Raw genomic sequence first — 144,179 nt, 5'->3', positions numbered from 1 at the left:
CAAATTCATCCTTTTTAGTTATGTAGTTCTATGAGTTTGGACAAATGCATTCAGTTGTGTCACCACTACCCCAATCAAGATACAAAACTGTCCCATCACTTCAAACAATTCCCTTGTGTCCCTTGATAATCAATCCCTGACCCCATTCCCAGCTCCTACAACCATAGATCTGTTTTCTGAACTGACATATAGCTTCCCAAAACGTCGTATCAATGCAGTCATACACTAAGTAGCCTTTGGAATCTGACTCCCTTCAATTAGCATAATGCTTTTGAGATTCATCCAAGTTGTTGAGTCTATCAGGAATCTGCTCCTTTTTATTATTGAGTAGTACTCCATTGTGTCTATGTACAACAGTTTGTTTATCCATTCACCAGTGGAAGGACATTTGGGTGTTCCTGTTTCGGCAACTATGAATAAAGCCACTATAAACATTTTTTTCACATGTTTTTGTCCGCACAAGTTTTCATTTCTCTAGTACAAATAACTTGGAGTAGAAATGTGGGTTAAGTGTATGTTTAACTTATAAGAAACTGTCAAAGCATTTTTCCAAAGTGGCTGTTCCATTTTGCATTCCCAGGAGCAATGTAGCCACCTTCCTTTTTAAGTGGAATGTCATTTTATTTAGGTTTAGCTACATTGTCATATCTCCATCAAGGCTTAAGGGACTTCATGTCCTTGGTAAGAGCAGAGTAACCGAAAGATATCACTCAATCATTTTTGTGGCATGAGACTCAGAGTCCTAGCTCTAGTGTGGTTATAGAAAAACACACAAATGCAGAACCTTGATGTCGGAAAGGAAATTAAAGGTCACTGCTTCAACGTCTTTGAGTAGGGCTGAGTTTTTTGTTCCTTTTTTTTTTTTTTTTAGCTTTCTTGTGGTATGATTGACAAATAAAAACTATGTACAATTTTGTGCAACGTGATTATCATATGTGTATATATATATATATACACACACACACACATACATTGTGAACTATTTACAATCAAGCTAATTAATATATCAGTCACCTCACATAGTTTTCTTTGTATATGTGTGTGGGGGGAGGGTGACAATTAAGATCTATTCTCTTAGCAAATTTCAAGTATACAATACAGCATTGTTAACTATAGTCACCATGCTGTACATTAGATTTCCAGAACTTACCCATCCCGCATATATGAAACTTTGACCAACATTTCCCCATTTCCCACACTTCCATCCCCTAGTAACCACTGTCCTCTCTGCCCCTAAGAGTCTGACTTTTTTAGATTGCATACATGAGTGACATCATGCAGTATTTGTCTTTCTGTGTCTGGCTTATCTTACTTAACACCCTCCAGGTTCACCCACATTGTGACAATGGCAGGATTTCTTTATGTCTTTGCAGCATTAGTCACAAGAGCTAAGGTATGGAAACAACCTAAGTGTCCGTCACCAACTGAATAGATAGAGAAAATGTGAGATTATACATGTATAAACACACAATGGAATATTATCCAGCCTTATAAAAGAAGGAAATCTTGTCATTTGAGTAGGGCTGTTTTGAGCCAATCATAATCAACTGTCTCTCATTTATGCCCTGTTCAACAGACCCCATGTTTACTGCCCATGTGAAATAGCATAGTTAGCTACTTTAAACTCATTTCTTCATCTCTAAAGGGTTTTTGTGAGGATCAAGAGAAAATTTTATGGGAAAGAGCTCTGGAATCAGAAAGCAGTTAAACACTAAGCATTAATAAGAAAACAGACATTGCTAGTAAGTTTAGCTTTCTATGGGCAATCTTACCAAGCCCAGGTATTCTTAAAACTTACTAGCATGGATCATATAATTATCAAATGTTAGCACAGATAATGTGATTCTTAAAGGTTAGAATTAAAAGAACCTTCGAGATCTTCCACCAAGTCCTAACTCAACGATAGTCAGTGAAGAAACGGAGGCCCTAAAAAGCTGAGATCACACAAAGTTACTAAGTGCAAAGCTAGTTAGAGAATTCAGACCTTCTGACCCTGTGTCCAGTGCCCTCATTATCCTGCACAACCTTTTCTAAAGGCTGGTCTGAACAGCAATTAGACACAACCAATTTTTAGGCTAGTCCACACCGCAGTGGAATAACCACCCAACTTATGCTAACCCCCAATCACTCCCTATCACATGTCTTACTTTCCCCTGGTACTAATTCCCAGCTTCACCCATTTGTTGTACTCTCTCTCTACCCCAGTGGAAGTTAAATTCTGCCACGGTAGCAACCTCTATTAGCTACATTGCCCGGCACATAGTAGATCCTGAATAAGTTTGTTGAATGATGATTAGAAAAATGGACATTAATCAAATCATTCACGCTCACAACAGGTTTGACGAAATGACAGATATCTTCTCCGACAACTTTTTAAGCCATTTGTTTGGGTGACCTGTAGGCGTCGCAAGCCAAATGGGAGAATGAGAGTTGCTCAGGCAACCAGACCCAAGGGGCCTAAATCCCATTCCCATGCTGTCATTGCCCAGTCCTGCTCCGTCTTGCTCCTGTAAGGGATGCATTGTCTAAACAGCATCGAGTGTTAACTTGTTAAATCAGTTACACCCAAAAGGGTTGAGATTATTTAACAATGCAACAAGATGAGGTCATAGCAAGAATTCTGAGGAGAGGCAGAGTTTTCAAAGACTCCAGTTCCACGCCAGGGAGCTATTGTTTGTGAAATGATTTTGGAAAATGAAGAATTAACTCAGCAACTAATCTCTTTCATGGGAATTCTTTGTGCTTAATTCTCAGATTTGAAATTCTTCATTTTATATCCATTCCACAATCATCTTACTAATCTAACTTTTTAAAAGAAATAACTCATCTGTGTGGAGGAAAAAAATACATAATTGCCAACAATATTTGTTCTGAACAAAGATTGGTTCCATTTGCCACCACTGGGAATGTTCAGGAATACTCTCCCTGGAGGTCAGGAACTTTGTGAATTTTGCTCACTAGTCTATTTCTAGAGCCTGGGAAGGTGCTAGGCTCATAGAAGGAATCTAATAACTATTCGCTGAGTGCATGAATAAACCTGGAGTTATTTACCCGAGTTGAAACCCTCCCATAGCTTGAAGGAGAGAAAAGACGGGGACTCCAGCTCCCAGCACCACCCCAGAGGAAAACTGTGTGGTCTTTACATCCATGGTCTTAGGCATATTTCATATGAACCCCATGTATCTGGCTGGGTCTCCCACTCAAGCTAACTTATGGTACCTTTCTGAGAGTCTCACTATATACAAACTCTGAAAAAAACTAGGTCCCAGGAACCACTACAGAAACAAAGGAAAACCTTCCAAGGAAGGTGGTGGAGTGATTCAGTGAGGATCATCAGATTAAGACTTAGAACAAAGTCCTGGTCACTCTCACACCACTTAACTAGTAATATAAGAGTCACCAAGTCGTGTCCTCATTCTAGACCTCATCCCAAAACTGAGGAGGTTCTTTAGAACATGGTTTTTCTCATCTAAAAATCACTCTGTGGCCCAAGGAAGTTTTTATACTGAGTGCACTTAAAGGTGAACCCATCTTCACTTCCACCACTCCTCCAGATGCCCACAAGAAAAGCCTGAGGTTGCTTTTGAACCTGCCTCTGGCCAGGGGCAGAGTCATGCCTGCACAATATGGGGGCAGAGAAGGTGACTTGTCTATTATCATTCCTGCATCTCTTAGAGATAAAGTTGATTTCTTCCAGCCTCATTCGATAATAAAAACCTGTGCATGTGTGCTAGGAGCTCCATGGTGGAAGATTCAAGGAAATCGGCTGGATTTTATGAAAAGCAGGCAACAAAGCATCTTTCTCTTTTTTCCATGGAAATGAAAGTAATTTTCAAAAGTCCTCCCCTACATGGGAATGCCATCTGGTCTCATAAAGCCCCTTTAGTATCTCATCTTCAAAGATGTCCGCCAATGAACCACACACCCCAGTATTCATGCCAGCGAGTAGTACCTCCCCATACCAAATCTAAGCCAGACCTGTACAACCAACAGAATGCAGCAGAAGTGACACTGTATAACTTATAAAGCTAAGTCATAAGAGGTCTTGTGCCTCCCACTTTAGTCTACTGGAATGCTAGTTCCTGAAATGCTCTCTTTTGGATCCCAGCCACCATGCTGTAAGAAGCCCAAGCCTCATGGAAAGGCCACGTCTCAGCACTCCAGTTGACCACAGCTACAGCTGAGCTCCCAGCTAACAACTGGCATCCACCACCAGCTTGCGAGGCAGCCGTCGTGGATGCCCAGCCCAGTCGGGTCTTTGGATTCCTCCAGCCACAGCCACCATCTGACTGCAACTACATGACAGACCTCAAGAGAGAACTTCCCAGGTGAACCCAGTAAACCCACTGGGCCAAGAGAAATAATAAGGTGTTGTTTGAAGTCACAAAGTTTTGGTGTGGTTTGTTATACAACAATAAGTAACTGAAACACTGCCTTAAATTCCTTTACCAGTTTCTATGACCATGAGTTGCTCTCACAAGTCATTTATGGTCATTTATGCAAGACTCTGCCCCTTTCTAGCAGTTTACAAATAGCTGGGTTCATTTTAAATACTTCAAAATTAAATTTTGAAGTTAGGATTTTTTTTTCCTATTGAATTTGAAAAGGTTTGCACTTGATGTGAAACAATGAAGTTGAGTTTTTAAAATATATTACAAAACTAGTTTTATAAACGTGGCTCCAAATACACGTCTGTGATTATGGGTCTATAGCTCTTATAATTATGTTTCTCAAAATTATCCCAATTTCAAATAATTTTTCCATTAAATCACAGGAATTTGGGGGAAGTTACAATACTGTATCAAATCTGCATCTTGCAAGCTGCCTCTCACACCAAAGAAGAGCATAAAAACCCTAGGTCAGGTCACGTCTTCACTCTTACGGTTCAAAAAACATAATCCCTGTAACTCATTTTCAAGGGTAGTAACTTTGCTTTCTTCTTTGGATTTGGGATACTGATTAATCTGGTCTAGTTGTGCCCTACTGAACCCAAACATGATGGAAATATAAACAACCTTAACCACACATTCATAGAAATACACACAACACACAGAAAACAAATGTCTTGGGTCATGGAAGAATTTGCTGTTGTCATTGTTTTTTTTTTTTTTTTTTTTTTTTTTTTTTTTTTTTTTTGCGGTACGCGGGCCTCTCACTGCTGTGGCCTCTCCCGTTGCGGAGCACAGGCTCCGGACGCGCAGGCCCAGCGGCCACGGCTCACAGGCCCAGCCACTCCGCGGCACGCGGGATCCTCCCGGACCAGGGCACGAACCCGTGTCCCCCGCATCGGCAGGCGGACTCTCAACCACTGCGCCACCAGGGAAGCCCTGTTGTCATTGTTTTGTAACGTATTTTCTTTCAATTTCACCGGGTTCCTTTTGGAGTCATTGAATTCCATTTATGAGCCTTTTTTTAAATTATAGGCTTAAACATACCCATAATGTAGTTTCTCCTATATTCCAGGCACTGTGCTAAGTGCTTTAGACACATTAACTCATTAATTTCAGAACCTTGTGATATAGGTTATTATCCCCACTTTACAGTTGAAAGAACCATAGCTCAGAAAAGTTAAGTGATTTGATAAAGCTTCACAGATACTAAGTACCCTGAGCTGAGATCTGAACTTAGGTCTACCTCTCAAGCAAGAGAAACATAGCTGGAAACCTCTCTGAATTCCCACACATCCAGAAATCCCATCTCAGTTTTTGAATCATTGAACAGGAACCATAGCTTGGCCAAAAGAACTATGTATTCTTGGGGATCACCCTGAGGGAAGGTGAATCTGAGTTTAGGAGATTGCAAAGTGTTGACATTTTCAGACTACTTATTTATATTAGTACAGTTGTTGGCAGAATTCTATATTGTCCAGATTGCACTGGTAGTTCCCCTGTCTGATAACATTTTGTCCCATCCTTCAAGTGCATGGATGCTGGGGATTATCCATTCAGGGGACTTTGGGCAGGGACACAACAGGCAGTCACAGAGACCCAAGAGATTCAACAATCTGAAACTCAGAGGCATCTGGCACGCACCAAGTAGCAACCAGGATATTAAGGAACTGTCCCTATGGATCAATCCATGTGCACTGGGGAGAGAATGGGATACAAAACAGAAAAGAATGTGTTTTTGGAGGGGAGGAGAGTGGTATACATGTGTGCACACGTTTGTGCGTGTGTGTGTGTGCATGTGCATGCATGTTGAATGGGGCGGGGGCTGCTTTTCCTCCATGAGTCATTTCCAAACAACCTTTCCTCTCATTCCATCTGTGTCCCCTTCAAACCAGTTTTCTCTGCATTCTCTCATAGGCAAATCATCCTGGGGAAACCGAGACAGCCTCAAACGAGATTTCATGGTGAAATGTGCAGGGGTGGAGTGGGTTGCTCTGTTTGTTCTTTTTCTCTAACTTATTCCTATTTCTAGTTACACTTGCAGTCCCTCTTTCCCTCTAGGACATTTGCCATTTAAAATATATTCAAAAATAAGTAAATAAAATATATTCATATTAAGATCATCAACAGTTCCTCTTTGGAAATGCAAACATGTGTGACTGAGCCTCAGTTTCCTCATGAGTAAATGTTCATACTTCTCCTCGCAGGTGAGTTGGCCTTTGTCAACACACACACACACACACACACACACACACACACACTATGGCGTACTGTCAATTAGTTGAAAAGATACGTGAGTGGATGACTACGTTTACCTGTAGACAAGACTGCAAAGGAGCCAAGTCAGGAGCAAAAGCGATCAGGACAACCTGGTGGCAAAGCGCATGGGCTCTGGGGTCAGACCAGCCGAGTCCAAACCCCACCCCCGTGACTCACAAAGTCTGAGATCTTAGGCAAATTATTGAAATTCTCCAAGCCCTGGCTTTGCATCAGTAAAATGGAGATGTTAATAGTACCTACCCTTGAGGCTGTTTTGAGCATGAAATGAGACAATGCATGCCAAATGCTTAACCCAATGCCTGATACACAGCAAGTGCTCAGTAAATATTAGTTGCTGTTATTTATTATACAGTACCCAGGGTAAAATTTATAATAGCTATTATTTATTGAATATTTTCTATGTACAAGGCTGTGGGCAATTTTAAATACACTATCTCTTTCAATCTTCAGAGCAACCCTGTAAGGCACGTTCTAGAATACCCCCTTTTCCAGATAAGAAAACTGCAAATAAGTCATGTTTGCAAGGTCCCAAAGTTACCAAGTATCAGAGCACAGTTGGTCTGACTCCAAGCCTGAGTTCCTACCCAAGTCTCACACAAAACTAACTTTCTAAAACCCAGATTAGAGTTACTTGGTGAATATCTGTCAACAGTTTCCATAGGCCTTTCAGGACCTCAATCCTTCTAACCTCCTTTTATGGCCCTTTAAAACAACAAGGACATTCACTGTGAAAGCCAGATAACTTCACGTGTGATAAAAATGAGCACATATAGAGGACTCTTTCTCCTCTGTGAGCTTTCACACTCACATACCATGTTTGGTGTGAGGATAAATGTATTTATTATAAGTGCCTTTAAGATGCTGCAAGGCTTGACACAGAGTGAAAGTGGCAGAGAACATGTGAGGCAGTGAGAAAGCGTGATGGACACATGCTCAAAGTTGGGAGTCAGACTACCCTGAGTCCAAGCGCCCTGTCTGTCCCTCATCAGCTGTGGGCAACTCATTTAACCTCTGTGAGCCTGTTTCCTCATCTCTAGAGGTGACAGGCCACACCTCTCCCCAGAGCAGGTTCTGAAGATTAAATGAGGTCACCCCTGTGAAGCACATGACACAGTGCAAGACACATGGGAAGCCCTTGGTAAATACTCTTATTAACAATACTATGGTTATTAAGTGTTCAAAATGTTATCTATAATTATTATTAATATTCAATTCTCAAAACAGTTATACCATAGAGGAGATGAGGATACCAAGTCTTGGAGAGGCCGGGTGCCCTGACCCCACAGGGCTGGCGGTGGGCCCAGTGTTCTTACAACCGCCTACCAGCTGCTGAAACCAGCAGGGCAGTGAACTACTTATGTCTGGGTAATGTACACCCCTTGCTGGGCTCTGAGGAAAGAGTCCACTTCTTTTGAGAGAGTAGCAACAAAATCCATTACCAGTTCTATAATCCACAGATCCTTCAATAGCAAAGCTAACCCTGGTCTTCATGGGATCATCCTGTATTGCCCAGCGCGCAGCAGAACTAAGAAGTGTCTTGGGTGGGCTTCCACCTTAGTTTTTGGCTTGAGTCAGATTCTAAGGTGATTAGGTCAGAAAGGTTTCCCCCAGAAGCTCCAGTTCTTTGAGTGGTGGTGACACTAAGCAACCCCCAGATTTTGCACATGGGTGGTTGAAATGCCTGCACTAGGAGGGGTGGCCAGTCACAGAAGCCGGGGTCATAAAAGTCTTGTAATTAGAATTGGGGTGACTAATTTCCAGGTAGAATCAGAGGCTCTTACAAATTGCTTTTGTAGAAATCATACCCAGGCTGGAGCTTCAAGATGGCAGAGTAAGACGTGGAGATCACTTTCCTCCCCACAGATACATCAAAAATACATCTACATGAGGAACAGCTCCTACAGAACACCTACTGAATGCTGGCAGAAGACCTCAGACCTCCCAAAAGGCAAGAAACTCCCCACGTACCTGGGTAGGGCAAAAGAAAAAACAGAGATGAAAGAATAGAGATGGGACCTGCACCCCTGGGTGGGAGCTATGAAAGAGGAAAAGTTTCCACACACTAGGAAGCCCCTTCACTGGCGGAGATGGGGGGTGAGTGGGGGGGAAGCGTCGGAGCCACAGAGAAGAGCACAGCAACAGGGGTGCGGAGGGCAAAACGGAGAGATTCCCGCACAGAGGATTGGTGCTGAGGAGTACTCACCAGCCCAAGAAACTTGTCTGCTCACCCACCGGGGCAGGTGGGGGCTGGGAGCTGAGGCTCGGGCTTCTGAGGTCAGATCCCAGGGAGAGGACTGGGGTTGGCTGCGTGAACACAGCCTGAAGGGACTAGTGTGCCACAGCTAGCCGGGAGGCAGTCCGGGAAAAAGTCTGAAACTGCCTAAGAGGCAAGAGACCATTGTCTCAGGGTGCGCGAGGAAAGGGGATTCGGAGCACCACTTAAACCAGCTCCAGAGAACAGCACAAGCCGCGTCTATCAGTGTGGACACCAGAAACGGGCATGAAATGCTAAGGCTGCTGCTTTAGCCACCAAGAAGCCTATGTGAAAGCACAGGTAACTATCTGCACCTCCCCTCCCAGAAGCCTGTGCAGCCCGCCACTGCCAGGGTCCCGTGATCCAGGGACAACTTCCCTGGGAGAACATGGCGTGCCTTAGACTGTTGCAGTGTCACACTGGCCTCAGCTACCGCAGGCTCACCCCGCATTCCGTACCCCTCCCTCCCACTGGCCTGAGTGAGCCAGGGCCCCCGAATCAGCTGCTACTTTAACCCCGTCCTGTCTGGGGGAGGGAGGGTGGGTAACAGACGCCCTCAGGCAACCTACACGCAGAGGCGGGGCCAAATCCAAAGCTGAACCTCAGGAGCTGTGCGAACAAAGAAGAGAAAGGGAAATCTCTCCCAGCAGCCTCAGGAGCAGCGGATTAAATCTCGACAATCAACTTGATATACCCTGCATCTGTGGAACACCTGAATGGACAACAAATCATCCCAAAACTGAGGTGGTGGACTTTTGGACCAACAGTAGTATTGAGGTTTCCTTTCTTCATCTAATTTGTTTCTGGTTTTATGTTTATCTTAGTTTAGTATTTAGAGCTTATTATCATTGGTAGATTGTTTATTGACTTGGTTGCTCTCTTCCGTGCTGTTTATATATATATATATATATATATATATATATATATATATATATATATATATTTTTTTTTTTTTTTTTTTTTTGCGGTACACAGGCCTCTCACTGCTGTGGCCTCTCCTGCTATGGAGCACAGGCTCCGAACGTGCAGGCTCAGTGGCCATGGCCCACAGGCCCAGCCGCTCCGTGGCACGTGGGATCCTCCCAGACCGGGGCACGAACCCGCATCCCCTGCATCGGCAGGCGGACTCCCAACCACTGCGCCACCAGGGAAGCCCTATATATATATTTTTTTTTCGTTTTTCTCCTTTTGTGAGTGTGTATATGTGTGTGCTTCTTTGTGTGATTTTGTCTGTATAGCTTTGCTTTTACCATTTGTCCTAGGGTTCTGTCTGTCCGTTATTTTTCTTTTTTTAGTATAGTTTTTAGCACTTCTTATCATTGGTGGATTTATTTTTTGGTTTGGTTGCTCTCTTCTTTCTTTCTTTCTTTTCTTTATTACTTTTTTTTAACTCTTAACAATATATTTTTCATTTTAATAACTTCATTTTATTTTATTTTTCTTTCTTTATTTTCTCCTTTTTCTTCTGAGCTGCGTGGCTGACAGGGTCTTGGTGCTCCAGCCAGGTGTCAGGTCTGAGCCTCTGAGGTGGGAGAGCCGAGTTCAGGACTTTGGTCCACCAGAGACCTCCCGGCCCTGTGTAATATCAAACGGCGAAAGCTCTCTCAGAGATGTCCATCTCAATGCGAAGACCCAGCTCCACTCAATGACCAGCAAGCTACAGTGCTGGACACGCTATGCCAAACAACTAGCAAGACAGGAACACAACCCCACCCATTAGCAGAGAGGCTGCCTAAAATCATAAGGTCACAGACACCCCAAAACACACCACCAGATGTGGTCCTGCCCATCAGAAAGATAAGATCCAGCCTCATCCACCATAACATAGGCACTAGTCCCCTCCACCAGGAAGCCTACACAACCCACTGAACAAAATTTAGCCACTGCGGCAGACACAAAAACAATGGGAAGTATGAACAGAACGTTCAGCCTGTGAAAAGGAGACCCTAAACACAGTAAGTTAAGCAAAATGAGAAGACACAGAAATACACAGCAGATGAAGGAGCATGGTAAAAACCCACCAGACCAAACAAGTGAAGAGGAAATAGGCAGTCTACCTGAAAAGCAATTCAGAGTAATGATAGTAAAGATGATCCAAAATCTTGGAAATAGAATGGAGAAAATATAAGAAACGTTTAACAAGGACCTAGAAGAACTAAAGAGTGACCAAAAAATGATGAACAACACAATAAGTGAAATTAAAAATTCTCTAGAAGGAATCAATAGCAGAATAAGTGAGGCAGAAGAACGGATAAGTGACCTGGAGGATAAAATAGTGGAAATAACTACCACAGAGCAGAATTTAAAAAAAAGAATGAAAAGAATTGAGGACAGTCTCAGAGACCTCTGGAACAACATTAAGCACACCAACATTCGAATTATAGGGGTCCCAGAAGAAAAAGAGGGAAAAAAAGGGAGTGAGAAAATATTTGGATACATTATAGTTGAAAACTTCCCTAATTAGGGAAAGGAAATAGTCAATCAAGTCCAGGAATCACAGAGTGTTCCGTACAGGATAAATCCAAGGAGAAACACGCCAAGACACATATTAACCAAACCATCAAAAATTAAATACAAAGAAAAAATATTAAAAGGAGCAAGAGAAAAACAAGTAACATACAAGGGAATCCCCATAGGATTAACAGCTGATCTTTCAGCAGAAACTCTGCAAGCCAGAAGGGAATGGCAGGACAGATTTAAAATGAGGAAACAGAAAAACCTACAACAAAGATTACTCTAACCAGCAAGGATCTCATTCAGATTCGACAGAGAAATTAAAACCTTAACAGACAAGCAAAAGCTAAGAAAATTCAGCACCACCAAACCAGCTTTACAACAAATGCTAAAGGAACTTCTCTAGGCAGGAAACACAAGAGAAGGAAAAGACCTACAACAACAAATCCAAAACAATTAAGAAAATGGTAATAGGAACACACATATCAATGACTACCTTAAATGTAAATGGATTTAATTCTCCAACCAAAAGACATAGACTGGTTGAATGGATACAAAAACAAGACGCATATATATGCTGTCTACAAGAGACCCACTTCAGACCTAGGGACACATACAGACTGAAAGTGAGGGGATGGATAAAGATATTCCATGCAAATGGAAATCAAAAGAAACCTGGAGGGCTTCCCTGGTGGCACGGTGGTTCAGAGTCCGCCTGTCGATGCAGGGGACACAGGTTTGTGCCCCAGTCTGGGAAGATCCCACATGCCGCAGAGTGGCTGGGCCCGTGAGCCATGGCCGCTGAGCCTGCGCGTCCGGAGCCTGTGCTCCGCAACGGGAGAGGTCACACAGTGAGAGGCCCACATACCACTGAAAGAAAAAAAAAAAAAAGAAACCTGGAGTAGCAATTCTCATATCAGACAAAATAGACTTTATAAATTTATTTATTTTTGGTTACATTGGGTCTTCGTTGCTGCGCAGGCTTTCTCTAGTTGCGGCGAGTGGAGGCTACTCTTCCTTGCCGTGCGCGGGCTTCTCTTTGCTGTGGCTTCTCTTGTTGCAGAGCTTGGGCTCTAGGCGCGTGGACTGCAGTAGTTGTGGCACGCGGGCTCAGTAGTTGTGGCTCGCGGGCTCTAGAGCGCAGGCTCAGTAGTTGTTGTGCACGAGCTCCGCGGCATGTGGGATCTTCCCAGACCAGGGCTCGAACCCGTGTCCTCTGCATTTGCAGGCGGATTCTTAACCACTGCACCACCAAGGAAGTCCCAGACAAAATAGACTTTAAAATAAAGACTATTACAAGAGACAAAGAAGGACACTACATAATGATCAAGGGATCAGTTAAAGAAAAAGATATAACAATTGTAAATCTTTATGCACCCAACATAGGAGCACCTCAATACATAAGGCAAATACTAACAGCCATAAAAGGGGAAATCGACAGTAACACAATCATAGTAGGGGACTTTAACATCCCACTTTCACCAATGGATAGATCATACAAAATGAAAATAAATAAGGAAACACAAGCTTTAAATGATACATTAAACAAGATGGACTTAATTGATATTTATAGGACATTCCATCCAAAAACAACAGAATATACTTTCTTCTCAAGTGCTCATGGAACATTTTCCAGGATAGATGATATCTTGGGTCACAAATCAAGCCTTGGTAAATTTAAGAAAATTGAAATTGTATCAAGTATCTTTTCTGACCACAATGCTATGAGACTAGATATCATTTAAAGGAAAACACCTGTGTAAAATACAAACACGTGGAGGCTAAACAATACACCACTAAATAACCAAGAGATCACTGAAGAAATCAAAGAGGAAATAAAAAAATACCTAGAAACAAATGACAATGAAAACACAATGACCGAAAACCTATGGGATGCAGCAAGAACAGTTCTAAGAGGGAAGTTTATAGGAATATAATCCTACCTCAAGAAACAAGAAACATCTCAAATAAACAACCTAACCTTACACTTAAAGCAATTAGAGAAAGAAGAACAAAAAAACCCAAAAGTTAGCAGAAGGAAAGAAATCATAAAGATCAGATCAGAAATAAATGAAAAAGAATTGAAGGAAACAATAGTTAAGATCAATAAAGCTAAAAGCTGGTTCTTTGAGAAGATAAACAAAATTGATAAACCACTAGCCAGACTCATCAAGATAAAAAAGGGAGAAGACTCAAATCCACAGAATTAGAAACGAAAAAGAAGTAACAGCTAACATTGCAGAGATACAAAAGATCATGAGAGATTACTACAAGCAACTATATGCCAATAAAATGGACAATCTGGAAGAATGGACAAATTCTTAGGAAAGGACAACCTTCTGAGACTGAATCAGGAAGAAACAGAAAATATAAACAGACCAATCACAAGCACTGACTGAAACTGTGACTAAAAATCTTCCAACAAACAAAAGCCCAGGACCAGATGGATTCACAGGTGAATTCTATCAAACACTTAGAGAAGAGCCAACACCTATCCTTCTCAAACTCTTCCAAAATACAGCAGAGGGAGGAACACTCCCAAACTCCTTCTACGAGGCCACCATCACCCTGATACCAAAACCAGACAAAGATGTCACAAGAAAAGAAAACTACAGACTAATATCACTGATGAACATAGATGCAAAAAAGGTCAACAAAATACTAACAAACACATTCCAAAAGCACATTAAAAGGATCATACACCATGATCAAGTGGGGTTTATCCCAGGAGTGCAAGGATTTTTCAATATACGCAAATCAATCAATGTGATAAACCATGTTAACAAATCAAAGGAGAAAAACCATATGATCATATCAACAGGTGCAGAAAAAGCTTTTGACAAAATTCAACACCCATTTATGATAAAAACTCTCCAGAAAGTAGGCATAGAGGGAACTTACCTCAACATAATAAAGGCCATATATGACAAACCCACAGCTAACATTGTTCTCAGTGGTGAAAAACTGAAACCATTTCCACTAAGATCAGGAACAAGACAAGGTTGCCCACTCTCACCACGGTTATTCAACATAGTTTTGGAAGTTTTAGCCACAGCAGTCAGAGAAGAAAAAGAAATAAAAGGAATCCAAATCAGAAAAGAAGAAGTAAAGCTGTCACTGTTTGCAGATGACATGATACTATATATAGAGAATCCCAAAGATGCTACCAGAAAACTACTAGAGCTAGTCAATGAACTTGGTAAAGTAGCAGGATATAAAAGTAATGCATAGAAATCTCTTGCATTCCTATACATTAATGATGAAAAGTCTGAAAGAGAAATTAAGGAAACACTCACATTTACCACTGCAACAAAAAGAATAAAATATCTAGGAATAAACCTACATAAGGAGACAAAAGACCTGTATGCAGAAAACTATAAGACACTGATGAAAGAAATTAAAGATGACACAAACAGATGGAGAGATATACAATGTACTTGGATTGGAAGAATCAACATTGTGAAAATGACTATACTACCCAAAGCAATCTACCAATTCAATGCAATCCCTATCAAACTACCAATGGCAGTTTTCACAGAACGAGAGCAAAAAACTGCACAACTTGTATGGAAACACAAAAGACCCCGAATAGCCAAAGCAATCTTGAGAAAGAAAAATGGAGCTGGAGGACTCAGGCTCCCTGACTTCAGACTATACTACAAAGCTACAGTAATCAAGACAGTATGGTACTGGCACAAAAACAGAAATATAGATCAGTGGAACAGGATAGAAAGCCCAGAGATAAATCCACACACATATGGTCACCTTACCTTTGATAAAGGAGGCAAGAATATACAATGGAGAAAAGACAGCCTCTTCAATAAGTGGTGCTGGGAAAACTGGAGAGCTACATGTAAAAGAATGAAATTAGAACACTCTATAACACTATATACAAAAATAAACTCAAAATGGATTAAAGACCTAAATGTAAGGCCAGACACTATCAAACTCTTAGAGGAAAACATAGGAAGAACACTCTATGACATAAATCACACCAAGTTTCTTTTTGACCCACCTCCTAGAGTAAGGGAAATAAAAACAAAAATAAACAAATGGGACCTAATGAAACTTAAAAGCTTTTGCACAGCAAAGGAAACCATAAACAAGATGAAAAGACAACCCTCAGAATGGGAGAAAATATTTGCAAATGAAGCAACTGACAAAGGATTAATCTCCAAAATATACAAACAGCTCATGCAGCTCAATATCAAAAAAACAAACAACCCAATCCAAAAATGGGCAGAAGACCTAAACAGACATTTCTCCAAAGAAAATACACAGATTGCTAACAAACACGTGAAAGGGTGCGCAACATCACTAATCATTAGAGAAATGCAAATCAAAACTACAAGGAGGTATCATCATACCTCACACCAGTCAGAATGGCTATCATCAAAGAATCTACAAACAATAATGCTGGAGAGGGTGTGGAGAAAAGAGAACCCTCTTGCACTGTTGGTGGAATGTAAATTGATACAACCACTACAGAGAACAGTATGGAGGTTCCTTAAAAAACTAAAAATAGAACTACCACATGACCCAGCAATCCCACTACTGGGCATATACCCTGAGAAAACCATAATTCAAAAAGAGTCATGTACCTCAATGTTCATTGCAGCTCTATTTACAATAGCCAGAACATGGAAGCAACCTAAGTGTCCATCGACAGATGAATGGATAAAAAAGATGTGGCACATATATACAATGGAATATTACTCAGCCATAAAAAGAAGCGAAACTGAGTTTTTTGTAGCGAGGTGGATGGACCTAGAGACTGTCATACAGAGTGAAGTAAGTCAGAAAGAGAAAAACAAATACTGTATGCTAACACATATATATGGAATCTTAAAAAAAATATATGGTTCTGAAGAACCTAGGGGCAGGACAGGAATAAAGGCGCAGACGTAGAGAATGGACTTGAGGACACAGGGAAGGGTAAGGGTAAGCTGGGACGAAGTGAGAGAGTGGCATGGACATATATACTCTACCAAATGTAAAACAGATTACTAGTGGGAAGCAGCCGCATAGCACAGGGAGATCAGCTCGGTGCTTTGTGACCACCTAGAGGGGTGGGATAAGGAGGGTGGGAGGAGATGCAAGAGGGAGGAGATATGGGGATATATGTTTATGTATAGCTGATTCACTTTGTTATACAGCAGAAACTAACACACCACTGTAAAACAATTATACTCCAATAAAGATGTTAAAAAAAAATCATACCCACTGATGTCCAAACTGTCCTGAATCACTCTACACTCACAAGCGGAAACAGCTGGCATCAGAGAGCTCTACAAATACAGCAAAGAATCACATGGGACCTGGTCCGAGGAGACGGACCTCCTCTTGCCTTGAAAAGCGGCATGCCGATGATCATCATGTTAGTTTACATTTTTCCCTGTGTCCAAGAGTAGTTTCAGGGAGCAACACTGACTACAGTGAGTTGGGTGACCTTGGGGAAGACTCTTCCCTTTTCTGATCCTCCCTTGGTAAAATGAAAGAGTTGAACTAGATGGTCTCTGAAGCCCATGGACTGTAACAATTACCACTTGTTATGATATAAAATTCTCTGAGCATTGGTTCATTTAAGACGTAGTAAGAAGTAACAATTTAATATCTAGCTGTTTCATATACAACAGCCCTATGAAGCTATTAATATTCCCATATTACAGATGCAGAAATTGAGGCCCAGACTAGTCAAGTGTTTTGCCCAAGAACTTTCACAGAGCTGAGATTTTAACCCAAGCAGCTCAACCTACAGGTCTATGCTCTTAATCTTTAATAATATTAATGAAAATACTAATGAACCAGTCATGTATAGTAAGGGTTCCAGATCCTTCTTTTCAGGATTTCTCCATTTTTATTCCATCAACAGCGTGTGTGTCAGCTCTCAGGTATCACCTGGCAGATGTATACATACATCACCTACCTAGGTCCTGGCATGTCAACCTCAGACAGGTCCTGACAGATCACCTGGGCTGGGTTTTCTTAACTCATTATCCTTGGGCAGCCATTAAAGGGTACATGAACTCTCTGAAGTTATGTGAAAAATGAGGGTGTGTGTAATTCTGAAAGCAGATGTCATAGATTTCTTCAGATTTTCAAGAAGGTCTATGAACTTTTAGAGACCAGCCCATGTTTTGATAGTTGATAAAATTGACACCTAGGGATGAAAATGGACTTGCCCAAGTACACACAGCAAGGAGTGACAGAGCTGGGTTCAGACCCCAGATCACCTGGCCCAGAGCCCAGGCTCTTTGGCTACATCATACCGATTCAACTTGATGCACCTCCAACATGCACCAAGGGACTGCCACGGTCGAGATGCCTTAGTGGGGATTATACGCACAGCTCACAAGCTTTGGGTAGTTTTAGAAAATTGTCGTGCTTCATGTTTAATGCAAAATGGCATTGCGCCTTTTCTCTAAAGTTCTTATCATTGATAACTACCATTGATCTGCCTGTCTGCTTGTCTGCTATGGATGAAAACTTAGCTCATGGCATTTCATTCATATCTAGTCCAGTCTGCCTATACTGGCCCCACTCCTGGCCTCCACAGATACTTAAAGTGGTTGGGCATTTGTATTTCATTACTTTGTTTAAAATAATCAGTTCAAAATAAAACTGACAACAGCTAAACTACACAAAGCAAAATGTGTTAATGACTGAACACTGACAGAGGAATCACATTGTCCTGACAAAGTTCAGATCAACCAAATGTGTACCCGGAAAACTGGACTTAGTAGAAATAAAGCCACAATAGAAAATTCACTCTGGCAGAAGCTAAAATTTAACATGATTACATTTGATACAGATAAATCACAATTGATAAATAAAACCTGCCTTGTAAAAATTCACATAAAGGGGGCTTCCCTGGTGGCGCAGTGGTTGAGAGCCCGCCTGCCGATGCAGGGGACACGAGTTCATGCCCCGGTCTGGGAAGATCCCACATGCCGCGGAGTGGCTGGGCCCGTGAGCCATGGCCGCTGAGCCTGCGCGTCCAGAGCCTGTGCTCCGCAACGGGAGAGGCCACAACAGTGAGAGGCCCGTGTACCGAAAAAAAAAAAAAAAAAAAAATTCACATAAAGGAATGAATCCCTATAAAATTGATTTTGATAAAATAAGAAATGACAAAAAGTAGAAATATTGAGCATTGATATTGAAATTAAAATGGCTTAATGAGACAATTAAGAAAAATACTTTCTTGACAAAAATTCAACCATGTTGGTGCTTTAAATGCTTGTAGTTATAAGCATGGAATCAAAGCATCCTCAGTGCCAAAGGACAGAGGTCAAAATGTCTGCCACGTTAAACACAGGTCAAAAGGAAAGTGCCAATATAGGGAGGTCAAAAATTCCTACAGCTGTGTTTTGTAAGTGAAGATGCAATCATTTGCAGGCAATGCTCTGATGAGGCAGACAAACTGACATGACCACTGCCTTTGCAAAGCTCACTTGAAAAGCCAAGCAACTAGCACAAACTATATTATTCTAGGCATGCTTTAACCCTACAAGGTCCATGAAGATGTGAAACACCAAGGAGTAGATGTTATGAGTAGGGTGAGTGAAGAATTTCTCAAACATGCAAGGGGGTTCCAGGAGAATTTACTTTTCTTCCTGAACAAAAGGGGGTCTCTTTCCTCTTTGTCATCCTTTTCTGGTGGTCCCAGGAGTTACTTGTCCCAGGTCAACTCCAATGCTAGGCAGACCTCTGGGCCTCATGCCCATCCACTCTGTTAACCTTGTCTTCTTTGACAAGGCTGGGGTCAATGCCATGCTAGAGCTGGCTCAATCCACTCCTGAGAGCCAATTATTAAATTGCAGGAATTTGGTGAGCTGGTTGTTAGACACAGCCTTTATTAAAAGTGAAATTATATAAAGAATATAAACTTATGATCAAATATATCACCTTAAAAGAGGTAATAAATACTCAAAACTCATCACTTCCTAATTAGTTTAGTAGAATTTGCTACTAAGGCTGTTCACACCTATCATATGTGTATGGTAGATACTATATGGTGGTGTGCACATCTTTCCCAGCCCCATATTCAGCAACATCACATTAGCAGCTTGAAATCAGCCAAGGTAGGAGTATTTATATCACAGAAATTTGAAAATGCTACAAATCAAGACTTAATTTATGGATCTGTTGATCGTCTAGATTTAAGAAAGCAATGCTGGGGCTTCCCTGGTGGCGCAGTGGTTGAGAGTCTGCCTGCCGATGCAGGGGACACGGGTACGTGCCCCGGTCCGGGAAGATCCCACATGCCGTGAAGCGGCTAGGCCCGTGAGCCATGGCCGCTGAGCCTGCATGTCCGGAGCCTGTGCTCCGCAACGGGAGAGGCCACAACAGTGAGAGGCCCACGTACCGCAAAAAAAAAAAAAAAAAAAAAAAAAAAAAGCAATGCTAATAATGCAGATTATACTTAAAGCTGTCAAGTCTATATCTGTTCCATGATGATGAGCACAAAAAACTGAGGCAATATTCTTTCGAATTCAGCAAAAAAGTCATTCACACTATTGACAAATGAGTGATTTCCAACCTCTTTGTTGTTTCACTTTCGTCTTGTTAATGAAAATCTCAATGAACATTCATGTCAAAACTGTTCTTGTTATCCAATTGCAACCATGGTTGACTCTAGATACAAGAGTTCGGAATAAATCAACGAATGCATTTTCTGAGAATCAACTGGCTCTATGAAATGTACAATAAAAGCATTTATATTTTATTATTTGTAAATTGGGTACTGTACATCCTTTATAAAAGTAAAATGTATCATAACCTTGAGTATGCATATACACACATTTTCAGAGTTGTCACTTACCTCTGACTTCCCTCAGAAGCCCCTCATTCTCTTATCACAAGACCACCAGGACCTGCTGCAGCCACCAGGCCGTTAGGCCAAGTGAGGTCATGATGGGCCCAGGGAAGTACCTGGAAGCTTCAGGCTAGAGGAAGGGAAGGCCAGTGTTTACAGTGAGGGTTCTCTGCAGGATGGCCTTCGTCTGCTCAGGGCCTTTATTTGTTTTTACACCAGCCTAAGGCCTTTGACCCCAGTTTGAAGTCAAAGGACAGGAAGAAAGATCCTTTACTTTCATGAGGATTGGCAACATAGTTTGGCTGGCAGAGAACTCCAGGGCAACGTGAAGCCCTGCCCCAGGACATCTCAGGGCCCTGGAATGACAGCTCATGTAAGAACTGGAAAGAGAATGACCCTACTTCTTCCTGGAGGCCATACATCATTTGGAGTCTCTGCAGGAAGACCACACTCACTCACATACCTCTCTATCTCATGTCTGCTGGTGTCCTTCGCACCAGGGGGCGGAGGGGGTACTTATTTATTTCATTATTTTATCCATGTATAACTTATATCCTAAATAATGCCTACCATGCATTCACATATTCATTCATTCATTTATCCAATAAATCAATATCAAGTACCTTCTGTGTGTCAGGCACTGTTCTCATGCTGTGGGTACAGGGGTGACCCAGACAATCTCTGACCTCATGGCACACAACATCAAGTGGACAATATGGACATTAAACTGGTTTCACATCCAGTTGGATGCAAACTCTAAGTGTTTGCTCTACGTGTTCCAAGCTGAATTCATTATCTTCTTCACACAAACACTCTTCTCAAATACCTGTCAAGAGAACCACAACAATCATAGCCACCACTTATATAACATGTGCCAGGCACTAGTCTAAACACTTACATATATTAACTCACTTAATTCTCACAAGAATCCCACAAGAGAAGTACTATTATCACCTTCATTTTACCAAGAGCTTGAAAGCTTCTCTGAGATCACACATTTGATAAGCAGTGGAATTGTTCAATGGTACCACCATTCATCCTGGGCAGGATGTTCAGGTGAACAAGATCAATCTAGCTGGAGTTCCATGAAATTTAGCAAACATCTAGCTTCAGTTTTACGCAATACTTGCAGTACAGATGAGGCTTAGACTGGTATCCTTACTGCCACTTTCCACCTGCAGGACTTTGAGTAAGAGTTAATTTCTTACTTAACCTCCCTGAACTTGTTTCCTCATGTGTTCTATATGAACAATTATACTATGCAGTTACTTCCTGGGTGAGGTGAGACCATTAAGAGGAGTCAGTGATGTAATGGGACCACACATCTGGGACCCTGGCCCACCCAAGAGCCCATAGGCTCCTTGAGGTCATGGACCATGATTACCTTGCTCACTGGAGCGTGAACCTAGCACATAATAGGTGTTGAATATTGGATGGATGGTTGGATGGTTGGTTGGTTGGTTGGTTGGTTGGATGGATAGATAGATGGATGGCTCTGTTTCCATTGTCCCACAGGAGCTATCCCTGACTCAGACTCTCCTTCCTAGAGCTTCTCACATGCGTATCCAGTCTCGCCCAAGAAGACCAACAGATACTCAAAGGCAGGGACTAGGTCTTTTGTCCTATATCTCACCACAGCCTCAACTTATGATTCACCAAGGAAGGAGCCTTGGGATTCTGAAAAAACACTCTGCCCACTCAGGTCCCCAAATATCCTAAAATTATCACCTGTCCCCTGGCACCCTTACTTCCAAAGAACTTTCAGGACTGAAGGGATTTCCTGTAATACTTGGTGGATTAATGCTTGTATAAACTGAGTTTCCTGGTCATTCCCCTCTTTAAGACAAAGGGGAACCATCAAATGTTCACAAGGAAAATTGTTCTCTTCAAGATCTTAAGTTCTAAAAAGAAAATGTGAAACCAGAATTACATAGTTATTGAAAGCACTGATTTTCAGATCAGATAGAACTGATTTTGAATCTCTGCAAGTGTCTTAGCTACTTTGAGCCTAGATTCTTTCATCTGGAAAGTGGGGATAATAACACGTTCTTTGTAGGGCCATTAGGAGGATCAAGTCAAATACTATAGGTGTATTACTTAGCACCATGCCTAGCACAGGGCAGGGACTCAGCAAAAGACTGTGATTATCGCTTATCGTAATTGGTACTTCACTGAAAATCAGGAAGAGACCAGCACATCTATAGCAATTCATCCTCAACAAATGAAAATTATGCTTATTATTCTCAATAAACTTTTACTGAGCACCTGCTATGAGTGTGAGCAGCCTTATCACCTAATTCCCTATGTCTCTCGTGAGCAAAAAGCAGGTAGATTATGGTCTTAATACTTTCTCCCTCTCATAAGTGATGAGAAGTGGTCACAACCTGAATCAAAAGTTTCACTCAGGGGCTTCCCTGGTGGCGCAATGGTTGAGATGCCGCCTGCCGATGCAGGGGACATGGGTTCGTGCCCCGGTCCGGGAAGATCCCACATGCCGCGGAGCGGCTGGGCCCGTGAGCCATGGCCGCTGAGCCTGCACGTCCGGAGCCTGTGCTCCGCAACGGGAGAGGCCACAATAGTGAGAGTCCCGCGTACTGCAAAAAAAAAAAAAAAAAAAAAAGTTTCACTCATTCATTTTTTCTTTATTAACCCATTCATCAAACCTTTATTGAGCTTCTACCATGTGTCAGACACTGGTAACAACTCTGGGAATATAGAGGTGAGTGACACAGGCAAGGTCCCTGCTCTCATGGAGCTTCCAATCTAGGTGGTGCACAGGAATTTTTTTAAAAAGCCAAACAGACAGTATAATTATAAACTGTGATAAGTGCCCTGATGCAAAAGTACAGGGATCTACAAGCACATGAAAGAGGGCGAGTCTAATCTAAGGATACAAGAAGAAAGAAAGAGACACACAGACTTCAGCTGGAAAGAAAACAAAGGAATGCCACAGGACTTGGAAGAGTGTCAGAATATAAATCTAAATAATCCCTTAGGACTTTAAAACAACCAAAAATGCAGATCCTCCAAGTCATCTCTCTGTTTGGCTATCCTTCCCTCCACCCACTAGAGTTTGAAAGCTACATCCTCTAGGACAGACAAAAGTCTGTTTTGTTTATCTCATGAATAATTAGCTGTTTGGTCACCAGGATTACCATGCAGCTGTTATTTCAGCCTGGTCCTTGGCAGTTGCCCTGGGGAGGGAAGCAGATGTAACTAGTGTCACTGCTGTCTGGGGCAATGTGCAGACGTCAGGGGCGTTCCTATGAGCATCTCTATGAAGCAGATGTCCAATGTACCCCCAGATGAACAAACATCACAAAGTTCTCAATTTACAAGAAAGTTCAAGAACAAAAATGTCACCTTCACACATAATGTTTGGCCCATGAAAGAAAGGTAAAGTAGTTGAAAGTCATATACATTAGGTTTAAATATCATCGTCTACATCTAAAATTCTTTGTTAGAATCAAAGACAGAAGAGATCACCTACTTAAAAATTCTTTCCAGAGATAAAGAATTTGCAATAGGTAAAATTTGCATAGGCAAAAATTTGCAATCCCAAATAAACATAAAATAGAAGGTTAAGAAAATAGGTAAGCATTCCTAAATATTGTGAGTCAGTCAAAAAACCTGTTCCTAACACAGTTTATGCATAAGAATTAAAACATCTCAACATGAGCGTGGGCTTCTCCCTGGTTATTTGTTTCACAAGACACATTTGGAGGATGATGGTATCCCCACCAGCTTTCCCATATCAAAAGTGGATAATTCTCTCACGTCTGTGACCTCCCTTCTGCTGCTGCCATTCAAGCCCCACAAAACTCCATTCACCTGGTTGCCTCACTTGCTCAGGTATCCACACTCTTCTACTATTGGCTTAGGGGTCTCTTGCAAATTCACCCCACTCCTCACCTGGAATCTTTCAAATCTAATTTATAATTTGTTCTGATCTATCACCATTGTGACATTATAAACGTTCTATTCCTCCTTTCATTTTCCATTTGGGAAAGATGGTTTATCATTTCTTCTGGACTGTTACCTGTGGTCAGTGATAACCTTCATATTTTTTCAAGATCTCCTAGAAAATCAGTTCTCTCCAATCCTGTTCTAGAGTAATTAATTTTTTGCCTCACCAGAATCACCATATTGATTTCAGCCTAACATTCCAGGCTGCTGAAACAAGTTTTAACCTTGCTTCTATTCATGATCACATTAGTGATGGTACCTGTCCCACTGATGTGTCACCTGATAGAGATGCACAGTATAATGTAATGGGTTCGCACCCTAGTTCCAGCATCAGGGAGACATGACTTCAACTCTCACCTCGACCACTTACTAACTGTGGACTTAAGCAAGCCATTTCCATTTTCTAAACCTCAGTGGAGATGAAAACAATAGTATCTTCCTCAAAATGTTGTTGGATTACATGAGAGTTCTCAAAAAGGTTTGCATAGGGGCTAATGCATAACGTTCATTCAAAAATCTCAACCGTTATTTTTGTTTTGATATGTACACATTCTCTGGTCTCAGTAAAGTTGTCCCATCAAATGATATATATGAAAGAACAAAAGCCAGAGCCCTCCAGGTCAGTGCTTTTCAAACTGAAGATTAGTGAATCTAGAAATCAATTTAGCAGGTCACAAGCTGGATATTTTTTAATTAGAATAGAATGTTTTTAAAAATGAATAGAATAGATCAAAGTGCATTTCGTGGTGTAAGCACAAAATGGTATTTTGTCAAACGATATTATAGGTATATTTGTGCATATGCATACTGAGATACAATGTAAAAGGCATTTCTTACTGTGTGTCATAGTAAAAACCAAACCAAACAAACAAAAAATTTGAAAGGCATTGCTGTAGGCTGATCCAGAGCTCCTAAACACACTCTTTGGTAATGATATACTACTTAGGAGAGACATTACTGCCCCCTGCTGGAACTCTTGATTTCTCATGGAGAAGGAAGACCTCAGCCATCCACCCCATACCCTGTCTGGAAGCTTACCTGGGGGGGAACGCACCCCTTGAGCTATCCTGATGCCCTGCGCAATGAGTCCAAGGCAGCACTAGAAGTGGCAGCCGGCGTTCTCACCTTTAAAATAATTCTGAAAGCACAGTGTCCTTCCTTCCCACCTGCCTCCACAGTCTCTCCCGAAAACAAAGCTGAGCAGCCCCGTGACTGAGTTATCCTTGGTCTCACCTCTGCCCTATCACACATCACAGCTGGGCAGAGCCTCCCCAGCCCCTAAGCAGCCACATGTCTCTGCTTCACTGGGCAGACTACACCTCCTGGAGGAAGGTGAACCGACTGCATGTTCTCAGAGCTGGGACCGCCAGCAGCCTCCATCTTCTAATGCCCCTGAGTTCTAAAATAACTGACTAGGGCTGGGTGACCAGAGGAGTACAGACTTGGAAAGATGTGCTGTCCCATCCAAGAGATAGGCCTCCACCAAGAGGTTTCACCAAGAGGTAAAGGTCCCAAGAGACCAGCAACGCTAACACACACCCCTGTCTTAAGATACGGAGCCCAGAACCAGATACACTTACTAAGAATCTACTTAGTCCTGCTTCAGTATCAGAGCTACCATGAATTGAGGGCTCATACCTAGTCATCCATACTTGAGGTCTCAAGTAAAACTCGAAGCAGAGTTAAAATTGAGGCTGAAGAGTATAGAGTAACTTGCCCAGTCACTCAGCCAACTTCAGACCCAGGTGCCCTTGAATGCAGGACAGCGTTCCCAGCCACTGCTCTAAGTCTGGCTGCACTTCCGAACTTCAGGACTTACACCAAGAAAGAAACAAAATATGACTGAATTGCAAAGTGGCAAATAAAACCTAGTATAGAAAAGAGTAAATCTTAACTTTAAAATAAATTAATTAATGGTTGGGTCATAGTAGGCATTTTTTAGAACATAAACCATTTTATTAATTTGCTTTAAAAATAGCCTCCTTTGTTTTAAGTCTTGGATCAGGCTTCTTTCTTCCTTAGGTAAAGCCCTGCTCCCAAAGATAGATGTGCCTCAGCCATTTCCTCATCTATGAAATAAAGAAGGTAAACAAATCTATCAGGTCACCTAGTGTTTACACTATGTGCCAGGCACTGAGTGTGTTCAGTACTTTTACATGTGCTGATACGAATCTTACAACACTGGGCTCAGAGAAGTTAATTAATTTGCTGAAGGTCACACAGCTAGTAAGAGACAGATTCTAACCCACATATGCCTGACTCCCTTGCCCCCACTAGGAACTGTTACCGCAGTGAGTGCACGACTCATCCTCTTTAATTTTTCCTTCTTCCCTTCCCCTTGTCCACACATCCCAATGGGAGCAATTATCAAAAGGGAAGGAGGTCAAGATCATGAAAAACAAGGAAAGACTGAGAGACTATCACAGGTCAGAGATGACTAGGGAAACGCGACAGCTAAATGCAATGTGGTACCCTAGACCCTGGGTCACAAAAAGGACTTGAGGGGAAAAACTGGTGAAATCCAAATAAAAGCTGGAGTGTGTTGTTGCAATATCCAACTAATGGGTCTCCCACCTTCCCTCTTGCTGCTCTGTAATCTGTTCTCAGGCTGCTTCCAGATTCATCTTTCCAAAGCACAAATCTGAGCATGGCTCTCTCACCTGCTTAGAACCTTTTCGTGGCTCACCCTCACACTCAGGATCTGTCTCCAGCTCCCCTCTCCGGAGTCTTCTCTCACTTCCCTTCCTTACCTCCCTGACTCTGCTCCAGCTTTGTTCAGCTCATTGCTGTTCTCAGAAAACCCCAGGCCCTCTCCACCCTCTGGACCTTTCTTGACACATACCCTGTGAACCCCACCCAGGCTGCAGGTAGAATTAAGTAGATATCTCTCTTTCTCAGGATTCAGTTTAGATGTCACTTCCTCCCGGGAGCCCCCCCTGATACTCTTGCTCCCATGCCTGGGTTAAATCCTCTCCCCTGAATTCTCATTACACCCTGTAATTAGCTCCCATCACAGTGCTTCCCATCCTGGACCATATTCATATCTGCCCCTTCCCTCTTATACAACTGAGTCCCAGCTTCCCCGAAGTGGGAAGTGTGCAGCCAGACATGGCATTGAATAGCATTGACTCCCACTGTGAGGAGGTCTGTCGTTTGCACTGCTTGCTCTGTTTCCCTGATTGCTCAAGAAGAACTGTGTTATTGTTTGTCTTCAATACTCCCTGCCAAATGTTAATCTCTTTATTTTCAAATAATGCCAGATCAAGCCTAAGCTGGCACTTGCCATAGCAACAGGATCTAGCTTGAATTTAGTGCATTGTTTGTTTTCACTGTATTTGTTTTTATTTATGTAATTCTTTTTCTAGAAAGCAATATGTTTTTCTTCTGCATAGACCAGTCATCCTTTATAAAATTAATATTGAGTAAAGGAAGTAAATCAATTTTAAAAAAATTGGTAAGTATTTGTTCAGGTGGCACATATGGTGATAAATGCAAGTGTGCATATGCATGTGCACATACGTGCACACAAATGTGCACGTATGCACGCATGCATAAAACTGTGAAAATCGCCTGGAAGGAATCATTTGTGCAGCTAAGTCCTTGGACCCAGGGTACTGCTGTCTTTGCCACAACTACCTGTGTGGCAGTGAGAAAATTACTTTTCTGTTTTTCAGTTTACTCACCTGTAAAAAAGAAGAGAAAAAAACTGGACCATAAAAACATGATTTCATCTTCCAGATACAAGTCTCTCTTCCTGTTCATATGGCTTGGAAATAACCAGCTTGGAAATTTCTGAAAAGGAACCTGCAGGAGGTCATACTTTTTATATTAGAGATCAGAGATCTGAAGTTTATAGAGGTTAAGTGACATGCTCAAGGGTCACATCATAATTTAATGTCAAATTCAAGACCAAGATCCAGGTCTTCCCACCCCCTGGTGAACTGTTACTCCCTTCATTTCTGAAACTGTCCACCCCTATATACTTCTTTCCCCAGGTAAACTTTTGTCAAAAGAGTTACATTCAGCTCAATATCAAAAAAACAAACCCAATCCAAAAGTGGGCAGAAGACCTAAACAGACATTTCTCCAAAGATATACAGATTGTCAACAAACACATGAAAGATGCTCAACATCACTAATCATTAGAGAAATGCAAATCAAAACTACAATGAGATATCACCTCACACTGGTCAGAATGGCCATCACCAAAAAATCTACAAACAATAAATGCTGGAGAAGGTGTGGAGAAAAGGGAACCCTCTTGCACTGTTAGTGGGAATGTAAATTGATATAGCCACTATGGAGAACAGTATGGAGGTTCCTTAAAAAACTAAAAATAGAACTACATATGACCCAGCAATCCCACAATTGGGCATATACCCCGAGAAAACCATAATTCAAAAAGAGTCATGTACCACAATGTTCACTGCAGCACTATTTATAATAGCCAGGACATGGAAGCAACCTAAGTGTCCATCGACAGATGAATGGATAAAGAAGATGTGGCACATATATACAATGGAATATTACTCAGCCATAAAAAGAAACGGAACTGAGTTATTTGTAGTGAGGTGGATAGACCTAGAGTCTGTCATACAGAGTGAAGTAAGTCAGAAAGAGAAAAACAAACACCGTATGCTAACACATATATATGGAATCTAAAAAAAAAAAAAGGTTCTGATGAGCCTAGGGGCAGGACAGGAATAAAGATGCAGACATAGAGAATGGACTTGAGGACACGGGAAGGGGGAAGGGTAAGCTGGGACGAAGTGAGAGAGTGAAATGGACATACATACACTACCAAATGTAAAATAGATAGCTAGTGGGAAGCAGCTGCATGGCACAGGGAGATCAGCTCGGTGCTTTGCAACCACCTAGAGGGGTGGGATAAGGAGGGTGGGAGGGAGATGCAAGAAGGAGGGGATATGGGGATATATGTATATGTATAGCTGATTCACCTTGTTATACAGCAGAAACTAATGCAACACTGTAAAGCAATTATACTCCAATAAAGATGTTAAAAAAAGTTACATTTTACTTACAAAGCACAAGCAAACACACACACACAATATAAACACATCTTAAATAATGGAAAAGCAAATAAGAAAAGGATAAAAGCAATATTAGATTTCAAAGCATTAGCTCGGATGAATAGGGAAGTAATGTAACTGAAAGCTGAGAAAACATGTTACAGGTTTTCCACAATGTTGTAATTCCCTCCTTGTTCTTTATTTAGATTAGATGCAAGGAGCCAGAAGCCAGGCAGGCCACTAAGTTTTGGGAGAGGATTAGGATAAAAGAGGGTAACTGATTCATCTTTGGCTACTACCTATGAATAATGAAACCTGTTTAAATAGAAACCAGGCCCAAACACCACTTCACTCACTCTCTGTGGATCATGAAAAACAGCATCAACATGATTCCAGGAGGAACGGTTCACCACATTTTTAAAACAGAATTTTCAGACACTTTTAAAGAATATTTCAGCAGAGTAATTTGCATACAGGATATAGTCATTTCAATGATACAGCACAATGTTTTTCTCATTTAAAAAAATAGCCTTATCCTTGTCTTTGGAAATGTGCTGAACATTTTTATAACTGACCTGGTTAAGGGCAAATTTACCAGACTTACAGGTAAACCAAAGTGCACAGAATCACAAAGAAATGGAAAGATATCCCTCACTCTTGGATTGGAAGAATTAATATTGTTAAAATGGCCATACTACCCAAAGCAACCTACAGATTTCATGAGATCTCTATCAGACTACCCATGACATTTTTCACATAACTAGAACAAACAATCCTAAAATTTATATGGAACCATAAAGGACCCAGAATTGCCAAAGCAATCCTGAGGAAAAAGAACAAAAGCAGGAGACATAATCCTCCCAGACTTCAGGCAATACTAGAAAGCTAAAGTAATCGAAACAGTGTGGTACTGGCACAAAAACAGACACGGATCAATGGAACAGAATAGACAGCCCAGAAATAAACCCACACACCTACAGTCAATTAATCTGTTACAAAGGAGGCAAGAATACACAATAGAAAAAAATACAGTCTCTTCAGTGAGTGGTGTTGGGAAAGTTGGACAGCTGCATGGAAATCAATGAAGTTAGAACACACCTTCGCACCATACACAAAAACAAACTCAAAATTCCTTAAAGACTTAAATATAAGACATGACACCATAAAACTCCTAGAAGAAAACATAGGCAAAACATTCTCTGACATAAATCATACCAATGTTTTCTCAGTCAGTCTCCCAAGGCAACAGAAATAAAAGCAAAAATAAAGAAAATGGGACCTAATCAAACTGACAAGCTTTTGTACAGCAAAGGCAATGAGAAACAAAACAAAAAACAACCTACAGACTGGGAGAAAGTGTTTTCAAATGATGTGAGTGACAAGGGCTTAATTTCCAAAATATACAAATAGCTCATACAACTCACAACAAAAAAACAGCCAACCCAATCGAAAAATGGGCAGAAGACCTAAATAGACATTTCTCCAAAGAAGACATACAGGTGCCAAGAGGCACCTGAAAAGATGCTCATCATAGCTAATTATTAGAGAAATGCAAATCAAAACTACAATGAGGTACCACCTCATACCAGGCAGAATGGCCATCATTAAAAAGTCTACAAATAACAAACGCTAGAGAGGGTGTGGAGAAAAGGGAACCCTCCTACACCGTTGGTGGGAATGTAAGTTGGTGTAGCTACCATGGAAAACAGTGTGGAGTTTCCTTAAAAAACTAAAAATAGAGTTCCCATATGATCCAGCAATCCCATTCTTGGGCATACATCGAAACAAAACTACAATTCAAAAAGATACCTGCACCCCTATGTTCATAGCAGCACTATTCACAATAGCCAAGACATGGAAACAACTTAAATGTGCAGCAACAGATGAATGGATAAAGAAGATGTGGTATATATACACAATGGAATACTACTCAGCCATAAAAAGGAATGACATAATGTCATTTGCAGCAACATGGACTCAGAGAAAGAAAAATACCACATGATATCATCGCTTATATGTGGAATCTAAAATATGACACAAATGAACATACCTAGAAAACAGAAACAGACTCACATAGAGAACAGACTTGTGGTTGCCAAGGGGGAGGGGTTCAGAGAGGGGTGGATTGAGAGTTTGGAGTTAGCAGAAGCAAACCACTATATACAGAATGGATAAACAACAAGGTACTACTGTGCAGCACAGGGAACTGTATTCAATATCCTGTGATAAACCATAATGGAAAAGAGTTTTTAAAAGAATATGTATGTGTAACTGAATCACTTTGCTGTACAGCAGAAATTAACACAACATTGTAAATCAACTATAATTCAATTTTAAAAAGTACACAGAATCAGAAAAGTTTAACCAAATTTCCCAATGAAGTATAAAATGGGTAGATATAATGTCCTTCACCTAAATATATATACATGTATAGATATATGTGTGTGTAGGTATTTATGTGTATATATGTATATGTATTTATGTAGATATATCTATACATGTATATATATACATACATGTATAGATATGTGTGTGTAGGTATTTATGTGTATATATGTATATGTATTTATGTGTGTGTATATATATATATATATATATATGTATACTTGTAAAAATTGAGAAATATCTGGCCAAACAGAAACTCATGTGAGAAGAGACTTCAAATGATAAGCTCAATGTGAGCCAACGGTAAGATGTAGCTGATGGGGAGAAGAAAAATCTTAATGTAATGTTAAAATAAAACATTAAATCACGTTAAGTATGGTAATGACCCTCTTTACTCTCCACCCACCAGCCAATACCAGTTATAGGAACCACACTATCAGAGGGACAGAAATTGGCATCTGGCCAGAGGAGAGTAATAGGTCAGTTGGGAAAAGGGAGAGGGTCTGTAACCTGAAACAAGTGGAGAATGGTTCATGGCATGGGTCCCAGAGCCAAGCAAGCCTTCTGCAAACATGAGATTCGTAACCATTCTGCATGCATGTGCCCCGTCAGTCTCCCAGGAATGTTGTTGAAAGGACTCTGCATGGGAGGTTAGACTCATCTTCCACATCCCTCCCTTGGGGATTTTATGGTTTGTGGTGGGAGCAAAACCACATCTATCTTACATGGTAGTGGACTAAGTCACTTCATTTCCTTTCTGGTGAAGAATACTCTAGAGTAGAGAGCATTTTAACAACCAACCAAGCTCCTAAGAGAAAATAAGATGTACCGATATGTACACAGCATTGGTGACTAGAAGGTGCACTATTGACTCAACTCACCACCCCCATCCCACCCCACCACACCACTACTCATCTGGTTGCTCCAAGAAGCTAGAAGGTAAGGACAGAGGGTTTTACAGTAAATCTAAGCTGTTGGGGGTCAGATGGCGATACTTATAGCTAGATCTTACACGTTTCCACATTTCCGAGCAAGAGTGAACCATCAGCATCAGGGTCATTTGAGATGCTCGTTAATAATGCATGTTCCTGGGGTGTCTCCCAGGCCTACTGAATCAGAATTATTGGGGTAAGAACCAGAAAGTTCATTTTCTGAAAGTTCCGCAGGTGATTCCTTTTCACATTCTCTGAGAACCATGGTTCCAGAGGAGTGCTTCTTGTGCTTCAGTGTGCATTTAGAATCACCTGGAAAACAGGGTAAAGCCAGGGATCCTTGGCCCCAGAGACTGTGCTTCAGAGGTCTTAGGTGGAGCCTGAAATTCGCATTTCAAACAATCTCAGAGGTGACGCTGATGTTGCTGGCCCAGCCAGTCAGTGGACCATACTTGGAGCTCACTGCCTTAGCAAATTCCTGATTCCGTCATCAAGGGACTCATACACTGTGGTAGGCAGCTTCTCCCCACCTCCTGGCATCCACACCCTTGGTAATTCCCTCGCTATCTGTGTGGGCCGGACCTAGTGACTCATATATAATTAATAAAATATGCAAAACTAACTAGTTTTCAACTTCCCTCTTATTAAGGAGACAAATGTGTGAATAAATGTAAATGAGCAATATTTAATAATATACATTATTTACATGTAATTTATGTCATAACTTCCTTAGTGCTCAATTTTTAGGCTTTGACCCCTGGGAGCCTTCTCCTGGGTTTATGGGAGGTTATGAGGGAGCAGAGCCTCGGGGCAGGATGGAGATGGTGCCTCCACATCAGACCTCACCTCCTGTGCATTCCACCTGGCCATTCTGAGGCTGTGTCTTTTGAGCTAATAGCATGGTGAATTCCCGCCTGCCAGTCCCCGTGACAGGAGGAGTGGCACCCCCTCTGGTTGAAGAGAGAAAAAAACCAAATGACTAGTTTCTCTGCTGGCAAAGGGAGGGGTCTTTCCCTGAGAAAAGTCAATGAAGGGAACAAAGTCCAATGGGCTGGTCTTCTCTCCAGTGCAATGCCTCATTTCTTCACTGAGGGAAGGAGACAGCTTTTCTAGGGGCAGGGGTCTCATTTTCTCTAGAACTGTGTGTCTAGAAAGTGCATTTCAGGGTCTGTATGTGTGGAAGGGCCACAGTCTACTGGAAAGGTTCTAGACACAAAGCCAGGACTCCTAATCCCTGCTCCACCGTCCATGCCTTGTGTGACCTGGAATGAGCCCTCTCCCTCTGGACTATGCTCTTCCCATTCTGAGATGAGAGGCTGGGCCAGGTGATGACTTGAACCCCACCCCCAGATTAAGAGCCTAGAGCAGAGAGGTAGCTTCTGACCATGGCAACTGGTCGGAGATGGGACAGCTGTCCTCAGAGGGCCAGGCCCCCGCCACTCAGCCACCGCGCCCTCTCTGAGGAGCGCCCAGAGAGGCTGCTACGCCAGAGGGGGCTCTGGCAGATGTAGTCCAGCCTGGTCCTAATGATGTCCTGCAGCTCCTCGTCACCCAGCAGGACTGCTGCAGCCAGGGCCAGCCAGAAGTATTCAGTGGCATCGTGGGCATCCTAACCCCCGGCATGGGGGCAGAGAAGAGATAGCATTAGCAGACATTTCCAGGAAAGGCTAAGAGGCAGTGCAGGGAAAACTAAGAACACTAGCTTTTGTCTGCCTGACATCCTCTCCCACCCCCTTCTCCTGGTTCCTTGAGGGAATTCCTCCTACCAACTCCACTGCAGTTCTGTGACAGTGCTAACCCTGGCGGCCCTCCTCCTCAGGCACAGGGATGGCACCTTACCCAAGCTCAGACAATCATGAAGCAGCATCACCCTGGGCACAGAGCTTCAGGTATGTGAAAATGACTCAAGCTGACCTGTCCCAAGTCACTCTCTGGGACCTTTCATGTGTGACCTAACAGAGAAAATGGTTGCTCACCCTTTTAGATGGGTGCTTGAGCCTGTCAATAACTGGAGGAGAAGAGGCCAAGAAACAGAGAGAAGCAGAAACATTCAGAGCCAAGAGATACAGAGAGAGGTGGGGAAATCCATGATGACATTTGAGTACCAGCATCCAGAACTACCTGAAATTAAACTTATACCTGAACTTCCTCGTTCCTTGAGCCAATAAAATCTCCTGCTTTGCTTAAGCTACTTTGAGTTGAGCGCTTTCCCTTGAAATCCCTAGAGCCCTCGGTTGATGCAATCAGATCACACATACTTTGTCCCACTTCCTGGGAGCTGTGGGACAACGGCAAGATCACTGTGGGGGAGTCCTTCACTACCCCATGTCCCTCCCTAACGGTTGGGATGCAGAACAGGTGGTTCCTCCAGTGAGACTCAAAAAGGGATGACTAGTTCCCATTAACCCTCATCAGTCAATAATAAATTTAGGCCAGAAACACTCTGGCAAATAAGAAAAAGACAACAGAGCTGCCCTAAGGGTCCCCTGGGAGCCAAACACAGGAGTGACTCAGAAGCCACTGTATGAAGAGATTAAGCGTTGTGCTGGAGCAGACAGAGACCTCTGGTAAGGGAAGCCAGTGCCCAGAGACAAGGTTCAAGGGCCAGAATTGTAACTGAGAATTATAGACCACACACACAGTTCTAGAAGTGGCTGGAAAAATAAGAAGTTCTGGATTCAACTCCAGCAGAGCAAACAGAAGAGTCAGGGCTATGGTCTTCTTAGGACCTAGGCTTGCTTACATTCTAAGACCCTGCATGTTATTATCTCAAACGTTAACACGTACCTAGATTTCTCCTAAAATAGTTTATACAACTTTATAAGAAGTGAGTTGCAATTGACTAATTAATCTATAACATTTTTAGACATACAGTTGAGAATTAATTTTGATTTTAATTTTGGAGCTTATAGTTCTTTTGTTTGGGGGTCTCATGTATTGTTTTGGGTCTCATATATTTTCATAGGTCCTAGAGGAGCTCACAGGCACTAGACCAATGTGCCCATAGTACCTGACAGATGAAGTGGGCCCAGAAGTCACAGCAGGGCAAGGAAAGAGAAGAACTAGGACCTGCCTCCTCAGCAGAGATGGGAGCCTCTTTGAGGTCTCCAAGGGGGCTAAGTGAAAAGTCATTGCGTTCCCAGAGGAGCCACTCCCCACCCTATGAGACAACACTCCCCATCTTACCCCTCTCAACTTTACCCTGAAGGCTCAGGGTGAGGAAAGAATATAGTTGGACAGTAGCTCTCATATGACCTTGGAAGCCTGGCTCTTACCTTCAGCTGGTAGAAGGTGAGTTGGCCCAGGCGATAATACACCTTGGCATAGTATAAGGCCTCCTTGGGGCTCTGCAAACAGGGTGGACAGAGCGACAGAGTCTTCAGGTAGCAGTCCTCAGCCATCTCGTACATGTGCAGGGAATAGTACACAGTCGCCAGACGGTGGAAGGCCACTAGCTCCTGCCTCTGATCTCCTAGAAATTGGAAGACTGAGAGAGATATCCTGAAGCCAACACTTTGCATCATTAGTTCACTCATTCATTCTGTACAATTCTTTGAAGATCTACTAGGTATCAGGGACTGAGCTTGGGACACAGCAAACAAAGCAGAAGTCCTGCCCACATGAGGCTTACTGTCTCACAGGACACAGACATTCCTTAAATAATCCCACAAAGGTAAGATTACACCTGTGATAAGTGCTACAAAAGAAAACACATGGATCTATGAGTGACTAAGTGGAGTATGTGTTCTGGACAAGGTTTTCTGGGACAATTCCTGAGGAAAATTTTCTCATTGTGGATGTCACTGTAACTCAGAATTCTGGGAAATAATTATTTCCAAATCTCTGTGATGGGAATGGTGACTCGATGGAGTAGCTAAGAATTTCTGACAATGAATAACTTCATATAACATATGTTTTCTCCACATGAAAGTCTCTCTCTTCAGAGTTCTTCTCTGGGGCTGTCATCAGCAGCAGTCACCCTCTACCCTTCACCAGCTTTCAGTCTCAAATAAGCTACAGAGACCCATTCACTTTTAACTCATGCTTTAGAATCTTGGTGTCTAAGGGATCTTTGGCTTGTTTTGGTTTTGGGTGGATTTCTTGTTTCAATAACTAACTCCTTTAACACAAAGTAGCATTTAAAGAGAACAAATGCTTCCAATTGTGTTTTTGGAGTATTTGCAAGGTGGCTATTTGATGCAATCTAAAAACATCACTTTTAGGCTTCAAAGAGCCAAAAGCCAAAGCTAAAAGAGAAAATCCAACTCTCTGATATGGAAAAGTCCAGTCACAGGGAGTCACATGAAATGGTGGATATAGCCTCCTTTCAGCTTCTGTCCAAGGAAGGATAAAGAATGCTCCAGAGGGAGCTGCCTGAGCCCCCAAGGTCTTCCTGAGATTAGCAGACAGTTGCACAAATAAGGTTTTCTGCAGTAAAGGGAGAGGTAGGAAAAGAGAGAGAGCTCTGAAGTGCAATTAAACACAATAAAGTCCAGTACCATCCACATCTCATGCCCTTGAGAATGCCCAGAGGTCCGTTCTAGAATTATCACAGAAGACTCCATTTGCCTTTACATCTAATCAATCCTCTAATAAAACCTGCTTTTCCCCAAGCACCAACATTCAAGATGAGTTTATCTTTTTTCATTCTGCCTTTTTTTTTCTGTTTTAATGACCTACACTGTTTCTCATTAGCTTTTGTTGTAAATGCAAGCTATTTCAGCTACTGAGGGAGTTAGGTTAATGGGAATCTGACCTTAATTTACATTTCAATTCCATAAGAAAATGTGTACTTGACTAATAATTAATAAGTTAAGGCACAGTGCTTTTGTAATGGGGCATTGCCTGTGCATAGGATAAAATACCATTTACCCTGCACTCAGAATAATACCAATAATACCAACTATAATATAATAATTAGTGTGCACAGGTAACACTTATCAAGGACTTACTATGTACCAAGCACTGTGCTATGGGTTTTACCTGTATGATCATCGGTCTTCATAACAACTGCCTGCTGTGGGTGCCATTTTTAATCCTGATTTGCCAATGACAAACTTGAGGTTTATAGATGTTAAGTAGCTTGCTTAACTGGGGGCTCCCTGACACTTCGACCTGGAATTTGAACCCACGGAGTCTGACTCCAGAGCCTATGCCCTTACAACTTTGTTGTCCCTCCTTAGGGAGTGTTACCCCCTCCCATTCAATACCCTGGACAATTAGGACCACCGACCTGCGACTGTGCTGAGTCTGGCCGCCAAGGTGGCAAATTCCAAAGCCTTCTCATAGCCTTCCAGGCTGATCTGCAGCTCTGTCAGCTTGTTGAAAATCCGGAGCTCGGTTCTCACTGCCTTCATTCTCCTTGCTAAGGGAACAGCCCCAGCCTGAGAACAGAGGCACAAGGAACCTTAGTCTAGCTGAGAATCATTGGCACATACCATACTCTAGGAGGCTGTACTGCATCCTACTGCCAGGGGTTGAGGGATGGCAGTGACTAAACCCAAGGGGGAGATGGCACCTTCCATGCATGGCTTTTCTCAACTCACTCTCCTGGTCCTTGCTCTTAGTTGCTCTGCCCAGACCTCAGAGGTGGAAGAACTAGAGGTCATCAGGCTCCCTGAAACTGACAGCAGGAAAGGGATGATAACTTTCCTCAAGGCCACATGAGAAGTTACTCACCCGCCAGCTACACGCTCCCTTAGTGCCCACAGTGCTAATCTACAAAGTACATACGTGGAGTATTTGCATAGTGTCTGAGAGAGTCCCCAGTAAATAGTCATTTCTATTATTTTTATTATGATAGAACTTTGGGCAGGTCACTTCATCTCTCTGAGCCTTAGTTTTCTCATCTGTAAGATACATATGACCAAGAGCACCTCAATAGTCAGGGACATGTTTCTTGTTCACCCCTAGCTCAGTGCCTGGCACATACTGGGTCTTGATGAATGTTTGATGACTGAATAAACAATTGAACAAGCGAATGAATAAGTATCTGAATAAGTGAAATTTTAGGATCAAATAAGATAATGAGTTTTCCCAAACTTCAGTCAGTGACGAACAACAATTATGATTCTTCACATATCTGCTTAACATCTGAACATTTATTTAATTAGTATTATTTCTTAAATCAACTGTCTTCTATTTTCTTGCCTCATTCTTTGCAATAATATCTGTGGTATCATAGGTTTGATGAACTGGTATTATACATCTTTAATTTTTAAAATATATTTTAATGCATACTTAATGAAAACACAGTAAAGCAAAAGTGTTCACCCATGGACCAATCATCTCCCACCATACCATGTACATAGGAACATTCTGGTCAACATAAAAGTGTGCTACAAACTGTAAACTACTATGCACCCAAAAGTTGTAATTATTATGGTATGTTCTCTCAGGAAAGATACTTTATTTATCAAGCCTGAGAATGACAGAGTTTATCAGCTCCTTCTTTGAGAGCCTGCTAGACTGAAGACAGGGAGAGCCTGTGGGCATTGGATGAGGAAGGGAAGACAAAGAAATACCAGCAAGACAGGGGAAGGGGACGCCGGGCGAAGTCCAAGTGGCCCTGCCCACGTTTGTGCCAGAACCTAGCTAGGGATACTGCTGACTGTGCAGCCCACAACTTACTCGATAATACTCCACCGCACGATGCCTGTGGCGGGTCCCATTGAAGAACACATCACCTGCTTCCTCGTAGAGCCTGAGAGCCAGGGAGGGCTCCTCTGACTTCAGGGCTTTCTGGATGGCTGCCTGAGTGGGACAGAGACTGCTGTCAAAGGCAGAGAGAAGGACTTTCCAAATGTCCACAGGACTGGCAAGAATGAGATCCTGACCATCTAGCTTAACCCTCTGCTAAAGTCCCCTGAACCCTAAGTTGTCTTCACACTCATAAAGCTAGTAAGATTCCCTAGTCCAGCATTTCCCCACCATGCTATGAGAGATTACTTTGGTGGCCCTAGAAATGGTTTTCAGCAGCACACAAACATCTTGTAATAGTTAAGTATTTACTTTAATGTGTTTCAGAAAAAAAGATTAATCATATTCAAAACCTCTGCTTTTAGATAGCATTGTTTAGTGTAAAAAGCTAAGTTGATTTGCAGTTGAGTCAAAGAAAAATAAATAATGGTACAGAGGTACCTGGATACGGCAAAACTATAAACTTGATGTATAAATGACTGAAATTTGGGAAGAGTGATCTCATCCAACACGTACAGTTCCTAGATGGAGAAACTGAGGCTGAGAATAAGGAGCTTTCAAGTTTACATCAATAGTTAGTGGCAAACAAATGCTAGTGTCTTTCAGCCCATTACCCTTCTCCTGGCCCCTATGACCTCTTTATCTTGAACAAGCTACTTCACATTTTCACCTAAACAAAATGTGATGAGAAAGTAGAAAATGTACCACAACATCTGCAGCACAGCCACAGGACCTCAAATATCCTTAGGTAGGAATTATTCACCTCAGTGGGAATAACTGCAGAACATCAAGTCAGGTGAGTCTAGGGTTGTGGGTGCCTGGGACCAGTTCTGGACAGTGAATTACTGGGGCAAGATCCCTCAGTTATTTTTATTGCATATGCAGCTACACAAAGATAGAAGCAGTGAGATGGAATCCTAGAGTCAGGAGTTCTGCCACCAAGCAATGAACAACCCCAATAGCTCCCTCTGGGCATGTCTCCCGGAGACAGAAAGGCAAGACTGAATTGTCTGCTCTCTGATAATTCTTCCAGCTCTAAAATCCCAAGGCAGAATAGAGTCTGCAAGTAAAAGCTTTAAGTCACACTGCTGGTGTGTAGTTTTAACCACTTACTAGTTGTATCACTTTAGGCAAGTTACTCAGCCTCCCTGAGTGTCATCTGTAAAATGGCAATTTCAGTAGAGACTCCTGCTGCATTTGTAATGAGGATTAAACTATATCAAGCACGTGAAGCGTTAGCAAAGTCTCCCATGCATAGTAAGGCTTCAATCAATGCTACACAACCATTATTAAGTCTCGGTGGAAATGAATTTGTGCGATTGTAAGTAACAGAGTAAGGGGGAGTAAAAGGGGAGAAAATGAGAAATGGGAAGGAAAAAAAGGCAACAGGCATATTTTTGATGGAGCAAATCTTATATACCATCATGTCAGTATTGTACAGATAATGATGATGATGAAATACCATTTATTAAGCATTTACTAGGTCCCAAGCACTTAATCTTTATATGCATATGTTTACTATGCAAATGTTATACCTAATCTTTATTAGAGACAGGTCCAGCCATGAAGAAACTGAGGCCCAGAGAGCTCACGTAGCAAGCCCAAAGTCACACGGTTCATAATCAATGGCCCTGTGATTTGATTCCACACCTGTCTTTTTTAAAGCCCAGGTACTTACTCACTATACTATGTTAGATCTCAGATATTAAAGATATGCAAACTAAAAATTCATAAAAGAACAATGTTAATACCACACACACGTCAACCTTCCCTCAAACTGCAGCAAAACCCTGAAGTCAAGGTGTGTGTCACGTTTTGGAAAAATGGATAAAACTGACATGACAGATGAGCAAGTCTCCCACCATGTTCTTTGAGAGCTCACACGTGCATATGGGACTCAGGGACTGGCCCTTTGCTGCTTGTATTCAACCTGCCAGACCACCCTGGTTTCCACCTTGGGTTCAGGGAGCAGCCCAGAGTTGACCGTCCCTCCAAGGGCTTGACGAGGACATCACCCCTCCCTAGTTCTAGCTGATCACTTTGGAGGGTACAGCTGCCTCCCCGGATGGCCCAGGTCAGCAGATAAGCTCTGCGGGAGGCCTACCTGCAGGTACAGCTCCACCAGCTCGTCTTCCTGCATGAGGTAGTGGAGTCGCCCAGCCCCAAGCCAGGCCTCAGCAGCCTTGTCTCTCTCCCCCAGGTCAACGAAGATACGCAGGCTCTCCTTGATGCAGGTGAGGGACCTCCTAAGGGACCTGGGGGTGGACATGGACTCATAAGGCGTGAGGGTTCAAAGGGGCCCAGAGTCACTCTGCACAGGAGGAAACTGAAGCTCTGGCAGGGGAACAACATTGTTTCAGAACACACAGAGAGATCGAGGACTGATCTGAATCTTGGATCTGCCTAAACCAGCTGTGAGAACTTGAGAAAGTACAGAATCTCTCTGTGACTTGGTTTTCCCATCTGTAAGATGGGGATAAGCTGTACCTGCCTCAGAGGATGGTTGTGAGGATTAAATGAGATAGAGTGCTTAGAACAATGACTACCACAGAGTAAGCACTTGATGAATGTTTAAATGTTAGTTATCATTTTTATTATTACTGGCCCATGGTCCACACACTTTTGACTACTCTATATAACAGTTTTTCATAAGAACCTAACACAGTGGATACCAAATGCATATTTACTGAATAAATCACAAAAGAATGACCATAGTGGTAACTTTATTATTTTTTTTTAATTTTACTTTATTTTTGGCCAGGTTGGGTCTTCATTGCTGCGCGCGGGCTTTCGCTGGTTGTGGCGAGATGGGACTACTCTTCATTGCGGTGCATGGGCTTCTCATTGCGGTGGCTTCTCTTGTTGCAGAGTATGAGCTCTAGGCACGCAGGCTTCAGTAGTTGCAGCACGCAGGCTTCAGTAGTTGCAGCACGTGGGCTCAGTAGTTGTGGCACGCGGGCCCTAGAGCACGCAGGCTTCAGTAGTTGCGGTGCATGGGCCCTAGGGAGCACAGGCTTCAGTAGTTGTGGCTCATGGGTTCTAGAGCACAGGCTCAGTAGGTGTGGCGCACGGGCTTAGCTGCTCCGCGGCATGTGGGATCTTCCTGGAGCAGGGATCGAACCCGTGTCCCCTCCCTTGGCAGGCAGATTCCTAACCACTGCGCCAGCAGGGAAGTCCCATAGTGGTAACTTTAAATCATCAAAAAGATTTGATGTTTGTATAAGAAGAAAAATCAAAGAAGGGTGAAAGTTTTGGTGCTTAACAGAGTACTCTTTAATTATCTGGAAATCGTTTACGTAGAAAACTCTTGCTCCATGTCAGGAATTAATGAAGAAATGAGGCATAGGTAATGCAGTGTTGAACAGGTTCAGAATTCCAGAACAAGAATCAGCCCTGGGCATCACCTAGATAGTAGTTCTCAACTCCAGCAGTAATTAGAATCTGGAAACTCTTTAAACATGCATACACAGGCGAAGTCACCCCAATGTGTTGACATGTCATGCTAGCCTGCGACACTCTAGCTCAGGCACCAGCATTTTGTCAAAGCTCTTTATTAGTTACTATTGTGACTCTATTGTGCACCTTGGGTTGAGACTCTCTTCTTTTTCTATAGAGAAAACAGGCCTGGAGATGGGAGGTGACTTGCACAAGGTTGCACACCACGCTGGGGGACAATCAAAGGCCAGAACTCTGTTCTCCTGAGTCCCAGTCCAGGACTCGTCCCACAGTACCCATATTCCTCACACTGTGATTCATGGCCCACCTGCACCAGCATTACCTGTGGAGCTTATTAAAAACACAGACTCCCAGGGCTCCCTCAGACTGACTGAATCAGAATCATCATGGTAGCCAGCCAGGAATCTGAATTTCTTAGACACACCCAGGTTATGCGCCTGTGCATTGAAGTTTGAGAAGCACCACACCAAACCATGCAAATCCTTCTAGAAACACTGATCATCACCCCCCAAGTCTGTAAACAGTTAGGAGGTCCTCATCAAACATGGCTACCATCTCATGATGGGCAACCCAGCCCCCAGGCCCCCTTGTGCACAGTGATGGAAACAAGCATTGCTTGTGACTAATGAGGCCCTGATTCATCTTGGCAATGAGGCAGCTATTAGCCTTCTGCAGAAAGTGCCAGGCATTTGGCCCTTGTAAGTCCTGAGAAGAAAGAACTCTAGTTTTCCCTATTGCCCTGCTCTTGACATGATATTTGTTGACATCAACGATGGGCACTGGCCACCCTCTGTCAAGAATCAGAATGTCAGACTTGCTGTTCAGACTGTGCTGTGAGCTGAGAAGCTGCACACTGTGCTGAGGTGGTCACCAACCTCCTTGGCCTGATAACCACAGGCCTCCTTTACTGTAGGAAGCCCTGTCCTTCTCTCACCCACTCCGTACCCACCAAATGCCAAGCAGGGCTAACAGGTTCTGCAGGCCTGGCCTCTACTGCTCTCCCTACTCCCCCTGGAACAGTTAATGAAGAGAGGAGTCATACATCTCATCCTGATCCTATTTCCTGCTCTGTTTTTGTTTATTACCATTTGCTGTCCTGGGAGACCCCTGGGCTATGGTTGTTTTCTCCAGACCCCCAGGGAGCAAGATTTGGGTTATCACAGAGAAGCCAACTCACAGAGCAGGCATTACGGTCTTAGAAGTTTTCTCTCTGAGCTCACTATGACTGTGGAAGAGAGGAGGTCAGTATTCCTCTCCAGGAAACACCCCATGGGGGAAGGCAGGACTTACAGAGACCCAGATGCTCACATTGCACTATCAAGACTCTATGTGCGGGCTTCCCTGGTGGCGCAGTGGTTAGGAATCCGCCTGCCAATGCAGGGGACACAGGTTCGTGCCCTGGTCCGGGAAGGTCCCACATGCCATGGAGCAACTAAGCCCATGCGCCACAACTAGTGAGCCTGTGCTCTAGAGCCCGCCAGCCACAACTACTGAGCCCACGTGCCACAACTACTAAAGCCCATGTGCCTAGAACCTGTGCTCCGCAACAAGAGACGCCACTGCAATGAGAAGCCTGTGCACCGCAATGAAGGGTAGCCCCTGCTCGCCACAACTAGAGAAAGCCCGCGCGCAGCAACAAAGACCCAATGCAGCCAAAAATAATAAAATAAATAAAATAAATAAATTTATTTTTAAAAAAAAGACTCTATGTGCATGCGTTTTCCAAAGACCACTGCCTCCACTAAGTCTTATACCTGATCCATGACTCCAGTAAAAGACAAGTGCCTTATGGTCTAGAATTGGGAAGTGGTCTCCAGCTTCCTTGGTTGTTTCCTATCACCATTCACCACCCCATGTGTTTATATCTGTCGCTGGCTGTGCTATATTGCCCATCAGATAAGCCACTAGCTTGGCTTGGAATGTCCCAGCACCCCAATTCCTCCAGCCACCACCTGCAGGCTCTAGGTGTGGGCTCAGCTCCCAAATCAAAGAAGTAAGGAGCACGGCTGGCGGAACAGCATGAATTCAGTCTTGATCTCAAGTCTCATGCATTCCCGGCCAGCTATGCTTGGGCCCTGGCATGGTACCTCCTCTCCTATCAAACCCTGAGTCTTCTCTTTTTCTCATTTTTCCTGCCCCCAAAGTTCAATCTCTGTGGCTGAGTCCTTGTTTCTTCCTTCCTGTGTGGACATCATCCATGAGCCTGTGGTGAGGTGACCTCAATACACCTGCATTCCCAGACTTCCTCTTACCAACCCCTGCTGGGGTTTTCCAGATCCCTGCCCTGCCTGGATGAATGTTTGACCTCTGGCCAGAGCCCAGACTCCACTAACTGGTCTTATCCTGTTTCCATAATGAGAATTGCCACTCACAAGGGGCTGACCTTGGGCCAGGTGCTGCGATACAAACTTTCAGTACACATTCTCTCATTTACTCCTCACAGAAACCCCAAGCCATGAGAGTTCTTAGCTCATTTTGTACATAAAGAAACCCAGTGGGTTTTTAAAAACATGTCCACGTTTGTACTGCTCATTTCTAAAGTTTTATGTTGAGCTCCCTGCTGTTTTGTCTTGTAATAACAGCAATGGCAGCAAATGTTACTTAACATTTATTGAGCACTTAGCATGTGCTAGGGGCTTTACATGCATAATTTCATTTAATCATCACAACACCACTAAGAGAGCAGTACTATTATCATATCTATTTACAAATGGGAAAAATAAGGCTTTGAAGGGTAAGTAACACAGACCAGGTAATAAACCCTGCGATCTAAATCCCATGATCTAACCCTGAGAATCGGACTCCAGAGCCCCCTACAAACCCTCAAGCAGTGCTCAATTTCTGGCTCAGAAATCAGCTTGTGGGAAGGTTTTGCTTATTTTACCACTTTAACAACTTCAAAATTTTGAAGGACATAAGCTACCTCACACCCTGAACAAAGCGCCCCCATCGGCAAAAGTTGGGTGGTGTTGTACTTCCTAGCCTCGTGATCAAACGAGAACGTTTCAGCAAAAGCAATTCTTTCCTTGTTTATGATTCTAAAAATGTTAGGGATTAGTCATATTAACTATACTGAAAACCAAATATTGAAGCTTTTTTTTTTCAGTTCCACAGAAGTAAGATGCACAGGATAAGAATAAAGGCCAGGAATAACGACTTATAGGCTACTATTGTATTCACATGCAAAGAATCATTATTTTGCAAAGACCTGTTGCATGCAAGGCATTTCTTTCTGAAAAACAATATGCACACCCTTTGTGGCACTTAGCACCATTTATGTGATACCTCTGGCGATTATGTATATAATATTTACTTCCTGAACTAGATGATAAGCATTGTGAGCTCAGGGACTATATCTCATTTGTCCAGTTTTTAGCACAGTGCCTGGGTCATAGTAGATGTTCAGCAATTATTTGTTGAATCTATCCAATAGAGCCACAAAGTTCTCATGGACCCCACCTGGTTCAGCTCTAGAACTGAGTCTATAGACAGTCTAGAGTACAGTCTGTATTGTGTCACCTAGAGACAGAAGACAAGACCCCCTAAAGACCTTTCTCATTGAGAGACTGAAAAACTTCATCAAACTAAATTCTGTAGTCATCACCCTGAAGGCAGAGAAAGCAAGACTCAGAAGGTACTGAACAAAGGGACAGCAAAGTGTCCCAAGACAAAACTCTGAAGGCTGAGCCAAAGTTTTCACCATCTACTTGCTCTCCCTTACTACCCACCATCACTAAACCCTAGAGAAAACCTTTCAAATAGGAGGAATATAAATAAGTAAAAAAGCAGTAACGGGTGGTGAAAACCACCTTAAATTAGGGATTCAGGGATCTGCGCTAATACCAGTGAGGCAGGTAGTATAAGCAGTCTGGACTCTCCATAGCAGGCAGAGGTCAGAGCAGATGACAAATGAGGCCATTCTCATCCATACAATTCTGAGAGGTTTCACCATACAGTCATCTACACCTACTGCTTATTGAGGGTGAAAATTACTGGCTGAGCAGGCAGAATACATACAGAGTAGTTAAGAACAAGCACTCTAGGCCAAGGGTTGGCAAACTATGGCCCATGAGCCAAATCCAGCCTTCCACCTGCTTTTGTAAACAAAGTCTTATGGGAACACAGCCACATTCATTTATATATTATCTATGGCTGTTTTCACACAACAACTGCAGAACAGAGTAGTTGTGAAAGAGACCACATGGACAGAAAGCCTAAAACATTTACTATCTGAGTTTTTATTAGTGTGCTGACTCTTGTTCTAGACACAGATTGGGTATCAATCTCTGCTGTGTGGCTTCATGCAAGTTACTTGACTTCTTTAGTTCTCAACTTCTACGACTCTTTCTCCCTCATATGGTCATCCTGAGACTGCACACTGCTTGGTAATCAGTGCATGCTCACTGAATGCCTTCTGTTACTATTATGACCATCATTTTCAATACGGACACTGACTGTGCCAGTCCAGAGGCCCACTGCAACCCCCTACCCCCAACCAACCTCCCCATCCCCTCCTGGGGGATAGACTGTAGTCCTCTTTCTCCTTTAGTACCTATACCCAGAGAAACATCAAACTCAGCCTGCGAAGCCTATGGAATATCTTTCAAATGTATCCTCACCTTTCCATTGCTATGGCTATTCCCTTGGCCCAAAATGGTATTCTCTTACCCTTCCCCACTTTTCAAAATCTTTCCTAGCCCTCCAGGGCATCTTTAAATGCTCTCACCTTTATGAAGTTTTCCCTGACAGATGCGCCAACCCTCAGCTGAAAGTGTTCTTTCCTCTCCCTCCAAACCTGCCCCTGCAGATGCCTGTCATCTTGCCCATGAACGCTTCCTGCCTTTGCCTGCTATGGCTTTGAGCTTTGTGAGAATGGAAATCCCATGGGGGTAGTTTAGTTGAAAAAATGTGCCCAGTACATCAAAACCCACTTAATAAATTCCTCCTAGAAATCAGTGCCAGGAATAAATTTGCTCCAACAGATACATTTGTTTATATTCTTTTATCAGACAGTGGGAGCCTCCTATGGTTTTTCCCCTTTTACCTCAGCTACCAGGAAGCTTAGAGCAAAATTACAGTAACCACCTCCAGGTGCATGGAAACACCTGTTAATCTACATCTGTTAGCTGGTCTTTGTTCTCTTCTTTTTTTTTCATGAAGGCTTTGTAGGAGTAGGTGATTTATACATGCTAAATAAATATAGCATTAATAGCAGTTCTCCTTGATGAATTGAGCATCCTGAAAAGGGATAACCAACCACCTTATGTTTGCAGAGGCTTCCTCTGACATCTAAGGTACTTCCCATCTCCTCTTAGTATCACTCATATTAGTGGGAAAGGAGGAAAAGTGGATGTTTATTTCCTCCCAATTATACAAATAAGAATCTCAGATATTAGAATTATAGAATACTAGGATTAAAAAATCCTAATCTGGATCAACTTCCAGAATGATGAACTAAGGACCTCCAAAAATCAATCCCCCACAAGAGCAATGAGAACATGGGCAAAAATTGTCACAACCAACTTTTCAGAACTCTGGAAATTAACAAAAGGCTTGCAACTATTCAAGGAGTGGTTACTCAAGAACAACAGCTAAATCTCCTTAAGAACAGTGACTTTTGTTGCTTTTTAAGTTGCTCTAGAGACATCTTCTCTCCCCAGCTCTGTGACAGCCTTAAAAACTAAAAGCCATGGTAGCTGGGAAAACAAGCAGCCTAGCAGCCATTGAAAAGAGCACAATGAGTGTGGAATTCCCCAGCATTCTATCCCCAGGGAATTGTCACTATTTTACCTGCTTGGAAGTTCACTGAAAGCCTCCGCTCACATGGCTTGTTTTATATAAACTAACTCAGAGATCGCTCAGTATAAAATAATCTTTTCCCTGAGGTGTTTGTCCAAAAAGATCAGCAGCAATTGTTTAACATTGCTGCTGTCTGAGGTGGTGAAAACATTTGGAGCAAACAATAAACTGACAAAAAAAAAAAAAAAAAAGAAGGAAAAGCTGGGAAATGAAATGTCCATTGGAGGCTTTGAAAGGCTCCAATGTAGTCCCAGGAATATAAAAGACCACACAAGTATAAAACTGTGTGCAGGGCTTCCCTGGTGGCGCAGTGGTTGAGAATCTGCCTCTAATGCAGGGGACATGGGTTCGAGCCCTGGTCTGGGAGGATCCCACATGCCACGGAGCAACTAGGCCCGTGAGCCACAACTACTGAGCCTGCGCGTCTAGAGCCTGTGCTCCACAAAAAGAGAGGCCGCAATAGTGAGAGGCCCGTGCACTGCGATGAAGAGTGGCCCCCGCTTGACACTACTAGAGAAAGCCCTTGCACAGAAACGAAGACCCAACACAGCAAAAATAAATAAATTAATTAATAAACTCCTACCCCCAACATCTTCTAAAAAAAACAAAAACGAAAAAAAAAAAACCTGTGTGCATGCCAAGGAAACCCCTGAGGTTGTTATTAGTTAAGATGTTAATTATAATCCCCAGGGTAACCAGTAAGAAAAGAGCTGAAAGAAACATAGTAAAAGAAATGACAAATTTAATATGGAACAACAGAAAATATCTATTTAACACAAAAGAAAGAAGGAGGAATTTTCAAAAGATATAAGATACATAGAAAACAAATAGCAAAACAGGCAGACATGAATCCCACCTTACCAGTAATTACATCAAGTGTAAATGGACTGACCACTCCACTCAAAAGACAGAGATTGGCAGAATGGATTTTTAAAAACAAACAACAAAACAACAATAACAAAAAATATGACTCAACTGTATGCTGTCTACAAGAGATACACTTTAGTTTCAAAGACACAAATAGATTAAAAGTAGAAGTATGGGGCTTCCCTGGTGGCGCAGTGGTTGAGAGTCCGCCTGCCGATGCAGGGGACACGGGTTCGTGCCCCAGTCCAGGAAGATCCCACATGCCGCGGAGCAGCTGGGCCCATGAGCCATGGCCGCTGAGTCTGCGCATCCGGAGCCTGTGCCCCGCAACGGGAGAGGCCACAGCAGTGAGAGGCCCACGTACCGCAAAAAAAAAAAGTAAAAGCATGGAAAACTTTTGGATACAACATCCAAAAAGGCCTTGAGTTGCTGTACTAATATCAGATAAAAATAACAAAGTTGCCAGGAAAGACAATAAAGAAAAGTTTATAATGATAAAAGAGTCATTCCATTCGGAAGACATAACAATTAGAAAAATGATGCATCTAAAAATAGAGCCTCAAAGTACATGAAGAAAAAGCTGACACACTTGAAGGGAGAAATAGACAATTCAACCACAATAACTGGAGATTTAAATACCCCACTTTCAATAATGGATAGAACAACTAGACATGAGAACAAAAGGAAATAGAAGACTTTAGCTATAAATCAATTAAACCTAACAGACATCTCTAAAAACAATGCAATGAATGGCAGATACACATTCCTCTCAAGTGCACATGGAACATCCTCCAGAATAGACCATATGGTAGGCCTTTCTCAATAAATTTAAAAGGAAATCATACAAAGTATGTTCTCCCACCACAACTGAATGATATCAGAAATTGATAACAAAAGGAAATTTGGGAAATTCACAAATATGTGAAATTTAAACAACACACTCCTAAATAACCAAGGGGTCAAAGAAGAAATCACAAAGCTATTAGAAAATACTTTGAGATGAATGAAAACAAAAATACAACACACCAAAACTGGAGTAAATGGAGTGAAAGCAGTGATCAGAAAGAAACTTGTAGCTGTAAATATTTATATTAAAGAAGAAGAAAGATCTCAAATCAATAACCTAACATTCTACCTTAAGACACTTGAAAAAAAAAGCAAGGTAAAACCAAAGCAAGCACAATTAAGAAAAATGATAAATATTAAATCAGAAAAAAAGATGTAGAGAATAGAAAAACAATGGAGAAAATCAATAAAATCAAAGGTTGGTTCTTTTAAAAGCTTTTTTAAAAGGCAAATCTTTGGTTAGTCTGATCAAGAAAAATAAGATAAAAGACTAGGAACTAAAGTGGTGACATTACTACTAACAGAAATAATTACAGAAATAAAAAAGAATACATACAAAAATCAGCTGTATTTCTATACACTGTCAATGAACAATCTGAAAGTGAAATTCAGAAGACAATTCCATTTACAATAGCATCAAAAACTACTTCAGAATATTTAACAAAAGGAGTGCAAAAATAATATTCTAAAACTACAACACACTGTTGAAAGGGGTTAAAGCATACCTAAATAAATGAAAAGACATTCCAGGTTCATGAATTGGAAGGCATGATGCTGTTAAGATGGCAATACTACCCAAATTGATCTACAGATTCAACATTATCCCTATCAAAATCCCAGCTGGCTTCTTTGCAGAAATTGAAAGCTGACACTAAATTTCATATGGAAAGGCAAGGGACCCAAAATAGCCAAAACAACCTTGAAAAAGAATAACAAGTTTGGTAGATTCACACTTCCCAATTTAAAACTTACCATGAAGCAATAATAAACACAATGGTGTAGGCTGGCATAGGCCAGACATATAGATACATGGAATAGAATTTAGAACCCAGAAATAAACCCTTACATTTATGGTCGATTGATTTTAAACAAGGGTGCTGAAAACATTCAATGGGGAAAAATAATTTTTTCAAAAAGTGGTACTTGGGCAACTGGATATTCACACAAAAGAATCAAACTGGACCCCTATCTCACACCATAATCAAAAATTAACTCAAAACAGCTGATTGACCCAAATGGAAGGGCTAAAATGACAAAACTCTTAGAGGGAAACAAAGAGGTAAATTTTCGTGACCTTGGATTAGGCAACGATTAAAAAAATAGATAAACTGAACTTCATCAAAATTAAAAACAGGAGCCGGAGGAAGATGGCGGAAGAGTAAGACGCGGAGATCACCTTCCTCCCCACAGATACATCAGAAATTCATCTACACGTGGAACAACTCCAACAGAACACCTACTGAACGCTGACAGAAGACCTCAGACCCCCCAAAAGGCAAGAAACTCCCCACATACCTGGGTAGGTCAAAAGAAAAAAAGAATAAACAGAGACAATAGGATATGGACGGGACCTGCACCAGTGGGAGGGAGCCGTGAAGGAGGGAAGGTTTCTACACACTACAAGCCCCTTCGAGGGCGGAGACTGCAGGTGGCGGAGGGGGAAAGCTTCGGAGTAGCGGAGGAGAGCACAGCAACAGGGGTGTGGAGGGCAAAGCAGAGAGATTTTGGCACAGAGGATCGGTGCCCTCAGGCACACACCAGCCCGAGAGACTTGTCTGCTCGGCCGCCAGGGCGGGCGGGGCTGGGAGCTGAGGCTCGGGTATCGGCTTTCAGTCGGAGCGCAGGGAGAGGTCTGGGGCTGGCGGCAGGAAGAGACCCTGAAGGGGTTAGTGCTAGCCCGGAGGGAGTCCGGGGAAAGGGTCTGGAGCTACCGGAGAGGCAAGAGACTTTTTTCCCTTTTGTTGCCTGGTGCGCGAGGAGAGGGCATTCCCCTCCCTCCCCTCTGCCTCAGTGAGCCAGAGCCCCCGAATCAGCGGCTCCTTTAAACCCGTCCTGTCTGAGCGAAGAACGGACGCCCTCCGGCGACCTACGCGCAGAGGCGGGGCCAGGTCCAAGGCTGAGACCCGGGAGCTGTGAGAGCAGAGACAGGGAAATCTCTCTGTGCAGCCTCCGAGGCAGCGGATTAAAGCTCCGCGGTCCATTTGATGTGCCCTGCGTCTGTGGAGTGCATGAATGGACAGCGAATCATCCCAAATTGAGGAAGTGGACCTTGAGGACAAGATTTAAGACTTTCCCCCCCCTTTTTTTCCTCTTTTTACAACGAATTATCTCAAATTAAGGAGGTGGACTTAGCAAGATTTCAGACTTTTCGCCCTTTTCCTCTTTTTACAACGAATTATCCCAAATCGAGGAGGTGGACTTGGAGAGCAAGATTTTTGATTTTCCCCCCTGCTCTCTTTTTGTGAATGTGTATGTGTAATCTTCTGTGTAAGATTCTCTCTGTATAGCTTTGCTTCCACCATATGTCCCAGGGTTCTTTCGGTCCGTGTTTTTTTTCAATAATTACTTTTTAATTTTAATAACGCTACTATATTTCATACTTTATTCTATTTTACTTTACCTGCTCTTTCTTTTTTTCCTCCCTTCCCTTCCTCCCTCCCTCCCTCCGCTCCTCCTTTCCTTCTTTCTTTTTCTTTCCTCCATCCCTCCCTCCCTCCCACCCTTCTTCTTTCCACTTTCTTTTTCTTTCCTTCCTTCCTCCGTCCCTCCCTCCCTCCTGTCTTTCTTTCTTTCCTTCCTCCCTCCCTCCCTCTCTTCTTCCATTCACTCTTCCTTTTGCTTTCATTCCTCCCTCCCTCCCTCCTTTCTTTCCTTTCTTTCCATCCTTCCTCCCTCCCTCCTTTCTTTCTTTCTTCCTTCCTTCCTTCCTTACTTCCCTTCTTCCTTTCTTTCAATCTCTCTTTCTTTCTTCTACTAATTATTTCTTTCTACTTTTTCTCACTGTTATTCTGAGCCGGGTGGATGAAAGGCTCTTGGTGCTGCAGCCAGGAGTTAGTGCTGTGCCTCTGAAGTGGGAGAGCCAACTTCAGGACACGGGTCCACAAGAGACCTCCCAGCTCCACATAATATCAAGCAGCGAAAATCTCCCAGGGATCTCCATCTCAACACCAGCACCCAGCTTCAGTCAACGACCAGCAAGCTACAGTGCTGGTCACCCTATGCCAAGCAACTAGCAAGGCAGGAACACAACCCCACCCATTAGCAGAGAGGATACCTAAAAACATAATAAGGCCACAGGCACCCCAAAACACACCACCAGACGTGGACCTGTCCACCAGAAAGACAAGATCGAGCTTCAACCACCAGAACACAGGCATTAGTCCCCCCCACCAGGAAGCCTACACAACCTACTGAAACAACCTTAGCCACGGGGGACAGACACCAAAAACAACGGGAACTACGAATCTGCAGCCTGCAAAAAGGAGACCCCAAACACAGTAACATAAGCAAAATGAGAAAGCAGAAAAACACACAGCAGGTGAAGGAGCAAGATAAAAACCTACCAGACCTAACAAATGAAGAGGTAATAGGCAGTCTACCTGAAAAAGAATTCAGAATAATGATAGTAAAGCTGATCCAAGATTCTATTTCCCAGATCCAAAATCTTGGAAATAGAATAGACAATATGCAAGAAACAGTTAACAAGGACCTAGAAGAACTAAAGATGAATCAAGCATCGATTAAAAACACAATAAATGGGGCTTCCCTGGTGGCGCAGTGGTTGAGAGTCCGCCTGCCGATGCAGGGGATACGGGTTCGTGCCCCGGTCTGGGAAGATCCCACATGCCGCGGAGCGGCTGGGCCCGTGAGCCATGGCCGCTGGGCCTGCGCGTCCGGAGCCTGTGCTCTGCAGCGGGAGTGGCCACAACAGTGAGAGGCCCGCGTACTGCAAAAAAAAAAAAAAAAAAAAAAAAAAACACAATAAATGAAATGAAAAATACTCTAGATGGGATCAATAGCAGAATAACTGAGGCAGAAGAACGGATAAGTGAGGTGGAAGATAAAATAGTGGAAATAACTGATGCAGAGAAAAATAAAGAAAAAAGAATGAAAAGAACAGAGGACAGTCTCAGAGACCTCTGGGACAACATTAAACGCACCAACATTCGAATTATAGGGGTTCCAGAAGAAGAAGAGAAAAAGAAAGGGACTGAGAAAATATTTGAAGAGATTATAGTTGAAAACTTCCCTAATATGGGAAAGGAAATAGTTAATCAAGTCCAGGAGGCACAGAGAGTCCCATACAGAATAAATCCAAGAAGAAATACGCCAAGACACATATTAATCAAACTGTCAAAAATTAAACACAAAGAAATCATATTAAAAGCAGCAAGGGAAAAACAACAAATAACACACAAGGGAATCCCCATCAGGTTAACAGCTGATCTCTCAGCAGAAACTCTACAAGCCAGAAGGGAGTGGCAGGACATAATTAAAGTGATGAAGGAGAGAAACCTGCAACCAAGATTACTCTACCCAGCAAGGATCTCATTCAGATTTGATGGAGAAATTAAAACGTTTACAGACAAGCAAAAGCTGAGAGAGTTCAGCACCACCAAACCAGCTTTACAACAAATGCTAAAGGAACTTCTCTAGGCAAGAAACACAACAGAAGGACTATACCTACAATAACGAACCCAAAGCCATTAAGGAAATGGGAATAGGAACATACATATCAATAATTACCTTAAATGTAAATGGACTAAATGCTCCCACCAAAAGACACAGAGTGGCTGAATGGATACAAAAACAAGACCCATATATATGCTGTCTACAAGAGACCCACTTCAGACCTAGAGACACATACAGATTGAAAGTAAGGGGATGGAAAAAGATATTCCATGCAAATGGAAATCAAAAGAAAGCCGGAGTAGCAATTCTTATATCAGACAAAATAGACTTTAAAATAAAGACTATTAGAAGAGACAAAGAAGGACACTACATAACGATAAAGGGATCGATCCAAGAAGAAGATATAACAATTGTAAATATTTATGCACCCAACATAGGAGCACCTCAATACATAAGGCAAATACTAACAGCCATAAAAGGGGAAATCGACAGTAACACAATCATAGTAGGGGACTTTAACACCCCACTTTCACCAATGGACAGATCATCCAAAATGAAAATAAATAAGGAAACACAAGCTTTAAATGATACTTTAAACAAGATGGACTTAATTGATATTTATAGGACATTCCACCCAAAAACAACAGAATACACATTTTTCTCAAGTGCTCATGGAACATTCTCCAGGATAGATCATATCTTGGGTCACAAATCAAGCCTTGGTAAATTTAAGAAAATTGAAATTGTATCAAGTATCTTTTCCGACCACAATGCTATGAGACTAGACATCAATTACAGGAAAAGATCTGTAAAAAATACAAACACATGGAGGCTAAACAATACACTACTCAATAATGAAGTGATCACTGAAGAAATCAAAGAGGAAATTAAGAAATACTTAGAAACAAATGACAATGGAGACACGACGACCCAAAACCTATGGGACGCAGCAAAAGCAGTTCTAAGGGGGAAGTTTATAGCAATACAATCCCACCTTAAGAAACAGGAAACATTTCGAGTAAACAACCTGACCCTGCACCTAAAGCAATTAGAGAAAGAAGAACAAAAAACCCCCAAAGTTAGCAGAAGGAAAGAAATCATAAAGATCAGATCAGAAATAAATGAAAAAGAAATGAAGGAAACGATAGCAAAGATCAACCAAACTAAAAGCTGGTTCTTTGAGAAGATAAACAAAATTGACAAACCATTAGCCAGACTCATCAAGAAAAGAAGGGAGAAGACTCAAATCAGTAGAATTAGAAATGAAAAAGGAGAAGTAACAACTGACACTGCAGAAATACAAAAGATCATGAGAGATTACTATAAGCAACTCTATGCCAATAAAATGGACAACCTGGAAGAAATGGACAAATTCTTAGAAATGCACAACCTACCAAGACTGACTCAGGAAGAAATAGAAAATATGAATAGACCAATCACAAGCACTGAAATTGAAACTGTGATTAAAAATCTTCCATCAAACAAAAGCCCAGGACCAGATGGCTTCACAGGCGAATTCTATCAAACATTTAGAGAAGAGCTAACACCCATCCTTCTCAAACTCTTCCAAACAATATCAGAGGAAGGAACACTCCCAAACTCATTCTACGAGGCCACCATCACCTTGATACCAAAACCAGGCAAGGATGTCACAAAGAAAGAAAACTACAGGCCAATATCACTGATGAACATAGATGCAAAAATCCTCAACAAAATACTAGCAAACAGAATCCAACAGCACATTAAAAGGATCATACACCATGATCAAGTGGGGTTTATTCCAGGAATGCAAGGATTCTTCAATATACGCAAATCAATCAATGTGATACACCATATTAACAAGTTGAAGGAGAAAAACCATATGATCATCTCAATAGATGCAGAGAAAGCTTTCGACAAAATTCAACACCCAGTTATGATAAAAACCCTGCAGAAAGTAGGCATAGAGGGAACTTTCCTCAACATAATAAAGGCCATATATGACAAACCCACAGCCAACATTGTCCTCAATGGTGAAAAACTGAAACCATTTCCACTAAGATCAGGAACAAGACAAGGCTGCCCACTCTCACCACTCTTATTCAACATAGTTTTGGAAGTTTTAGCCACAGCAATCAGAGAAGAAAAGGAAATAAAAGGAATCCAAATTGGAAAAGAAGAAGTAAAGCTGTCACTGTTTGCAGATGACATGATACTATACATAGAGAATCCTAAAGATGCTACCGAAAAACTACTAGAGCTAATCAATGAATTTGGTAAAGTAGCAGGATACAAAATTAATGCACAGAAATCTCTGGCATTCCTGTACACTAATGATGAAAAATCTGAAAATGAAATCAAGAAAACACTCCCATTTACCATTGCAACAAAAAGAATAAAATATCTAGGAATAAACCTACCTAAGGAGACAAAAGACCTGTATGCAGAAAATTATAAGACACTGATGAAAGAAATTAAAGATGATATAAATAGATGGAGAGATATACCATGCTCCTGGATTGGAAGAATCAATATTGTGAAAATGACTCTACTACCCAAAGCAATCTACAGATTCAATGCAATCCCTATCAAACTACCACTGGCATTTTTCACAGAAGTAGAACAAAAAATTTCAAAATTTGTTTGGAAAAACAAAAGACCCCGAATAGCCAAAGCAATCTTGAGAACGAAAAACGGAGCTGGAGGAATCAGGCTGCCTGACTTCAGACTATACTACAAAGCTACAGTAATTAAGACAGTGTGGTACTGGCATAAAAACAGAAAGATAGATCAGTGGATCAGGATAGAAAGCCCAGAGATAAACCCACGCACATATGGCCAACTTATCTTTGATAAAGGAGGCAGGAATGTACAGTGGAGAAAGGACAGCCTCTTCAATAAGTGGTGCTGGGAAAACTGGACAGGGACATGTAAAAGTATGAGATTAGATCATTCCCTAACACCATACACAAAAATAAGCTCAAAATGGATTAAAGACCTAAATGTAAGGCCAGAAACTATCAAACTCTTAGAGGAAAACATAGGTAGAACACTCTATGACATAAATCACAGCAAGATCCTTTTGGACCCACCTCCTAGAGAAATGGAAATAAAAACAAAGATAAACAAATGGGACCTAATGAAACTTCAAAGCTTTTGCACAGCAAAGGAAACCATAAACAAGACCAAAAGACAACCCTCAGAATGGGAGAAAATATTTGCCAATGAAGCAACTGACAAAGGATTAATCTCCAAAATTTATAAACAGCTCATGCAGCTCAATAGCAAAAAAACAAACAACCCAATCCAAAAATGGGCAGAAGACTTAAATAGGCATTTCTGCAAAGAAGATATACAGACTGCCAACAAACACATGAAAGAATGCTCAACATCATTAATCATTAGAGAAATGCAAATCAAAACTACAATGAGATATCATCTCACACCAGTCAGAATGGCCATCATCAAGAAATCTAGAAACAATAAATGCTGGAGAGGGTGTGGAGAAAAGGGAACACTCTTGCACTGCTGGTGGGAATGTGAATTGGTACAGCCACTATGGAGAACAGTATGGAGGTTCCTTAAAAAACTAAAAATAGAACTACCATATGACCCAGCAATCCCACTACTAGGCATATACCCTGAGAAAACCATAATTCAAAAAGAGACATGTACCAAAATGTTCATTGCAGCTCTATTCACAATAGCCTGGAGCTGGAAACAACCTAAGTGTCCATCATCGGATGAATGGATAAAGAAGATGTGGCACATATATACAATGGAATATTACTCAGCCATAAAAAGAAACGAAACTGAGCTATTTGTAATGAGGTGGATAGACCTAGAGTCTGTCATACAGAGTGAAGTAAGTCAGAAAGAGAAAGACAAATACCGTATGCTAACACATATATATGGAATTAAAAAAAAAAAAAAAAGTCATGAAGAACCTAGGGGTAAAACGGGAATAAAGACACAGACCTACTTGAGAATGGACTTGAGGATATGGGGAAGGGGAAGGGTAAGCTGTGACAAAGGGAAAGAGAGGCATGGACATATATACACTACCAAACGTAAGGTAGATAGATAGTGGGAAGCAGCCGCAGAGCACAGGGAGATCAGCTCGGTGCTTTGTGACCGCCTGGAGGGGTGGGATGGGGAGGGTGGGAGGGAGGGAGATGCATGAGGGAGGGGATGTGGGAACAGATGTATATGTATAACTGATTCACTTTGTTATAAAGCAGAAACTAATAAAAAAAAAAAAAAAAAAATTAAAAACACTTGTGCTTCAAAAGATGCCATCTAGGAAGTGAAAAGAAAACACATGGGTTGGGAGAAAATATTTGCAAATCATATATCTGATAAGAGATTCTTACCAGAATACATAAAGAACTCTTACAGCTCAAAAATTAAACGACAAACAACACAAAAACGGGGCAAAGAATTTAAAGAGACATTTCTCCAAAGATATACAAATGACCAGTAAGCACATGAAACAAAGGTCAACATCTTAGTCATTAGGGAAAGTAAATCAAACCCACTATGAGATATCACTTCATACCTAACAGGATGGCTAAAATAAAAAAGACACACAATAACAAGTATTAGCAAGAATGTGGAGACACTGGAGCCCTCATACTTTGCTCAAAGGAATGCAAAATGGTGCAGCTACTTTAGCAGTTCTCCAAAAGTTTAACTATAGAGTTACCATATGACACTGAAATTCCGCTCCTAGGTACACACACAAGAGAATTGGAAAAATATATTCACACAAAAACTTGTTCAGGAATGTACACAGCAGCATTAATCATAATAGCCACAAAGTTGCAACAACTCAAATGTCTTTCAACTTATGACTAGATAAGGAAACATGATATATCCACACAGCAGACTAATACTCAGCAATAAAAAGGAATGAAGTACTGATACATGTGACAACATGGATAAACCCTGAAAACATTACCAAAAGTGAAAGAAGCCAGTCACAAAAGGCCGTATCTTGTATGATTCCATTTATATGAAATGTTCAGAATTGGCACATCCATAGAGACAGAAAGTAGATTAGTGGTTGCCAGGCTAGGTAGGGGTGGGTTAATGAGAAGTGACTACTAATGGGTATAGGGTTTCTCCTGGGAGCCATGAAAATGTTCTGAAATTAGATAGTGGTAATGGTTACAAAACTCTGTGAATATGCTAAAGATCACTGAACTGTATATTTAAAAGACAATTTTATGCTATATGATTACATCTCAATAAAGCTATTATAAAAAGCTCAATTCAGGGCATTCTTCTATAAGAGTCCTGAGTAACCAGCCTCTACTTGAATACTTGCAATGATAACACACTCTCTCCTACATAGGGTAGACTGCTCCATTTTTGGACAGTTCTTTTGAGAATTCTTTTCCTAACTATTAAATTCCCCACCATCTACCACAGTACCCAGTACATCAGAAGGGCTCCTATAGTGGAATAAAATGCTGGATCAACATTTCATAGTGATATTTTTAAATGAAAAAAGTAACATGAGTATATTATATAACAGAGCTTCTATCATAATCCCATTTAAGTAACTAAAAATGTGCAAATTATATATACCTAACATATATTTAATATAGAGAACATGTATCATATATAATCTTTCATATGTATAGAATATTTCATGACGGATATTTAAAAATCTTTAAGTAGTTACTTCTGAAGAGTCTTAGGGAAAGGGAGGTTGCAATAAGACCTTTATTTTTCAACTATAACCTTCAGTACTGGGTGTTTTTTTTTTTTACCATAAGCAAATATTATAATAGAATTTTAAAGAACTTAAATTTTAGGAAAAAAATTTATTTTTGATTTGGGTGGTAATCCCTGATATTCCAGTTCACTATCTGTTATTTGGGTCCTTATCAGTGCAAACTCCCTGAGAAAAGACCCACTCTGTTCTGTAGTTAACGCTCTGTAGGCCAGGTTCTAAACAGGCGTCTGGAAAGGGCATCTGAGGTTCCAATGACAGCCGTCTGCTGACTGTAATTGTCACTAAAGACCAGAAAGTCTGCCTCCAAGTTGCAAGCACCGTTTTTCCCTTACCTGAATCCTGAGCAAAGAAACCAAGGGCTCCCTCGGGCAAACTCCCTCATTCTCCATCTGAATCTCCTCTCCGGCAGCCAAGTCAGCCAAGTCAGTGTGCAGCCCGCAGCTCAGGGCTGTAAGCTAGTGGACTAAATAAATAATTTACTAACTACTTGGCTGCCCACACAAACATGTATGTCTCCCTGTTCTATGACAGACATGAGGTCTGCCCAGATGGAGTTTATAGTCACTACATCAAGACCTTCTGAAGCTACTGCAGAGTCTTTCAAAACCCCGAAAAGTTTAGGTCTCTGATCTTGAAGCCCCACATCTTTAAGAATCTGCCTCCAAACTTCAAGACTCTGGAGGAATTCTTATACTAATAGGGCTATTGCCGGTGTCAGCATAGCATAGCTGGCTGGTCCTAGACCTAACATTTTAGAACTAGAAGGCACCTCATTCAATTTAACCTTATAAATGGGGCAACCAAGAGACTTATTTAAGGACATGTTATTAGCTCATGGCAGGCTCAGGTTTCCTGACTCCTAATGCATTTTGGTCACTCCTCTCCCTGCTCTGTGGCCTGTGACTTCCTCCAGACACTTCCTGGAGCAAGCGCAGCCCCACTCCTTCTCTCCTCTCTATCACTCCCGTCACCTAAGAAGTCCAGTGGTCCTTCACACTGCCTTAAGAAAGGCCTCTGCACTCTGTGTTGAGAGCATCCAGGGCTTACTCTTTGGCTTCCCCCTTAGGATTTCAGTGGGTTTTGACAACTGGAGGTGGGAGGAAGGCTGTGAACAAAGGATGGCAGTTGGGTAGGTGGACTGGACAGTGATTCATCAGAGACTGAACTTGTACACAGGGAGGGGTGGCAATAAACCTGACACATATTTGCCCCCCATACTCCAGTCCCTTAAAAGTCAGCTTTCCCAAAGCCCATTCTCACTATTCCTCACCATGAATATATGACTATTTCATCTCTAAGGTTAATTCAAGCCTACCTTCTGGATCTGCTCCAAAACCATACAAACTCCTAGGGTGTTCTGAATAGAAGCATGGTACGGCTGGGGCCAGACTTCCTGTCCCCTCACAGGCTGCAAGGATCCAAAACTCCCTTCCTGGGACTAAAGGCAATGGGATATTTGGAGGATACCTGATTCTTATAAGAGAGGGACGAGATGAGGGAGAGGGAGACAGAATGGGAGAGAGAAAGAATTCGTTATCTGATTATTAGTGACCTGACTGACCAGGTGCCCAAGTTACCACGTTGCCTAGAAAAGCAAAAATTGTCATTTAAATAGCTTCTCCTCAATCACCTCTCTCTGCTCAACACTAGCAATTATCCCTGCTCTACATCAGAAGTCAGTCATAATTATGAATACAATGTTACAATGCTAATCTGTCACGAAGTGAAATTAAATATCTTGCCACCATGTAGAATTTAATGGAATCAATTAAAGGCTTGTTAGAAAGCAGAACTGCAGGCCATGTCACTGGCAAATGAGGATCAGGCAGATTTGACCAGTAAAGAGATAGAAAAGGGAAAATCATCAAGAGATGGCAGGATAATCCACTTGAGAATAATTTAAATATCAAAGGGTGAAAAAAAAGGCTTGGATAGAAAGTTAAGTTTTGGGATATTTTTGCAAAAATGAGTCTTTCTAAGAGAGTGTAAAAGTCAATCACAAAACAAAGGAGGTTTAATTGTGGTATTATACAGTTTTGTCAACACAATTAAGCTGAAAAGTTAACAGTTCTTTTGTTGTGTATTTATTCTACAACTTAGTGCATAGTTGTGGTGATAACCTAAGCTTCTTAACTGAAAAGTGAAAATAAACTTAGTTTCATTGTTTCCAGTTTCATTTTAAAGGTAAGTTTCCAATCAAAAATTTTTACTGTGTAATTTTACACCCCTGCTTTCTGTGCATTTATTTACATTGGTCCTTTCTCTAATACCAACTTCCTCAGGTAACGAAGACCTCCTGAGGGTTCTACGGTCCTCAGTGTAACTGCCACCTCTCTGAATTATGCACTCTCAGCCACATTCACTTGATAGGTTGTTATAGAAACACACAGGTAATTGTAACATAACCAACATGACTGAGCCCTGTCTACCAGGCACTGTTCCAAGTACCCCATGTGCATTAACTGGTGAGGAAGCGGAGGCACAGAGAAGTGTAAAAACTTGCCCCAAGTCACACAGCTAGTAAGTGATGGATGGCACTGAGTTTGCAATGTGGCTGCAGAGACCACGTTCTTTTCCACGATGCCATAAACATATCATGTGCATTTGGACTTGACTTCGTTAGGGAAAGAATACTGATTCTCCTTAAGGAAGAAAAGATGTTCTAGAATTATCCCTGAGCTTGGACTCACCTGGCCGTATTTAGGTTCCGATAGAGCTGCCCAAGGGACTCCAGCAGCCTCCCCTCCATCTCCCGGTCCCTGAGTTGCTGAGCCAGGGCCAGCCAGTGTTCGTGGTAGGTGATACATGCCTCGGGGCTTGGGGACACAGAGCTGTAGAAATGGCAGAGGGATTTGGTGGCCTGAAGCTGACCTGAACATAAAGCAGGAACACGGATGAGATGAGTGGAGATAATGGAAAAAATGTCTTCTAACACCTATTTCTAAAGCATCCCAGCAGCATGGGATATACTCACTCTTCAGGTGTTGATGCCTTAATCCAAACAGCAATGCCATTTCGTAACAAAAGCGGCCACTGGCCAGCTGGCGTCGATACACCTCAACTTGGGCCAACCAGAGAAGCACCTGTACCAATTCCATGTCTGTCTCCATGCTGGCCTGGAGTTTAGAATAGAGTTGCACAGCCTGCAGAAGATAGTCCCTGGCTGGCTGCTGAGTCCAGGATTTCAGGGTCAGATGGCCAAGATTGGCCAAAGCCACCGCCTGGTTGCGCATATCCCTTGCCTCCTGAGCTCTGTTCAAGGCCCGAAGATAGCTGTTGGCTGCCCTGTTCACCCGGCCTTCACCTTGAAGTGCGAGTCCCAGGAGGTTATGGACCACTCCCTTTTGGGTAACACTCTCTGTCCCCTTCAGGGAGTATAAGAGTGGCTCGAGGATGTCCAAAGCCTTCTTTGCCTGGCTGGCTAAGAGATAGGCCCATGCCAAGCAGAGGGAAGACTCAAAAGCTTCCTGCTCACTCAGCAGCTGGCCTAGCATCAAGGCTTGGCTCAGGTAGTGGATGGCGCCACCAGGAGACCTATGTTGGAGGTACACTTTGGACAGGATGAGACACAGCGTCCTCTGGGTGCTCTGATCCACCTGCTCCTCACAGGCAGCCAGTGCCTGCCTGAGTGCTGGGCACGCCAGGGCAGAAACTTCACCCCAGCTTGGGGAGGGGATGCCAAGGAGCTTGATGGTGTTCTGGAGGACCAGGTGGACCTGCCAAATTGGAAGGGCCATCCCTTGGGTGCTCTGAGTACCACGTTGCCGGACAGAAGCCACCGCAAGGTGTGGCAGGTATTTCTTGTCATAGAGAAAACTCAAGATAGTGGCTGCAGCATCCAACGTGGGAGGGTGTCCAGAGAGGAGCTGCAGGCGCTCAGCGAAGGGCAGGACCTCGTCGTGCCGGCCGAGGATTAGGAGCAATCGGACGGCCAGGAAGCAGGCTCTGGCCTCCAGGGGGCAGCTGCCCGACACGATGCCCTGTCTCAGCACATAGGCCACCACATCCAGCTCACTCTTGGCACTATACTCCCGGTCAGGCAGGCAGACCAACATGGCACCTGCCTTTTCCAACAGGCCCGAGCCTTTATGCCTCAGCCTCTGCCTCAGGTAGATGGCTGCCAAATTGATGTACAGGGCAGCCACCAAGGATAGGTCCTTAAATGCCCCGTTGAGAATGTGGATGGCCTCCTCAAAGTACACCCTGGCCTGAGAGAGTTTGACCTTCCTAATGCTTAGCCGGCCCAGGAGGAAGCAGAGCCGGGCATGGGCCCAGGTCATGTGGCTCCGTTTGGCCCACTTCCTCGAGGCCTCCAGGTAGGCCACGAGCTCATCCTCCTCAGAGTAGCTGTAGAAGGAAGTCGTGAGGAAAGAGAAGGAAAAATCATAGAGGCTCTTAAAGTGGTCAGCATAACCCTCGTGATCCAGAAAAGCCAATATGGGGGTGAAGTTCTCAGCCTCCTCCTCCTCCTGACCGGTGTTCAGGTCCATGAGCAGCTCCGGGTCATCGAGGTCATCAGGCTCTGGCAGGTGATAGGTGTCTGAGGCGGCTGAAAGGAGCTCCTCCTCCAGGCTGGAGTCCTCGGAGCTGCTGGACTGTCTGGAGCCCACGGCCTGATGCTCCTCCCAGGCTCCACCAGGCCGGGTCTCCTTGAAGCCTTCGGGCTGGGATGCTGTAAGGGACAGGCAGAATTGAGCAACCCTAAGTACCTGCAACTATGGTGGCCAGCTCTTGGCAAGAGGACAGGACGCTATCCTACAGGACTGGAGGTCAGGTTCAGCATGATCTCTACTCACCGCTCAGATCGTTTGGAAGACTCTGGATGGATTCAAACCCACCTGGAGAGAGATGAAGGATGAACCTATGTTAGGTCAGAATGGCCCAGTATGCTTATGCCTAAAGGTGCTCCCTGACCAGTGGCCCCTTAGGACACTTTGTTTCAGTTTCAGACCATCTGCCATCCCTAAGGTACTAGGCAGCATCTTCCCTTCACCATCAATGCTGCAGGGACCTGAAGATCATCTTGTTTAACCCACTCACCTTACAGTTGGGAACTGAGGTAGAAAGGAGAACAGAGTCAGAGAAGAAAAGCCAGAAACATGAGCTCTATGACAAGAGGTGTGGGTATGGGTGGGGGGGCAGGGGGTGGAATCTGAAGGCCCAAATGTCTCAGCAAGTTTATGACAAAGCCATGAACAGAACTCCAAGGGCAGCGCACTTTGTGGCACATGGCACTGCCTCCCATTTATGTGTGTACAGCCTTCCTTCTTCCTTCCTCCATTCATTCAGCATCCATCCACTCAACAGACAGACTCAGTGTGCACAATGTGCTTTGTAAATTTGACAAGATGAGGTGACTAAATGTAAATAATGAAGAAAAGAAGGTAAAGAAGCATCTACCGTTCCTAAGTTTTGTTCCCTGAAGTACCTTGGTGGGATGAGGTGGGAGAAGGGACGGTCTTGAGCAGTTTTAGACGTTTTGAGTTTGCGGTACTTGCAGGAGTTCTAGCAGAGAATGAAATAGATCTGCGGCCAAGGAGAAAAGTAGAGACTTGCAAATATGGATTTGTGACTGACAACAGGTCACAAAGAGTGGGTCAAAGTCCCAGAAAAAGGATTTGGAAGGAAACACAAAGCGGGTGGGGGAGGAGTGGGGAGAGGGGACTTGTGAATGAGCCAGAAAAACTTCAGCATTTACTTGCAGATGGGAGCCAATGAAGGAGACTGAAAAGGCAGTCTGTAAAGAGAAAAGAGGAGTCAAGGAGAGCAAGGTGGCTTACGGTGCAGCCACCTAACATAAAAGTGAACTAAGACAAGGTGAGAATCAAGAAGACAACCTGGGGTTTGGCAGCAAAGAAGCTGACCCCTTTGGCTAAAGCAGCCACAGTGGAGCTTGTGGAGGCGAAGGCCAGGTTCATGCTCCATAGGACAAGGGCTGCTAGAAAGAAGATTCTACCTCTTCCTGGCAAAGAAGCAATAGCCAGCCACCTGTGCCTGCACTCTGAGCTCTCCAGTGCACTTTGAGGGTAGCAGGCCCCTCACCAAGTCAAGCCTCCACCTGCTATTCTCTAGGGAAGGCTTCTTCTGTGAGTGTCATTGCACACACTTAAGATCTGCAACCCCCAAAGGTCCCACAGCCAAACGCAGCAGAGCTAGAGAGCTGGGCTCTGGAGAGCTGTTCATGCACCTGGCCCTCCCTGACATTGCGGAACACACGTGCCAGTCTTATGCCGTCATTTCTCTGCAGGCCAGGACCACCGAGAGCACAAATGATGCATGAGTTACCAAAAAAATGCTTCCTCTGGGAAGAAGAATTACAGGGCATAGGCCTTGGGGGAGTTGGAATTTACCAGTAGGATGCACCCTCTGCTGGTTGCCTTGGTGCCAGGGATAGCCTGTGCAGCCATAAGGAGCAGCCCTGCACCCAGCAGAGCTGCACTCCTGGTCTATAGATAAGAGATAACAGACTGCCTGAGACCTGCCCCTGGACCTCTCTCAACCACTGGATCAACAATTGGCAGATACCCTGGATCCAAGCCTATAGCCACCCTGCCTTCAAGGCCGACCCCAAGTAGTCCTTGATTTTTACACCTTTCAGACCTCCTGCCTACCAGGCTGCATTCATAGCTTCAGCTTCCTGGCTCAGCCTGGTGGGGCAGTGTGATCGGCTTGTGGCAAGATAGTGCTGCCAGGGCTGGTGCTGATGCCTGGGTGAGGTGCTCTTCACAGATGTTCCTATCTGGGAGAAACTCTCCAATTCCCACCTCTGCTCCGGGAGCTGGCCTGAGGGTCCCTTCTTCAGAATCTCTGGCTGCACCCATGAAATGTGTGCCATCTAATCTGGCCATACAGGAGTAGACACAACATCACCATCACTGAAGAGATAGGAGAAACAGGAATCCTTCCTCAAACCCTGCCAATGAATGCACTTCCTGACACAGAGCAGTGGGCCCCTCCCAAAGTAAAAGAAAAGAGTATCATTCATTCACTCAGTCATTCAGACACTGCTGAAAACTGTGCTAGGCACTGAGGTCCCTCACCCACCCAAAGCTAACACACCCAACAGTCCAATGTCATTTTGTGTCAGGGGCAGTGTGGTGAAGTAGGGATTGTCCTGACGAGAAGATAGGGGAGGGGAGTTCTTATCCTGGCTCAGGCACTAATTCACTTGGGCCTCAGTTTCCTAATCTGTACAATAAGAGGAGAAGTCATCTCTTAGGGTCCTTCTAGCTATGACATTCTATGGCTCCACCTTCATTACTGGGGAGCCAGACAACTTCAGCCCTAGAAGGAAAACGCTCAGCCACAACTCAGGAAGTTTTCTTCTCCAGGATTAGAATGGGAGGCTCAATATGGCCAGCCTCCCATGCTATAGCTGAGTTGATTTCATCACATCTCAGAGTTTCTAGGCAGCAAGTCCCCCTCAACTCCAAAACTGTCTGAAATGCAAAGTGAAAATGCTGCTAATCAAATATGACCCAGGTCATCAACTCAACCGTGGTCATAGCCTCACATTCATGCATAGGATTATACTTCAGAGATATTCTGTTTCTAGTTAGGAACACTCCCTTAATCTTGAGGAGCTTGGGCTTTCACAGGGTCTGAGGAGCGAACACTCACTAAGCCGGTAGACAGATGTTATGTCAGTCTGAGCAAGCGTGTGGAGGAAGCTGGCACACTCAGCTTTCCTGTCACTTCCCGGGACCCCCAGAGAGCATCTTTCCTCATCACTGAAAAAGGTGGAGTTCTTGCTCCTGTATTGAGGCAAAAGACATGGACACAGATCAGTGCAAGGTTCCAGACACGACCCCTTCTCTTTTCGCCCTAGGATGTAGTGAAGGACACAGAGAAGCCATCAACCCATGTGCCCAGAGCTGAACTCAGACTCATCTCACTGTTGTATAATGTATTTATTTATACTGCCAAGGAAGAAGAGCTGGTAGCACCTCATCTGTGCAGAACTGACCTACCGTTGCTGAATTGATCAAAGTGGCAATGACAACACCCTTCCTGTTAAAACTGCATCTCCCAAGGAAAACAAAGCCCCTTCCTTCAACTCCTACCCATTCTTTGAGACCACATGGTGACCATTTTTAAGGGAAGAAATAGGAACTGGCTGCCCTAAATGTAAGAGTTGGAAAAGGACGATTAAAAGATGTTTCTTTGACAGGTTATTTCAAGAAAACACTCGGGATTAATGACACAATCTAGAGGAACAATGGAGAAAACTTGACTGTGGTCAGAACGAACCTTTCACGTTGGATGTTGACATCTGATTCCATGACACAGAACAGTGTTATGTAGCATTAAGATAGAGAAAGAAGGCTAAGGTGTGGGAAGGGGGTAGAAGGAGGGCCAGGGGGCTGGAAGAAATGATTATAAATAATAGAGTTCTGTATATTCACTCTATTGTATAAACTAATTGTTAAAACTAATTTGCTCACCAGAGGTCTGTCATAGAATCAAAGAATATGAAAATTAGAAGTGCCTTGGAAAGTGTTCAGTCCAGTGCCTATCTGGACAACACTTAATATCTCTTTCAGTTCTAAATATTCTTTAAACTTCAGAATCCAGTTTTAAAACAAAAATAACTTAGAAGCCCAAGAGCTAATAACAACTAACACTTGGGAGGGGCTTATTATGAATCACACACTATTAACTCATTTAATCTACGCAGTTGCCCTATGATACAGGTACTATTCTTATCCCCTTTTTACAGAGGAAGAGACTGAGGCACAGAAAAATAAAGTTGGTGGTTAGGGAGCGGTAGAGCAGGATGTAAGTAGGATGTAAGAAGAGGTTCTCTCTTTCAAGCAGGGTTAACGGAGGGGCTGGGATGGAGTGCCATGGTCTGCCACTTACCCATTATCCCCATAGCTCAGATAAATGCAGTTTGAAAGTCAGTGATGAGAAAACTAGCCATTAATGCGAACTGCTCAAGGTCACACCTCGAATCAGTGGCAGAACTGGCACTAAAGCTGTGTCCTGACATCTATGGCTCTTGACACCACACTTACTGAACCCCCATCTCTCTGGCTTGACCTCCAGATTCTCCCCAGCACTCTAAGAGCTTCCATCCTCAAAAGAACATGTAATTGAATTCTACATCTAAACTCATTTGAGATAAAAAGAATATGATCCCAAATTTCTGTAGAACACTTGAATTTTACAAAGCATTCCTGAATTTACTATTTCATTTACTCTTCATAATAACCCGATGATGTAGGTATTTTTATCCATATTTATAGATGAAGATTCAGAAAGTAATTTAGTGACACGCTCAGAATTACACAGCTAGGAAGTGGTAAAGCTGACACTGAAGCTGAGGTCTTCTGCCTCTGTGTCCATTGCCGCATGGCTGATCTACTAACGTCCTGAGTCCCAGATACTTAGAGTCTAAGAAGCTTGACAAATTACATTAGGGCTTTCCCAGCATGGAGACAGGCTTAGAAGGAGTGTGGCAGAGCTTCTAGAAATATGGCAGGCTGACGTGCTCCACACAGGGCTACTGAGAGTCTTCAAAGTCACTCTGGCCAAATACAAACACTTTGTCTATTCGGATAGAAGGCCTGCCTGAGGTTTAAGAATGGGTTTTCCAGCTGCTGTTGCTGTGAAATTAGGTAGCTGATGTTGAAATCTGGGCTATAAAAAAGGAAACCCACAAAAATTTGCTTCCGCAGATAAGCAGGATCCCTTTGCCATGTGTCAGAGGCAAAGACTAAATCTGACTCAGAAAACAGCTTCTGAGAAATTTCATTCTCAATACACTGCCAATTTGATTAAATGAATAAATCAAAGAATACATGCATGCATACATATATACATTCATACACGCACACATATGTACAAACAGGGTACAAACACTTCAGGGAGTAATACACCAGTACAGGGAGGAAAGCTGGGGGAAGAGGATGCAGATTTCAGCAAATGCTGGACCATCTTCAGAAACCTGACCCTAAACGAACACAGAGTAAGAGTGACACCCAGTGGCCTGATCACAGGGACAGCACAGCACACAGGGATGGTTCCCAGGACTTCCACACCCTGGCTGCTGCTGGCAGGTTGTTTGTGGGGTTTTCCTCCAATTGCTGTGTTTCGGGGGTATCTATAAACTAGAGAGTGATTTCTAGAGTGTGCAATGAGCCAGTTCTCCTCTTCTCTCCCTCTCCCACCCCTCCGTCTCCTGTCCACTTTCCCCCTCCCTACCGAATGTGCAGTCCCTGGTGCATGGGGTCCCACAGGTGACCAGGTAGAGGCCAACAGGCAATTCTGTGCAAGTAAGGTTTCCTGCCACCACTTGGATACAGGGGATGATTTTCTGCAGGGTGAATGTATCCTGTACAACTAAACTAGCTAAAATGTGATGATCAGATTAATTTAGTAGTACTGGGTTATTGTCATTTGAGGCATGATACAAGGTACAGAAGTTCAATACAATTGATTAAATCTGACACCTGCCCCCAGTATCCTGTTAAAACTGCCTCTCAGAGATTACCACCCGCAACAGTAACAGCAATAAGAGTTAATGCATATTGATTACACTTACACACACACACACACACACACACACACACACTGTGCCAGGCACCATTCTAAGTGTTTTACATGTATCATTTCAACTCAAGACAATCTTATGGGCAAATACTAATACTGTATGCATTTTACAGATGAGAAAACTGAAGCTTAGAGAAACAAATTAACATATCCAAAGTCACCCAGCTGGTAAGCTAATGGAGACACAGGACGTGCTCACATGGCCATAAATGCCTTCCAGGAAGTCTGGCTCTGGAATTCTTTATTACTGACCTATGCTGCCGCCCAATAACCAGTGACCTCCCCAGGGCCAGTGACTTCTCAATGGTCAATTTCAAAGGCCTTCCACAGTGTTAAGCATCCCCCACCTCCCACATGGCTGGTTCCTCCCGCTCAGCCGTCCTTTCTTCCTCTGCTCTATAAATGGTTCTTCCCCATGGAGTCGCTCTTCTTTTTATTCTTCCTCCCTTTCACTAGGACCTCAGCTGCAGGACTCTGTTTTTGGAAAAGAACCCTAGATTTGACATCAGCAATCTGCAATTCCAGACCCAAGCCATGGTTCAGCTGTTACACTCCGGGGGTCCTCACCTACTCCTGCAGTAAGTTGAGGGGGTAGTTTTAGCAGCAGTTCTCACCTGGGCTGCACACTAGCCCCACCTGGGGAGCTTTTACAACCATGGCTGCCCAGGCCCCACGCAGACCAATGAGAATGAACTGCTGGGGGCAGAACACAGGTATCCATATTTGTAAGCTTCCAGACTCTCTGAAGTCTGTTGACTGGTCCTAGCAGTGCCCTCTCCTCTCCATTCCCCTTGCCCCTTCCCAAATGCCCCTAACCTCAGCTTTCTCATTGGTCCCCTGCCTCCAGGCTCTCCTCTGACCATGCACACCTCAGCCAAAGCCAGGGTTGGCTTCCTAGACAGAAGTCCCAGTCACATCATGTCACCCTTGCTCAAATACATTCAGTGGCTCCTCATGCCCTGACAGGCCCATGGCATAGGCGTTTCCCGTCTTTCACATCACGGCCCCGCTGAGCCTTTGCCACACTAGCACCCTCCCTCCTGGTGACCTGCCCCCAACAACATGAATCGTTCAACATCCCCCTTACTTTCCTACCTGTGACCTCCTTTCCCTATTGACGTCTGTTGAAATGTCTTACACCGTGCAAAGCTGAACTCACATGTTACCTTTTTGAGGAAAGTTCTCTTGATGCCCTTTATCTCCTTCTAAACTCCCATCGTTCTCCATACCTCTCCAGGAGCATAGTGAGTGATCTTCCTCTTATAGAGGTACCTTGGTTCCCACATTTCTGTGTAGGGAAAATGACCTTCTCTCCCCTCTCCCTAAAAAGGACAGGGCTTAGAGGAAGCTTCTGCCCTTGGTCCACTCTCCTTAGTGGCTCTTTCTACAAGAGAAGGAGTTCCAGTCGGAGTGTTCAGAGCCTTAGGCATTGTTTGGGCCGTGTTCTCCCCATGTGGAGGGCTACAGTGTCTCAAGGTTAGCCACCAACTCTGTGTTCCCTCTTGTACTTCCTGGGCCCAGGCTTTCCACTGTTTGCTATCCCCGTGCAGGATGCCCACCCAGAGAGACCGGGCAGTACTCCAGCACTCCACGACAGGGTGGCTGGAGCAGGCTGGCCACCTGCTGCTGACTAGTCACGTGGTGGCTCTGCTCCTCAGAACCAGCCCTTCTGTACTGAAGGCAGGAAAGAGTAGAAGAGGCACTCCGCCATCCTGGCCAACACTGACTTCCCATACATTAAGCTCTCAGCAGACAGACCTATATGGGAGGGACTCTCCATTCACTAAGTTGGATTCTATAGGTCCCTGTGTGTGTACTCCCCTGATGGGGCCCCTTGATTGGGTGGGAAGGGCTAAGAGCAGGCCCTGGGTTTGGGGGGTTGTGCTTCTCTCCTTGCACAGAGGAAGGCCTCAATGACCATCTGCTGAAATGAACTGAACTGACTCCTTCCCTGATCACTCATATTTTCTTTCCTATCACTCCTCATGTCGCCTTGATTGTCAGAATGTGCTCCTCTGGGTTCATGTTACCAGGAAACCCTGAAGCTCATCTTCAAACCTGCTCAGAATGGGGCGGGACCACTGGGGAAGGTGGCCCTGCTCCAGCACATCCCAGAGGGTCTGTGTGTCATACTCACAATGGGGAATACGAATCAGGATCTATGTTTCTGGTGGGGACAAAGCCCACTTCTCCTGAGAGCGCTGACTTCCCAATGAACCACTGAAGCCCAGGAATGACAAAGCCGATGATCTCAATGCTTTCTCCCTGGAGGAAATTCAGTTCATCCTTTTCTTCCCTCTCATATTCCTTCCAGGCCTTACATTTTCCTCTACCTGTGGGAAAACAGCACACAGGTCAACCAAATAAGGCAGAACAGCTGAGCCTTCCACTAGCTTCCAGTGTAATATGAAATGAAGAGTTCCCAGACTTTAGAACTTTAAAGACCAGTAAAATTTCTCCCCCCGCTCAAAAAAAGAAATTGGCAGGAATGATATAGGGTAACTGGCTTTTCATTTGGCCAAGCTAGGAAATTCAAAAAAGGAACTCCCATCCACTTTTACCACCGTTTTATAAAAGAAATTTTAACAAATGTAGTAAATATAATCTCAGAATACTAGGTATACCTTAAAACAGAATAAAGGTAGTTTATGTCAAACTGGAAAGCTCACTATATTGTCCTACTTTGTCTGATTTGCCATTATCATGTAAACACTTTGTCATGGTTGGCACAGATCCACAGACAAGGATGAGGACTACTGTAGGATCTCTCCATTTCCTTCTGGCTCCTTTGGCCACTATGACCTTCAGTCTCCCCAACTGTAAAATGGGGATAATGAGAATACCTGTCTTTTACAAATATCAGGAAGAGTTAAACAGATAAAGTGCACAATGCCTGGTACTTAGGCAACCCTCAATACATGTTAGCCTCATATCACTGGCGAACAGAAAACAGCTGGTTACCCAGAGGGTTCTGGAAGACTCCTCTTCTGACTATGGGCACTACCTAGCTTGATCAGCTGCCAAGCTAGGATCTAGTAATGATATATGTATGACAACTGTACTCTCCAGTATACAAAGTACACTTATGTCCCTTTTCTCAGATCTTTCTAGGAGCCCCAAAGGGTAAGCAGAGCAACTATCAGAATCTCCTTTTTATAGATTAGAAGGTGGAAGCACAGAGAGGGTACGTGATCCGTCCAAGGAGTTTGTGTGTGAACTAGAACTTAAGTCTCTCCACTGCTGTTAACCCTTCTTTCCACTAATCCAGCTCTAGTTGAGGTAGCAGTTTTTATATGCCCCAGTTTCCATATTTGCTTCAGCTCCCCTGCTAAAGCTACTGGATTTGTTTTTCCTGACATTTTTGGTCAAGTTTCTGTTGACTGTGCCTTCAGAATCAGAAGTTCCCACTGCTTTGGTAGTATCTACCATGTGTTAAACACAATGTGAGAAAACTGTACTAAGTGATTTACAGATGTCATTTAGTTTAGTTTCTCATGACAACATTTAAAGTTGGTTTTACAGTAACATTTTACTAATGAGGAAGTTGTGGCATTGTGAGAGCACGTCATGAACTGGCCGAGGTCACAATGGTTTTAAGCTGTGGGGCTAGAATTGGAACCCAGAATAGGACTTCACAGCCCCATGTTCCTAACGACAAGGCCATACTGCCTCAGTTAGCTAAAAGTCTTGTTTGTGGTTGATTATTAATTAGATCTAATGTCTGGGTCTCATAATTCTCTCTGTTTCTTTTTTTTTAAAGTGGTACTTGGGCTTAGAACTTTAAAAATTGCACTTCGTGCTAGGTGCAGGAAGGCAGCTCCAAGGATGAAGATGAAAGGAATGTATATTCTAGATACATAGAAAACATTAAATTTCCTTATCCAGTAGATACAAATATACTTATAGATATATGTGTATATGTATATATTTATGTGTGTATGTGTATATATATACATACATACACATGTATATAGAGATTACATGAAATGTATGCATTTATACATATGTATGTATTTCATCTATTCAACAAATATTTACTGAGCACCCACTATGTGCCAAGCATTCTTAATCTTCCTAAATTCAAGATTAACTTCACAAAACTCTGAAGGAAATTAGAAAATGTTTTGACTAGAGATTGAAAGCAGGCAGCCTGCAGGCCACATCTGGCCCACACAGAGCTTTTTTTTTTCCCACATATCTTTAAATCCCTATGGTCCCTACCATTCCCTAACATCTTCCCTCCAGGCCCTCCATGCATCTGTGTGTTCTGCCTGTCCCTGGAGGTATTTATATCTACAGTACAGCCCTCATCTGAGACCTCTCATTTCACAGGCAAGGAAACCCATGGGAACAGATGGTATAATTGGGTTCCCCAAATTCAGTCAGCAGCAGAGGTGAGACAGGAATTCACATCCACTGACTCCAAATCTGCCGATAAAAGGAGGAGGCAGAGCAATATTATCTCCCTAATAATACTGCCTTCAACTCAGCCGTACCGATCTGATAGGAGCCTGTCCAATCCCTCTTCCTGGAAAGGCCACAGCTTCCTGGATAATTCTTTAGGAACCATCTGCCAATGGAAACATGGGGTTTGCAAACATGGATTTCAAAAAATTTGAACAGTGAGCAGAATAATCCATTAAAATGATGCTGATGATGATAAGTATTATTGTAATTTTGGTTACTTTTATTATAATAGTGGCAAACATTTACTGAGAACTTACTTTTTATCAAGCACTGTGAAAAATAAAGAAGCTCAGCAGGCCTGGGATATTTTCTGGCTCAGCAATTAGCTTGTCAGTTAAATATCTAACAAAGGATCCCATTCCATTCTCACTGTCAGATTCTCTGCCACACACAGAACCCACAGCCTGGAATCATGCTTACTGTCACTCTCTATGTTTGAGTTTACAATATCTTCCAGCAAGGATTCTGGAACTTTAGTGTGAAAAACATCACCTGATGTTTAAGGGGAGCGTATATAAAATGCAGATTTTTGGATCCAACCTCAAGAGAGTCTGAGGAGGGCCAGAGGGTATAAACTTGCAGTAGAATCCCCAGGCGACTCTGGTACAAATGGTCCCCAGTCCCCACAGCGAGAAACACTGCACTGGAGACCAGGGAGTGTATTTCTTCTTTGGTACAGTGGCCATCTGAAACTTTGAGTTGTCTCCATTTCATCTAATTGTGCAAATCTTGACTTAAAAAAATAACAAAACATAAAAAGCCACCCAGGTTTGTTCCCTCCCTGGCACCATGGATGTCCACATCTGCAAATGTGCCTACTCTGTTCTGCAGACCTCAGTGTGCTCTGAGACCCTCTCCCAGGAGGTGAGTGGCTACTCACTGGTGGAAAGGGAGAGGCAGGGGTTCCAAGGCTGACACCGGCACCAAGCCCCGCTGACCCGTCACCAAGGACATGCCTTCCCACTCGAACTCGCCTTCAGCTGTCTTCACCGAGATTAACTCATTCTTGCAAAGTGGCAAATACTCCCCTTCCTTCTCAGCTGGCTGAGCCATGGAGCACGTGGCTCTGCAGAAGAAGTGACCTGCAGAGAATGAGAAAAGCTCTTTCCAAGGAGTAGCAGGAAGTGAAAATGGAGTATCCCGCTATGTGTATTTCCATCAGAGCCCAGATACTTTTCTTTCTGAAAGTAAAGTACACAGTCCAGGGGGAGGTACTACAAGAGGTCTTTGTGACCCCAGGAAAACTGGTACCAGGGAAAAAAGCCACTGAGAGGGAATTCACTTAAAATAGACACCAAAAACTCCAAATAATTCCCAAGAATGAGGTTTAATTGGGACTTCACCTTGAGAAAAAAATGAAACAAGAGTTCAGGAAAATATATTTTAACAGAACTTCAGTTATAATTTCAACCTCATGCTTAATCTTAGGACCAAAAAAGAATAAATTAAGTTGATTTGGGTGAATATAATTTCTCCAACTAAATTTCACAGTCATACAGTATGAAAGTTTTTCTTTCATATATGATTCGTGCAAAACAATCAGAAAGGGAATCATTCTGCAAAATATTCTATGCAAATCTGGCTCTTTCACTGTGCCTATGATGTCATCAGTCATTAACCGGTTGGCTGCAGCCTTGATTGGATCCTTCCTTGTAAACAGACTGGTGGGTGCTCCAAGCAGTTCCCCAATATCACTTTCCTCGATCTCATGAAATCATGAAGGTTTTGCAAGATCTGCAATTTTATTTTACAATCAAATTATATCACATGTTTGGAATAGTGGTTCTCAATCTTGGATGCATATTAGAATAACCTGGGCAACTTTCAAAAAATACCAAAGCCTGACCCCCATCTCTAGAGATTAATTGGCCCCAGCTGAGCCCTGATATGGGCATCTTCTTAAAAATTCCTGGGTGGTTCTAACATCAGACAATCAGTGAGACTGGCCTACATAGTTGTTCATGTGATATTGATGTTAAACTGAGAGAGATGTTTGAAGTAATATTATAACAGGTGGGTTCATTTGTGAGTATTTTCATGTTTGAATGGTTTTTGCCTCCCTTTGTATCCTAATTATTTAAAGGACTCTGATAACATATATCCAGATAAGACCCCCATCCCCACCCCTACACCATGCTCACCTTCCTGGATCACAAGTCCCAGGTATATTGTTTCCAGGTGTTTATCATCTACTGACACGTGGATCTCTGTATCCTCCACCAGTCGGCAGTTAAGCCAGTACTTATGGTCAAAGAGGAGATGCTCCAGACACATGGATACGTAGCCTAAGAAGTCAAACCAACAAGATTCCTCAAGGGCATGATTTCTGCCATTAGCTGATCATTAGGGTGAGCAATTTCCCTCCTGAATTTCTCCCCCAGACCTCCATCCCTAATCTGACTCCACTTAACTGGAATTAGAAGAGCATAAGAGGGGTAGCTAGAAAATTTCTAAAATGAATTGATTCTTCTCAGCATCTGTTGGGAAGTACAAATCATTTTTAAATGATATTTATTTTCAACATATTATGGGTCTCCATAAATGCATAATGAGATTATCAAACCAAGTTACTTTTTTATAATACATTCAGGGAGGCAGCTCCAAGATTACAATGTTGACACTGGGAGTTCCTAGTTCCCCCTTAAAGTTCTCCCAACCAAATTCGAATTCTTGTACCCCTGATGATGCAGTGGCTGGGGAGGTTATCCGTGGCCCACAAATAAGTCAGGATTTACTTCAACATCCCTCTGACCCTGCCCCTCACCCCATGCCCAGTAAGATCTCACTTGTTAAAACCAGACTAAAGGGCTTCCCTGGTGGCGCAGTGGTTGAGAGTCCGCCTGCCGGTGCAGGGGACATGGGTTCGTGCCCCGGTCTGGGAAGATTCCACATGCCGCGGAGCGGCTAGGCCCGTGAGCCATGGCCTGTGCTCCGCAACGGGAGAGGCCACAACAGTGAGAGGCCCGTGTACCACAAAAAAAAAAAAAACCAAACAGACTAAAAACTGTGCAAACTGCAAAACTGCAACAATTATGGATAGTATTTTACACATTCCCATAAATTTAAATTATTTGTATGAAAATTTTGCTTCTTTCTAGACTTCCTCACTTTCTTAAGATGCAGAACCTGTCTCTTTCCACTCTCCGTTGTGCTGATTTAGGCCCTGTGTATCTTCTATAATGGTGCTTCTCATACTTTATAATGTGCACACAAATCACCTGGGGACCTTATTAAAATACAAATGCTGGTTCAGCAGGTCTGGGTGCGGCCTAGGATTCCATGTTTCTAACAAGCCCCAAGTGATGCTGATGCTGCTGGTCCATGGACCACACTTTGAATAACAAGGATCTCTAATGGTCACAGAAGGAGATGTGTTGAATGGAGAGCAGAAAAATCACCATGACTACAAGAGGAGAACTTATACCTTCTAGCCAAGAGCCATCTTGACCCTCCACCCCTACACAAAATCGCTTCCTGGGTAAGTCTGCATGGAGCCCAGCATCTTCTAAGAGATGTAAAACATGCGTCAATTCAAGGGGCCTCCCTTGCTTTGCTTGGTTTTGCTTTGCAATTGTAACTTTCCTATCATGAGTTATTCTCCATGGAGAGGGTAGGTAAACTGTTTCCCACCACATCGGTACTGGTGCTGTGCCCCAGTATCCTTCTTTACCTTGTAGAAAACCCTGCATCCCGAGGCCCCTTTAGCAGATAAGTCCCCCATATCTTTCTTTGACTTTTCCAAAAACATGGAACATGGATCTGGAACTTTTGAACAGCTACTTAGATCCTACTAGAGGCTGGTTTCTTTTCTTTTTTTTTTTCTTTAACCATCAATTTCTAATCTAGCTCTACTTTGAATCTAGTAGATGATCAGTAACTGTTTGCCAGTTTTAACTGATTATCTAATACTCTCTTCCTGAAACAAAGAAGTGCTGCATGTGACATTTTAGAGCAATATTTGCTTTAGATTTAGTTCCAGGCAGTTTGTGATATTTCAAAGGTTAACCATCCATGTTAGACTCTACTGCTTTTAATTATCAGAGCCAGACCAATTCCTTAATGTCAAGCTCTGCAAATTGGCTGAACTGAGAAGCAGGTGCTCCTTTACCTGCCTGCTCCATGTCATACCTAAGTTCAGGTAGGTGGAGAACTTCCAGATTTCCTCCATGGTCTTAAAGGTAATGAGGAACTGGGCCTTCTGGGACTGGATACACACCAACCTGGCTGAGAGGTCCTGAATAAAAAGAACAGTGAGTCAGCCTGGGATGACAAAAGCGTCCTGTGAACAAGCTCACGTATATACAACATGCTGTGTATGAACTTCTTTTTTTGAGATATAATTGACATATAACATCGTATTAGTTTTTAGTATATAACATAATGATTTAACATTATGTATATATTTTGACATGATGGCCACAATAAGTTTAGTTAACATCCACCACATCACATAATTACAGATACTTTTTTTCTTGTGATGAGAACTTTTAAGATTTATTCTCTTAGCAACTTTCAAATATACAACATAGTATTGTTAACTACAGTCACCACACTGTATATTACATCCCCAGGACTTTTTAATCTTATAACCCGAAGTTTGTACCTTTTGACCACTTTCACCAATTTTGGCATAGATTTTTTACATCACCAAAAAAAAAAAAAAAAGGAAATAACCTAAATGTTCATCAATAGGAGACTGGTTAAAATGAATTATGGTTCATCCATACAATGGAATATTATGATATTATGCATCCATAAAAAAGAATAAAGAAGCTCTTTGTGTATTGATACAGGCTCCAAATATACACTGCTGAATGAAACAACAGCAGAAACAAAAAGGAAACAGAGTACAGAACTGTGTGCAGAGAATGTTATCTTTTGTGTTAAAAAAAAAAAAAAAGTATGTGTGAGAGGGTGGAGAATGAATCACAGAAGGCACCTTGGAAGCAAATTTGATTGTGAATCTATGTTTAATAATTATTTTTATGAAGCTAGCAAACAGAAAAACCAAACCACACAAAAATAAAAAGTATCCATAATCCCTCCTTCTAGAGATCATCAATGTTAACAACTTTGTGTATTAACTTTGAATCTTTTTTCTGTACGTGAGTTTCTATGTAACTATTTTTATATAAACAGAATCACATTACTAAGTTGTTTTGTAATTGTTCGTCCCTAACAATGTTTTGCGAACCATCTCCCATGTCATTAAATAATCTACATTATTTTTTATGGTTACATATGCTGTTGTCACATTAACATAATTAATTCTTAATGTTTTCTTATGGCTAGACATTTGAGTTGTTTTAATTTTTTAACATCCTAAACAGTATTGTGATAAACACCCCATATCTAAATCTTTGTATGCACCCTTGATTGTTTTGACACAAGTGATTCCAAGAAGTGTTAATTGGGAATGCACATTTTCAATCCTAAAATGCAGGAGCCAAACTACCCTCCAGAAAGGTTGTACCAGTTTACACACTCACAAGCAGAGCAAGAAGAGACCTGTAACACCCACTCCCCCACCCCCTTTTTAAATACCTGAATAAAAAGGCCTGAATCACTGCCTAGACTTGGTTTTCCCATAAAATCTTTTCTGCTTGTCCAAGCATCTGGACTTGACTATAACAAGTGATGATCAGAACGTCCCTCTCCCTCCAGGCCAGTCCTACCACCAGTGATCAACCCCTGGATCCCTGTCCTGAGGGAACCCTGGAGAAAGAAGAAGAGGATAGAAGGATCCAAGGAAAAGCCCCTACTTCAGCAAAGTCAGAACTCTGGGGTTCTCCCATACCAGGCCCCAGGAGGCCCCAGATCCTTGGAGGATGTAGATCCTGGTAGTCAGGGAAGGGGGTCCTAAGTAAAAACCTATTTACAAGGAATTTACTACATGCCAGGCTCTTCTTCAAAAGTTTGATGAGCAATGCCTCATTTAACTTTTACAATAACCCTATGAAACAGTGTAATTATAGGAGTTAACCCATTCTAAGATGCACTTTTATCACATTTCACCATTTCTGAAATAAAAGTGTGGCATCATAAATAATTGGCAGCATTTATTTTCTTTCTTAAAATAGTGTGTTTATAATCAAATGGCACCTCACATTTAATAGAAAATGGCATTGTCCCTGTTTTATACTCAAGGATGCCAGGGTGCAGACAGGGTAAGTCAAGGGAGCTGTGACGCCCAAACTGGATCTCAGATCCAACTGACTCCAGGCCTCAGCTTTGGCCCACAAGCCTGCCCACTCAAGACTCAGCCCAGCAGGCCAGTTTGCACAACCAAACCCAGCTCTTGCCTGTGTCAGAAGAGACTCAAATTAAAAGAAACTCTATGGTGCCTGTTAGTAGCTAATGCCTCCAAGTTACTGAATTCTGGAGATTTAAAAACAAAGCGACTCTGTTATTTATAACATACCTATTTCTGGAGCACATCCCACCACCCAAGCACAACACCAAGCTCTCTACAGATACTATCTCATTTACTCCTCCCAACAAACCAAACACTGTATTTTTTGTTACATGACAGATTAATAGAGTTTCTCTTTTTAATTTGTATCAATTCATACAGAAACTGTAAAATAACTAGAACATACTAGTTTATTATGTAAAGCAATGTTCTCTTTCCCCCATCTCTAGTTGCAGCAAATTTTAAACATTCCTGACTTTAGTTCTCCTAGTAAGTACCTCCTAAAGTATAAATAATTTAGTCATACCCTTCTTCCTTGGTTTAGCACTTGAAGATATTATCTACCTACTACGAAAGATGAGAAATTGGTTTATTTTATTGCCTTTTCCTCCTCTCATTCTAATACTTATAGCTATTAATTTTTGATTAGCAATTTTGGTACTTAAAAAAAGTACACTTACCAGTGGTTACCAGTGGCTGAGGAAAGGGGATAGAGGGGAGTTATTGTTTAGTGGGTACAGTGTTTTAGTTTGGTATGATGAGAAATTCTGGAATGGACAGTGGTGATGGTTACACAATAATGTGAATGCATTTAATATCACTGACTTGTTTAGTAAAATTAAAACTGAAAATGTTATGTATATTTTATCACAATTTTAAAAAGTCCAATTCACCACATTTTTTTAAAAGTATACTTTATGAGGTAGGTATTATAACGATTCCCATTCTACAAAGGTTAAGTAACTTGCTGAAGGTCAAAAAATTAATAGTGGCAGATTTTAAATGAACTCTTCTCTGACTCTGACTCCAAGGCTTGACCCATTCCTGCTGAGCAGAGAATGTGTACATTTTTTTTTTTTTTTGTGGTATGCGGGCCTCTCACTGTTGTGGCCTCTCCCGTTGCGGAGCACAGGCTCCGGATGCGCAGGCTCAGCAGCCATGGCTCACGGGCCCAGCCGCTCCGCGGCATATGGGATCCTCCCAGACCGGGGCACGAACCCGTATCCCCTGCATCGGCAGGCGGACTCTCAACCACTGCGCCACCAGGGAGGCCCATAGAGAATGTGTACATTTTTGTTCATTCAGTCAGTCAGATGTTTTCTTGAGGGCTGACTTTGTTCCTAGCACTGTCCTAGGTGTTGGAGAGTCTGCTGTGGACAGACACAAGGTTGCACTGCTCTGCGAAGCTCACCTTAAACAATGCACGCACCTCCTGGTCCTCATTCTCCAGAGCCCAGAGCCGCCTCCTGGCTGCTTCTTGCAAGGGGCCATTTACACACCTCCTGGAGCGGCTCTTCACACTGAAAGAGAGCGTCAGATCTTAAAGAGAACAGAGTGAAAAAGATCAGAATGGAAATGCAGAAACAGGGAAGAAAGAATTAGATAACCCCCAATGTTTCCCACACCCAACCCCCAAATTGATGTTCTCATCAGAGATTACAAGTGATCTTAACAATTCTCTGAGCACATTCTTTAAACTTTCCTCCCCCAGAAGAAAAAATGCTGAAGCCCAGAATGTTCTGGAATCACAGGAGTTGCTGCAGTTGGGTTGGTTATTTCTGTTTGTACAGAGTATATTCCTGCTCTGCCTGGCACTGAGGGAACAGTGCCACACAGAACCAGCTAGAACATACATTTCCTCCTGTGGATGATTTGTGAAAGTTTCCAAAGAATACTAATTTATCCATATTTATGGAACTATATTTATATGTCAAATTTATCATATGTAATAGATATTAATACTACATGCATTATACATATACACATGCATTTCCTCTAACCTGCTTCTTTCTGATTATGCATTTGTTGTTTGTCAGGGTAAGTGGCTAATATATTAAAGTCTATCTTTAATATCTTCAAAATGCACATTCATTCAATACTGTGAACTGAGGCTGTTTTAGGTGCTGAGATACAGCAGGAAACAAAATAGACAAGGTCCCGTTCTCATGGAGCTTGTATTCTTGGCAAGTAACCAATTCCATGAACACAGTAATTTCAGATGGAGGAAAGTGCTATGAATAAAAAAAAAATGTTAATAGGGTAAAGAGACAGAGTGATGGAGCTGTTGGAGAGTGGATAGTGTTGCTGGGAAAGGCCACACTGACGAGGTTCATCTTATAACTGCACTTTGCCATGTGTCTTCTTCAGACAATAAGTAGCAATCACATTAATAATTATCAAACACAATGAACCTTCAAGGCAGCAACTAGATAGGCACAGAGGTCTGTCTTCTAGCCCTAACCTGCCAGGGCTTTTGCATATTCCTGAGCACGTTAGAGATGGCCCTTGTCATGCTGGCCTGAGAACACAGGCAGCCTGCATTTCTGTCTCCCTGTCTAACCAAGAAGTTGTGGAAATGCTGTGGCTGCAGGCCAGCTCTGATACGACATGCCCAGCTGACCTGACATTGGTGAAAGCTTCGGGTGGATGTTTGTTCCACCCTGGCCTGTGTTCTAATCTCATGCAAGCCCTCCATCTGCCACAGTCCAGGTCCAACATCCGTCTGGTAGCCTCACTGACCACTGATCTCTAGGAGGAGGTAAAGCCCAGGGTGGAGGAGTCACACAGTCGTGGACTCGAGGCTCAGCTCTGCCTTTGTTAACTGAACCACCCTCAGCAGTTAATTACCTCTCTATGCTTGACTTTTCTAATTAATAAGATGGTTTTTAGAGTACTAACCCACAGGGTTAAATGAGATTATGTGCATAAAGCATTTTGTTCAGTGCTGGGTGCATACTAAATGTTCAATACACACGAGCATTAACTTTTGCTCCTTGCAACCCCCCACCCCAGTGCTCCAGCAGTTACTGCTCGAGGCCCCCATCTTGTTACAATGTAATTAACCTTGACACTAATTGATTCTGTGATTTCTGTTCACCAAACCTCCTGTCCTTTCAAAGCCTGATTTAAACTTCCCTAAAGAATCTTCCTGGGAAAAGCTCCTGGTAAGTGACGCCCCCTTCAATGTGACCCTCCTTGCCATGTACTTGAATCCATAGTTATAGAACTCAAAAGACCTGGATTTAAATAAGCAAACTGCTTGTGGATCTCAACCAACGAGAGCTGATACTCAGAGCAGCATCTCTGCGCCACTGTGGAATCCTACAGTGCCCTCTTTGGATAGGGGAATAAATCAAGTTCACTCTAGTCTTAGTGTGAAGTGCATTTTGTCATTTTTTTAATCCTCCTGAAAACCGGTGGTTTAGTTATGATAATGTATCTGACTGATTCTGTCTGGGACTCTTCCTCATAAAGAAGAGGGTGGCAGTTGGAGCTGAGTCTCCCCTTCTCACCCTATGACCTTCCTGGAAACAGCATCATGACAGAAAATGCTGAAAGACGGACAAGTTCAGGTGGTTAAGTTTCATCTATATGTACCCTTTGTTCACTTGCCTTCATGCACTGATAAGACAAAATGCTGACTCCACTGTGTTCATGAGACAACAGATGGTGGGTGATTCAGCTTTTTCAGGGATGGCCCAAGCTGACAGACAGATAAGCAGACTGACGCAACACCAAAAAACAGAGAGCAAGGTTTTTCTCATTGTCAACCAAGAAGTCTGACAGAATTTGAAATTGGGAAAAGAAAGAATCTGGCATGACATTACACTGTTTACATAGTGTATATCCTTCAAAACATTCATAATGCAAATCTTTTTTCACAAATCTCGATTTTGTATGCTGAATAAAAGTACATGTTTGGGAGGCAATGCAACACCCCGGTTACAAACAAGGATCAGGGATTGAATGCCTTTCTCATCACGTATTAACTGTGCAGCACTAGGGAAGTCACCTCCCTCTCTGAGTCCCTGTTTGCCACCTTTGAAATGCAGAGTGTGGTGCCACCTTCTAGAGGTGAGCATGTGAGGATGAGAAGTAGATGCAGGGATGACTTAGCACGTGCTTGGCATGTGATTTGCCCTCAAAAGTGGTCCCTGTTACTGGATAACAGAAACTGTATCTTCTACAGGTTTATCCTCAGAGTTTCCAGTACAAGGTTCAGCCCAGGTGTAGCTCTCTCTCTGAGGATGGTTCTCTCTTTGCTTCACTGAAGTCTCTTAAGGGGAACACTGTGAAAGATATGTATTGAGTAAAAGATTTTTTCCACTTTAATTTCCACTTTAATTTCAAAATCTTTTTCTCCTTCTGAAAGATTCAGACAGACATCCTTCTGCTCAGCCAATCTCACCCCACATACTCAACCCTTTATTCACTTATTTATTTAACCAACTCTGTATAAGGTACTGTTTTGGTAGTATACAGGATACAAACATGACCCCCACGGACCTATTCAATTATTCATGTATTTATTTACCAAACATTTTTTGAGCACCAATTATGTACAAAAAACTCTTTTAGGTACAATGTAGAATACTTAATTATTCAAAAAATTACCCCTGCCCTTCAGCACCTTAAAATCTATTTGATGATATACTTTATTTAATACAGCAAATATGTATGGAGCTCCTAATATGTGCCAGATTGTGAAGAACTCTGAGTGTTAGCTTGGGACGGCTTAGCTTAATCTTACAGGCAATGGAGAGCACTGGAAGATTTGTGAGCATGTGAATATCATAGTCAAGGTCATGCTTACAAAGATCTATTTGATGGTGGTGCCTAGAAAGGATCAGAGGGAGGGAGTTTGCAGATGGGACTGATAAGGGGATTACTGTAATATTCAACATGGAAAATATTTTTTAACTAGGTTTTGTCTTTGGGGTTTAGATACCTGGAGTCATATTCTGTGGCAGGAAACATTTTTCCTTGTTTTCAGATGAGGATATAATCTCACTGGATATGGTTGGATCCTTGGAAGAAGTTTCTTTACCTGGAGGAGATCAAATGCAAGATCATTTGCGAGAATATAAGAAAGCTATAGGCAAGAATTGCAAGTCTTTATCAAGTGATCATTTTTTTCTCCAGGGCTGGTGGCCTAGAAGAACTCTAACTGTTATCACCATTGCCTAATAATTATTTAGTATTCAACTAAAGCATACTGTCTCAATCCTACAGCAGCCTGGGTGTCCCCACTTTATTTCAAAAAAAAATTTCCCACCTACAGGTCAGACTGAGTCCCATGGCCTAGTATACTGAACGTGTTCAATATATGCTGAGCCTACAAGGTCATTATAGATCTGACTACAGCAAGGTGGATAACGGAAGTGCTGGAGCAGAGCAAGTGAGAAGAACATCATAAGGGAGGTGGCTGGGGCATGGCTGTAATGGCCCTGAAATGTATGATTGTCCCCAGACTGCCCTTCTGTCTGCCCACTACACAGAGTCCTGTATGGGACTTCTTTCCTCCCCAGCTCTCTAAAGTGTTCCTGTCTTTGCAGCTGTAAAACTGGAGTGAAAAGGAGAGGAAAGAAAATCATAGCATAGACTACAGTTAAGGAGGAGGCTATTTTGATGGCATGGGGTTGAAAAAAGAAGAAGAGTACAGCTATACAGCACAAGACAGCAGGTAAAAATGAATAGAAGGGAAATTCACAAATATTGATATGGGATGTGGGCCTCCTTCATGGTATCCTCAATGGGCCTCCTTCATGGTATCCTCAAAATACAACAAGCGAACTCAAGTCCTTAACACATTACTGTTGGTTACTCTGTTCTTCTGAACATGCCACTGCTCAAGGACTCCACCATGGGGTCAGAAGATTATAAGCATTACCTGATACTGGAAATAGGGATTAGGAATCTTGGCTCAACCACCATTTGTCAGTCATTCATCTAATCCATCCAGCTTCTTCAATTGTAAAATGTTGGTCGATCAAACTCAAGCAGACCTACCACGTTTGCATTCTGGACCTTTGTTTCTGTTGATGCAGCCCAAGAGTGATAGATGAAGTAATCACGCTCCATCCAATCACTGATGGTTAATGCTGAACCCAAATCCTCAAATTGCTGCCAGAAGCCTTTGCCTTCTTCTGTGCCTATACAGTGGGACTTTGAGACCCGAGCTGAGGATCATCCATGTCTTCATAGCAGGAACAGTTAGCACTTTTTTGGGTAATGAACAGGGAATGAAATGGATTTTGGCTTGAATGGGCTGAAGGACAGGCCCATTAGCTCACAGCTCTTCATCTAGCAAATCTTGTTAGGGGTCAGTGCTGAAAGTTAGGCAGCTTAGCTAGAAAGCTGGCAGTAATGAGCCATAGTCTAGCAGGATCATTTTGTCGTTCTGCCTCCAGGAACCAGAAGTAATTATTGCAAAAAGGCTCTGGCTTGGGAATCATGAGATATGAGTTTGCACAGATCAGATTCTCTGATACATTAGTTAGGTAACATTGGTCAAGATAGTTCATCCGTCCATTTTTTGAGATTTCACATTTCCCAGTCATAAGTGAGGGCTTGATCTAAATTAGCGCTTCTCAACCCTGGCTGCCTATTCAAATCCCCCAGGATGCTTTTTAAAAATATCAGTGCCTAGGCCTCATCTCCAGAAATGCTGATTTACATCGTTCATAGTGCTGCCCAGTCATGGGTCTTTTTCTTTTTTTCTTCTCCCCTCCCCTGAAGAGCGGCACGTGGCCTCACGGCGGGGCCAGCCCACCACTCACCGGAAGGCGAGGGGTTCTGCCCACGCACGCTGCGGGGGCTACTGTGCGCTTTGGAGGGGCGGCGGCAGGGAGGTCCGGCGCCCCAACGCTCCCTCTCGGGTCGCTAGAGAAGGCTTTCCCACCCAGGGCGCGTCGTCCCCCAATCCCCCACCCATCGTCTCCCCATCAGGCCCACGGACGCACTTCGGGAGATGCCAGTTCTCGGCTGGGGTGGGGGTGGGGGTCTGCGGTTGGGTAAGCATGGGGTCAACATGAGCGTTCACGGTCAGGGGAGGGCAAGGCCTGTGATGCCTTCGGGCTCCTGTGTTTGCCTAACCAGGGGGCTTGCCTGAACCCCCCTTCGCATCACCCGGCCCGTCACGATAGCTCACACTCCAGCGTGCAACCCCGGCGAAGGGGGAACACACGGCCAAGTCAGTCCCCCTGCACATATGAGGACGACCCCCCACAAGGCACCTGCCCCTACGAAGGACACCGGTGTGCCTCCCTTATCACCAGGACTCCCCAAGAGAGCTGCTCACCAGACTCACCACCACAGGGGGTACCCGAGGGGCTCGCTGAGAACCGGAAGCAACGCCACCTGAGGGACGCCTGGAGCCAGGCATAAGCACCGCAGGGAGTAGGCGGGACGCTCACGCACCGACGCGGGGGCGTGGTGAGCTGTGGGACGCCTCGCGAGACCCTCCGAGAAGGCGAGGCTAGAGTGTCGGCTGCAGGAGCGGACCCGGCGCTTGCCGTGAGGCAGGGGGCAGGAGACCGAGGGGTCCAGCGGGGTTTCCGCACTTCTGCCTTACACACACCACCAGCAGGCGGGGAGGAGAGGCAAGGGGCCGGGGCCTAACGAGAAGAGCGGTCCTCTTCGCCATGAACGTCCGTCCCTCGTCAGGCGCGACTTGGGCCCGGCCGGGAAGAGCTAGACATCACCACATAGATACAGGTATTTTTCTTAAGTTCCCCAAATGATTCTGATTTAAGCCAGTATTAAGAACCATACATTTGGTGCGATGAATTGGGAGATTGGGATTGACATGTATACACTGATGTGTATACAATGGATGGCTAATCAGAACCTGCTGTATAAATAAATAAATAAAATTCAAAAATTAAAAAAAAAGAACCATACATCTACATAAAGTTTTCACACTTTAATGAATGTATGAATCACCTGGGGCTATTGATAAATTGCAGATTCTGCCTCAGTAGCTGGAAGCCTGAGGTTCTTCGTTTCTAATGTGCTCCCAGTTGACCATCCTGCTGGTCCCAGGATCACACTTGGAGTGGCAGCCTGCTTCCTTACACTAGGACAGAGTTTGAAAACTGGTATACCAGAGGCCACAGGCCACAGAAAACCCACAAACATTTTTCTTTTTTCTTATCTTTTTTCCCCCTGCACAGTGAATTTTTTTTAAAAAAACAGGAGAAAAACAGATTTTATTTAACGTACGTTTTATATAACGTGAAAGTCCACATGAGGAAATGAAGATCTAAAGAAGGGGAAAAACCTAAAGGATTTTATACTAGGTTGAACAAACACAAGCAACTGAGGAAAAGTAACTAAAATATTGGGAGAGGCTAAAGGAATTTAAGAATTATTTTAACAAGCTGTTGGGGGGGTTTTTGTTTTTTTTTTTAACATCTTTATTGGAGTATAAATGCTTTACAATGGTGCATTAGTTTCTGCTACCGCACAGTGAATTTTTAAGGTTTAAATTGCTCTACATCATTTAGAAATCAGGATGTTTTACATAACCCAGATGCTTGGCTTTGCTTTGAAAACTGGAAGAACTATGGTCTGGGACCCTCATGCTTATCTGGCAACAGTCAGCTGGGACTGAGCGGTCTCTGCCACCAGTATGGGGCATTTGTCCTCTGGCCATCACGGTCCCCAAACTGCCAGCTCACGTATTTATACCCAGCCCTAGCAAACTTTGTGAGTCTGTCCCTGTTGTAAGGCTCCATGAGAAGAGACAATGGCCTGAGAACCATGAGGGCCTGTGGCATGAGCCTACCTTGAAGAAGGAAGTTCATGATGGTGACCCTGGTTTGGGGGAGAGGGTAGGGCACACAGCTCTTAAAGGACACGTGAGGTTTAGAGCAGAAAATCGCAGTTTTGCAGAATGTGATTTGTGGATAGTCTGCGTCAGAATTATTTAGTTGCTTGTTTTTTAAAAGATACCTGTACCAAAAAAAACTTGGAGTAAAAGATAGAAGAGTATCTGCATGACTTGGGGTAGCCAGCAATTTCCTAAACAGATGGAAAAATTACTACCCACAAAAGAAATAATGGGGGCTTCCCTGGTGGCGCAGTGGTTGAGAGTCCGCCTGCCAGTGCAGGGGACACGGGTTCATGCCCCGGTCTGGGAAGATCCCACATGCCGTGGAGTGGCTGGGCCCGTGAGCCATGGCCGCTGAGCCTGTGCTTCCGGAGCCTGTGCTCCGCAACGGGAGAGGCCACAACAGTGAGAGGCCCGCGTACCGCAAAAAAAAAAGTAATAAAAAATTTTTTTTAATTAAAAAATAATTTAAAAAAAGAAATAGTGGATAGATTGGAATACGGTAAGTGCCCTACATATGAACCTTCAAGTTGTGAACTTTCAAAGATGCGAACGTGCCCAGAGAAAGTACGAAGAGAGACAAGAGGAAGAAGAAGTAACTGAAGAACCAAAGAGTTTCACAATGCAGGAAATGGCAAGGGGCTTTTCTTTATTTGAGGAGGCACTGTTAGTTTTTGAGGCACAGGACCCGAACATAGAACAGTACACGAAGGTTGCACCAGCTGTTTAGAATGCAATCCAGTGGTACCGTGTCATCTAGGATGAGAAAAGAAGAGCTACTACCCAGACATCACTGGATCATTTTTTCAAGAGTGTAGATAGAATTGAACCCAGCAAGGAACCAGAAGCTGTGCCATCAACATCAGGTGTGAGTGAAATTGCAGCTTGCCTTCTGTCTCCTATTGCTGACGATCCTTCAGCTCTACCATCTCCCACCTCCTCCCTCTCCTCCAGTAAGTAACTCTTCTTGCCTGTTCACTCGATGCCAACCCCTGTATGCCAGCTGTTGTAATGTACTACTGTACTTTTCAAGGTACTGTACTGTAAGATTAAAAATGGTTTCTTTATTTTTTGTGTTTGTTTTTTATGTATTATTTTTGTGAAAAGTATTATTAACCTATAACAGTACAGTACTATATAGCTGATTGTGTTAGTTGGGTACCTAGGCTAACTTTGTTGGACTTACGAACAAATTAGACTTACGAACTCGCTCTCAGGACAGAACTCATTCGTATGTAGGGGACTTACTGTACATTAAAAGCAAAAACTTCTGTTAGTCAAAAGATGTAATTAAGAGAGCGATAAAGGTGACAGAATAGAAGAAACTATAGACTATATGTGTATTCATCAAAGAATTTAAATCCAGAATATATAAAGACTGCTAAAAATATTTAAGAAATAGATGGGTAACCCACTAGAAAAATGGGCAAAAGCCTTGAATAGGCATTTCACCAAAGATAATATCCAAACAGCCAGTAGATTTATGAAAATTTTCTCAAGTTCATCAGGGAAATGAAAATTAAAACCACAGTGGAACACCTCTACACAGATTGGCAAAAATGAAAAAAAACAGGTAAAGCCAAGTGTTTGTAAGGATACACAGCAACCAGAACTCTCATGTACTGCAAGTGTGAGAATAAATTTTGAAAATTTTCACTTTGGAAAACTGTTTGACAGTATCACTTCAAGCTGAACATATGCATAGGTACATATGCATAAGATTCAGCAGTTCCACTCCACTATTATCCCAAATAATACATACATGTCATCACAAGAATATATCTACTAAAATACTCAGAGCAGTAGTAATTCATAATAGCCCAAACCTGGCAACGACTCAAATGTCCATCTACACTAGAATGGATAAGTAAATGATGACATATACAATTAAATACAATATACCAATGAGAAGTAATGAATTACAGCCACAGGAAGCAGCATAGTTGGATATATCCACCTTGTGAAAATTCACCAGCTGTGTACATATAATTTCATGTACAATTCTGTATGAATGATAAATTTCAATAAAAAGATGAATTTTAAAATATTCCTGGAACCTTCTCACTTACTCCCCTGAGAATATCTAGGGGTAGAGTCTGGAGACATGTATTTTTACCTAGCACTTTGAGGATTTCTGATGTTCTCTATAGTGTGAGAATTTCTGGAGTAGAAAGAGCTAATTCACCAACTGTTTTGGGACCCATGAGCCAGAAGACAGCTTCTTGAGAAACAGTAAAGAATCTGGAAAATCAGAGGGAGCTCTATAATGTGAAGAACAGTTGCACAGGGATTAATTAATAATTAATTAATTAATAATTAATTAATAGTTGCACAGGGATTTACAGTTTACAGAGCTCTTTTAAGCATGGAATTATATTTCAGCATGAAAGATTTGAAGACTTGAGCTGGGCCTTGAAACAGAACCAGAGACCAGGGCTTCCCTGGTGGCGCAGTGGTTGAGATTCCGCCTGCCGATGCAGGGGACACGGGTTCGTGCCCCGGTCTGGGAAGATCCCACATGCCGCGGAGCGACTGGGCCCGTGAGCCATGGCCGCTGAGCCTGCGCGTCCGGAGCCTGTGCTCCGCAATGGGAGAGGCCACAACAGTGAGAGGCCCGCGTACCGCAAAAAAAAAAAAAAGAGGAGAGGCAATAATTACAGAAAATGAATATTTGAAGGGAATAAAAGACCATTGAGTTCCACTCCTAATTTTACTGTTGAGAAACTAAGGCCCCAGAGAGGAGTAATGATTTTACCAGGATCACACAGCAAGTCAGCAATAGAGTCAGAGGCCATCCAGATCATTGGGTGCAGACCTTGCCAGTTCCACTACATAAACCCAACCTCAGAATGCGGAGATCTATGGTTTCCAACTTGGGAAATATTTCACTCACAGAAACTTGCTGGAAATGAGAATTCACTCCTATTTCTCCTCTCTCAGTCTCTTCTTGATTCCACCCATCCACCACCACTCCCAACTTTAAGAAGATAACTAAACAGTATACATTTCCCTGCATTCTTTTCTTCTCCACCCACATTTTTTTTCTTTGACCTGACAAGCATACAACCAGGAATTTTTATGATGTAAACCCACATTCTCCTTGTTGGAACAAATACCAAATTAGAATTACAGCTACATTTATCTACATGAATATATCTTAGATCATAATGTTGAGCAAAAAAAAAAAAAAAAGGCAGTTTGCATAATGATATCATTTTAAGTTCAAAAATCTTCAAAATAAATTATTTGCAATGATACGAGTACACAAATATGTAATAAAAGCACAAAACCACTGAATTCATGAATGTGATTAATTTGGGGGAGGGAGAGTAGGTAGTGAGATTGGGAAGAACTACCAGGGGACCCTAATTGTATCTGTAATCTTTTATTTTTTCAAAAAGTAAAAGAAAAATAAAGAAGTTCTGAAGCTAATATGACAAAAAGAAATTTGCATATTGTTCTCATAGTCTCTATTATCAGTATGTTCAAAGCACCTCACGAGTTTTTTAAAGCTCAAATGTGAAGCATCGTTTACTATTGTCAGCATTCACCCCCCCCCCCCGTCTCCTATAATTTTACTGATGATGCATATTTACCAAAAAGGTTGAAAGGAAAGTTACAAACAACAGCGATCAATGTAGGCAAATGTATCTCTCCCACATCCTCTGCTTAAGGGTGTAAGTCTGCCAGGTGTCTTCAAGATAGTGTTGAAAGATAAGGGGGCAGTGCTAGAAGCTTTTAGACCAACAAATCTTGACATGACTTGCTCTGTGATCCTAAGTGAGCAATTGTAGTTTAACAGTGGCAAGAATTTCCAGGGGTCCAGAAGCCAGAAATAATGGCAGTTACTAGAAACCCATCCCCTGCCCACATGCAATCAGGAGATTTATGTGAGTAAGTAAGAAACATCACGGAAACAGATGCTGCAGGCAGTCCATGTGTGAGAATGCAGCACACCTTGGGTGTGTCAGGGACAATGTTTGTCATTGTGTCACACCAAGGCAAACCAGCTGGGCAGCTGTCCGGGGCTTAGTACTGTCAAGCCTTCTTCTTTCCTGCCTCCCTAACCCCTGAGGACTGTTGGTCCTCACTGTTTACTCCCACTGAAACAGACACAATGACTGAAGCAGCCAAAGAAGCAGGAGCACAGACTCCTACTCCAGTGGAGTAAGGAATAGGAAGAAGGGATGTGGGAGTGGTCCCTATTAGCTAACAATAAAACAGCCCACAATTACTGAGGGTTTATCAGAAGCCAGACACTGTGCTAAATCCATGAGATGAATTATCTGATTTAATCTTCACAAAAGCTCCGTGTGATAGATACTATCATTAGATTCATTTCACAGACAGGAAAACTGAGGTTCGAAGAATATGAGACTTGCCGAAAGTCACACACTATTAGGGCACTCCAGCATGTGTCTCATACTTTGTTCCATTTCTCTAGGATAAATAGGGGGAACCTAGAAGGGGATGTTTACAACAACTGGCCTCAGACCTATAACACCATGTCATCCTCCCTAGGGAAATCCCCTGACAAGTACAGAAAACAGTTTGGGGAGATGGCATGAAAAGCCTCAGTAGAAATAAATATCAGGCTGACTCCTGGTGAAAAAGTGAATCCAGGATGCCAACCAATTCAACAGCAAAAATCTGGTGAAACAATAAGATAATTGAATGATAGTATTATAAGAACTTTGAGGATGTTTTCTTCAATGTTGGTTGGTTGGTTGGTTGGTTGGTTGGTTGGTTTTGAGCTGCAGAATTCTTTTACATGAAATCTTGGGTTGAACAACAGGATGTCAAACAGGAGCTGAAGCTGGGTGTCAGGGACTAGGAGCAGAGCTCCCCCTCAGATACCTTCACAGGCTGAGTTAACCCCCTCGTTTTTTTTGTTTTTTTTTTTTTTGTTTTTTTTTTGCATTACGCGGGCCTCTCACTGTTGTGGCCTCTCCCGTTGCGGAGCACAGGCTCCGGACGCGCAGGCTCAGCAGCCATGGCTCACGGGCCCAGCCGCTCCGCGGCATGTGGGATCCTCCCGGACTGGGGCACGAACCCGTGTCCCCTGCATCGGTAGGCAGACTCTCAACCACTGCGCCACCAGGGAAGCCCAACCCCCTCGTTTTATAGATGAGAAAAGGGAGACCTAGAGAGAGAGCATGATATGCCAGGGTCATAGAGATGTGATTAATGTGCTTTGTTTTATTTATTGTGCTTAATTAACTGTGCGCCAGGTTGTTTTAACTGTTTCACATGTAGACTTAATCCCTACCACAACCCTATGAGGAAGGCATAATTATATCATAAAATCTACAGGTGAGGAAACTGAAACACAGAAAGGTTAAATAAATTGCTCAAGCCAAATCAAAGAACTAAGATCAAATCCAGACACTCTGGCCTCAAAGGCCAGGTGATTAACTGTGAGGATGCCTGCCTAAGAGGAAGTAGACTGAGTCAGATCTAGAACCCAGGTCCCTGCCTTACAGACCGGTGGTCCTTCATGTTCCCACAGCCCCCATGCAACTTCTGCTCCCATGGGGTGCAATGACAACAGGATTTAGGGGGAGGGTCTGAAAAGTATATACATCTTAGAAATCTGGAGAAGCTTTCTTCCATATTTGTTTCCTAGCTGAAGGTCATGCCTTTGTGCCAAGGGCATTTGCCTGCTTATAAAGTCTAGGGTGGCTTAGTCTGGGAGTCTTTCCCTGCTGGAGGTACCAAGGTGCCTAGGCTGAGACTTCAAGCAGAGGAAGCAGAACGTGGCTGCTTCAGATTCCCTTTAGGAACCTCTAGTGCCTTCCATGTTGTCGAGCCCAGGTCACAAGAGTACAGGGGGAAGTCATCTCTTAAAGAGTAGAAGGCCTTAGCTAGAGGTTCTCCTGGGCCCCCCTCCAAGGAAACATGGCAGTACTCCAGGAAGATACGGAATCCTAACAAGGGTTAGGAATGATTTCTTGGTGTAATGCTCTTCTGTCTCCCAAGCAAGTCCTCCCCCAAAGCCACTGATAAATGCCATACACGAGACCACAGAGCCTCACCTTGGTCTTGCTGTGAAAAGAAGCGAGGAGCTTGCATTAAGGTGACCAACAACCCCAGTTTGCCTGGGACTGTCCCAGTTTTAGCACTGAATGCATCCTGGGAAAGCCCTGGGTCCCAGTGAAACCGGCAAGGTTGGTCACCCTGTGTCAAGTCTCAGATGACTTGACAATTCTTAGAGCAACAACTCTGTGACCTCAATTTGACGTACAAAAAAAAAAAAAAAAGAAAAAAAAATCACACTATAACAGGTAGGAGGCAGGAAACTGCCTGTTTTTCTCCAGAAACATTAACCCTGACAAAAATAGGGTTGAGTGGCTTAGGCCAAGTTTATGACCACTCCTGGGCCCCAGAGGAACTAACTGCCTGAGCTTTCTTCCTGAACTAGGGAATCTTGGGAAGAAAGGAAGGAAGGGCTTAGTCACACCCTGGGAATGGCAGCCAAAAGCAGCACTCTCTCCTCCTCCTAGAGCAAGCTCAAAGCCTCTTTCTTCAGGAAAAGTAGATGCTTCCCAGGCTTCACTCCCTTTTCACAAAGCCAGAATGACAAATACTGAGTGAGGAAGGGAGAAGAAGAAGCCAGAAAGTACAACCATCTCCCCATCTTTAGAAGAGTAGCTCCCCCAACCCAGCAGATCCCTAAGCCTTCACTGGACCCACCACCTCAGCCAAGCCACAGGCCGGGGCCCCCCAGGAAACTCACCTGGCCCCCAGGACAGACTCGGCTCCCAAGGGATGCAGAAGCAGCCACCCATGTGTGCACCATCCTCCCCGGGCCAAGGCCCCTGGGAACACCAGCCAGAGGAGCCCTGGGAGGGGACAGCCTCCCAGCGGTGTCCCTCCTCCCACCTCCTCCCTGGCACACGAGGGACCGAGTCCCGCTCAATGCACAATGCAGTCTTTGATATCCTGGCTGCGGCAGCAGGCCCGGGGAGGATGGGAGGGGCAGCCCAGCCCTCAGGACCCGTAGTCCTTGCACTGTCAGGCCTCTGACTGGGGAGCAGAGCTCCTCCCTGCCTCTCTACAGATTGCTTCATGCCTATCAGGCTGTGGCACATTCCACACATTCTAGGATTGAGATACACAGTTTGGTTCTTATGGGGGTGGATGGGATGGGGGGGCGCTGCGGGGGGAGGAGGAATCAAGGCTGCTGCTGTTCTTGCTCCCTCCCTGACTGGCTTGGCCCACACTAACTTGCCTGCTACTCGGAATGGGCTCCCCACCCATCCTCTCTGTGCAAACACCTCCCTTGGCTATCTGGGTGAAGCTGGACCTGTGGACACAGCATCTTACCTCACCCCCAGCAGCATCAGTAAGCCAACGCCCAGCCCTGGATCCCAAAGTCTTGGTCAGAAGGAATCCAGGAAACCTCCTGATGTAGCCCAGCATCTTACAGATAAGAGGATGGAGGACCAAGTATGTTAAGGCCACAAGTATGCACAAAACACGGGTCACACCAGACCAAACTCTTTTCCATTTCGGATAAGGAGCAGAGCAGGGGGATGCAGTTGATACACTCTGGCTGAATTTCAGAAAACCTCCCATGACATCTCCTAAAGGAGACGGAGAAAATATAGCTGAATGCCAACAATGCTAGAGGCGTGACTGATCCAACAACCTCGCTCGAGGATCATTAATTACTTACTGTTTCCTTAAGGCCCAAAGCAAAGGTCGGTGGTGAGTGGTCCAAAGAGTGCGGAGGTGTGGCCTAGGGAAGGCAAGGGTCCTGACCTGCAGGCTGCTTGGAGGCTGAACTTGCGATGTCTCACCAGCACTTTAAGGAGGGAGGTGGCCTGGTCACGGTTATATTCTGGCAGGAGCACTGGGATGACAGTGTGAAGGATAGCCTAGGGGTCAGTCTCACTGGAGTGATCAGGGGTGTCCACTGCACATCCCAGCTCAGCCCCAGGTGACAGGGCCATGTCTCTGAAGTCTGGTTTCAATTTCAGTGCTTACCTGTCTTGACTCCTAGTGACTGAATGTTCACTATAGGTCAGGCACTTATCATACACTATTTCATTTAAATCCCATAACAGCCCCATAATATTAGCATTATCATCTCTATTTTGTAAGTGAGAAAGCTAACGCAAGTATAATTGCCCAAGGCCCCACCATTTATGATTGTCAGATTCAGGGCTTGAACCAGGTCTAGTTGATTCCACAGCCCAGGAGCTTCTCTTTTCTAATATTCACGCTTTCCATGACTACAATGAGGAAGGATTTGGTGATCTGATGCTGAGCCCTCTGGAGCCAGCTGAGCACTTACGGAGGGCCCGGGAGAGGAGGGCTGGGATGGGGCCAGGAATGCAGGGACACAGGGTCTCTCTGATCACAGAACTGCCATGGAGGATGTTTTCCTTGCACACATCTGTTTAAAGTTTCCGCTTCCCATAATGTGTCTCATGTCTTTTCCCCCTCACCAAAGCACAGTGTTTTAAGTATGAATTAGGATGTTTTCTTGGGCCTAGGATAAAAGGACAAGGGTTCCTTTAGAAAGCAGCCACTCAGAACTTTGGGAGGTACATGGGAATCAGTGAAGAGAAACCATGGTCTAATTTGCACATGATGATGAATGCTCAGACTTAACATTTCTCCTTGACTTGGCTGCACACCATTTCTATACAGGTGCAACAACAGAGGTCAGTAATTGTAAATGATCAAGACCAACCAATGGAAGGAACCCCAGGCCATCTGTCAGAGATGACACCGTGAGGCAGTTGGTTGAGACGGACATTTTGGCAAATCTGAAATAAATGGTTCATTTTGGAAAAAGTCATTGCTTCTCTTGAGACGCAGGAAATCAGTGCTCTTCTGCTTATGGGTAGCTCAGATGAATTAGCAAGAACAAAGAGCTTTCCAGACAAGAGAGCAGCAGGTACAAAGGCACTAAGGCTTGAACTTGCCTAGAAAGCTAAAGGAAAAATGTGTGTGGTTGGAGTCTCATGAGGCAGGACCGGATATAGAGATGAGGTCAGTGAAGGCAGCAAGAAGCCAGGTTGTGTAGGACTTTGAAGGCCATCTAAAGGCTTCAGCTTGTACATTGTGTGAGATGGGAGCCCATGGAGGACACTAAATAGAGGAGTCATGTGACTGACTTATGATCTTAAAGGGTCTCTCTGGCTGCTCCTTGGAAAATAGGCTGCAGCTGGAATTCCAAGTATGCAGCAATTGTATCAACCGGGAGAGAGGTGGTGATGACTTGAACCAGGGTAATAGCAATGGATATTTTTGAATGAAGAGCATATTAGTCAAAGTTCTCTAAGGGAAACAAATCCAATAGGAGATATATATGTGTGTGTGTGTGTGTGTGTGTGTGTGTATGAAAACATGGTACAATGTTCCTCTGGTGTATGACCAGGCATTCTGATTTGTTATGGAAACCAGACACCCAGATTTTTAGGTAAAGTTTCCAAATTTTTAAATATTCGCAAACTGATTCAGAACATCTTGCAAATCACTGTGTGAGCCAATACTTCAGGGCAGATAAACACGCCTGCAGGCCAAATCCAGCCTAAGACCAGCCAGTTTGCCACTTCAGATGAAAAATTGAATTTTTTTCTTGTAAAATTTACAATCTAGTTGGCATAATAATACATGCACTTGGGTACGACAATTCAGCGGAAGAACTGAAAGACCATGTTATGGGTAGAATTGTGGCCCCCAAAAGTGATATATTGAAGACTTAACCCCCAGTACATCAGAATGTGATTTTACTTGGAAATACAGATTGTCGTAGTTGTAATTATTTAGGTTCAGATGAGTTCATACTGGAGTAGGGTAGGCCCCTAATTCAATATGACTGGTTTCCTTATTTAAACAATCAAACAAACAAAAATAAACCCACCCTGTGAAGAGATAGAGACACAGAAGGTGACAATGAACGGAGAAATTAGAATTCTGCAGCTGCAAGCCAAGGGATGCCAAGGATTGCCAGCAACCACCAGAAGCTAGGAAGAGGCAAGGATCCTTCCTCTGCAGGTTTCAGAGGGCACATAGCCATGCAAATACCTTGATTTGGGGCTTCTAGCCTCCAGAATTATGAGACAGTAAGTTTCTGTTGTTTTAACCACTCAGTTTGTGACACTTTGTGAAAGGGCAGCCCAAGGAAACAAATGTAGACCACATGAGAGAGAAGAACAACAGGTCACTTATTCAATCACATTATTCAGTGAACAAATAATTATAGAACATCTGCTATACCTAGGCATTGATCTAAGTTGTGAGGATACAGCAGTGAACAAAACAGACAAAAGACTCTCCCTCCTGTAGCTTACATTCTAGTGAGGGGAGAAAGACAAGAAACAGTAAATAAGTAACTTATGCAGTGTGTTAAAAAGATGGAAAATGTTACAGGAAAAAGGAATGGAACTGCCAGAGTAGAGAGGCTGCAGTTTTCAAAAGGGTGGAGAGAGAGTTGTCACTGAGAAGGTGACAAATGAGTGACATGGTGGGCAGAGGGTATCATGGGCATCCAGGAGAAGAGGCTGCCAGGAAAAGGGAAGTGCCAGTGCAAAGGCCCTGAGGCAGGAGCGTGCCCCCGCATGCTGGAGGAAGAGCAAGGGAGGGTGTAACTTGAGCAGAGTGAAAACGGGGCAGGAAGCAGAGGGTACCCCCAAAGGAGTAATTAAAGAGAGTTTAAAGAAGAAGCTATTTACAATAGTGTGGGCAGGGTTAAAGAAAACCAGCAAGGATGATGAGGCACCCCAGGGTTCGGAAGACTAAAAAGCCATTAACATCCTGAAGGGAAGCCTGAAGGGACAAGAGAATGGCTGTTGGAATCTAGAAAGAGCTGGATGCAGGCCAGGACTAATGACAGGAGCTGTGTTATTAATAGTGGAACACAGCTGTGGCTTAGCCAAGGCCATATGTACACAAGGGGCAGAGGAATAAATACTCCATCCGCTCACCTCCCACCTTCCATTGACTGAACACAACTGGAAGCCAAAGGGTGAGAGAGCTGAGTTGAGGATCCCTGTAGAGGCCAGCCTCCCGGGGGGGGGGGGCACAGAGCAGGGGAGAGAAGGGTGGAGGGGTGATTCCAGAGGATAACTGAAGATTATCCAGTACAAGGGGAGAGGTAACAGCATCCTGAAGATGCAGGGTTTACTGGACCACTTTAAGGAGGTTGGCTTTCACTCTGAGTGAAATGGCAGCCATTGCAGAGTTTTGAGCAGAAGAATGATGTGACTTACAATCTGAAAGAATCAGAGGAGCTATCATAGGCTACCGCTGTAATCCAAGCAAGAGGAAAGGGTGGCGTGGGCCAGGGTGGTAGCAGTGGAAGTAGTGAGATGTGGCGATACTCCAGCTTATTTTGAAGGTAGAGGCAGAACTGCCTGTGAATGAGATGCAGGCTGTGAGAGAAGGAGGAGTGAAGGATGGCTCCCCATGTTTGGGCCTCAACACCTACAAGGAGCAGGGTAGCCATGACCTGAGATGGGGGTCCCACAGGGCGAGCAAGCTTGGCTGAGTGGTTGGGTGAACAGGTTGAGTATAAGAAGTCTAGTCTCCATCTGCTTGAGGACGTTGAACAGGCAGTAGGATACGCAAGTCTGGAGTTCAGGGGAAAGGCCTCTACTGGAATCATCAGTATACAGAGATATACTGGAAACATAAGGAGAAAGTTAGTATGTCCTAATGAGAACAGCAAAGAAAGCTTCATGGAGGAGGTGTGACTGGGGGCCTTGAAGGATGGAATTTGGACAGGCAGACATAGGTGGGAAGAGAATCCCAGACCGAGGAAAAGCCATTAGCAAAGGTGCTAGGATTGGCACTGGGGACATGTTTAGGAAAAAGTCATTCTGTTTGAATGAGCCGAAGGACTGATGGAGGGAGCCGAGATGTAAGTCTCTTAACTTCTGGTTCATTCACTTATCTATTTATTCATTGAATATTACTGGTCACCTTACTTTAAAGGCTACTTTTGTTGTGGACATTAATAATAATAAATGCTTACTGAGCTCTTTCATGTTCTGTGAAAAGTCCACATTTAATCTTCACCCCCTACTTAAAGCAAACTAAGAGTCTGGGTGACTCACCCCAGCTCACCCGCTCACTGGGCACAGCAGAGTCAGGGCTTGAGCCCAGGAGGGGAACTGCGGGGCCCTGGTCCTCACCACTCTGGTCAGTGCCCGAAGCTCTGCCAGGAGGACTGATCCACGTCTGTGTGGTGTAGACACGCGGCTGTCACAGGTGCAGATAGGTCACCACACCACGGGCGAAGTGACGCCCAGACTTTCCTCTGCAAGGGGTGAAAGTGAGCCCTTGCCAGGGGTCAGCTGAGGAACTAGCCCAGCAGCTCAGGGAGGAGGCCTGGCTGCTGACCTGCTGACCGGGGCAGAGGTCACCACGCTGCCAGCTCTGACCTCACCCAGGACTGCGGACTGCTCTTTCCAAAACGTCAGTTTCCTGTTTCTTGGCTCCCACATCCAACCTGGGGTCAAGGGCAGGCAACGGACGCCTCACCCTGGAAGGTGAGCAGTGAAAGTGTCCTTACAGTAACGTGTCCACTCCCCAACCCCAGTTAAAGATAAAGAAACCGAACCCCATAAAGACTAAGTCATTCATTCAACACTTTTAGGCAATTTTGTGGCAAAGCCTCCCTCAGACCTCAAACCTCAGGACTCTCAGTTCAGCGTGCTTCCACAAAACATGACAAATTAATCAGTTCACGTTTTAAAATTAGGTTCCCTAGTGAGCAGGCTGGGATAGGATGGGGTGTGTGTGTGTGTTTGCCAAGTACAAGCCCAAGGTCTGACACTCCCCACCACTGCCAGGGAAGAGAATTTCTCCTCAGTCCAGCTTATCTTGAAGAGGATGTCAGGTTTTCAGGGAACGGGAGAGCAAGGGGGAGCCCTTCCATCCAGCGAGTCCACCTCAGGTGTCTTTCCTGGGCACCTGGGCACCCACAGCCTGTGCAGCAGCATGGCTGGAAATAGTGAGAAATGGAAGGAACCTAAATGCCCATCAGTGTGGAGGTGGGCAAATAATGCTGGTGCATTTAGTCAGCAGCGAAAAAGCATGAAGCAGGTCTAGATAGAGAGTCAAGGGAAGACCTCTAAGACATACTCTGAGGCAAAAACTGAAGAAACCTGTATATAGCACATACAGTGTGGTCCCATTTACGTACAGAAGCACACTATATATATGACTTCGGATGTATAGGAAAGGGCTCACGTTGCCTGATGATGGCGATTTGTTCATTCATTCCACAGATGCGCATCGAGCCCTCCCTGTGCCTCTCACTGGGCTGGATGAGGGATCAGCAGTGAGCAGGGCAGACAACACCCCGGCCTCCTGTAGCCCGGTGAGGGGGTGGAATGGGGGTAGGGGAAAAGGAACATGATGTCTTTTTATTTATGTACTTCTGTGTTATGGCAAGTTTTTCAGCTAGAATGTTTCATGGTGATGTCATAATAAATACAAAACATAGGAACAAAGAGAAGAAAGTGGAAGAAGAAGAGAAGGAGGAGGAGAGAGGCATAGGTAAGTAAGCACATTGTGTCAGGGGTGGTCGTAAGAGGGTGACTTTCAAGCTGTTAACACTCTGGATCTGACTTGAGGGATGGTCTCTCATACTGAGCATCATAGAAGGACTATATCAATTGGAGAATGCCAGACACAGTGTCTGCAGCATCTTCGAATAAGAAGGCATATTCCAGTAAGAGAAAGCCCCGAAACTCCTCACAGTTTCTTGATGGTCTTCAGAGAGCACTGCCTGTAGCTGATTATAGCTCCCAGAAGAGGCAACGTTTTAATCCACGGCTCATCTTCTGGGGCTGATGCTGTGAAAATAACTACACTGTTTTCTGGGAATGTAGTCTTACAGACAGGGCCTTACACCCTCCTCCCCTGACCTAGTGCCTCCACCTGACCAACAACCTGTTTAAGGGCCTTAATGGGGCTGGGATCCATGACTAATAGCAGAGGAACCCTCTTCTTTTCTTGAAGGTGCTACATCTCTACTCAGATAGTCTACCTGAGAGCCAACTGCACAGTCGGTTTTATGGATACACAGAAGGGCATGCCCTTCCCCACCTGAACACCTCCCAGCCCTGGGGCTTATCTTCTCTGGGCAGAAGAATTGGCAAGACAAGCTATTGGCCAATAAGTTAACAGAAATGTTACCACCACTCTGTGGTCTCAGCGATCAACTTGGGCATTAGATTTGTGGTCAGACAACCTAAGTTCAAATCCTGGCTCTGCCATTTTCAAGCTGTATGCTCTTTGGCATGTTTCTAACTTTGTAAATAGCAATAATAATAATAATAATTAAATGGAGGTAACAAAAAAATTCTCCCTCAGAAGTGGTTGTGAGAATACAGGTGTTTATAGATGTTTGTTTTTCATGTGTGCAAATCTTGCATGTGTGTGTGTGTGTGCACACGCGCGTGTGCACACGTGCATTGTTCTACTAGTCTTAGGCATTTTCTCCATGCATCTGGAGCTGGCAGGACTCTGAGGAGAAAGGGACATCCTAGGTGAGCAGAATGTGCCTGTCAACTGTGACAGAGACAAAATTTCAGTTCCAAGTAAAACCAGATCTGCCTGTCCTCAGAGAAAATCAGAAAGGTTCCTTTTGGTTACTTCGGGCAAAGGCATCCAGCCTAGGCCACCCTAGCTGCATTTCAGTCCTTACTCCTACATTGGCTAACATTTTCAACAGACAGGAATTTTACAAGCTGTTTACTTAAGGGAAAAAAAACAAAATCTCATGGTCAACTATTTTCATCATTATGATATTTAGCTTTGTGACCTAGTAAATATTTTTAAAGCAAAAGGAAATGTGTCTGTCTGTCTCTCTCCATCTTTCTTTTCTGGTGTTTTCATTGATAAATTTCATTGGGTGACATTGGATGAGTCAGCCATTTTCCTTTAAGTTCTTTCCCCTCTTCCTTATGTAATGTAGGTTTGAGTCCCCACACCATTCATGTCTTGCTCTGGTGAAGACTTTGTCCAAGTTCCTCTGGAAGTGGGGTGCCCAGATCTCCATCCAGTTGGCCAATACAGCTTTGTATTCTGTATATAGCTCCAAGGCACTGTCCCCTCCTTTGTTTTACTTACTGTACTTCTATTAATGGATCCCAAGCTTACATCATACTACTGAGTCAGGAGACAGCTCATATTCTATTCACTTGGAGAGATTTATCAAAATTCAGATGCCTAGAACACTCTATGACATAAATCACAGCAAGATCCTTTTTGATCCACCTCCTAGGGAAATGGAAATAAAAACAAAAATAAACAAATGGGACCTAATGAAACCTAAAAGCTTTTGCCCAGCAAAGGAAACCATAAACAAGACGAAAAGACAACCCTCAGAATGGGAGAAAATATTTGCAAATGAAGCAACTGACAAAAGGATTAATCTCCAGAATTTACAAGCAGCTCATGCAGCTCAATATCAAAAAAACAAACAACCCAATCCAAAAATGGGCAGAAGACCTAAATAGACATTTCTCCAAAGAAGATATACAGATTGCCAACAAACACATGAAAGGATGATCGACATCACTAATCACTAGAGAATTGCAAATCAAAACTACAATGAGGTACCACCTCACACCAGTCAGAATGGCCATCATCAAAAAATCTGCAAACAATAAATGCTGGAGAGGGTGTGGAGAAAAGGGAACCCTCTTGCACTGTTGGTGGGAATGTAAATTGATACAGCCACTATGGAGAACAGTATGGAGGTTCCTTAAAAGACTAAAAATAGAACTACCATACGACCCAGCAATCCCACTACTGGGCATATATCCTGAGAAAACCATAATTCAAAAAGAGTCATGTACCACAATGTTCATTGCAGCTCTATTTACAATAGCCAGGACATGGAAGCAACCTAAGTGTCCATCGACAGATGAATGGATAAAGAAGATGTGGCACATATATACAATGGAATATTACTCAGCCATAAAAAGAAACGAAATTGAGTTATTTGTAGTGAGGTGGATGGACTTAGATGTTTGTCATATACATGTCATACAGAGTGAAGTAAGTCAGAAAGAGAAAAACAAACACTGTATGCTAACACATATATGTGGAATCTAAAAAAAAAAAAATGTTCTGAAGAACCTAGGGGCAGGACAGGAATAAAGATGCAGATGTAGAGAATGGACTTGACACAGGGAGTGGGTAGGGTAAGCTGGGACGAAGTGAGAGAGTGGCATGGCCATATACACACTACCAAATGTAAAATAGGTAGCTAGTGGGAAGCAGCCTGATAGCATAGGGAGATCAGCCCAGTGCTTTGTGACCACCTAGAAGGGTGGGATAGGGAGGGTGGGAGGGAGGGAGACGCAAGAGGGAGGAGATATGGGGATATATGTATATGTATAGCTGATTCACTTTGTTTTAAAGCAGAAACTAACACACCATTGTAAAGCAATTAGACTCCAATAAAGATGTTTAAAAAAAAATTCAGATGCCTAGATATTGTCCAACCTCAACGTATCACTGTCTCTGGACGCGGTGTGATTGGAGGTCTTCTTTTAGATCCATTCCACGTGATTCTACTGTGCATCCAGATTTTGGCAAATAATACCCCAGAGGTTTCTTTCACAGTGATGAAGGGCAGGTAGGTATGTATTTCAGGGGTGTATATTTCCTTCCTTCTGATCCACGCCAAAGTTAATTAAAAGCCTTAAGTACAAGAAGGCAGCACACGCAGGGGCATCACACTGTGAAAAGAATCTGAGAGCGTCGCTTTTATTCCTCAAGGTCCACAAATAACCAAATAACAACTTACAATTGTACAGGAGTTCCCTATTGACAACTTCCTCCATCTCACTACGTCCTCACACCATATCTGTGACATAGGGGTTGGACCTGTCATTTTGCAAGTGATATAAGTGTTGTCTGAGAGAAGTCAGATGACTTCTCCAAGGTCTTACTATTAGTAATTGGCAGAGATGGATTTTCTCAAACATTCCAGCCAGCACCAGCACATAGAGTAGCTTTCACCACTTAAGACATCCAGGAAGACATGAAGCAACACCTTCGTCAATTAGACCCCGTCTAATAATAAAGATCAGAATTATTTTAACCTACACAGAACCACATATGTACAGGGGTCAAGAAAACAAGCAAAACACGTTTATCATACATGCATTATAACCCAAAGGTTTCAACAATACGTGAGCACCCAGGGAAAGTAGGAAAGAAAAACCACTTAAATAGGGTGGCCAGGGCTTCACAGACTTTAACATGAATGTGAATTATATGGTGTGGTAGACAGAACAATGGCCCCCAAAGATGCCCTAACACCCAGAACCTGTGAATAATGTTATCTTTCCCAACTAAAGAGACTTTGTTGGGTGTGATTTAAGTTATGGAATTTGAGAAGGGGAGATTTGGATTATCCGGATGTAATCACATGGATCTTTATAAGTGGGAGATAGGAGAGTCAGAGTCAGAAGACGATGTGATGGCAGAACTAGAAGCAGAGGTCAGAATCAGAGAAAGTCATTTAAAGATGCTACTATAATGCTGGTGTTAGATGGAAGAAGGGACCATGAGCCAAGCAATGTGGGAAACCTCTAAAAGCTGGAAAAAGCAAGGAATGGATTCTTGCCTAGAACTTCCAAAAGGAACGCAGCTCAGCCAACACCTTGATTTTATTTAGCCCAGTAAGACCCACTTCAGACTTCTCACATCAGAACTTTAAGATAAGAAATTTGTGTTGTTTTAAACCACCAAGTTTGTAATTTGTTACAGCAGCCCTAGGAAATGAATCCACCTGGAAACTGGTAAAATGCAGATCCTTATCCTGGGTCTAGGAAGGCGTGGGAAACTCTGTTGGGAGCATGGTGTGGTACCTGTGTGCTGGTCCTTGGAGCACACCTTGAACAGCAAGGCCATGAGCAAATCCCCTGTAACCGTTCCTCCAATGACTGGAGGTCTCCACTTAGCAGAGCATGGAAGCATTGATCCTGCAGACCCCTGAGTTCCTTACCTCTGACGGCCCAAGCATCCATCCACCTGAAAATGGTGCAGGTCCCTTGTCAGTCTTACATTTAATGTCACCTGTTCTGAGAGCTACCCCCTTTTATTCTCTATTTCTGCCCCTTGTTTATTTGCCTCACAAATTGTAATCATAAGTCTGGGCGTTTTGCTTATCGTCTCCCTCCTCATGTATCTGCTGCCTCATGCCCGCTGTGCAGCCCAGTGCCTAGCACAGAATAGGCTCTCCTGTGTGAATGAATGAATGAACTAAAGAATTAAGGAATCCCTTAGTTCTTTTTAAAATAAATGCCAAAATCTCTCACATCTTATTTGTACAACTGAATTTTTTAAGCTACAGAATCCAAAAGTTTACAATGATCCATGGAGGTTTATCTTCTCAGACTGGCCTCTGTATTCCAAGCAGATGAAATCAGTCTATTGATCTTTCTCACCCCTGTTCAAGATTTCTCCCCAAATTTGAAAAGCCTGCTATAGAAGTCAGTTCCTGTGAAGCAGACTCTGGACGATTTGCAGGCAGGAAGCTTGTGGGGACATGTTCACACAATCCATACAGAAAGGGGATGAGGGAAACAGGACTGGGCAGAGGGAGGAGTGGGCTGCAATGCAGACCCAACAATGTCCCCCACTGGTTCGTGCAGGGAGTAGGCATAGCCCTTCAGATTTGTCCTTAGCTGGGGCAAGGGTGCCCAGTAACAACCAGTCACTGGACTGGTTACATTCCTGTAGAAACCAGTCATTGAGGGCAGGCTGCCCCAGAAGGGGGCACAAGGTGGAGATGGCACCCTTCAGTTCTAGGTAAGCCCCGAAGAAGGACTCACCTGGGAGCTGTCAACCCCGAAAGCTTCCCAGAACTGGGGGCAGGAGTGGGCCAGTGGTGATAGGTGAGAATTTAGGGAGACCCACAGCACTCACCACGCATGACTTGTTTCCTCGGTCACTGGGGGAAAAGAAACCATTAAAAGCCAGGATAAAGCTCTGCGTCACACCAATGTGAACCAGAGAGGAATAGACTAAAGATGCAAAAAGAAGAAGGATGCTGATGCGGAAGGGTCCAGAGGGAGGGAAACCGGTGTGGACCTGAGGGTGTACCCACAGAGCCTATCTTGAGACAGGGTTCTTCTGAGGTGGGCCAGCTGGAGAATGTGATGTGTGAAGGCATCAAGAATATGGAGGAAGGAGGTGGGCATTTGGGGTAGGCCACAGGTAAGGCCACAATATAAACAGGGAGAAGGTGGGGAAGGGTACGTGGGGCAGTGTAATAAGCTGATTAGAAAGGAATAAGAGGATTGCTGGGCACAGTGAAGGATGGGCTGGGCTGGCTATTAGGAGTTTGCATGGGGCCAGTCATGGGAGCTTATGTCTTTCTTCCAGTAGCCTTGAAACAAAGGAGGGACAGCAGACAGTTCCCAGCTGGTAAAGCAGGTGTGGCAGGGAGACACTGGGTGAGAGAATCAGTGGCTGGTGAGTCACCAAAATGGGTGCCTTAGAGTCCGGCTGGATGAAGAGGCCAAGATGGGTGGAAAGGGATATAAGAACAGGCTTGGCTTCCCTGGTGGCACAGTGGTTGAGAGTCCGCCTGCGGATACAGGGGACACAGATTCGTGCCCTGGTCTGGGAAGATCCCGCATGCCGCGGAGCGGCTGGGCCCGTGAGCCATGGCCGCTGAGCCTGCGCTCCGCAACGGGAGAGGCCACAACAGTGAGAGGCCCGCGTACCACAAAAAAAAAAAAAAAAAAAAATAGAACAGGCTTGACACAAGGTCCTAAGAAGAATGTCCAGCGGATTCAGGAGGATTCAGGGAGAGGGAGAGCTGAAAGGTGCAGGTTGCAGAGGGAAATTTCAGAGGTGTTTATAAAGGGGCAGGACGAGAAGGAGCCCCTGCAGAGAGGGCTGAGGCAAGTACCATCCTGCAGGAAAGCCGGGTATTCTGCTTAAAATGGCATCATTACAGTAGTAATATATGCATGGAAAAGTTCAAACTATATATGGAGTAAAAATGTGAGTCCCCTTTCAAACAAATTCACCCCTAACCAAAGCTCAGTCCCCTCTCCGGAGGCAAGCACTGGCAATTCGGAGCATCCTTCCAGACCTCTGGCTCTGCATTCCAGACACTCGTATATATGATCCCATTTCTATTTTTTTTTTTAATATTTTATTTATTTATTTATTTATTTTGGCTGCACCAGGTCTTAGCTGTGGCATGTGGGATCTTCATTGTGGCATGCAGGATTTTTAGTTGTGGCATGAGGGCTTCTTAGTTGCGGCATGCATGTGGGATCTTAGTTCCCTGACCAGGGATCGAACCCGGGCCCCCTGCATTGGGAGTGTGGAGTCTTAACTCACTGGACCACCAGGGAAGTGCCTATATGATCCCATTTCTGTGAGAAAGATTATATATATGTGTATATATATATATATATATATATATTATTTACACATTATATATATATATATATATATATAAACATTCCTAAATAGGATCATATATATTATCCCATACATTAATTTGCTTACTGCTTCACTCTTGGCACTGGAATCATCCCACATCGTGAGGATGACAACTCTGACTTGGCCTGTTTCACCTGACTTGTCGCAGGACCCCTCAAGAAGGAATGATAGGAGCTCTCTGTGGAGTAGAGAGCCTTAATGAGGGCAGCCCAGGCAGCAGCTTGTGAAGGGTGAGGCGGCAGCCATGGGTGAAGCTGGCCCAGAGACGTTTCCTCTTTCCCCTTGTTAAAGGCAGAAAAAGTGTGTCCCAAAGGTTTCACCAGGTGGTTTTCCAACATCTAGGAATATTTTATTGTTTCTGGATGAGACTTGTTCATCACCCTTCTTGGAATCAAAACAAAGTTCAAAACAAACTTCTAAACAAAGCAATCCTCTGCTCCCAGGTCTTGATTCCATTCCCTTGCGAGGAATGAGCCAAGATACAGGTCTTCTGACAACTTTCCCAGCCGAGCCCCATGGAGAAACCCAGCGCAGGCTTCCTCTTGCCCCTTCCCGGTGGCCACCAATTGACGTGGACATCCTCATGGGGGTAGTACCGTCTTATTTCTATTGACCCCTTTCTTCATGTCTTCATAGTTATGCAGGGGAAAGAAGATGTTTTCCCATTAGAAGTTATTTGAGGTTTTTAAATGGTCCAAGTTTCAACAGTCTAATTCATCACAGCCAACTGGGTAAGGTGAAAAGCACCCTAGAAAAAGAGGTGTGGGTTCCCACATTCAAATCTGGAGCTCCCCCTGCCCCAGTGTGAGGCTGAGAGGCTGAGCTGCTATACAAGGGTGGGGCTCCTTAGCTATCAAATGTCACACCTGCCTTGTGGGCTTTACAGAGTGGTTGGGAGGAGAAAATCAGAAAGATCCCTGGAAGCATTTTGTTAATTGTGAGGTTCTGGGAAGTAATGGGGTGTTTCATTAAGCTGAGTTCACCCAACTGGGGAAAATGTTTAGTCCTGGAGAAGGAAGTTAATCTCAGCCTGGAATAGAGAGAAAGGACTCAGGACCATAGCACCTTCATATATGAATTTATGCTGCTTTGAAAACACTTTGATTCAGATACTTACAAGCCTGTGAAATAAAGAGACAGAGTTAGATTCTTACTGCAGTTGCATGAGAAGGGCCGGAGACTGAGAAGGGAAGCAACCAGAAGCTTGCTCCTCTTTGCCTGGTCCCTGCCTGAGTACTACACTGCAAGGAGATGGAAACAGGGACACAAGCCAGCCTCATTTGGCAACGTAATTAGCCCAGAGGAAGGACCACACCCTGAAATCCCCATGGCAGCAGAGCTCACCACACATTCCCAGGCAGCGAAATGCAAGCAGACAGGAATGGATGGGGGAAAGGTCTAGCAGGCCGCCCAAGGAGAAAAAGAGATGGTGGGCTTGTCACCGGTTCACTTCCAACCGGATGAGTGCAAGTAAACAGTGATAGTGATAGTTAACGTATATTGAGGGCTTCATGTGGATGCACTATACTAAGTATTTCAATGAGTTTACTTGTTTGACACAGCACAATCACCCAGTCAGGCAGGTACACATTATCTCCATCTACAGATGAAGAATTTGAGACCCTGGGAGGCTGAGTAAATTTCCAAAGGTCACACATCTGGCAAGTGATGGAGCCCTGATTCAGAGCCTGACAGGATGAGCCCAGGGCTGGGCTCTTGACCAGGGCACCATGGAGTTTTCCTAATTAATACTTTGGCAAAGAATAATGCAACCTACATTTATAGAACCCTGAAGTATGGAGAGTGGAAGAAATATTGAAGATGACCTGGGGGTTTCATTCAACAAATATTGATTAAGCACCAACTATGGGTTGGGCATTCACTAATATAGGTTTAAGAGGGAACGTAAGTACAGTGGTAAAGTTAGCAGACACATGTATTCTTTCATGGAGCTAACATTCTCGGGAAAGAGATGATAAATAACTGTAACAAATGAGTCAGTGATAAGGGGTATGAAGGGGGAGGTAGGAACGGAAGTTAGCAGACTGGAGGAACCCCTAATCTCTTACCCACATGCCCAGTCGCCACCTTCTACACTTGGGGACGAAGAGGCAGAGACAGCAGTCACCTGCTCAAGACCAGACTACACCCAGCTGGTGAGAAGCAGAGTTGGAAGTGAACACTGTCTTCCTGCAAAGCCAATCCTTTCTTCACAGCCCCTCCCGATGAAGGGTCTATTTTCCTATCATGGTCTAGCCCTTAGACCCCAGAATCAAGGGAGGGAAACAGCGCTCAAGCACCCCCTTGTTGGCCGCAGGACACAGGGTCCCATCCGACCCCCTTCACAGCCCAGGACCCAGGGAGAAGCCCGGGCGGGGCGGGGCCTGGACACGCGCCGGCGCGTCCAGCAGGTGGCAGCAGCGAGCGGCCGCGCCCCCTGCGCAGCCACCCCGAGAGCCCGCATCATGGATGTCGAGCTCTCCTATTTCGCTTTGCTCGCCTTGGAATTCGAGACCCCAGACGAGGACCAGGATTCATGAACCGGTCGCAGGGGCCCGGGCAGGGGCCTCTGGCTCCCGACGCTGGCCGAGAGGTGGGTCCTGGGGCGGGTAGCTGCTCGCGGCGCCCGGGTGGGGACGCCCTGCCCGGCGGAGCCCGGCGCCCCGCGCGCTGCCCCCGCCCTGCCTCCCTGTGGTCCACACCCCCTTTGGGCTCCCGAGCCGCTGGGCTGCAATAGTCGGGGTGCGCGCGAGCAGGCGCTGCCAGCCCTGCTTCTGCCCGGCAGTCGGGTCCCAGGAGCGCGCGGACCCGGCGCCCGCGTCCTCTCTGCCTCCTCCTCCTTCCCGCTCTCACCTGCGCCTATTAGCCCCCTCGCCTTCAAGGCCAGGGGCTACAGCCCAGACTGAGAGGGGGACAGGAGAAAGAGAGAGAGCACCTGAGGATACAGAGCTGACACTGGACTACCCTTCTCACCCCCAGGTGATGAGTGAGGTCGGAAGATCGCAAGATTTAAAGGAAACTGGGGCCAAAAAAATGAAATAAAAGGCATTCAGGTTAGAAAGGAAGTAAAACTATCTCTAGTGTCAGGTGACAATCTTATAAGTGGAGTCATAAGGAATCCAATTTTTAAAAAACTATTAGAACTAATAACAAGGTTAGTAAGTTTGCAGGATATAAAAACAATGTACAAAAATTAGTTGTTTTCAATAAACTAGCAATGAACAATCCAAAGATGAAATTAAGAAAACGATTTACCAAAGCCCCCAAAATAATAAAGCACTTAGAAATATATTTAACAAAAGAATGCAAAACTTATACTCTGGGAACTACAAAACATTGTTGAAAGATATAAATAAATGGAAAAACATCTCATGTTCATGGATTTGGAAGACTTAATACTGTTAAAATGGAAATACCCCCAAATTAATCTGCAGATTCAATGCAATCCCTATCAAAAGCCCAGAAGCTCCCTTTTTTAATAGAAATTGACAAGCTGATATTAAAGTTCATATGGAGACTTTAGGAAACCAGAATAGCCAAAGCTATTGGCTATAACAAAGTTGAAGAAGTCACAGTTTCAAAAGTTATTATAAAGCAATGGAAATTATGACAGTGTGGTACTATCTAAGGATAAATCATTGTAATAGAATTGAGAGTCTAGAAATAAACCCATGTACCTATAATCAATTGATTTTCCACAAAGGTGCCAAATCAATGGAGGAAAGAATACTCTTTCACCAAATGGTGCTGGGACAACTGTATGGCCACATGCAAAAGAATGAAGTTGGGTCATTACCTCACATCATATATATAAGTTAACTTACAGTGATGGAAACATAGCCTTGCTTTTGACCAAGGAGGCCCTGATTTATTTTGGCAATGAGGCAGCTATTGGCCTTCTGAAGGAAGTGTCAGGCTTTGGCCCTTTAAAAGACTGGGAAGAAAGAGCCCATACTTTCCCTGCTGTCCTGCCTTTGACATGATATCTATAACATTCCAGGACTGGCTCTGACCACCCTCTCTGAGTATTAGAATGTCAGACTTGCTGCTGAGACTGTGCTGTAAGCTGAGACACTCCATGGTAAGCTGATGTGGTCACCAGCCTTCCATTCAAATAATCACAACCTTCTGATACTGAGACTTCTATCCTACTCTCAACCACGTTATATCTTCAAACCACAGTAGCATTAAGAGGTTGGATGCACCTGGCTTAATATTCTCTCTGCTTCCACTGGACATTTGACAACATGCTCTGTGTAGCCCTGGATGTTTCATACCAATTATACCCATCAACTATTATCCAGGTCACCAACTCAACTGTGACCATAGCTCCAAATTCTTGGTAGCACTGGAACAACCCTATTCACTTAAAAGGACCCTATTGACCTTGAAGGGCTTGGACCTTCAGATGATACTAGGAATATAGTCAGCTGTTATGCAGATGTTATAACAATATGAGCAACCTGCAGAGAAGCAGGCGTACTCTGATTTCCTGTCTCTTCCCTGGACCCAAAGAGAGCATCTCACCGTGTCACTGAAGATGATAGAGTTCTTGCACATGAATTAAGGCCATAGAACTGCCACTTTCTGCGCTTCACACTGGGATGTATTGGAAGACCATCAACCCACATTGCTCATCGCTGAACCCTGACTCATCATCTCATTGATTCATAATGTATCATGCTCCCAAGTAAGAAAAGCTGTTACTGGCTCATGAGTGCAGAACTGAACTGAACAATTGCTGAGTAGATCAAAGCAGGAATGAAAGTGCCCCTCCCAAATGCACCTTTTTTCACGAAACACAGCAAAGCCCTTCCCTTAACCCTGTCTTTTCCATGAAACTACATAGTCCCCACTTTCATGGGAAATGTAGAAGAGGTTACCATATATGTAAAGTTAGACCATTAAATGACATTATAGTTAGGCGATTTTAGCAAAATCTGGGGACAGGTGACAGAACGTTGAGAAACCATGAAGCAAGGCTGACTCTAGTCAGAAGGAAGCTTGTACAAATGTTACAACAAGTTCATTGTAAATCATCAAGAAAAGAATAGAATTGCTAAGGGATGGGAAGTGGGGTTGAAAGAATGTCAGGGGGCTGGAAGAAAATGATCATAAACAATAGAGATCTTTATGCCCACCCTGCTAGGTTCCAAGCTTGGCTAAAACTAACCTTCCTACTATAGTGTTGATGTAGAAGTAAAGAATTTTCAAACTATGTCTTTTAGAAAGTATCCAGTCTAGAATATATCTAGATAGTTTTGAAAGCCCCATCTGGATCTAAAAAGATACTGGGGGTTTTTTGTTTGTTTTGTTCAGAATCATTTTTAAAAAGAAATATAACTTGGAGCTCAGTAATTCAAAGCTCAAAGATCACTTACTGAGTGCTTATTTTGAACCAGGCACGACATGACTGCTTCATGTATATTATCTCATTTAATCCTCACAGTAGTCCTGTGAGGCAGCACTGTTATTCTTCCCTTTTTACAGATGGAGAAACTGAGGCACAGAGAGATTAAGTACTTGCCAGAGTCACACTGCTAGTCTGTTGTAGAGCAGGGTACAAGAAGAGCTGCCTGTTTAAACCAAGGTAGAGGGAAGGGTTTCGAGTGGGGAAGGGTCAGTAACCCTGTCACTTCTCCTTCTGCCCCCACAGCTCAGAGGACCCTGTTTGAAAACTTCTGATAAGAAAACCAGAAGATAAACTGAATGGCTCAATGTCAAGGTAGGATAAAATGTTACAAAGATAAATATTTTAATACACAGTTAGCTTTAAAGAAAGAAAGGGAAATCCGTGGGAGCCAGAAACAAGTGCGGAATTCAGAGTCCTACAGGTTCATGGGAGGAGATGCCATGGGGACCCTGAGGGTTCTTAGCCTGAATGCTGGTCCTCAGAGCTGGACTGGTCTTCTAATGCCCACCCCCGCACCCCCCCTTATTAGACATGACCGTGGGCCTATGTAAAGCAGGAGAGCTGGACATTTGCTCCCTGCGTGAAGCTTGAAGCCTGAAAGTGTTGTTTTTCCATCAAAAAGGAATTAGAAAACTTACTTCCACCTTCCAAGGAAACCCTGAAGAAGCCATGCATCTGTGAGGAAAAAATCAAACCTCCAGACTCGCTACTTGAGAAAGTGTAGGATCTGAATTTACCCTGCACTCTCCAGGAATCCCAATCAGGGGAGTAAGTGATTAAAACTGGCCCTTGGATGTTGATTCTCTAGGAAGACAACAGAAACAATTGCAAAAACTACTCTATAAGGATACTTTCACAGTGCAGGGCTCATGAGAAGCCCCCCCACCCTTTTTTCTTTTAAATGTTGAAGACTCATTCAGGGTAGTTCATAGTTAAAGAGATACAAATACAAAAGGAAATTAACTACCTGGAGAGAGGACCAGCAGTTGTAACCAGCCAGTGAATTAGCATAGCAAGAATGGTAAATAAAAGAACTGGAAATGAAAGAGACCTAAAATAAGTGTGTTAAAGTAACTTAAAACATTTTTAAAATTAGGAACCATAATGAAAGAACAGAGCATTATGGACAGACAAATTTGATAAATAGCCAAATACAACAACCAAAAATTTTTTGATAAAATTGGATTTGATAAAATACAAATTTGATTTAAAAAAAGACACATTTGATAAGTAACCTAATAACAACTCCTAGAAACAAACAAAAATGCACTGCAATTAAAGATCCACTGGATAGGTTAAATACAAGATTCAGCACAGCAGAGGAAAAAAAATCCAGGAACCTGAACACAGATCTGCAGCAATCACCCAGAATGTAGCTGTAGAAACTACAAAAGGATTAACCAAGCAAGACAGAACAGAATGAGAGGCCCAACATAATCTAATAGAACTCCCAGAAGGAAAGGCTGAAAGGGGAGTCAGTACTCACAGGGAAAATGACTGAGAATATTCCAGAATGAAGACATGAATCTTCATACTGAAAAAGTACATTAAGTTCTCAAGAGGGTAAATAACAGTAAAAGATTTTTTTTAACATGATTTCTATTTCTCTAAAGGTTTTATCTGTTCTTGTTTTTCTTCCCAGTCCTTCTTTCTGGGTTTAATTTCTATTTCGTCTAAGTGTTCGATTTTATAGAATGAAAGAATTAAATGAAAATATAAGAATATAAATTAATAAAATAAAGAATATAGAAAGAAGGAAATAACAATGACAAATGACAAAATTAATGAAATTCTATGTTTTAAGAACTTGTTTTCGGGGCTTCCCTGGTGGCACAGTGGTTAAGAATCCACCTGCCAGTGCAGGGGACACGGGTTCAAGCCCTGGTCCAGGAAGATCCTACATGCCGCGGAGCAAGTAAGCCCGTGCGCCACAACTACTGAGCCTGTGCTCTAGAGGCCACTCGCAACAACTAGAGAAAGCCCGCGTGCAGCAACGAAGTCCCAACGTAGCCAAAAACAAACAAAACAAACTCGTTTTCAAGCTGCCGCTGCTATAAGTTAGTTACTGTTGCTGGGCTCTGCTTACTTCCATGACAGACAGGCTATTCCCCCATGTGTAGATCAGAAGTCAGCTTCTGGGGCAGTTTTACTCTCAGTATACTGCCCATGTGGTCAGAAAAGCCTTCCAGGGGAGGTACACCAGCACAGGGAGGGAAGCTGGGGGAAGAGGATGGAGGCTTCAGCAAATGCTGGACCACCTTCAGAAACCTGACCCCAAATGAACATACACTAAGAGTGACACCCAGTGGCCCGATCACAGGGACAGCACAGCACACAAGGCTGGTTCCCAGGACTTCCACACCCTGGCTGCTGCTGGTGGCAGGTTGTTTGTGGGGTTTTCCTCCAATTGCTGTGTTTCAGGGTATCTGTAATCTACAGAGTGATTTCTAGAGTGTGCAATGAGCCAGTTTCCCTCTCTTCTCCTTCTCCCACCCCTCCCTGTCTCCTGTCCACTTTCCCCTTCCCTACAGAATGCACAGTCCCTGGTGCATGGGGTCCCACGGGCGACCAGGTAGAGGCCAACAGGCGACTCTGTGCAAGTAAGGAGTAGGTCTCCTGCCAGCACTGTGATACAGGGGATGATATTCTGCAGGGTGAGTGTATCCTGTACAACTAAGCCAGCTAAAATATGATCAGTTTAATTTAGTAGTACTGGGTTACTGAAGTTCAGGGTGGGGTATAAGATACTGGAGTACCAGGGTAGACAATCCATTCTATCACAAAAAGGCCTCAGTGAGGCCTGGTTAGGTCTGCCTCACTTCTGCAAACAGGACTGCAGTTATCTTTCTGAACTCTTTAGTAACTGCTAACTTGGAGATTATACTGCAGAGATGCTGGCTGAGATGCAAAACCCCATAAGAACATTATAAAATCAGACACCTCTCCTACCAGCTAATTAAAATCATGTCTCAAAGCTCACCACCAATAACCACAATAATAATAAGAACTAATATATATTGATGATACACACACACTGTGCCAGGCGCCATTCTAAGTGCTTTATATGTATTAGCTCATTTAAACTTATGACAGTCCTATTAGGCAAGTACTAATATTTTATACACATTTTACAGATGAGAAAACTGAGATAGAAAGATAAATTAAATTGTCCAAAGTTACGGAGCTGGTAAGCTAACAGAGACACATGATGTTCTCACATGGCCCCGAAATGCCTTTCAGGCAGCCTGGCTCTGGAACTATGTAAACCATTAAGCTGCACTGTATGCGAATGACCTCCCAATGGCCAGTCCCAAAGGCCTTTCCTCTGTCTACCCGCTTTACCTCTTTGAGGCCTGCGACAGTGTTAACCATCCCTTCACCTCCCTGGTGGCTGGTTCCTTCCTCTCAGCCTGCTCCTGTCTCTTTTGCTATGTTTTCTTCCTCTGTTCTGTAAATAGAGGCATCCTCCCAGTTCTTCCCCACCAAGCCTATTTTCCAGTCTCTTTATTCTTTCTCCCTTTCACCGGGACCTTGGTTGCAGCACTCATTGGATTTAATGTCAGGACGCTGGAATTCCAGACCCAAGGCCTTAGGTTCATCCCTTTCACTCCTGGGTTCCTCACTTCCCCCTGCAGTAAAGTGAGGGGGTGGTTTAGAGCAGTGATTTTCACCTTGGCTGCACACTAGCCCCACCTGGTGGTGGGATAGGAAGAACATGAGAGTGTTAGGGCTGGGGGCAGCTAGAAAATTCCTAGAATGAATGTGCTTTCCTAAGTTAGGAGATATAAGTTGTTTTGAAATTATCTTTACATTTATTAACATGTTATGGGTCTCCTTAAATGCTTAATGAGATGTCCAAACCAAATTCAGCCTCTTCTAAAACATTCAGGATGGGAATGCTCCAGACTTAGAAAGTTGAGTGCAATCTCCTGGTGCCTTCCTTAAAGTTCTTCTGCCTTGGGCTCAAATTCCCATAAAATGGACTGCACACAACCCACACAAGAGCCAGAGTTTACTCCAAAATTGATGCTTGCCCTACGTTCTTTCTCATCCTATGGCCAGTAAGCTTTTTCTTGTAAAAAGCAGACTGAAAACTACGAAATTCTAAAATTCTAATAATTTCTAGCCCTCTAAGCACACTTATAAACATGATTTATATGTACTGATATTTTCCTTCTTCTAGGCTTGATCTCTAAGAGACAAATACCTGTTTCTTTTTGTTCTGGCTATTGTGGGTCCAGATTTGGCCCTTGGGTATGTATGATGACTGTGCTGCTTGCACACGTTAATGTGCAAAAAATTTGCCTGAAATCATGTTAAATGCAAGTTCTGTAGGTCTGAGGTGAAGCTCCCAGGTGATCCTGAGTTTTCTGGTCTATGGACGACACTTTGAATAGTGAGAGTCTGTAGTGTTCACTGGAAGAGATGTTAAGTGTGGAGAACAAAAGATCTCCAAGACTGTAGTGGAAAAATCTCTCCCTTATTCCTTTCAAACTTGAGCCATCTTGACCCTTTACCCTTTGCACAAAGTCGCTTCCTGCGTAAATCTACATGAAGCCACTATTTTCTGGAAGATGTTAAACATGTATCACATCAGGCGGCATCCCCTTGCTTTGCTTGGTTTTGCTCTGTAACCGTAACTTTCCTGTCATGATTTGTCCTCCATGGAGAGTGTAAGTGAGCCATTTCCCAACACAGCAGTACTGGTGCTGTGCCCCAGTATCCTTACTTACCTTCTGCAAAACCCTGCAGCCTAAGCCTGCTGTAAGCAGATAATTCCCATCTCCTACCCAAAGCTATGGAGTAGAATATCTGGTACTTCTATACTCTGAACTGCTTCTTTGCTACTCCTCAAAGCTAGTTCCTTATTTTTAAGAAGCCGCCAGTCTCATTTAGTAGGTGATCAATAATTCTTTGCCAGCTTTGATTGGTTATCTAATAAAGAAGGGTCTCCCTGGAGACAAAGAAGCCAAATTCTTCATATGGCATTTCAGAGGAATGGTTAACATTTATATTTATTTACAGACTATTTGAGATGTTTCAAAAGCCAACCAGCCATGTCCTCTTCAGGGATTTACTTCTTGAAATTTTTAGAGCCAGATTAATTCTTTAATGACAAGTCCTACAGATTGGCTGAGCTGGGAAGTGGCTGTCTCTTGGCCCGCCTGCTCCATGCTTGCCCAAAATTCTGCTTCTGACTGTAACTAACCATAGTCCAAAGGTCCCTTCTCCTCATGGTCAGGTCATTTTATCAAGAATCAGCCAGTTGACCAGCGTGTGACAGGTGACAGAATCTCAATTCAGTGAAGCTGAGTAAAGAGAGAGAGAGAGAAGCTCCAGCCTCTGATCAGAGGAGAAACGGTGAAGGAAAAGATAACTGAGCTGTACCTTGGAGGATGCAGTCAAGCCTGACTGAAGATGTGAGGGAGAGCATAACAGTGGTGGGAAAGAAATGTCTGAAGACTTGGCAGTCAAATGTGCAATGTAGGTTTGACTGATAATACAGAGTCCGTATCAACTGTGACCAAAATAATGGTATGGAATGGAGTATAATGAGTCATGACACGGGGGTGAGAATGGCAGCCAGACTGTGCAACTTTTTATATGTCAGCCTGAAAAGGTTTAAATTAACCTTCTAGGCAATGGAGACTGATGGAAGATTTGTAATTAAGTAGATGTCACAATTAAAGTTAATGTCCTTACAAAGATGTATTTGGTTGTGGTGTCTAGATCATCTGCAGATGAGGTATGAGTTTGAGCATGAGTCATATTCTCCCACAAATTTGATCTGTTTTGGTAAAAGTACCATGTAAATGAGAAAAAATGTCTATTCTATAGGTATAGGATTTAGTGTTTCATAAATATTAATTATGTCAAAATGAGCAAGTGTTTTTCAGGTCATCTTTATTTTTACTGATTTTCTGTGTTCTTTCAATTGTGTGTTATTTTGTTGTCCTTTTAATTGCTGAGAGAGGGTGTTAAGATCCCCAGTCGTGATTATAGAATTTCTGTTTCTCCCTTGATTCTCTCAATTGCTTCTTTGTATATTTTAAAGATCTATTATCAGCACACACATTACTGATTGTATGTCTTTTCATGTACCATTTCAGCCACTTCAGCCTTCTTATGCTTACACCTTACATGATATCTTTTTCGATCCAATTGCTTTTAACCTATCTTTGTATGTAAAATATGTATCTGGTGAATAGCATACAATTGGGTCTCACTTCTTAAAAATCAATTCTGACGTTCCCTGTAGTGTTGTTTTACAGGCTTCTAGCTCCCATGGTTTGTGATGAGAAGTCAGAGGTCTTTGGAATGGACTTTTTTAAGGAAAAATTATTCATGACACTTGTTAAAGACTTTATTCAAGAAGTAACTACTGCAGTGAGGTTTTGCAGCAGGGAAGAGAGATCAGGCTCAACTCCAAATACGACAAGGACAAGTGGAGACTTATAGCCAAGGAACAGGATGGGGTCAGTAAATGGAAAATTACTAAGAGGAAAAAATCCGGGATAGGGGGATTCTTGCTGAAGCCATGCCAGGGTGATAAGATATTGAGGATTGGGGATGAGGACTTTTTTTTTTTTTTTTTTTTGTGGTACGTGGGCCTCTCATTGTTGTGGCCTCTCCCGTTGCGGAGCACAGGCTCCGGACACGCAGGCTCAGCGGCCATGGCTCACGGGCCCAGCCGCTCCGCGGCATGTGGGATCTTCCCGGACCGGGGCACGAACCCGCGTTCTCTGCATCGGCAGGCGGACTCTCAACCACTGCGCCACCAGGGAAGCCCGGGGATGAGGAATTTGATCAGATATGGAGAGTGATCAGACACTGAGTGAGGGATTTTGCTAAACTGACTCAGCAGGATTCTTGCTAAAACTGGACTAAATGGACCAAGGACAAATCCCGCGCTTGGATCCTAGTCAGAAAGAGGACTCAAAGGCGCTTGATTCAAGTTTGGTCAAAGGAGAGAGTCTGTCATATCCCACTATGTGTAGTGGGTCTTTTTCTCTAGCTCTTTCAACATTTTCTCTTTACCTTTGGTTTTCAACACTTTGACTATTATGTGATTAGATACAATTTTCTCTAATTTCTCTTGCTGAGCTTCTTGGATTTGTGTCTTTGAGAGAGTGTCTGCCCCGTTCTCTCTCTCCTCTCAACTGGGGACTCCAGTTACACAATGTTAGATCTTTTGTTATTGTCTCCCATGTCCCTGAGGCTCTGTTCATTTTTTTAAGAATTTATCTTTAGAGTAGTTTCAGGTTTACAACAAAATTGAGAGGAAGGTACAGAGATTTCCCATATACCCACTGCTCACACACAAGCATAGCCTCGTGCACTGTCAGCATCACTCACCCGAACAATACTTTTTTTTTTTTTTTACCAAGGATGAATCTACATTGACAGAGCATAATTACCCAAAGTTTATAGTTTATCCAAGTGTTCATTCTTGGTGTTGTACATTCTATGGGTTTGGACAAAGTGTAATGACAAATATCCATCATTATAATATCATACAGAGTATTTTCACTGCTCTGAACATCTTCTGTGCTCTGCCTGTTCGTCACACTCCACCCCCAACCCCTGCAACCACTGATCTTTTTCTTGTCTCCATGGTTTTGCCTTTTCCAGAGTGTCGTATAGTCAGAATCATATAGTATGTAGCCTTTTCAGATTGGCTTCTTTCACTTAGTAATACGCATTTAAGGTTCCTCCATGTCTTTCTGTGGCTTGATCGTTCATTTCTTTTTAGCACTGAATAAACTACTCTATTGTCTGGATGTGCCACAGCTTATTCACCTACCGAAGGACATCCAGTTTGCTTCCAAGTTTTGGCAATTATGAATAAACCTGCTATAAACATCTTTGTGCAGGTTTTTGTTTGAACATAAGTTTTTGACTCCTTTGGGTAAAAACCAAGAAGTGTAATTGCTAAGTCATATAGTAAGAGTATGTTTAGTTTTATAAGAAACTGCCAAACTGTCTTCCAAAGTGATTGTACGATTTGCCTTGTCATTAGCAGTGTATGAGAATACCTGTTGTTCCACATCCTCACCAGCATTTGGTGTTGTCAGTGTTCTGGATCTTGGCCATTCTAATAGGTGTTTAGCGGTATACTGATTTGCATTTCCCGATGACATATGATGTGGAGCATCTTTTCATATGCTTATTTGCCATCTGCCTCTCTTTTTCGGTGAGGTGTCCATTAAGGTCTTTGGCCCATTTTTTAACTGGGTTGTTTGATTTCTCGTTGTTGAGTTTTAAGTGTTATTTGTATATTTTGGATAACAATCCTTTATCAGATGTGTCTTTTGCAAATATTTGCTCTTAGGCTGTGGCTTGTCTTCTCATTCTCTTGACATTGTCTTTTCCAGAAGTGGAAGTTTTTAATTTTAATGAAGTCCAGCTTATTATTTCTTCTATGGGTCATGTCTTTGGTATTGTATCTAAAAAGGCATAACTATACCCAAAGTCACCTAGGTTTTCTCCTATGTTATCTTCTAGGAGCTTTATAGTTTCACATTTTACATCTAGGTCTGTGATCCATTTTGAGTTAATAACTGTGAAGAATGGAAGGTCTGTGTCTAGAACAGATACAGGTCTAGATGTTCCAGCACCATTTGATGAAGAGACTAATTTTGCTCCATTGTACTGCCTTTGCTCCTTTGTCAAAGATCAGTTAACTATATTTATGGGGGTCTATTTCATGGGCTTTCTATTCTGTTCCATTGATATACTTGTCTTTTGCCAATACCACACTGTCTTGATTACTGTAGCTTTATAGTAAGTCTTGAAGTCACGTAGTGTCAGTCCTCCTACTTTGTTATTCTCCTTCAATACTGTGTTGGCTATTCTGGGTCACCAGATACATGAAGGACCCAAAGTCCTTCTCAAAGCACAACGCAGCCTTTGATATCCTGGCTGCAGCAGGAGGCCCAGGGAGGATGGAAGCGGCAGCCCAGCCTTCAGGACCCGTAGTCCTTGCACTGACTGGGAAGTAGAGCTCCTCCCTGCCTCTCTGCAGATTGCTTCATACCTATCAGGCTGTGGCACATTGCACCTGTTCTAGGATTGAGATACACAGTTTGGTTCCTGTGGGTGCAGCCAAGGCATGGGAGGAGGGCAGAGAGCATCCCAGGATTCAAAGCTGCTATTCTTGCTCCCTCTCTGACTGGCTTGGCCCACACTGACTCACCTGCCACTGGGAAAGGGGTCCCCACCTAGCCTCTGTCTGCAAACACCTCCCCTGGCTATCTGGGTGAAGCTGGAGCCGGAAGCATAGCATCTCACCTCACCCCCAGCAGCATCAATGAGCCAACCCCCAGCACTGGCTCCCAGTCTTTGTCAGAAGGAATCCAGGAATCACCTGATGTAGCCCAGCACCTCACAGGTGAGAGGATGGAGGACCACGTATGTTAAGGCTATGCACGAAATCTAGTTGCATGAAACAAACCTCATTTGCTTTTTGGATAGTCGGCCGAGCAGGGGGATGCAGTTGACATAGTGAGCTGAGCTTTAGAAAAGCCTCCCATGAGATCTTTCAAATGAGATAGAAAAAAATATGGGTTGAATACAAATAAGGTTAGACAGATTGATGACTGATTTAAAGACTACTAATAAATTACTTAATGCTTCCTTGGATGCTATCTTCAGATCAGGTTCTTAGTCGCAGCTCCCGTTCCATTCCAGGCCAAATTTTAATAGTCTTGGATGATGGCACAAATTCATTCCTTTAAATAATATTGAATGGGTGCCTACTCTGTACTGGGCACTCATGGCACTGTTGAGTGAAAACAGAGCCCCTGCCCTCACAGAACCCAAAATCCACTGAGGACTTAGAGGTCAATCAGAATATAACACAAATGGCTGTACAGTAAGAGCTGTGACAGGGAGGAAGGTCAGTACTGTCAGAGCACATCAAAGGAGACTTTCGTCTAGGTGGGGAAAGCAAGGAAGACTTCCCTCCAGAAGTGACTTTTAAGCTAATTTCTGAAAGATACCTAAGAGTTACAAAGACAAGAGGGAAAAGTATTCCAGAGAGAGAGACCAGCCTGTCCCTCTGAGGCCCTGTGCCAGGAGGGAATATGACTAGTGTGAAGCAATGAAGGGCCAGTGAGCCAAGGGTGCAGGGAGCCACGAGGAGCTGCATTCATCTGCTGGAATATAAGCTCCATGAGGGCAGAGAATTTGTATTATTTTGCTCACAGCTGTGTCCCCAGTGCCTAGAGCTGTGCTTACCACATCATAGGTATTGAGAAATATTGAGTAAATGAATGAATGAATGAATGAATAAATGCTGATGAGTGTATAAGAGATATGAACAATAGAAATTTTGTAAGGTTTTAGGCAATGGGATGTTGGGAACTGTTTTGTAAAGATTAGCCTGGCTTCAGTGTAGAGAAAGACTGGAGGGGATGGGAATAGGTGTGTGTGACCAGCCAGGATAAGCATTCCATTTCTGGATGGAGATCAAACTAAGCTGGGGTACTGCAGAGAGAACAAAGTGAAGAGTATTGAGAGGTGTTTAGGGGACTTGGTGAGGAACACCTGCACATGAGCTGGGAAAAGCCATTGGTGAGGGGAATTTGTATGGAAACACAAAAGATCCCGAATAGCCAAAGCAATCTTGAGAAAGAAAAACGGAGCTGGAGGACTCAGGCTCCCTGACTTCAGGCTATACTACAAAGCTATAGTAATCAAGACAGTATGGTACTGGCACAAAAACAGAAATATAGATCGATGGAACAGAATAGAAAGCCCAGAGATAAACCCATGCACATATGGTCACTTTATCTTTGATAAAGGAGGCAAGAGTATACAATGGAGAAAAGACAGCCTCTTCAATAATTGGTGCTGGGAAAGCTGGACAGCTACATGTAAAAGAATGAAATTGGAACACTTCCTAACACCATACACAAAAATAAAATGGATTAAAGACCTAAATGTAAGGCCAGACACTATAAAACTCTTAGAGGAAAACAGGCAGAACACTCTATGACATAAATCACAGCAAGATCCTTTTTGACCCACCTCCTAGAGAAATGGACATAAAAACAAAAATAAACAATTGGGACCTAATGAAACTTAAATGCTTTTGCACAACAAAGGAAACCATAAACAAGACCAGAAGACAACCCTCAGAATGGGAGAAAATATTTGCAAATGAAGCAACTGACAAAGGATTAATCTCCAACATTTACAAGCAGCTCATGCAGCTCAATATCAAAAAAACAAACAACCCAATCCAAAAATGGGCAGAAGACCTGAAGAGACATTTCTCCAAAGAAGATATACAGATTGCCAACAAACACATGAAAGGATGCTCAACATCACTAGTCATTAGAGAAATGAAAATCAAAACTACAATGAGGTATCACCTCACACCAGTCAGAATGGCCATCAATCAAAAAATCTACAAACAGTAAATGCTGGAGAGGGTGTGGAGAAAAGGGAACCCTCTTGCACTGTTAGTGGGAATGTAAATTGATACAGCCACTATGGAGAACAGTATGGAGGTTCCTTAAAAAACTAAAAATAGAACTACCATATGACCCAGCAATCCCACTACTGGGCATATACCCTGAGAAAACCATAATTCGCAAAGAGTCATGTACCAAAATGTTCATTGCAGCTCTATTTACAATAGCCAGGACATGGAAGCAACCTAATTGTCCATCGACAGATGAATGGATAAAGAAGATGTAGCACATATATACCATGGAATATTACTCAGCTATAAAAAGAAACGAAATTGAGTTATTTGTAGTGAGGTGGATGGACCTAGAGTCTGTCAAACAGAGTGAAGTAAGTCAGAAAGAGAAAAACAAATACCATATGCTAACACATATATATGGAATCTAAGGGAAAAAATGGTTTTGAAGAACCTAGTGGCAGGACAGGAATAAAGATGCAGACGTAGAGAATGGACTTGAGGACACAGGGAGGGGGGAGGGTAAGCTGGGATGAAGTGAGAGAGTGGCATTGACATACATACACTACCAAATGTAAAATAGATAACTAGTGGGAAGCAGCTTTATAGCACAGGGAGATCAGCTCAGTGCTTTGTGACCACCTAGAGGGGTGGGATAGGGAGGGTGGGAGGGAGACGCAAGAGGGAGGAGATATGGGGATATATGTATATGTATAGCTGATTCACTTTGTTATAAAACAGGAAGTAACATACCATTGTAAAGCAATTATACTCCAATAAAGATGTTAAAAAAAAAAAAGCTACAATGAGGTATCACTTCACACGGGTCAGAATGTCCATCAATCAAAAAATCTACAAACAGTAAATGCTGGAGAGGGTGTGGAGAAAAGGGAACCATCTTGCACTGTTGGTGGGAATATAAATTGATACAGCCACTATGGAGAACAGTAAGGAAGTTCCTTAAAAAACTGAAAATAGAGCTACCATATGACCCAGCAATCCCACTACTGGGCATATACCCTGAGAAAACCATAATTCGCAAAGAGTCATGTACCAAAATGTTCATTGCAGCTCTATTTACAATAGCCAGGACATGGAAGCAACCTAATTGTCCATCGACAGATGAATGGATAAAGAAGATGTAGCACATATATACCATGGAATATTACTCAGCTATAAAAAGAAACGAAATTGAGTTATTTGTAGTGAGGTGGATGGACCTAGAGTCTGTCAAACAGAGTGAAGTAAGTCAGAAAGAGAAAAACAAATACCATATGCTAACACATATATATGGAATCTAAGGGAAAAAATGGTTTTGAAGAACCTAGTGGCAGGACAGGAATAAAGATGCAGACGTAGAGAATGGACTTGAGGACACAGGGAGGGGGGAGGGTAAGCTGGGATGAAGTGAGAGAGTGGCATTGACATACATACACTACCAAATGTAAAATAGATAACTAGTGGGAAGCAGCTTTATAGCACAGGGAGATCAGCTCAGTGCTTTGTGACCACCTAGAGGGGTGGGATAGGGAGGGTGGGAGGGAGACGCAAGAGGGAGGAGATATGGGGATATATGTATATGTATAGCTGATTCACTTTGTTATAAAACAGGAAGTAACATACCATTGTAAAGCAATTATACTCCAATAAAGATGTTAAAAAAAAAAAAGCTACAATGAGGTATCACTTCACACGGGTCAGAATGTCCATCAATCAAAAAATCTACAAACAGTAAATGCTGGAGAGGGTGTGGAGAAAAGGGAACCATCTTGCACTGTTGGTGGGAATATAAATTGATACAGCCACTATGGAGAACAGTAAGGAAGTTCCTTAAAAAACTGAAAATAGAGCTACCATATGACCCAGCAATCCCAGTACTGGGCATATACGCTGAGAAAACCATAATTCAAAAAGAGTCATGTACCACAATGTTCATTGCAGCACTATTTACAATAGCCAAGACATGGAAGCAACCTAAGTGTCCATCGACAGGTGAATGGATAAAGAAGATGTGGCACATATATACAATGGAATATTACTCAGCCATAAAAAGAAACGAAATTGAGTTATTTGTAGTGAGGTGGATGGACCTGGAGTCTGTCATACAGGGTGAAGTAACTCAGAAAGAGAAAAAAAAATACCTTATGCTAACACATATATATGGAATCCAAAAAAAAAAAAAAAAGGTTCTGATGAACCTAGGGGCAGGACAGGAATAACGATGCAGATGTAGAGAATGGACTTGAGGACACAGGGAGGGGGAAGGGTAAGCTGGGACGAAGTGAGAGAGTAGCATTGACATATATACACTACCAAATGTAAAATAGATAGCTAGTTGGAAGAAGCTGCATAGCACAGGGAGATCAGCTCAGTGCTTTGTGACCACCTAGAGGGGTGGGATAAGGAGGGTGGGAGGGAGATGCATGACGGGGGTGGGGGATATGCGGATATATGTATGCATATAGCTGATTCACTTTTTTATACAGCAAAAATTAACACAACATTGTAAAGCAATTATACTCCAATAAAGATGTTAAAAAAAAAAGCCAATGGTGAGGGGGGACAGAGGGTGCACAGGAAAAAACAGAATTCACCATTGTCTCAGAAAGTTTGAAGGAAATGTCACAGTAAATAACAAGCAAATAAAATACATGTAAAAATGTTAACTCAAAATACACTAAAAAATACGACACAAGTACAGCTGGGGAAATGGCTAAAAAACAACACATACCACATACAAGAAACACATCAGAGTTTTAGGTACTCTCAAGTTCCAAGCGTGAATTATCCTTAAATGAGGCTACCAAACATTAATGCAATTTAGACCAAACAAGGAGACTTACTGTGTAAGAAAACAAAATGGCAAATTCTGCTGTACTCTGGGCCCTCTGATGGGACCATGCATTCAGCTGTAGGTGACAGGTATTAAAATAGACATTTATCAACTGGAACTTCCTGAGAAAAGGGCCATTAATAGTAAAGCAAGTCAGTACATCAAGGAATACCTCCGTTAACAGAGGACCTTTAACAAACATGAGAAAAAACTCAGAGGGAATAGTCACATTTCAGTGCTTAAAGTCTCTCATGAGAGTGAGAGATTGTACTTCTTTGGTCTCTGGGAGTTTAATCCAGGGTGGGTGTTACAGGAACACAGATTTCCACTTAGTGACAGAAAGTTTTCTAAATCAATCTGTCCCAAAATAGAAGCCTGGAGTCTTCCTGTAGGGAGAGTAAGCAGATGCAGGCTGTGAGAAGGCGGGTCCAGGTCATGAAACACAGGGCCTGTGCTTCTGGCTGCTTGGATTCTGAACTTGATTCTCAAAGCTACGTGGAAGCCTCAGGAGCATATTAAGGAGGGCAGCAGCCTGTTCCAGTTTATATGCTGGGAGGACCAGTTCAGTGTTATGGGTGCTCTGGGCGTTGGCCTCATGGGAGTGGTCAGGAGTGTCCAGAGCATGCACCAGCTCACACCCAGGTCCTGATACTCTGACTGGGATTGCATTTACCTATAGATCAATCTGGGGAGAAATGACATCTTGACAACACTGACTTCCGATCCATGTATGCAGTACATCTCTCCATTTTTGTAGGTCTAGTTCAATTTCTCTCATCAATGTTTTGTAAATGTGAGCATATATATCTTGCATGTATTTTGTTAGACTTACCTCTATGTATTTCATGTCTTTTGTACTGTTGTAACATATCGTTTGTAGAGTCTTTAGGATTTCCTACACAGATAATCATGTCATCTGCAAGTGAAGACAATTTTTAGTCCTTCCCTTCTAATCTTAATACCATTTATTTCTTGTTCTTGTCTTCTATACAATTTTGAATAGTTGTGAGAGTGGATATCCTTGCCTTGTTCCCGATCTTAGGGATAATCATTCAGTCTTTCATACACTAAATATGATGTTAGCTATATTTTCTTTTTTTTTTCTTTTAATTAATTAATTTATTTATTTATTTTTGGCTGCGTTGTGTCTTCGTTACTGAGCACAGGCTGTCTCTAGTTGTGGTGAGCGGGGGCTACTCTTCATTGTGGTGCTTGGGCTTCTCGTTGCGGTGGCTTCTCTTGTTGAGGAGCACGGGCTCTAGATGCATAGGCTTCAGTAGTTGTGGTACATGGGCTCAGTAGTCGTGTTTCACAGGCTCTCGAGTGCAGGCTCAGTAGTTGTGGTGCACGGGCTTAGTTGCTCCGTGGCATGTGGGATCTTCCCGAACCAGGGGTCGAACCTGTGTACCCTGCATTGGCAGATGGATTCTTAACCGCTATTCCACCAAGGAAGTCCCAGCTATACATTTTCATAGTTGATCTTTATTAGGTTGAAGAACCTCCCTATTATCTCTAGTTTCTTGAGAGATTTTATTATGAATGGATGTTGAATTTTGCTAAAATGCTTTTTCTGAATCTATCGAAATAATCATTTTTCTTTTTTTATCTGTTGATACAGTGATTACATTGATTAATTTTCTTTCCTTTTTTGATTTGTTTTCAAATATTGAGCTAACCTTGCATTACAAGGATAAAACCACTTGTTCATTATGTGTTATCCTTTTTATATATTGCTGGATTTAATTTGCTAATATTTTGCCAAGGGCTTTTGCATCTATGTCAGTGAGGGATATCTGGGCCATAGATTTCTTTTCATGTAATATCTTTGTCTGCTTTTGGTATTAGGTTGATACTGGATTCATAAAATAAATTGGAAAATATTCCATCCTCTTCCACTTTTGGAAAACATCTCTAGAATTGGTATTATTCTTTCCTTAAGTGTTTGGTAAAATAGACCACTGAACTCATATGGGCTAGGAGTTTTCTTTGTTGGAAAGTTTTTAGCTACAAATTTAATTTTTTAATAGGTATAGCATTGCTTGGACTATCTGTTTCTTCTTGAGTGAGCTTTGGGAGTTTGGGTCTTTCAGGCAATTTTTCCATTTCATGTAAATTCTCAAATTTATTAGTATAAAGTTATTCATAATATTCCTGCATTAACTTTTTAATTTCCATAGGATCTCTAAAGTCTTCTCTTTAATTTCTGATATTGGTAATTTGTACTTTTTCTCTCTCTCTTTTTAAATTGAACATACTGGATATTTATAAATATAAATTATAGTTTCATGGATTTTTCTCTACTGTTTTTCTGGTTTCTATTTTGTTGATTTCTGCTCTTTATTTCCATCTTCTGATTCTTTTGTATTTAACTTGCTTTCCTTTTTATAATTTCTTAAGGTGGCAGCTAAGTCTCATTGTAATGAGACTTTTCTTCTTTATGAGTAATTAACGTCCTACATGTTCCTATAGCATTTCTTTAGCTATATCACAGATATTTTTATAGGTTGTGTTTTCATTTGTCTAACTCAAGTATTAGGATCTCCTTTATGATTCCTTCTTTGATCCATGGGTAATTTATTTATTTATTTTTATTTTATTTTTTTATTATTAGTTTCTGCTTTAAAACAAAGTGAATCCGTTATACATATACATCTGTTCCCATATCCCTTCCCTCTTGCGTCTCCCTCCCTCCCACCCTCCCTATCCCACCGCTCCAGGCAGTCACAAAGCACCGGATCCATGGGTAATTTAGAAGTGTATCTTTTTATTTCTAATTATTTAGAGATTTCTGGCTGTATCTCTCTCTTATTCATTTCTAGTTGAATGCTGTTATGGTCAGAGAACATGCTTTGTATTATTTTGGTCCTTATAAATTTGCAGAGATTTATTTTGTAGCCTAGAATATGACTTATCTTGGTGAATATTCCATGTGTACTTGAAAAGAATGTTTACTTTGCTATTGTTAAGTGTTCTATACATGTTAATTAAGTCAAGTTGGTTGAAAGTGCCCTCGGTGTCCTTCAGGTCTTCTTCAGGAGTCATATAATCATAACTATGTATGCACCTAATAATAATAGAATTTGAGAATACAAAAAGTAAAATGATATAACTTCAAAAAGAAAAAGAAAAATCCACAATTATATCTGGAGACATCAACATCAACACTAATTGATATAACAAGTAGATGAAGAGAAGTTACAAGAAAAAAGATTAAAAGAAGTAGATATTCAACCCATATTTCTCCATCATCAGTATCACATCATTATCATTAAACATTTATTGTCTCCCTGGGATATGTTTCACCATCAGGGGTTGCAAACTCCTGTGTCTACAAGGGCCAAGCAAATGAGTAAGTTAGTGGAGTTGGCTGGGTGACACAAGCTTTATAGGGGTCAGGGAAACAACAGGAAGAGGTACAGCCCTGGTGCGACGGACATGCCCAGTCTAAAGAGGAAAGCCCTGCTTGGCTGTTAGAAAATAAGAAACACAATGTGAAATATGACCAGACCCAATTTGGCATGGAAACCAGAAACCTACATCTTAAGTGAAATATCCCCATTTTTTAATGTTGGAAAGATAAATCAAAATAATATTTGAAACACTGTGTGGGCCAGTACTTTAGTACAAATAAACTTTCCTGCAGGCCAAGTCCAGCCCAAGGGCCTCTGCTTTGCAACCTCAGGTATAAATGCTAATTCTTCCCCTTGGAGAGTTCACAGTTTAGTTGGAGTAATGAGTTATGCACTTGGGTTATACATTTCAAGGGAAAACATGGTGGGATCCATTGAGAGATAAGAACAAAGTGGAATATATTCAAACTTTTACTCATTCAACAAACATGCATTTATCACCTACCATATTCCAGGCATTGTTCTAGGTAGTGGAGATTCATCAGTGAAAAGAACAGATGAAATCCTTGCCCTCAAGGATCTTATAGTCCAGTGAGAGGATAAAGATAGTGAAAAATCACAAATAAATAAGTAATGTAGTGAGTTATAAGAGGATATGTACTATTTTTTTAATTAAAAATAATAATAAAGATTGGAACTGCCAGGGTAGAGGGGCTGCAATTTTTATGAATATTAGGACAGAGAGAGATGTGGTCACTGAGAAGGTGACAACTGAGCAGAGGTTTAAGGACATGAGGAAGGGATGCATGAATATCCGGAAGAACAGCATGCCAGCAAAGGGAAGATCCAGTGCAAAGACCCTGAGGCAGGAGTGTGCCTAGCATGCTAGAGGAAGCCCAGAGTGGAAAGTGTTGCTTGAACAGAGTGAGCCAAGGTGAGGAAGTGATCAAGTAATATAGAAAGCAGAGAGCACCTTAAAAAGGAGTAATTGAAGAGTGTTAAGTAAAAAGGCTATTTACAAAGCTGGGCACAGAGTTAAGATAAATCAGCAAGGTCAGGGGCTGGAGAGGTAGCAATACCTGGATATCTTTAGCACTCCTGGGCCAGAAGGGGGCAGCAGAGAGCAGGATTTCTGGACCTGGGAGGGCTGGCTGTAGGAGAGGGCTGCTGGCAGATGTGGTCTTTGGTGAAGCAACACAGTCATGGCCACAACCAGGCTTAGCAAGAAAAGAAACAGAGGGCTAAATACCCCAACCTCTATCAGTTCCCGTTTCCCCATCCTGTACCAGTGCCTGCCATCGACTGATCAACTCCAAGCCAAAAGCGGTGGAGCATGTTTGAAGATTCCTGTGGCCGGTCTCCTGGCAAAGAGAGGAGAGTGGAAAAGGCTGGAGAATGAATCTACAGGGACAAAAGAAGAATGTACAGGACAGAGAGTAGTGGGAGATGAAGTCAGAGAGATCTGACTCTGGTTTTAATGTCAGCTTTTACTCTAAGTGAAAGGTGGAGCCACTGCAGGATTTTTAGCATAAGATTGATATGATTTGACCTTTAATTTACAAAGAATCACTCTGGCTGCTCTATAGAAATTGACTGTGCAGGGCTTCCCTGGTGGTGCAGTGGTTGCGAGTCCGCCTGCCGATGCAGGGGATGCGGGTTCGTGTCCCGGTCTGGGAAGATCCCACGTGCTGCGGAGCGGCTGGGCCCGTGAGCCATGGCCGCTGAGCCTGCGTGTCCAGAGCCTGTGCTCCGCAACGGGAGAGGCCACAGCAGTGAGAGGCCCACGTACCGCAAAAAAAAAAAAAAAAAAATTGACTGTGGTTGAGAGAAAAGCAGGGGTACAGACTATTGGCCCTGACTTGGACCATAGTGGTAAGCAGTGGAGGTGGTGAGAAGTGTTCTGGTTCTAGATATATCCAAGTAGATCCAAAAGATTTCTATATGGATTAAGTGTAGGATGTAAGAGAAAGAGAAGCATCAAAAGTGACTAATGTTTTGATACAAGCAGCTCATGCAGCTCAATATCAAAAAAACAAACAACCCAATCCAAAAATGGACAGAAGACCTAAAGAGACATTTCTCCAAAGACAATATACAGATTGCTAGCAAACATGTGAAAGGATGCTCAACATCACTAATCATTAGAGAAATGAAAATCAAAACTACAATGAGGTATCACCTCACACCAGTCAGAATGGCCATCATCAAAAAATCTACAAACAGTAAATGCTGGAGAGGGTGTGGAGAAAAGGGAACCCTCTTGCACTGTTGGTGGGAATATAAATTGATACAGCCACTATGGAGAACAGTAAAGAGGTTCCTTAAAAAACTAAAAATAGAACTACCATACAACCCAGCAATCCCACTACTGGGCATATATCCTGAGAAAACCATAATTCACAAAGAGTCATGTACCAAAATGTTCATTGCAGCTCTATTTACAATAGCCAGGACATGGAAGCAACCTAAGTGTCCATCGACAGATGAATGGATAAAGATGTGGCACATATATACCATGGAATATTACTCAGCCATAAAAAGAAACGAAATTGAGTTATTTGTAGTGAGGTAGATGGACCTAGAGTCTGTCATACAGAGTGAAGTAAGTCAGAAAGAGAAAAACAAATACTGTATGCTAACACGTATATATGTAATCTAAAAAAAAAAAAAGGTCTGAAGAACATAGGGGCAGGACAGAAATAAAGACGCAGACATAGAGAATGGACTTGACACAGGGAGGGGGAAGGGTAAGCTGGGACAAAGTGAGAGAGTGGCATGGACATATATACACTACCAAATGTAAAATAGATAGCTAGTGGGAAGCAGCCGCATAGCACAGGGAGATCAGCTCTGTGCTTTGTGTCCACCTAGAGGGGTGGGATAGGGAGGGTAGGAGGGAGATGCAAGAGGGGGGAAATATGGGGATATATGTATACATATAGCTGACTCACTTTGTTATACAGCAGAAACTAACACACCATTGTAAAGCAATTATACTCCAATAAAGGTGTTAAAAAAAAAAGTGACTAATGTTTTGGTCTGAGCACCTAGAAAAATGGAGTCGTCTTTAACTGAGATAGAAGAACCTGCAAGTGAAGCTAATTTAACGGAGGGATGGGTGGGTGGGCGATGGACATATTAAATTTGAGTCTATTAGATGTCCAAATGAAGGTGCTAAGTAGACAGTAGAATAGACTAGTTCGGAGTTCATAAGAAAGATCTGAACTGAAAATGTAAATTTGGGAATCATCAACAGAGGAATATATTGAAAATATGAGGTGGAAGAAACACTTCCAAATGGGAAAACAAAGAAGGCTTCATGGGAGGGAGGTGGCATGTAATGTGCATCTTGAAGGATAGAATTTTTTTTTCTTCCTCTCCCTCCTCTTTTGAAGGATAGAATTTTGACAGCAGAAATAAATGATAAAAGCATTCCAAGTGGAGGGAAAGCCACTAGTAATAATGCCAGGATAGGAAACTGGAGTCATGTTTGGGGAAGGCCAGTAGAGTTGGGAGGGGCAGTAGCCTTGCTGTTCAAGGAAGTCAGGGCAGAAATGGAACTAGAGCGTGGTTCCTCGCTTCTAGTTCATTCATGCATTTGTCATATACTCACCAAACAATTATTTACCACCTACTTGGCCTAGGGGCTATGCTCTGTTCTAAATATTATAATAAAAACACTTAATGAGCAGTAATTATGTACTCCATGCAAAAAACAAAACTTCACCATCAACAAAATGAAAAGGCAACTTGTGGAATGGGAGAAATTATTTGCAAGTCATATATCTGATAAGGGGATGATATCCAAAATATATAAAGAACTCATACAGCTCAATAGCAAACAAAAACAAAAACAAAAACAAAAACAAAAAACCCAAAGAATTCAACTTAAAAATGGGCAGAGGAACTGAATAGACATTTTTCCAAAGAAGGCATACAAATGATCAACAGATACACGAGAAGATGCTAACATCGCTCTTCACTAGGGAAATACAAATTAAAACCACAATAAGATATCACCTCACACTTGTTAGAGTGGCCATCATCAAGAAGACAAGAGATTAAAAAAATTCTGGCATGGATGCAGAGAAAAGGGAACCCTTGTGCACTGTTGGTGGGAATATAAATTGGTGCTGGCACTGCAGAAAACAGTATGGAGGTTCCTGAAAAAATTAAAAATAGAACTACCATATGATCCAGCAATTCCACTTCTGGGTACATATCTGAAGTAAATTAAGTCACTCCTTGAAAAGATAACTGCACCCCCATGTTGATTATAGCATTGTTTACAATAGCCCAGACATGGAAACAAGTTAGATGTCCACTGACAGATAAATGGAAAATGTTGATATATGTAATGGAATATTATTCAGCTATGAACGAGAAGGAAATCGTCTCATTTGTGACAAGATGGATGGACCTTGAGGGCATTATGCTAACTGAAATAAGTCAGACAAAGACAAACACTGTATGATCTTACTTATATGTGGAATCCAGAAAAGCCAAACTCATGGAAAGAGAGAACAGACTGGTGGTTGCCAGAGGTAGGAGATGATGGGGTGGGCAAAATAGGTCAAAGTGGTCATAAAGTACAAGCATCTAGTTATAAGATAAATAAGTCCGGGGATGTAATGTATGGCATGGTGACTATAGTTAACAATGCTGTTTTGTATATTTGAAAGTTGCTAAGAGAGTAGATCTTAAAAGTTCTCATCACAAGAAAAAATATTTTGTAACTATGTGAGGTGATGAATGTTGACTAGACTTATTGTGGTGATCGTTTTGCAATATATACAAATATCTATTCATTATCTTGTACACATAAAACTAATACAATGTTATATGTCACCTGTAGCTCAATAAAACTGGCAAAAATGTAATTTAAAGAAAGAAAAATAGAAGGACAGTAAAGCCAAAAAAACAAAAAGTAACTATATTTACAGAACACCAACTTTGTGCTGGATGCTCTTCTGGGCACTAGGCATAGACCAAGAAATGAAATGGACCAAGATCCCTACTATTGTGTAACTTTCAGAATGAAGTTTGTCCAGCTTTAGCAAAGACCCACCTGGCAAGAAGGGTCCCTTTCTGAAGGCTCACCTACAGCCCTAGTCCAACGGCCGCTTATCTCTCAACTATTTTCTACTCTGCCTTCCACATCAAGACTCCCAGATGCCAATTCTTTGGTTTTTACGACTAATGCTTTATCTAAAATTTTATATTTTCATGATGAAAACTTTTTATATTATGTGTAATAATATAAATACATTTTGATCAATTAAGTAAAAAACAAAAGAAAAGGATCTTCTCTTAATCCTTACAATGCCCCATAAGAAATATACTAACATTATCCCCAGTTTAGAGATCAGCAAACTAAGAGTCCGGGTGACTCACCCCAGCTCACCCGCTCACTGGGCACAGCAGAGTCAGGGCTTGAGCCCAGGAGGGGAACTGCGGGGCCCTGGTCCTCACCACTCTGGTCAGTGCCCGAAGCTCTGCCAGGAGGACTGATCCACGTCTGTGTGGTGTAGACACGCGGCTGTCACAGGTGCAGATAGGTCACCACACCACGGGCGAAGTGACGCCCAGACTTTCCTCTGCAAGGGGTGAAAGTGAGCCCTTGCCAGGGGTCAGCTGAGGAACTAGCCCAGCAGCTCAGGGAGGAGGCCTGGCTGCTGACCTGCTGACCGGGGCAGAGGTCACCACGCTGCCAGCTCTGACCTCACCCAGGACTGCGGACTGCTCTTTCCAAAACGTCAGTTTCCTGTTTCTTGGCTCCCACATCCAACCTGGGGTCAAGGGCAGGCAACCGACGCCTCACCCTGGAAGGTGAGCAGTGAAAGTGTCCTTACAGTAACGTGTCCACTCCCCAACTCCAGTTAAAGATAAAGAAACTGAGCCCTGGGCTTCCCTGGTGGCGCAGTGGTTGAGAGTCCGCCTGCCGATGCAGGGGACACAGGTTCGTGCCCCGGTCTGGGAAGATCCCACATGCCGCGGAGCGGCTGGGCCCGTGAGCCATGGCCGCTGGGCCTGTGCGTCCGGAGCCTGTGCTCCGCAACGGGAGAGGCCACAACAGTGAGAGGCCCACATAACGCAAAAAAAAAAAAAAAAAAAAAAAAAGAAACTGAGCCCTATAAAGACTAAGTCATTCGTTCAACACTTTTAGGCAATTCTGTGGCAAAGCCTCCCTCAGACCTCAAACCTCAGGACTCTCAGTTCAGCGTGCTTCCACAAAACATGACAAATTAATCAGTTCATGTTTTAAAATTAGGTTCCCTAGTGAGCAGGCTGGGATAGGATGGGGTGTGTGTGTGTGTTTGCCAAGTACAAGCCCAAGGTCTGACACTCCCCACCACTGCCAGGGAAGAGAATTTCTCCTCAGTCCAGCTTATCTTGAAGAGGAAGTCAGGTTTTCAGGGAACGGGAGAGCAAGGGGGAGCCCTTCCATCCAGCGAGTCCACCTCAGGTGTCTTTCCTGGGCACCTGGGCACCCACAGCCTGTGCAGCAGCATGGCTGGAAATAGTGAGAAATGGAAGGAACCTAAATGCCCATCAGTGTGGAGGTGGGCAAATAATGCTGGTGCATTTAGTCAGCAGCGAAAAAGCATGAAGCAGGTCTAGATAGAGAGTCAAGGGAAGACCTCTAAGACATACTCTGAGGCAAAAACTGAAGAAACCTGTATATAGCACATACAGTGTGGTCCCATTTACGTACAGAAGCACACTATATATATGACTTCGGATGTATAGGAAAGGGCTCACGTTGCCTGATGATGGCGATTTGTTCATTCATTCCACAGATGCGCATCGAGCCCTCCCTGTGCCTCTCACTGGGCTGGATGAGGGATCAGCAGTGAGCAGGGCAGACAACACCCCGGCCTCCTGTAGCCCGGTGAGGGGGTGGAATGGGGGTAGGGGAAAAGGAACATGATGTCTTTTTATTTATGTACTTCTGTGTTATGGCAAGTTTTTCAGCTAGAATGTTTCATGGTGATGTCATAATAAATACAAAACATAGGAACAAAGAGAAGAAAGTGGAAGAAGAAGAGAAGGAGGAGGAGAGAGGCATAGGTAAGTAAGCACATTGTGTCAGGGGTGGTCGTAAGAGGGTGACTTTCAAGCTGTTAACACTCTGGATCTGACTTGAGGGATGGTCTCTCATACTGAGCATCATAGAAGGACTATATCAATTGGAGAATGCCAGACACAGTGTCTGCAGCATCTTCGAATAAGAAGGCATATTCCAGTAAGAGAAAGCCCCGAAACTCCTCACAGTTTCTTGATGGTCTTCAGAGAGCACTGCCTGTAGCTGATTATAGCTCCCAGAAGAGGCAACGTTTTAATCCACGGCTCATCTTCTGGGGCTGATGCTGTGAAAATAACTACACTGTTTTCTGGGAATGTAGTCTTACAGACAGGGCCTTACACCCTCCTCCCCTGACCTAGTGCCTCCACCTGACCAACAACCTGTTTAAGGGCCTTAATGGGGCTGGGATCCATGACTAATAGCAGAGGAACCCTCTTCTTTTCTTGAAGGTGCTACATCTCTACTCAGATAGTCTACCTGAGAGCCAACTGCACAGTCGGTTTTATGGATACACAGAAGGGCATGCCCTTCCCCACCTGAACACCTCCCAGCCCTGGGGCTTATCTTCTCTGGGCAGAAGAATTGGCAAGACAAGCTATTGGCCAATAAGTTAACAGAAATGTTACCACCACTCTGTGGTCTCAGCGATCAACTTGGGCATTAGATTTGTGGTCAGACAACCTAAGTTCAAATCCTGGCTCTGCCATTTTCAAGCTGTATGCTCTTTGGCATGTTTCTAACTTTGTAAATAGCAATAATAATAATAATAATTAAATGGAGGTAACAAAAAAATTCTCCCTCAGAAGTGGTTGTGAGAATACAGGTGTTTATAGATGTTTGTTTTTCATGTGTGCAAATCTTGCATGTGTGTGTGTGTGTGCACACGCGCGTGTGCACACGTGCATTGTTCTACTAGTCTTAGGCATTTTCTCCATGCATCTGGAGCTGGCAGGACTCTGAGGAGAAAGGGACATCCTAGGTGAGCAGAATGTGCCTGTCAACTGTGACAGAGACAAAATTTCAGTTCCAAGTAAAACCAGATCTGCCTGTCCTCAGAGAAAATCAGAAAGGTTCCTTTTGGTTACTTCGGGCAAAGGCATCCAGCCTAGGCCACCCTAGCTGCATTTCAGTCCTTACTCCTACATTGGCTAACATTTTCAACAGACAGGAATTTTACAAGCTGTTTACTTAAGGGAAAAAAAACAAAATCTCATGGTCAACTATTTTCATCATTATGATATTTAGCTTTGTGACCTAGTAAATATTTTTAAAGCAAAAGGAAATGTGTCTGTCTGTCTCTCTCCATCTTTCTTTTCTGGTGTTTTCATTGATAAATTTCATTGGGTGACATTGGATGAGTCAGCCATTTTCCTTTAAGTTCTTTCCCCTCTTCCTTATGTAATGTAGGTTTGAGTCCCCACACCATTCATGTCTTGCTCTGGTGAAGACTTTGTCCAAGTTCCTCTGGAAGTGGGGTGCCCAGATCTCCATCCAGTTGGCCAATACAGCTTTGTATTCTGTATATAGCTCCAAGGCACTGTCCCCTCCTTTGTTTTACTTACTGTACTTCTATTAATGGATCCCAAGCTTACATCATACTACTGAGTCAGGAGACAGCTCATATTCTATTCACTTGGAGAGATTTATCAAAATTCAGATGCCTAGAACACTCTATGACATAAATCACAGCAAGATCCTTTTTGATCCACCTCCTAGGGAAATGGAAATAAAAACAAAAATAAACAAATGGGACCTAATGAAACCTAAAAGCTTTTGCCCAGCAAAGGAAACCATAAACAAGACGAAAAGACAACCCTCAGAATGGGAGAAAATATTTGCAAATGAAGCAACTGACAAAAGGATTAATCTCCAGAATTTACAAGCAGCTCATGCAGCTCAATATCAAAAAAACAAACAACCCAATCCAAAAATGGGCAGAAGACCTAAATAGACATTTCTCCAAAGAAGATATACAGATTGCCAACAAACACATGAAAGGATGATCGACATCACTAATCACTAGAGAATTGCAAATCAAAACTACAATGAGGTACCACCTCACACCAGTCAGAATGGCCATCATCAAAAAATCTGCAAACAATAAATGCTGGAGAGGGTGTGGAGAAAAGGGAACCCTCTTGCACTGTTGGTGGGAATGTAAATTGATACAGCCACTATGGAGAACAGTATGGAGGTTCCTTAAAAGACTAAAAATAGAACTACCATACGACCCAGCAATCCCACTACTGGGCATATATCCTGAGAAAACCATAATTCAAAAAGAGTCATGTACCACAATGTTCATTGCAGCTCTATTTACAATAGCCAGGACATGGAAGCAACCTAAGTGTCCATCGACAGATGAATGGATAAAGAAGATGTGGCACATATATACAATGGAATATTACTCAGCCATAAAAAGAAACGAAATTGAGTTATTTGTAGTGAGGTGGATGGACTTAGATGTTTGTCATATACATGTCATACAGAGTGAAGTAAGTCAGAAAGAGAAAAACAAACACTGTATGCTAACACATATATGTGGAATCTAAAAAAAAAAAAATGTTCTGAAGAACCTAGGGGCAGGACAGGAATAAAGATGCAGATGTAGAGAATGGACTTGACACAGGGAGTGGGTAGGGTAAGCTGGGACGAAGTGAGAGAGTGGCATGGCCATATACACACTACCAAATGTAAAATAGGTAGCTAGTGGGAAGCAGCCTGATAGCATAGGGAGATCAGCCCAGTGCTTTGTGACCACCTAGAAGGGTGGGATAGGGAGGGTGGGAGGGAGGGAGACGCAAGAGGGAGGAGATATGGGGATATATGTATATGTATAGCTGATTCACTTTGTTTTAAAGCAGAAACTAACACACCATTGTAAAGCAATTAGACTCCAATAAAGATGTTTAAAAAAAAATTCAGATGCCTAGATATTGTCCAACCTCAACGTATCACTGTCTCTGGACGCGGTGTGATTGGAGGTCTTCTTTTAGATCCATTCCACGTGATTCTACTGTGCATCCAGATTTTGGCAAATAATAC

The 144,179-nt window shown here is 43.0% G+C and overlaps 1 protein-coding gene across 1 annotated transcript; it reads right to left on the bottom strand.

Annotated features, from left to right (window-relative positions):
* Nucleotides 1–33,921: 33,921 nt before the first annotated feature.
* Nucleotides 33,922–97,642, bottom strand: SH3TC2 (SH3 domain and tetratricopeptide repeats 2; the record flags this gene model as incomplete). Its single annotated transcript, XM_079701801.1, has 17 exons — nucleotides 33,922–34,113; nucleotides 35,780–35,976; nucleotides 37,738–37,888; nucleotides 39,135–39,257; nucleotides 41,308–41,458; nucleotides 63,216–63,396; nucleotides 63,500–65,197; nucleotides 65,322–65,363; nucleotides 68,146–68,279; nucleotides 73,217–73,412; nucleotides 75,576–75,649; nucleotides 76,427–76,628; nucleotides 77,688–77,831; nucleotides 79,675–79,780; nucleotides 83,151–83,278; nucleotides 86,688–86,786; nucleotides 97,309–97,642. The coding sequence occupies 17 exons, from the start codon at nucleotides 97,640–97,642 to the stop codon at nucleotides 33,922–33,924; spliced, it is 4,152 nt and encodes a 1,383-aa protein (XP_079557927.1).
* Nucleotides 97,643–144,179: the final 46,537 nt, after the last annotated feature.

This window comes from Hyperoodon ampullatus (genome assembly GCF_949752795.1).
Source record: "Hyperoodon ampullatus genome assembly, chromosome: 4".
NCBI classification, from domain to species: domain Eukaryota; kingdom Metazoa; phylum Chordata; class Mammalia; order Artiodactyla; family Ziphiidae; genus Hyperoodon; species Hyperoodon ampullatus.
The sequence above is the reverse complement of the archived record's forward strand: the minus strand, read 5'-3'. Positions and strand labels throughout refer to the sequence as shown.